Below are 144,179 nucleotides of genomic sequence, written 5' to 3' on the forward strand. Positions count from 1 at the left end.
TGCTACTTAGCAGATTTCCCTCACCTCACCTGCTAAGAGGTTTCCTGTTTTGGTGTTAAGTTCGTCACTGATTCATTTCTGTTACTCCTCAACACTTGTTTGTCCTCCTTTGGTTTATACTTAATCCATATTCTGTATTCACTATATTGTTCATTTTTTACATAAGAGTATGCCCTGTAATTCTTTTACAAGTAGTTTAGCAATGGCATAAGCTAATCTAATTATTTGTACAATTTCACTGTAACCTTAATCACTGTTCAGAATTTTGCTTAGAGTCGTTCGTTGATAAATTCAACCATAAAGCGCTGGAAAGAATTCTTAGAGTATCTGTCACAGATGTACGAAGAAAATATAGCTTTTATTGTTGCTGTACTGTGAAGACACTACACAGGAAGAATTAGTTCATTTCGATAACGACAGGAAAAATACGTTGATAGTTTTCCTAAATGATGTACAGCCCCATTCCTCTAACTTAACGTGCGGAGACACAAAATAAACCTAAAACTAACCTGCCGAGTGCTTTCATAGCGCTTCTTCCCAATAAGCCATGCCGTTCCGTAAAATATTCACAACTCTCTAGGTGATTAATTAATTCAAAATGTTCCTCAGCGATATCACTCGGCTGCCTTCTTGAATATCGGTCGACCGAAGACGAGGGCAGCACCATAGTCCAAGAAGTTTGTGGTTTCCAGACGTAATTCCTCTTTGGTTTCTTTGTGGTTTGATAGCCATCCTACCCAAATTTTGTCGAGTGCGTGCATGATCGTTAAACAAGGCTGAAAATCGTCTGTTTATGTAATACATATTGTTTATTTTCCTTTAAGCGAAGATTTGCAGATTTCCAATTGCCTATTACGGTACATCCTTACCTCATGTAATCAAGACTGCATCGGTAGGCATTTTGTTCAGTCTGCATTAATTATGAATAAGGTAAAAGGCTACAGCTGATCTCTCATCAGCAAACCAAGAAAGATACTTTCGCGTGAGACACATTAGATACCAGTCAGTCTTTAAGGGAATTTTAACTTCCTTCCCACATATCGAAATTTCTCGTGAAGATAGAAATACAAAATGAGCAGTATAAGGAAACCAACGTGAATCCAAGTGAAGCTACGTCAACTTGTTGGAAATGGTGCAAACGTTTCAGGGGAGAGTTTGCTTGTGAAATGGAGGCAGTAATCCTGCACGATGTCCGTAGCAGCTGTACTGTTTACACACGAGCAGTTTAAATTAATCTCGAAATGACAGCAGAAAATAATGTTTGTGAGAATAAACCAGAGTAATCCGATGTTTACCCGGAGCTGCTACTAAAAACATTGTTATTTCAATGTTCAGTGTGTATTGCTTGATTTTTACCACAAAACACATCTCCGTAAGGTGGAAAATGATTTATATCAACAACGGGTTAACAATTCAGTGTTTTCAGAGCGTGATGGGCAATATTAAAAGAAAATGCCGCTTCCAAATATTTTATTTTAATATCACAGTTACGAGCAAGTTTACACACGTTCGTACCCATGTTGCGTCCAGAATTTCATTAGTAGATTGTTAAGTGCAGTCATCGTCATAAAATCGTTACTTCTTTTCTGTTTCTTTTTTACGTTAAAAATACATATCTGTCACACGTCTCCGTAACTACAACTGCAGTGTTGCTTCGCTATATCTCGTTCGAATTCCGATGGCGGAAACATATTTTCACCCTCACTATCGTCAGCGAATTTTCATCGCCAGCAATTAAGAACTAAGGAGTTTCTGTGGTTGTTTAATAAATCAGATGCGTTGAAACTGTAATTGTTTGAACGTATACTGATGAATTTGTACTGAAAAAAGTAGATTCAGGTGCGATCACAACAGGGATCAATTTCACTATGCAGTAAAGCGAACAGTCGCTTAAAGTGTTGCCTCGGTGTTAACATTTAGGCTACTAGTACTTGCTTCTACAGCGACACAGCGCAAGTACTGTATGTTCCGGCACCATTAACACAACAAACATGACACTACTTTTCACATTCACTTGTTACAGTCATCCACATTAAAAAGTCATATTTGAAACACAACATACATGCCTCTCAAAGCCAAGATGATCAACAGATACGAAAACGAAAGCGTTTTCGACACAACTGGCTAAATGCATGGGGGATGCATCAATCGAGTTTTTCCAAGATTTCAGAGAAGATATTGTAACTCTATGAAATCTGGATTGCCAAAAATTGCCAAAAAATTGTTTGGTGTCTGACGTAAAGATGTTAACATCCATACATGATAGCATTCAACAGTATCAAACAGACACTTTCACATCAGTAAGGTCCAATGACATCTTACAGGCCGAGAGGACCATGCATTTTGACTAACAACAAGTACTTTTTTCTGAATGTATGGTGAGCACAGCCTGCACTAGTTCCTTTTCAGTTAAGAATAAAGTGAAAACATTTGTAGTTCTGTCTGTAAATACATTCTGCAAAGAATTGCGAAGTGCATGGCAGAGGGCACATCCTATTGTACAAGTGTTAGGGTTGCTTCCCGTTACATTCACGTATGGAGTGTGGGAAGAATGGTTGTTTAAATGTCTCTGTGTGTGCTTAAATAATTCAGTTTTCTCCTCACGATCCTTATGTGAGTGGTAAGTGTATTCCTAGATTCATCATTTAAAGCCTGTTCTTGAAACACTGTAAATATGCTTTTCAGGATGGTATATTCAAGAGTCTCGCAGTTCAGTTACTTCAATATCTTTGTGACATACTGCCATAGGTCAAACAAACCTGTGCCTGTGCCCATTCGTGCTGACCACTATATACGTTCAATATCCCCCGAAAGTCCTGTTTGGTACGGGTCCCACACACTCGAGTAATATTCTATAATGGGTCACGTAAGTGATTTGTAAGCAATCTCCTTTGAAGATTAATTGTATTTCCCCAACATTCGCTTATAAACTGAAGTCCAGCACCATCTTTACTTACGAGCCGGCCGATGAGGCCGAGTGGTTCTAGGCGCTACAGTCTAGAACCACGCAACCGCTACGGTCACAGGTTCGAATCCTGCCTCGGGCATGGATGTGTATGATGTCCTTAGGTTAGTTAGGTTAAAGTAGTTCTAAGTTATAGGGGACTGATGACCTCAGATGTTAAGTCCCATAGTGCTCAGAGCCATTTGAACCATTTTTTTTACTTACGACTGAGCCTATGTGATCATTCCATTTCACATCCCTACCTAGTGTTCCACACAGGTATTTGTACGAGTTGGCCATTTCTAAGTTTCATAGTCATAGAAAGTCTTGTGAAGTTCCAAATGTTACATTTCTGATCATGCAAAGGAAATTATCCATCTCTTCACACATTGAAATCTTATCAAGATCTAACTGAACATTTATGCCGCTTATTTTAGACAGTACTTTGTTACAGATAACTGCGCTATCTGCAATAGACTAAGATTATTATTAATATTGTCTGCAAAGTCATTAATATACAAAAGAAGAGCATGACTACATTGTTTCCCTTGCCGTTTGAGCAGCACTATTCCGATTTTATCTTGTATCAGACATACTCCTTAAGCAGGTATCAAAGCATTCCTTCGAGGAATCTCCTTTTAGAGACTGATTTACTAAGCTTTAGAGGAGAAATCTAGAAAAGAATTTTATCACCTTGTTTGTGCCACACAGCTCTCACACACTAGATACATAGATGTTCCACTCCATGAACTCACATAGGGTATTTGACACCAGATTTATCGAGACATTAGCCGAATTTCTCTTCAGTCCAACATTTACGTTCCTGAGGACGTGTTATATCCTCAACAGTATTAGTGACCCCCATTTATCGTTTTCACAAATGAGAAACACATGGCCGCCGCGCGGGATTAGCCGAGCGGTCTCAGGCGCTGTACTCATGGACTGTGCGGCTGGTCACGGTGGAGGCTCGAGTCCTCCCTCAGGCATGGGTGTGTGTGTTCGTCCTTAGGATAATTTAGGTTACGTAGTGTGTAAGCTTAGGGACTGATGACCTTAGCATTTAAGTCCCATAAGATTTTTAAATTAGAAAAAAAAGCACATGGCTCCTGTAATAGATAGCAAATGCTAAGTGCACAAACAGAGTCACACCCAGGAAACAAAATTTAAGATATGAAGTATGGTTTCAAGTTTTAAAAATGCATAAGAAAGCAAAAGGAACCATTGCAGCAGTTCTGACATTGCGGAAGTATTATGCGACCTTCCTTCCCAAATCTGTCCGATAACTAATGCAAACTAGAGTTAAATACACCAGTCGAACCTGGATAATTAATCCCTACGAATAAATGGCGTCTGTATCAGTACCAGTCACTGCCAGTACTCAATTAACATAGACTACATTTTCATACTGAATTGCATGATTCATCTAAAACAGAGGCAACTGTGAGGACACACTGAGCTGAGCTGCAAGCACGCAGGTGCACAGTTGGTCGTATGGGGTAACAGGGGAAAATCCGCAGGAAGACTCGCTGGCAGTGGTGAAGGTCAGTGCCACTTGGTCAGACCAGCTTTTGCTTCGAATCACCGCTCCTGGTCGGTGAAAGTCAGAAGTGATAATGCATATACCACCTCCCGTACTGTAGGGCCACTAACAGAGATTGTTTTTAACAATCTGAATCTGGCAGGAGATGTGCTGGTTTTGGCGAAGCTCGAAAGAATGTTACTGTGAACAGAAATAGAAAGCTACGTTCCTTCGAAATACACCACCCCCCAACAGACAACATCAAAAAGTGGAAGGGAAACACAGGAGTTAACGCACCTTTATAATTTAGAAGTTAGAAAGAGAAACTCAACTGTGCTGCTAATATCTCATCTCATTGCAATAGACACGGACGGAAAGACAGCAGGACACAGCTCTTCAGTACGAAGTATCAGGGAGTATACTACTATTTAACCACCTGAAATAGAAGCTGAGGAAAGGGACCAGTTGCTTTCAAGGAATATTTTTTTTCTTTTTCAATGCTCTGAATATCCGCCGTTCAGCCATTTGAAGCGACATGACGAACGAAAACGAGAGAAATACGAGTCTTCATTTTAGGAAGCATTCAGTACAAATTCCTTTCTACGCCAGGGCTCTTCTCGGCCAGACACTAATCCATCAGGGTCTTTCTTCGCCTGACTTCTTCTCTGCATCTCATCAGCCGAGCATCCAGTTGCCTTTTCGAGCAGAAGAACTGGGGACGTAGAAAATTTTATGTATGAGTTGAACTTAGTCGCAGACTTAACCAACGACTGATTCTGTGGTCACTTCACTGTCCATATTGAGTTAAGACGTAAGGACAGTCAAATAATTTTTACTGAGTTTCGATAATTTCAAGCTTCATTCTGAAGACTTGCTTGTAGAGTTTAAGATCAACATGCTTTCATCTCTGACCACCGATGCAGACGCATGCTCTTCTATAGCGCTATTGTCTTTTAATAATAATATTTCGGCAATCACGATACGACTTCGCAATTATAATTATTTTCTACCGATATGCGATTATTAGAATCAGTCCCAAATCCTTTGACTACCCTTGCTACGGTGTTAGTCTAGATTTCATGTTTGTCGGATACTTTAACATACATTTTGATGTAATAAACTGAATCAATCGAGATTATTGTTTAATATCGTAGATAATGAATAATAACAGTCCAGCAGAGATAACACGGGAGGGACTGTATAGATAACTGCTGCTGTTGCCGCTCACGGGCAGGCAAGGCAGCAACTCAGTTGCACCAGTAATTAAAAATTAACATAACGAGGTGGCAATACGGTAAAAAAAAAGATGTTAAATAAGAGATAGCACGAACACGATCCACGCACGGCTCACATTGTAAACAAACCATTAAACTTTTGGAAAAATTTCATCTATACAGTCATACAGGGAAGATAAGTTCGAGAAGTATCGCAGAATTACCTTGTTACATGCATCCATGTCGGTGACAGGAGTAATTTACAGTAGAATGGAAAATATAGCAGCCGTTATATGAAGATTATATCTGCTTTCGGTAAAGTGAGGAGCTCAGACAAGCAGTTCTTAAGTTGCGACTGATAATGGAAGCAAGACTGAAGAAATATCAAGACAGGTTCACAAGATTTGACATCTTGTTAAAATAGTTCAACATTTTAAAATTGTGCAAATTATTCGAAATTCTGCGAAAAACAGGAAAAGGGAAAGACGGGTAATACACATTACATACAAGAAACTAGAGAGAAGAATACGAATAGAAGACAAATAACGAACTGCTCCGATTAAAAAAAGTGTGAAAGACAGCGATATAGTCCTATGCCACTATTGTTAAATCTGTACACCAAAGAAGCAATCACGCAAATAACATTGAGTTCTAGGAGTAGGATTGAATTTCTGTGTGAAAAGATATGAATGATGAGATTCAGTGTTGTCATTGCTATACTCACTGCAAATGAAGAAGTATTACAGGAAGTATTGAAAGGAATGAACAGTCTAATGAGGACAGGATGTGGATGGAGAGTAAACCAAAGACAGCCGAAAACAGTGATAAATGGCAGAAAGGATGACATAATAAGCAGACAAGCATAGGGCACTCCTATTCAGAAGTAATATCCTAGTGACAACACCAGCCTTAACCTCAGTAACAAATTTTTAAGAATACACGTTTGGAGCACATCATTGGTTCGTAGTGAACGACTGAGTGTGGGAAACGTTTGAGATGTGATGCTATAGAAGGACGCTGAAAACTATGCCGACTGTTAAGAAAGGAGTTACTCCGCAAAATCGGCGAAGAAAGGAAAATATGGATAACAGTGGCAAATAGAAGGGACAAGATGGTACGGCTTGTGTTAGGAGCTCAAGAATAAGATCGATGCTACTACAGGGAGCCGTAGAAGGTTAAAAAGTCTAGAGGAAGACAGATACTGGGATACATCCAACAAATAATTGAGGACGGAGGGTGAAAATGCTACTCTGAGAGGAAGAGGCTGGCACAATAGGGAAATTCGTGTTGGGCCAGTCAGAAGACTCATGACTGAAAAAGAAAATTCACCAAGGCCTTCAGTAGCGCGGGGGTGTGACGAGGTGCAATCCATTACTGTATCTGATAGTGGAAGTGAAATCCATTCACACGATACTAATATCGATAGATAATTTACTCCTTGCTATACGAATGCGGAATTGTTATTCTACGTGCAGGAGAGGTTCGCGTCCTCTGATTATTTTACTAACAGTTACTTAGCTTGTAAAGAAAGAGGTAACTCATCCCTGTCACCGTTACTGAACGCAATTTGTCATTGAAAACGAAGTACCAGCAGCTAATTACGGAGTGTAGCAAAGAGTATAACATTTGACTATCAGAATCATGTTCAAGAATTTTTACAATACAACCTACTTGTGGGTAAAGAGTGACCTGGAACTGAGAGATGCAACACAAAAGGAGTACACACACACACACACACACACACACACACACACACACACACACACACACACTTAGTAGAGAAAAGGTAGTTACCGCGCAATACAATTTAAACAACAGAAAGGGCCCAACGAGAGAAGAAACGTGGTATGCCAGAAGGGAGAGTAATGATTGGTCAGCTCACTTCACGAAAGCACCTTGCACGACAGCGCGCCGACGGCTGGAGAGACGGACCCTGGAAGGCCACTTAAATCGACTAAGAACTGCGATTAACTGAGCAAAATTAGAGAGAACTGCATGACGTGGGGGATTTACAGGCTCACGGTTCGAATTTTTTCGTTGAGACAGGCCTACACTTGGTTCTAGAGTGAATACAAGCGGGGGGAAAAACTAAAAAATCCACCCCCAACTCGTCTATGGGCTAGGCCAAAGGGACGATCCCCTGAAGTTGTGAAATTGTGCCAAAGACAGCGGATGGCAGGTTACCGGGACTGTAGTTTTTTTTTTTTTTTTCGCCCGCCTCGAATTGCTCTCCTATGCCTACCTCTTCATCTCAACCCACATCCTCAATTATTTGCTGGATGTATTCCAACCTCTGTCTTCCTCCGTAGTGTTTGCCCTCTACAGCTTCCTCTAGTACCTTAGAAGTCATCCCCTGATGTCTTAACAGATGCCCTATCATTCTCCAGAACGAAATTTTCACGCTGTAGCGGAGTGTGTGATGATGTGAAACTTCCTGGCAGATTAAAACTGTGAGCTGGACCGAGACGAGAACTCGGGACCATTGCGTTTCGTTGGCAAATCATGTGTGCACAATATGAGGACGTTTCGCGAGTAGTGCTTGGATAAATCAGTTGGTAGAGCACTTGCCTGCCAAATCCAAAGTCCCGAGTCTCTGTCCGGCACACACTTTTAAGCTGTCAGGAAGTTTCATATCAGCGCACACCGCACTGCAGAGTGAAAATTTCACTCTGGGAATATCCCACAGCCTGTGGCTAATCCATGCCTCCATATTCTTTTCACCAGGAGTGCTAGGTCTGTTAGGTTCTCAGGAGAGCTTCTGTGAATTTCGATGGTAGGAGACGAGGTACTGTGGATGTAAAGCTGTGTGGATTCTTGCTTGGGTAGCTCAGTTGGGTAGAGCACTTGCACGCGAAACACAAAGGTCCCGAGTTCGAGACTCAGTCCGGCACACTGTTTTAATGTGCCAGGTGGTGTCCTATCATCCTCTCCCTTCTTCTTGTCAGGGCTTTCCAAACATTCCTTTCTTCTCCAATTCTGCCCAGAACCTCATCATTTCTTACGTTGTCAGTCCACCTAATTTTCAACATACGTCTTTAGCACCACATATCAAATGCTTCGATTCCATTCTCTTCCGGTTTTCCCACAGTCCATGTTTCACTGCCATATTATGTTCTGCTCTAAACGTACATTCCCAGAAACTTCTTCCTCAGATTAATGCCTATATTTGACACCAGTAGACTTCTCTTGACCAAGAATGCCTTTTCTGCCAGCGCTAGTCAGCTTTTGATGTTCTCCTTGGTCCGTCCGTCGTTCGTTATTTTGCTGCCTAGGTAGAAGAATTCCTTAACTTTATTTACTTCGCGACAATAAATTCTGATGCTAAGTTTCTCGCTGTTCTCATTTCTACTACTTCTCATCACTTTCCTCTTTCTCCGATTTACTCTCAGTCCATATTCTGTACTCGTTACAGTGTTCATTCCATTCAGCAGCTCATGTAATTCTTCTTCACTTTCACTCAGGATAGCAATGTCATCAGCGAATCGTACCATTGATATACTTTCACCTTGAATTTTAATTCCACTCGGGAACCTTTCTGTTATTTCCATCATTGCTTCTCCGATGTACAGATTGAACAGTAGGCGGGAAAGACTACATCCCCGTCTTACACTATTTTTAATTCGAGCAATTGGTTCTTGGTCGTCCACACTTATTACTCCCTCTTTGTTTTTGTACATATTTTTGCACTTTATCCATCTTTCCTTATAGTTTATCCCTATTTTTCGCAGAATTTCGAACATTTTGCACCATTTTACATTGTCGAACGCCTTTTCCAGGTCGACAAATCCTATGAAGGTGTGTCGATTTTACTTCACTCACTGAACAGAGTATTCGCTATTATTAGCTGAAATTTATTACAGAAGTCAATTAGTCTTTCTCCTCTCTCAGTCCTTTTCCCAAGCCCATATTCTCCTCTAACATTCTTCTTCTACTCCTTCCCGTACAACTGCATTCCAGTCCCCCATGACTATTGGATTTTCATATTCCTTTATACACTGTATTACCCTTTCACTATCCTCATATATTGTCTCTGTCTCCTCATCTTCAGCTTGCGACGCCGGCGTGTAAACCTGATCTATCGTTGTCGGTGTTGGTTTGCTGTCGCCTCTGATAATAACAACCCTCTCACTGAACTGTTCACAGTAACGCACTCTCTGCCCTACCTTCCTATTCATAAAGAATCCTACTCCCGTTATAACATTTTCTACTGCTGTTGATATTACCCTATATTAATCTGATTAGATATCCTTCTTTCCATTCACTTCACTGACCCCTACCATATATAGCTTGAGCCTTTACAATTCCTTATTCAGCTTTTCTAGCTTCCCTGCCTCGTTCAAGCTAATGACATTTCACGCCGCGTCTCGTAGAACTTTAACCTTTCGTTGGTTATTGAATTGTTTTTCTCATAGTCACCTCCGCCTTGGCAGCCCCCTCACTGAGATCGGAATGGTGGACTATTCCGGAGTCTTCAGTTACAGGCCCATATGTCCTTTGGATACATTTTGCCAACGGCCTCGTCAAAGAGAGCGGAGGAGCGGCCAGATATTCAGGGCACTATCTTGTCCTTCTGGTGTGAAACTGCCCCTAAAGGCGAAACAATCAGCAATGATCAACGGCACGAGGATGCAGAAGGCAACGGAAACCACTGCATTTAAGACCCTCCGTCAAGCGGCCGAAATTGGCACCAGTTTTTACTGGCTTAGGCTTCCGAGGCAGCTTCCCCGACCATATCTGTAACGTTCCCGTTTATTCCAATAAATGCGCTATCAGTGTCGCCCTTCACGCTACAATAGAAGTGGGAGAGAGTATAATGGGCCATTAGCTGCAATGGCGATTTCCAATTAATGTATTCAATTTGCTAATTAATTTCGATAGACACTGGTCAGATATAGTGTGATAAGTCTGTACGGATGTTGCAGGGTTGGCTGTGAACAGAAATAATTGCTAAGAAATAATCGTTTTGAAGTGGAAGCTCTTCTGTCGGTATTTGCTTGGAAACAGACTTGGTTTTTGCAAAGCGTCTGTCTTGATCAAACACAGTTTTTGTCTTTCATTTTATTAACCAGCGATTTTTCGCCGAAGTTTCAGCATCATCAGTTGGCTTTTATTAGATTTATTAAGAAATTTAATCAGTATTGAAGCTAGCCAATCAGGCTGCTGGGCATGGAAATTCAAGTGACCCATCAGCTACAATTAACGTGATTTGATCTCATAACGTAGATGACAGCGCACAAGACAGATAAGTCTTCACCTTAGGCTCGAACCTCATTACTGTCCCATGTTAAAGCTTTGTATCTCTCTCTTGTTCGTTTTTAGAAAACCAATCGAAGAATTCGATTGGTAACACTGTCTCTGGCAGGCCACTTCAATTTCGGAACGGATGACTGTCTAAATTCAGTGCTAATTAACTCGGAAACTGCGCATCTTATCAAATTATTTTCTTAACAGTTATTTCTCAAGCACAATTTACCATACAACGTTCTTTCAAGCTTCTCAGACCGTTTGTGACCACCGTGTACATTCTCTTCAGTTCCCGTGTTAAAATAACTGAAGAAAAATGTTTTCGTTATTTGTCTAATTGCTATTACGCATAGTTACATTCTAAATTAATGTTTTACTTCTTCTATTTCAACTAAAAAATTTAAGGTACACATGCGTGTACTTCGAGTATTAATCGGTTAAAGAGCAAATATTTTATAACACATATTAAGATTTTTGTTTGTAAAATTTTAAAATGCAGTTGCTTTTAAGTATTCACGTATATATACTTCACTTCATGTATTCTGTCCTTGCGCATGAAGTGTACCCTTCATAGGCGCATTTAGAGCATTCTTCGCCATACTGCTGAGTCATATCTTCAAAACAACCTACGTGGCACTGAAAGCGGAGTTTGGTACGACCTAATAGCAAAAACTAAAACCAAGCAACGAACATGAAGGTGTAAAAGCCGTTTATTAATTTTAAGACGTCCACGTATGCGTACCAAGGTTTGAAGAGGTTAAGCAATAACTCACTGAAGTGAGAGTGGCAGCTTTAAATGTGAAATGCTATAGTCCTTCCGTAAAACGTTTTACCCATTATCAGCCTTATTTTATGAATGAAGCTTGACATTGTCAGGGAGGAGACGGCGTTGTTAATGTAGTTCATTAAATAAAAAAAATTAAAGTAAAATACTGTTAATGTGTACACTGCAATTTTCCTATTACAATTCAAGTACGATACTAGTTTCGTTTCGATTGCTTTCTGTAACCACTGTAACCATCTCCAGATCCATCACAATGTAAAAAAAACCGTTAATCTACACAGAAAAACGTCATTAGATGTAGTCATGCAATCAATCCAATGACATGCATTCTTGAATACCAAGAAAATGACATTAAGTAGTTTAAAAACATCTCCGTGATCAAAGCAGACTGCAGACTAATCTCGCAGGACGACTGTAATATTGAAAGAAAATGGCCAGCTGCATGAGTAAAAGTTACATGAAGAGCTCATTATTTGTAATTGTGTAGCAGGTATTATAGTGGGAACAGTATGTGCAAAGGGTGCAAAAATTGTCGGCTTTTCCATAGTCTGGCTTGCAAAAGAATGATCAAGAAAGGTTCAAATGGCTCTGAGCACTATACGACTTAACTTCTGAGGTCATCAGTCGCCTAGAACTTAGAGCTAATTGTGGTGTCACCGCCAGACACCACACTTGCTAGGTGGTAGTTTAAATCGGCCGCGGTCCATTTAGTACATGTCGGACCCGCGTGTCGCCACTGTGTGATCGCAGACCTAGCGCCACCACAAGGCAGGTCTCGTGATACCAACAAGCACTCGCCCCAGTTGTACAGACGACCTAGCTAGCGACTAGATGTACGAAGCCTTTCTCTCTCATTAGCCGAGAGACAGAATAGCCTTCAGCTAAGTTAATGGCTACGAACTAGCAAGGCGCCATTAGCCTTACAGTGATTGTCATTAAAGTCTCCTGTGTATAGTCAAGAGAGATGTACCACAATGATTGATTAAAGATAAGTATTAATCCAGCTACGTACTTTTCTTCATAGCATTAATTACGTAGCCTGTTCCAGTACTTCACGCCCGTCTGCGTTAGTCTAGCGTGCATTTTCAGCCATCTCGATCTACAAGGTGTTGGCCCAGCTGCCGACACATCACTAATTAAACCTAACTAACCTAAGGACATCACACACATCCATGCCCCAGGCAGGATTCGAACCTGCGACCGTAGTGGTCGCTAGGTTCCAGACTGTAGCGCCTAGAACCCCACAGCCACTCCGGCCGGCAAAGAATGATCCTGCGTGGTGATAGCCACTCTACGGAAAAGCTGAAAATTTTTGGAAGCGTTGCATTAATTATTCCCACTGTAATAGCTAGTATAGAATCGCAAATAATGAGATCTTGACGCAACTTTCAGTCATGCAACTGGCTGTTTTCCTCCACTGTTATTGTCATCCTGCGAGATTGCCGTCCTCAACCTGGCTTGCTCACAGTGATGTTTTTAAACTACTTATTCTCATTGTCTTGGTATTAGGAATGTATGTCGTTGCGTGACTACAGGTGATGAGCGTTTCAACGCATATTCACCCATTTTTTTACACATTGAACGCTCTGAAAATGGTTTTAGATTTTCTGTTTATCGCAAGCGGTCGCCTTACCATTAGGCTGTCCCAGCTTGCCTCACGCCCAGACCCAGACATCCATAAATTGTCAACCATGTGTCTACAGCGTTTACAATTATTTGTAGTCCCGTAAGGGAACCACATTTTAAGTAAAAATCACTCGCTCACCTTTGGCGGATAAATACGACATGCATCGTACTTACGAATAACGCAGGCGCTACAGTATCGTATTTATCCATCGACGCCGGGCAAGCGACTTTCAATTAATATGTCTCCCCTGTACGGGAATATACGAGGGCTCGAGCTTTAATCGTGGCAACTATTTATTTACAGCTCGTACAAAATAGATACGTGTTTCAAAGTTTTACGGACCTTCAAAGTAGTCAGCAGCATTGTGTATAGCCCGTTGCCAGCGATGTGGAAGTCGTAGGATACTCTTAGCAGTGCCAGTTGTGTTGACAGTTCGAGCGACGCGGTCTATTGCCTGACGAATTTGTAGCAGTTCTGAAGCGAATGCCGTGAAGTGTTTCCTTCAGTTTAGAAATCTAGTTGAACTCACGAGGGCTTAAGTCAGGGGAGTGCAGTAGGTGGTATAGCACTTAGCAGCCCCATCAGTCAAACAAATGAGTAACAGCTCGCACTGTATGTGCTTGAGCTTTGTCCTGCAAAACGATGGTCAGGTCCTGCAGAAACTGTCATCACTTCTGTCTCTAAGCTGGTCGTAGGTTGTGTTCCAAAAATGAACAGCATAGAGACAGAAGTGATGACACTTTCTGAAGGACCTGACCATCATTTTACAGGACAATGCTCAAGCACGTACAGTGCAAGCTGTTACTGATTTGTTTAACTGATGGGGCTGCTAAGTGTCATACCACCTACTGTACTCCCCTGACTTAAGCCCTCGTGAATTCAGCTCTATTTCTGAACTGAAGGGAACACTTCACGGCATTCGCTTCAGAACTGCTACAGATTCGTCGGACAATAGACCGCGCCGCTCGAACTGTCAACACAACTGGCACTGCTAAGAGTATCCTACGACTTCCACATCGCTGGCAACGGGCTATACATAATGCTGGTGACTATTTTGAAAGTCAGTAAAACTTTGAAACACGTATCTATTTGGACGAGCTGTAGATCAATAGTTGCCACTATTAAAGTTCCAACCCTCGTACATAATGGATGTACGAGTATAGATTATAGATTGTAGACACAGGGTTGACGACGTATGGAAGTTTGTGTGTGGTTGTGAGTCGTGCTCAAACAGCCAGATGGTAAGGTGACCGCTCATGATAAGCAGGAAATCCGGGTTTGAGTCTCGGTTCGGCACAATGTTTTTTGTCGACACACCATTATGCAGATGATGGTTGTCCATATTCGCAACTTCGAATACATTTCATGTATGCTGAAGTTTATTTCAGGGCCGTGACGCGTGCTTGGATAGCGTAATTTTAACCGACCGCTATCGATAAGCGGAAAATTCAAGATCGAGTCCCATTATTATCCATATTCGCAACAGCAAATATTTGGTGAAACTAGTTATCGTACTTCAATTGTAGTAGCGAAATTTCAACCTATGTATTAATTTTTTTACTTTAAAAAATTCTTTATTTAACAAACCTTATTTTATAGTTATCGCCAACGAAACTTCAAATCACATTGCATCGTTTGCGTAACCTATCAATTTATACGGTACAGAAATTCGGCCAGCTGTAACAAACGAGTAAATTGCTGGCGGTAATATTTTTTTCCTTGACTGAAGTGGTGTCGCGTGGACTGCAATACCAGTGACCTCTGGTAGGAGGTGATTGAGACGGAAAGACGCGGCGTGCCGGCTGGAGGGAGACAGACGAACGCGGTCCAGAGATATTAGGGGGCAGCAGCCACCGCCAATGCCGCCGCACGACCTACTAATGTATACCGTGACCACTGCCGCAGGGGAAATAGCGGCAATATTACATCGCTGAATCAATACGACTTCCTTCATCCCATATTAGCTAGGTTCGCTTTCGGTTTCTAGAGGATCTGCAATATGAAATGCCCGAGCCGGATGATCCAGAGCTCTGGAATGAAGGATGCCAGAAGGAAAAAACTCATCCCGAGAAATAAAAAGACTTCAAGAATTTCCCCACCAGATGTGCTTCCTCCTGTGATATCCCTACAGACTTGTGTCCTCTGAGATGCATGCTGTGACAGAATCATGTGCTAAAATTACACCATTCGCATACTTATTTTAGAGGAATCAACTAATCTGTATCGCTATTAGATTAGGCTTTTACCTTCGAATCTTTCACTCCACAACTGAAGTAACTACCGACGCTCCTCGACGTGTAGTCATTGTGACACATCTTTGTTCTTGCCTTCAAGGTTAAAAAAGGCTGAAGAAACTCCTTCCATTAAAATTCCTTCCATTATAATTAACTTCTAAATCATCATCATGTCATCTCACAGTAATTAATTATCCAACAAATATTTTCGGGCAGAAGGGTACACTTTATGTGCCACATCTAGCAACAAGCTGCAAATGTACGGAATATCAGTGGAGTAGAAGCAATTAACAGTGGTTAATAATCTGAGTTTTGAAACTAAAAACCACAAAATTTGGCGCCCTGAAATCTCTAATCATCCTTATGTCACCACCTTCATCATAACCGTAGTCATATACACTCCTGGAAATGGAAAAAAGAACACATTGACACCGGTGTGTCAGACCCACCATACTTGCTCCGGACACAGCGAGAGGGCTGTACAAGCAATGATCACACGCACGGCACAGCGGACACACCAGGAACCGCGGTGTTGGCCGTCGAATGGCGCTAGCTGCGCAGCATTTGTGCACCGCCGCCGTCAGTGTCAGCCAGTTTGCCGTGGCATACGGAGCTCCATCGCAGTCTTTAACACAGGTAGCATGCCGCGACAGCGTGGACGTGAACCGTATGTGCAGTTGACGGACTTCGAGCGAGGGCGTATAGTGGGCATGCGGGAGGCCGGGTGGACGTACCGCCGAATTGCTCAACACGTGGGGCGTGAGGTCTCCACAGTACATCGATGTTGTCGCCAGTGGTCGGCGGAAGGTGCACGTGCCCGTCGACCGGGGACCGGACCGCAGCGACGCACGGATGCACGCCAAGACCGTAGGATCCTACGCAGTGCCGTAGGGGACCGCACCGCCACTTCCCAGCAAATTAGGGACACTGTTGCTCCTGGGGTATCGGCGAGGACCATTCGCAACCGTCTCCATGAAGCTGGGCTACGGTCCCGCACACCGTTAGGCCGTCTTCCGCTCACGCCCCAACATCGTGCAGCCCGCCTCCAGTGGTGTCGCGACAGGCGTGAATGGAGGGACGAATGGAGACGTGTCGTCTTCAGCGATGAGAGTCGCTTCTGCCTTGGTGCCAATGATGGTCGTATGCGTGTTTGGCGCCGTGCAGGTGAGTGCCACAATCAGGACTGCATACGACCGAGGCACACAGGGCCAACACCCGGCATCATGGTGTGGGGAGCGATCTCCTACACTGGCCGTACACCACTGGTGATCGTCGAGGGGACACTGAATAGTGCACGGTACATCCAAACCGTCATCGAACCCATCGTTCTACCATTCCTAGACCGGCAAGGGAATTTGCTGTTCCAACAGGACAATGCACGTCCGCATGTATCCCGTGCCACCCAACGTGCTCTAGAAGGTGTAAGTCAACTACCCTGGCCAGCAAGATCTCCGGATCTGTCCCCCATTGAGCATATTTGGGACTGGATGAAGCGTCGTCTCACGCGGTCTGCACGTCCAGCACGAACGCTGGTCCAACTGAGGCGCCAGGTGGAAATGGCATGGCAAGCCGTTCCACAGGACTACATCCAGCATCTCTACGATCGTCTCCATGTGAGAATAGCAGCCTGCATTGCTGCGAAAGGTGGATATACACTGTACTAATGCCGACATTGTGCATGCTCTGTTGCCTGTGTCTATGTGCCTGTGGTTCTGTCAGTGTGATCATGTGATGTATCTGACCCCAGGAATGTGTCAATAAAGTTTCCCCTTCCTGGGACAATGAATTCACGGTGTTCTTATTTCAATTTCCAGGAGTGTACTATGCCCTCATGTCTGTCTCAACTGAAGAGAATCTTTCTTAAATTATTATGATGTATTCAACAACTTGTTCACTACTTTCCTTATTTTTAATGGTGTACAGGGGAACAGAATTACCAGCGGCTGACTTTCGTAGCTGCGTGGGCACCGTTTCCAGCTTGTTTCTACAAGGAGGATACTGATAAGGACCTAATATCATTAGAAAGAGATGTACGTAGGCACATGAGGACTTATAAGGAGCTACTTCAACGAGAAGCAGCTCCTCCTGTTCGGGAAAGAACACTTTAATGATCATAGAAATGCATTTTTAATCATATGTTCCTCCATGATGCCCTGTATACAACGCCTTGGACAGGTAGATGACGCACCGGTCAGACAGCACCACTTGACTGCCAGGGTCTCTTATTGAGTTTACGTCTTAATCCTAGAAAATAGTGAGATCATTTGTGAATGAAACAGTTCAATAACGTCCTGGGACTGATCAAAATTAGTATCGTTAAGAATCTCCAATGCCTCAGAAATGTTTTTAAGCAGATCCGAAAAGTATTTCATACTGTTTTACATTGAGACGGAAAGCACGAAACGATGTTTCGTCACAGTCACTTTTCACGTCCTGTTAACAGCTGCTCCTCGTTCAGTTACACTCTAAAAGAATATCCGGCCATGAGGAGCACCGAGTAAATCTTACAAATTATTGTAAATTTACGTTCTTATCTTTGAATATGCCTCCTTAAAGTATAGTTGCTAAAATACAGGAAAAGGAAAAGTATTGAATGTATATGCCAGCCTTGTTCATGAATTCCAATTCAAAGTAACAGCAATATTGGTGCAAAAGAAAAATTGTTGTTTGATAGTAAAGTTCCATCGCGAAATTCTTGTTCCAGTCATTCGCTAGAGATATTGCAAGACAGGTTTAAGAATTCTTAAGAAATTTCGAAAACATCGAGTCCTCCTCCAGCTTCAGTAAATACAAACGATTCCTTACCAATACATTCTTAATAACGAAAAACATGAACTATTCTTTTCCATCACCTTCTCCTTTCGTCCTAAGTTATTACCCTTTACGTGTAGGACCAGGATTTAATTGCTTGTGGAATAAGTTTTAGAAACGAAATTGTTTCGAAATAATATGTAGAGATTTGTCGTAAAACACTACCTAGAAACATTACTTCGAATAAAAACTCATTAGGTAGCACTAAACATTAATGCATAGATATTTTCTGAATAAAAGTCTTTATATAACTCACCTGTATTTTTGTGTTTGGATTCTCATTAATCCTTTTCCGTTTTAAGAACCTCTTAACACATTCTCTGCCGTGGACATAATTCCACATTCAAGGAAATAAAATCAATAGTAAAGACTGAAAACGTTATACAGGTATAAGAATAAAATGGATTTAGAAAAGGGAAATCAGTAACAAGTATTGTATCTATTTTGCAGCAGATATTAAAGAAATGAAATACATTTACTTTAGGAAGACACAAGCGTTTTCAGATTTGATCAACATGTTCAGAAGTGCTAGTGGGAAGCAGCTGTTGTCGATAATGTGAAATAGTAGACACCTTGACACATTGATAAAAGTGTTTACTAAGACTCAAATTTATTATAAAAAAGCATGGGATGGACAAAGACAGAAGAGATTTTAATAAATGTGTTTTACATGGATGCTCGGTCTACTCAACATCTGTGTAAATGGCATCATTCAAAACTGAATACAGTTTAATCACAAGGACCTTGAAAACTCAAACGGAAAGTTTTCAATATCTTACTAAATACAAATTTTACCTTAATACAGCTAGAATCAAAAACCAGTTTACAGTGATCACTCTATGAATAACTTAAGATTTCGAAATTTCTGAAGCTAAAACGAAGGTAACGGTGTTTTCTGGCAAAGATTCTGTCGGATGTGAAATTACTGTAGATATCCTTGCCATGACAGCATCACTCAATGGTTGCATATGGTACAAAATAATATCTTGGTGGAAGTTGGCCAGATTCACTGATATATGTTGCCTAACATGTTCAAGAACAGAGCCCGCCAAGATACGGGAATGAAGTTCCATAAAATGTGGTCCTTTCCTTCCCCTTTGTAAGTAGGCTGTTTAGGTTTTTATATTGGTAACGCCACGTGGCGCTCGGTATGAAAATCACTGGCTGTGCTGTGTGCAGTCTGTGGCTGGTTGGCATTTTTGTAATACTTGCCATTGTAACGTTGGGCAGTTGGCTGTTAACAGTGGGTAGCGTTGCGCAGATGGAGGTGAGCCGCCAGCAGTAGTGGATGTCGGGAGAGAGATGGCGGAGTTTTGAGAGCGGATGATCTGGACGTGTGTCCATCAGAGACAGTAAATTTGTAAGACTGGATGTCATGAACTGATATATATATATATATATATATATATATATATATATATATATATATATATATATATATAATGACTTTTGATCACTATTAAGGTAAATACATTGTGTGTTCTCTATCAAAATCTTTCATTTGCAAACTATGCCTATCAGTAGTTAGTCACTTCAGTAGTTACACTCTTTTCTTTAGCTGGCAGTATTGGCGCTCGCTGTATTGCAGTAGTCTGAGTAACGAAGATTTTTGTGAGGTAAGTCATTCATGAAAGGTACAGGTTATTGTTAGTCAGGGCCATTCTTTTGTAGGGATTATTAAAATTCAGATTGCGTTGCGCTAAAAATATTGTGAGTAAGTTTAGTGTTGATCAGAATAAGTAAGGAGAGTAATGTCTGAGTACGTTCAGTTTTGCTCAGCTGTTTGAAAAGCAAATAATGTAAGGGGTTTATCAGCACAATTATTCATTAATTTTTCTAAGGGGATGTTACACCTTGTATGGATACGAAAGCTGAATGCAGAAAATAAGAACATTAATTCTAAAGCAGACCGCTGAAATTAAATTTCTGAGGCGAACGTAACATTACTTTAAAACGGACTACATAAGAAAAAAAACAGTATGGCAAGATAAAATAACCAAATACTGGAGCAATTGCTACAAACGAATACAGAAGACTGACAGAAATAAACTTCTCAGGGTAGCATTAATCAGTAAAACATGAGGGAGGAGTTATATAGTATGTCCTAATAAGAGATAAGAATTCGTGAACATACAAGAGGCTTAAAAGCCTAATCCATGAAGTAAACAAGATATGAGATGCTTTAAGTGAATTTTACACCAAAAACATGTGATAATATTCGTTGATTGCCCACTAGTATGGTGGGTACATGCTGCCTACAGGTCTTCTACAGCCTCTCTCAACACGATGTGAGTAAAGTCGCAGGCCTCGTGTCATAAAACTACAACATTAATTTTCGTTTTAAAATTACAAATGTGTCATTTTTTATAAGCATCGTGTAAATATATTCTTCAATACTAAACAGCGGTGATCAGTTTGTGACCATTTCTTGCTGCAAGCTGCCGTAGGCTTTTTCAGTGCACTTGTATGCGAGTACAGGGGGACTTCCGCTCTCGCACTTTCCCACCATGAATTACCGTCTACATTACATCAAATTACAGCGGCAAGAATCTAATCAGAACTTTTGCTCTTGAGATTGTTTCTGGAACTGCGGAAGACTCGTTGCAGGCTGTTAGCGGCGCACCGCGGGAAAGCCTAGCCACCAGGGGCCGCCGAGGTCGCATTGACCCATCCCACGCCGGCGCTGCTCTCCGCTGTTCATCATGATGCTTGCGCCTACGCTCCGTATTATTAATATTCCCAAACTTTAAGCAGCCGCACCCCGCAATTTACTACAAGTTTAATTAAAAACATCTATCACAGTAAACATTTCGCCATGCAGCAGGCGTCCAGTGGTGCCAGCAAAATTAGACAAGCAACTCGTCCATCATCATTGGAAGCTCTGGTAATTGTAGTAGCCCCAAATTTTCTGATGGTGGTAATGGCACACTAAGTGGATATGGAACGTGGAAAATGAGCATAAGATATTTTCCAATGTTAACGATGACACGCATCATGTGCAATATTAACATGACAGAACATGTAAACCTTCTAAGGAAAAATTTTCATATTAGTCATTTTTCCACAATTTCTAATAATCCCTAATTTCATCAGACTGTTTGAGTCATTTCAGATATATCAATCCCGACATTTTGCTGTAGCTATGACGACGATATATTATTTGAAGTTGATAAGTGGCTTTCTGGAGACAACTTAAATAAGATAAATAAATATACTTTCATAAAATTTGTCGACTTACACGTAGATAAAATGTTCCAATATGTCTGAAAACACCACAAAAATACTTATACACTATAGAGTATGGGTTTTTTGTATACTCGGTTCTCTGTAGCTATAAGGCAACTCAGGAACTTCGTTCCTGGTGACTACAATGTCAACCTCAGCTGCATAGGAATGTTTTAAATTTAATTATGCGAAACCAATATTGGGCCATACTCCCATTTTCACTGCCAGGCTGTAATTACCCTTACATCATCCTGTTTGTCTTTAAAATATGAACTGCAAACAGCTGTGTGTATATGAGTGACAGTGTGTGGTTCATGTTGTCAAAAAGATTAGAAGACTTAAAACGATCCTAACGGTGAGACGCTTAAGATGTGCATGTTTCCTCATACCAGCCATTCATAAATTGAACATAAATTCTGTGCAGGCGACGTCGAAATGTTCGCTACCAAAAGCTAAATTTTTGAGAAATACGGGTTTCTACAATATAGTATGTAGAAGAATAAAGAGCGAAAAATAGTAAAGGAAGTCAGCAGAGAAGTACTCAGATAAAAAGGGGTAATTCAAGGATGCAGCCAGCAAGGGTAAAACCTTCCTTCTTTACCATTCAGGCTAACCGAAGAAACGATATAACTGGTTTAAAATTCATTGAAATGATGCCTACGGCAAGATTTGCTAATGATGGTGCTGTCCTCTCCTAAATGTGTAATTACAGGACTTGTTGAAGGGAAATGTCTACTGCACATATAATATCAATTGAGGATAAACCAGCCGAAGTGTGATTAGCGTCCAACAAGTAATTGGCGACCATGCAGTAAGCAATGTGAAGGAATTCAATTACCCTGGAAGTGATCCACGCATGAAGAAAGAAGCAAGAAGGACATAAGCAGTAGACAGAGTACGCAACGACTTAAAAGACGTCTATAAGATAATAAGTTATGTCTTAACGTGGAAAAGAAATTTTTACGGATGTACAAGAGGAACATAACTTTATGTGTTTGTGTTTCCTGGATCGCGGGAAAGAGGAAGAAATTGTAGCAGTTCAAACGTGTTATCCCTGAAGGAAGTTGAATGTTAAGTGGATTGATCGGATACAAAACGAGGAAGCTCTCCACACAATCGGCGAGGAAAGCAGTATGTGGAAAACACTAATTAGAAGAAAAGATAATAAGATATATGCTAGTCAACGAACACCTTACATAGTACTAGAGGAAGATGTAGAGGACAAAAACTTCAGTGGGAAAAAGTAATTTGAATATATATTACAAATAACTGAGGGCGTTGCTGTTGGCGTTGTTATAAAAAGACATTAGCGGAGAGCGGGAATCGTGGTGCACTGCGTCAACCAAGCCGAAAAACTGACGGTCCCACAAAAATACACCATGTGGTCATAAGGCGTGCATTAAAACAACGAAAGATAACCTACCACCATGTACGTTGCACAGCCCATCAACGAAAGTAGAAAAACGACAAAAATTATCAGAAGTATTTTGTACACCTGTGGAAAATAATTTCTCAGGATGTGATATACTTGCACCAACCATTAATAAAAGCAATACTCAATCCGCTATTTTGATTCATAGCTTGTCAAATATCTCCGTCATAAATGTATTTAACTTTGAGAGAGTAGTCTGTCTCAGTAGCCTTTGTTATGCATAAGTGCATTATCATTTTTCTGCGTAGATTGATTTCTTAAATTTGACACTTTCTTTCATTGTTAGAGATAAGCTAATTTTGTCCCCTTGCTATTTTCAAGTTAATAAAGATCAAAAATTATGTTCTGATTATAGGTCTCTATTAACCACCCGGAAATGCGGAAAACCAATAAGTGGTATTGTCGCTAATTAGAGTTCAGTACGATCATTCTGGATTTAGGCACAGTTATGAGGGTTAATTTTTTAGACTCTGATCGATCGTGAAATCAAAACTACAGTGAAAATCCGACAAACATTCCCATCCATCTCGTATTGTCGTACTTTCCAGTTCTGTGCGCACAATGAGCACATAAAAATACCTAGAAAACAATGTCTCACGCTAATGTGGAATCCTCCTGGGAAGTTAAGCCTGGTTTCTTATAGCCCAGTTAACTTGTCATGCTTTGCTTTCTTCAAGACAATTCTCGCCCGACGCTGCACGAAATCCTGCAACGTTTTCGGTTGGAAGCGTTTGATCACCCACCATACAACTTACACTTGGCTGAGTTTCATCTTTTCGCTTCCATGAACCACTGGCTATGAGGACAGCATTATGTCGCCTGCAACGAGCTGCAGATCAGCGTACTGAAGTGGCGGAAATCACAGGCGGGTGCCTTCGATGACGTGGATGTTATTACAACAAAGGTGTAAGTCGCAGCGACTGCTATGTAGAAAAGCAACTGGATGGTATAGCTAAATAATGCAAATAAAATTTCGTGACCAATCGGAGGCCGAAAAAACATAGCATTCGTGTCATATATGAAAATGGAAAAAGTGCAACCTATATCCGGGTTTTGTCACTGTACGAGCATACATAACACAGTAAAATAGGTCAGCTTAAGTCTTGAATTGAAAACACAAATCGGAGTAGTCAACATCATAATATAATTATACGTATGATGTACTACGCAAATGTCAAAGGGGACACGATTAATTAATCACTGACCATGAAATAAAGTGTAATTTAACTTATAAAGTAGAAATATGATCTTTTGGGGAATCAAGTCTCTATGGTCCACAGCTGAATTGAATGTACAGAACAGGGTTGCGGTTGCATTGTAATAGGACATCCAGCACTAAAAATTCCCTTAGCATAACTGAGTCAACACCGTGTGGATGACTTGTTTACACACATGCGAGGTAAATGCGTTAAACCAACCCCATTTTTCAGGGTACTGAATAAGTACGGAAAAAATATTGTAAAATTCTTTATTTTTGTAACCACGGACACGGTAGTTACTTAATAAATAGCTTATTAATTCGATAGTGTGAATGTAACTGCTGAAATGCCTTTTTCGTCACGACGTACCATTTGTCATATTTAGTTAAGACGTCGAGTACTGTGAAGATGTCTCTAATGGTTCTAACTCAGAATGAAATATGTATACCCTCGTTTCATAATATTCTTTTTTCTTTTGCGCAAATGCAGCAAATAAAAAATGAGCGAGGAAGGGAAAGTCGTATGATATGCGCTCCATTGATAATTCCACTCCTGGGGCAATGTAAGCAGATAAGTACTCGTATAAGTCGTTTCATGAGCTGGTACTCTTAGTGACACCTTGCCATTTTCGCTCTGTCAGCGTTTATTAACTGATTAGATTAGATTAGATTAGATTAATACTAGTTCCATGGATCATGAATACGATATTTCGTAATGATGTGGAACGAGTCGAATTTTCTAATACATGACATAATTAGGTTAATTTAACAATATTCTTAAGTTAATATAACAACTTTATTTTTTGTGTTTTTTGTTCTTCTTTATTTTTTATTTTTATTTTTTTTAAATATTTTTTTTTCTTTTTTTTCTTAATTTATATCTAAAAATTCCTCTATGGAGTAGAAGGACTTGTCATTCAGAAATTCTTTTAATTTCTTCTTAAATACTTGTTGGTTATCTGTCAGACTTTTGATACTATTTGGTAAGTGACCAAAGACTTTAGTGCCAGTATAATTCACCCCTTTCTGTGCCAAAGTTAGATTTAATCTTGAATAGTGAAGATCATCCTTTCTCCTAGTATTGTAGTTATGCACACTGCTATTACTTTTGAATTGGGTTTGGTTGTTAATAACAAATTTCATAAGAGAGTATATATACTGAGAAGCTACTGTGAATATCCCTAGATCCTTAAATAAATGTCTGCAGGATGATCTTGGGTGGACTCCAGCTATTATTCTGATTACACGCTTTTGTGCAATAAATACTTTATTCCTCAGTGATGAATTCCCCCAAAATATGATGCCATATGAAAGCAATGAGTGAAAATAGGCGTAGTAAGCTAATTTACTAAGATGTTTATCACCAAAATTTGCAATGACCCTTATTGCATAAGTAGCTGAACTCAAACGTTTCAGCAGATCATCAATGTGTTTCTTCCAATTTAATCTCTCATCAATGGACACACCTAAAAATTTGGAATATTCTACCTTAGCTATATGCTTCTGATTAAGGTCTACATTTATTAATGGCGTCATACCATTCCCTGTACGGAACTGTATGTACTGTGTCTTATCAAAATTCAGTGAGAGTCCGTTTACAAGGAACCACTTAGTAATTTTCTGACAGACAGTATTGACAATTTCATCAGTTAATTCTTGTTTGTCAGGTGTGATTACTATACTTGTGTCATCAGCAAAGAGAACTAACTTTGCCTCTTCATGAATATAGAATGGCAAGTCATTAATATATAATAAGAACAACAAAGGACCCAAGACTGACCCTTGTGGAACCCCATTCTTGATAGTTCCCCAGTTTGAGGAATGTGCTGATCTTTGCATGTTACGAGAACTACTTATTTCAACTTTCTGCACTCTTCCGGTTAGGTACGAATTAAACCATTTGTGCACTGTCCCACTCATGCCACAATACTTGAGCTTGTCTAGCAGAATTTCATGATTTACAAAATCAAAAGCCTTTGAGAGATCACAAAAAATCCCAATGGGTGGTGATCGGTTATTCAGATCATTCAAAATTTGACTGGTGAAAGCATATATGGCATTTTCTGTTGAAAAACCTTTCTGGAAATCAAACTGACATTTTGTTAGTACTTCATTTTTGCAGATATGTGAAGCTACTCTTGAATACATTACTTTCTCAAAAATTTTGGATAAAGCTGTTAGCAGGGAGATTGGACGGTAATTGTTGACATCAGATCTAGCCCACTTTTTATGCAAAGGTATAACAAAGCATATTTCAGTCTATCAGGGAAAATGCCCTGTTCCAGAGAGCTATTACACAGGTGGCTGAGAATCTTACTTACCTGTTGAGAACAAGCTTTTAGTATTTTGCTGGAAATGCCATTAATTCCATGTGAGTTTTTGCTTTTAAGCAAGTTTATTATTTTCCTAATTTCAGAGGGAGAAGTGGGTGAGATTTCAATTGTATCAAATTGCGTAGGTATGGCCTTTTCCATTAACAGCCTAGCATCTTCTAATGAACACCTGGATCCTACTATATCCACAACATTTAGAAAATGATTATTAAAAATATTTTCAACTTCTGACTTTTTGTTCGTAAAGTTTTCATTCAGTTTGATGGTAATACTGTCTTCCTCTGCTCTTGGTTGACCTGTTTCTCTTTTAATAATATTCCAAATTGTTTTAATTTTATTATCAGAGTTGCTGATTTCAGACATGATACACATACTCCTGGATTTTTTAATAACTTTTCTTAATATAACACAGTAGTTTTTATAATTTTTGATAGTTTCTGGGTCACTACTCTTTCTTGCTGTCAGATACATTTCCCTTTTCCGGTTACAAAATATTTTTATACCCTTAGTAAGCCATGGTTTGTTACAAGGTTTCTTATGAGTATATTTAACTATTTTCTTGGGGAAGCAGTTTTCAAATGCATTTACAAAAATGTCATGAAATAAATTATATTTTAAATTGGCATCAGGTTCACGGTACACCTCATCCCAGTCTAATTGCTGTAGGCTTTCCCTGAAATTTGCAATTGTTAAATCGTTGACTGAACGTACTTTGGAGGACTGTTGCTGAATGGAGCTATGTCATATATTGTAACTAGCTGTGCACCATGATCAGAAAGACCATTCTCAACAGGCTGAGCATTTATCTGGTTAAACTTATCTTGGTCTATAAAGAAGTTATCTATCAGTGAGCTGCTATCCTTTACCACCTGAGTAGGAAAATCAATAACGGGTGTCAAATTGAAAGAACCGAGTAATACTTCAAGGTCATTTTTCCTATTACCCTCTTTCAGAGAATCTACATTGAAGTCCCCACAAATAATAATTTGCTTCCCCCTGTCTGACAGATAGCACAACAAGGAGTCCAAATTTTTCAGAAATAGATGAAAATTTCCTGATGGGGACCTACATACAGTTACAATTATAAATGTGCCTTTATTTAATTTAAGCTCACAGGCACATGCTTCTATATGTTTCTCTACACAAAACTTTTTTGTTTCTATACTTTTTGCACAATGATAACTTTTGACATATATGGCAACTCCTCCTTTCTCCATATTTTCTCTCATTGCATGTGCAGAGAGCTCATATCCACTTACATTTACCTTATCCATATCAGTAACAATGTGATGCTCAGACAGGCATAGTATATCTATTTCATTCTCAGCTTCTAAATCTTCTAAAAGAACCAGAAGCTCATCTACTTTATTCTTTAAACTCCCAATATTTTGATGAAATATACTTACATTATTTTTAATTATACTTTTATGAGAACCTTTCCTTATTCTAACATTTGCAGTACTCTCCTGTCTGAGTTTCTCATTGTGCTTAGGCCTAGTTCCTATACCAGTGGTCACATGGTGTTCAGAGAGGCAGATTATGTCAACTGGGTTGGGTGACTTTAATTCATCAATGGAATTACCTAGGACTGAGATACAACTTGGTGGAGATAAAATTTCTGGTGACTGGTGAAAATTTATAACTGGTAGCTGTGATTGGTGATCAAATGTGCTAGAATTGTGCTGTTTAATTTCTTTCCTAAACTGAAGATTTGTTTCAATCCTGACCTCTCGTAGAACTTGACATCTTTCTATCTTACCTATCCTAAAAATCCTGAACGATTATTATTCATCAAAGGTTTACCTAAACGAACAGTCCTCCTGCTCTGGTAGAGGAAAGTTCTGGCGTTTCTCAAGTGTATGGCTCCCAAGCTACAATATTCTGCAACAACCTGACACTGTCAGGAGCAGAGCGATCTCTATCACTGACAAAAAAGATTCCAGAATAAAATTCTTACTGTACAGATTTGATATATATCGTGGTTACTAGTTTCTGTACTGCCAGAGAGTTGTTAGAACTACGTAATAGCTCTTTAGACAATTTTCCAGATGTACGGAGCCCGTTATCAACATACACACATCTGGCAACGGTCGATGTCCTCTGTATGATGGATTTGACATCACCATATCTTGCTAATACAGTTATATCTTTCACTTTAGTGTACTTAGTGATGCATAGGAGTGTCTTTCCTAAGAGTTTACCTCTGTGTTTTAAATAGCCAGAAAGCAATATGCCACGCCACGAGTAGAGGTGTTGAAGCTACGTATCCGATCAATCTGAATATGGCGACATAACTTTGCTAAACGTAGTAATCAGGTTATGTATCAACTGCAATCCAGGCAATAACACTTCTGTTTTGGAAGCTTTTTAACTGCAGTGTTCTGGCGCTCAATAGAAATTTTCCTGCAGACAGCTCATGTTTTCCATTTTAACTCCATCAGACGTAAGAGTCTCCTTAATGTGCAGTAGACCATGAAAATCTCATAATTTTTCTGGTTGCTGTGAGATTTTCAGTGTAGTAGGCAGTAGTCTTGGGGAACTGGAATGCAGTTGTATGGGAATGAGTAGCAGAAAATACTAGAGGAGAATATGGGCTTGGGACAAGGATTGAGAGAGGAGAAAGACTACTTGCGTTCTGTAATAAATTTCAGCTAGTGGTAGTGAATACTCAATTCAACAATAACAAGAGAACGAGCTATGCTTGGAAAAGGCCGTGTGATACGGGAAGATTTCAATTACATTACATCATAGTCAGACAGAAATTTCGAAATCGGATCCTGGATTGTAAGGCGTACCCAGGAGCAGATATAGACTCAGATCACAGTATAGTAGTGATGAAGAGTTGTTGTTGTTGTTGGGGTCTTCAGTTCTGAGACTGGTTTGATGCAGCTGTCCATGCTACTCTATCCCGTGCAAGCTTCTTCATCTCCCAGTACTTACTGCAACCTACATCCTTCTGAATCTGCTTAGTGTATTCATCTCTTGGTCTCCCTCTACGATTTTTACCCTCCGCACTGCCCTCCAATGCTAAATTTGTGATTCCTTGATACCTCAAAACATGTCCTACCAACCGATCCCTTCTTCTAGACAAGTTGTGCCACAAACTTCTCCCCAGTCCTATTCAATACCTCCTCATTAGTTACATGATCTACTCATCTTATCTTATCCATTTCCCTTTTTAAATTTTCTAACCTACCTGCCTTATTAAGGGATCTGACATTCCACGCTCCGATCCGTAGAACGCCAGTTTTCTTTCTCCTGATAACGACGTCCTCTTGAGTAGTCCCCGCCCGGAGATCCGAATGGGGGGCTATTTTACCTCCGGAATATTTTACCCAAGAGAACGCCATCATCATTTAATCATACAGTAAAGCTGCATGTCCTCGGGAAAAAATACGGCTGTAGTTTCCCCTTGCTTTCAGCCGTTTGCAGTACCAGCACAGCAAGGCCGTTTTGGTTAATGTTACAAGGCCAGATCATTCAATCATCCAGACTAGGTTGAAGTTTAAGACGCAAAGAAGTGGGATACAGAAGTACTAAGGAATGACGAGTACGGGTGAAGTTCTCTGAGGCTATAGACAAAGCAATGAGGAATAGCGTAGTAGGCAGTACAGGTGAAGAAGAATGGACATCGCTAAAAAGGGCCATCACAGAAGTTGGGAAGGAAAAATAGGTAAAAAGAAGGTAACTGCGAAGAAACCAAGGGTAACAGAAGAAATACTTCAATTGATCGATGAAAGGAGGAAGTACAAAAATGTCCGGGAAACTCATGAATACAGAAACGCAAGTCGCTGAGGAATGAAATCAATAGAAAGTGCATGGAAGCTAAGACGAATGTCTGCAGGAAAAATGTGAAGGCAACGAAAAGGATATGATTGTCGAAAGGACACACTCAGCACACAGGAAAGTCAAATCAATCTTCAGTGACATTAAAAGCAAGGGTGATAATATTAACAGTGTGTAAGTAGGCTGTTTAGTTTTTTATGTTGGTAACGCCATGTAGCGCTCTACATGAAAACCGCTGACTATGCTGTGTGCAATCTGTGGCTGGTTTGCATTTTTGGAATTTGCTATTGTAGTGTTGGGCAGATGGCTGTTAACAGCCCGTAGCGTTGCACAGTTGGAGGTGAGCCGCCAGCAGTGGTGGATGTGGGGAGAGATGGCGGAGCTTTGAGAGCAGATGATCTGGATGGGCAGAATTTTAAGAGCGGAGGATCAGGACGTGTGTTCGCCAGAAAGGGTAAATTTGTAAGACTGGATGTCATGAACTGATATATATATATATATATATATATATATATATATATATATATATATATATATATATATTACGCCTTTTGAACATTATTAAGGTAAATACATTGTTTGTTCTCTATCAAAATCTTTCATTTGCTAACTATGCCTATCAGTAGTTAGTGCCTTCAGTAGTTAGAATATTTTATTTAGCTGGCAGTATTGGCGCTCGCTGTATTGCAGTAGTTCGAGTAACGAAGATTTTTGTTAGGTAAGTGATTCATGAAAAGTATAGGTTATTGTTAGCCAGGGCCATTCTTTAGTACGGATTATTGAAAGTCAGATTGCATTGTGTGTCAGTTTAGTGTTGATCAGAATAAGTAAAGAGAGTAATGTCTGGGTACGTTCAGTTTTGCTCAGCTGTTTGAAAATAAAATAACATAAGTAGTTTATCAGCACAGTTATTCATTAATTTTTCTAAGGGGACGTTGCATATGGGCAAGGTACACCGAATTTTGAGATGGAACAGCCGAAAAGGACAACGACCGATATGCGACTCACGGACATGATGATTTTGATTATAAGCTGTTCATTACTACACGTAAATTCAAAACATTTAAGAATTCTGCCAATGACATTCATCCACAAGCATGGCTCCATCAATGCTCTCATTGTTTTCCTCCCAACTGGTCACTGGAGCACAGGTTAGAATTTATGTGTGGCTACTTACAGAATGAACCAGCTGTAAGAATGTGATCGGTCATTCACGATTGTCACAGTGAAGGAGAATTTTATCATGCCTTCCTCTCAGCATATTGGTCTCAAGCTACTCAAGACCGAGTGAAACATAGCATCATAATGATGGAACATTTCGAACAATCTGAATTTTCCAGTGTTGTCAAATATTTCGAAGACATGTTACATAAGAATCAGTATCTTTCAAACCCATACAGCCCCTCAGAACTCATCCGTATTTGCTTAATCAAATTGCCTGAATATTTACGACATATTATTTTGGCAGGACGTTGCAAAGACGACATTGAAGCTTTTCAGGGACTGTTACAAGAATTGGAAATTGACACTGATAATCGCGGAACGCGAAAACAGGAGCACAACAATTGCAGGTCGCTTCCGTCACAATTCCGCGGTGACAGAAATAATAACTGGACCCAACAAGGCTATTCTTACAACGTAAATCATGACCAAAACAGACACTTCCCGTATGACAACCGTTGGCAGAAAAGTAATAATTACAGGGAAAGATCACCTCTCTGTGGAAATGACTATCACAGAGACAATCAGAGAAACAGACAATATGGGAACCAAAATAATTATTATCAAGAGAGACAGAATAACTTCAGACACAACGGTCCACCGCGCAATTACGATTCTGGGAGAAATTCTCCTCCACATGACCGACAAAAAAGAAACTATGTAAACTACCGACAAAACGACAGACCTGAATTTCATCGGAACTGGCGAGATTCAAACAGGGCAGGACCCTCTCGACAAGGTGAATTTGTAGAAGTTAGATCTCCAAATCCCAATAACGACGCACGCCAACAAAGAGACAATAAGCGATGACTCACACCGTTGGCAGCCACAAAACGTACTTATGAAGCTGATGACGTAGATGCCGTGGCTAGTAATTACGTAAAAATGGAAGACATTAGGGACATCTTACTCCAGGAACACGGCGTAAAACATAACAACATTGCATATCCTCTAATTCACATTACAATATAGCACTTTCTTGATCACGGTACTGTACGTCTTACCTACGATATCTATACACATAGCATTTCACTTTTGTTTTTTATGAGGTAAGTACATTGACTTCTACAGAATTTTACTTACGGACGACGATAATTACGACGCTTGCCAAATTTTTTTACCCTTAAGTAATGACAGAGATTATCTTACAACAAGACGCACAGTTTAGCGCTACAGTACACGTATTTGAGTGATTAATTTTGTACTTAAAACATTTATTTTTAAAGATTTTTGAATTACAAAGATACAAAGGTATTCCGTGATACATTTCATTTCATTGCTGTAATCTGTAACACCTGAGGGTAAAATTACTTTAATCCTCAGAGAGTACACGCCTACTTTGTGTACTAAGCGTGTAGCGAGCGCTATGAGCTGTAGCTAATATGGTATTTGCTTCTACAACTTTACGGATCGGTACCATATTTCTGTAACACAGAATCACACAGCTATCTGATCATTTAACTGAGAGAGACAAACATGTTTTTTACTACGTCAGTGACACATGTTTACGCAATTACACAGTTGGATAACTTCACACTTATGAAATTGTATTTTGTCTGTACTTTGTGAACTGTTCATATTTTTTTTTTTTTTTAACCATTGTGATACTGTGAGAGCTTTGAATGACGTATTTGGTAAGGGATCCTGATTTCTGAAGTACGTTTGAGGTAGATGATTTTATTGAAGGTTTTGAAATTATTGCAGAAAACTACGACGTTTTTGAGATTTGAATGAAGTTTTATGATGTTATTATTACAGTGACGATGTGTATTATGCTGTATAGGTATGTTTATGATCAATAAGATGATGTTACCATATATGAGGAATTTGATTATGCTCTGTAAATATGATGATGAAATATTTAAGAAGTATTGACGATTATGTATATATGTAATAAGGTAAGGAGTAATGAATAGTGGTTAAGGACTCTGATTTGTGAAAAGGATGTTGGAAACCAAGAATCGTACTTTAAGAATTATGAAATGTACATACGTGAATGTATCACAATGCCGGCGAAAATTTTGGACACTGTTATATTTATAGGATTTTTTTCTACACATTTGTAACGCAAATTCTCGACCTGTGAAATATTTTATGAGACTGTCACTGTAGTGCAAACTGCTGTCGTAAATATTTCGGTAAGAAAGCTAAATGACCTTGACGTAATGCATTGTGGACGCCCAGCTGTGGCAGTCGCCTGGAGAAAAAGCCATTAGGTGGAGAAAAAAGAGGCCATTAACCTCGATATTGACATTCTTTCGTAGAAAGCATCGCAAATCCGACACCATCTGATGTTTACTGAAATTACTAATGAAACAATGAGAAACATTTCACAGCTATTGTCTTGCTAGTTGAGAGATTTTTTACTACTAATATAAAATTTAATAGATGTACTAATGTAAATATTTTCTGTCTACAGATCCATTAAACAATCATTTTATGATCTACTTTCCTAAAAAAAAAAAAAAGGAACACAAATAGACATTTCCCTTCACAGGAACTGCATAAATAATTTTTTAACGATTTGGTAACTTGTCTGCTAGAGTAAGTTATCGTGATGCATCACTGTAGTGTTAAGATGTGATATAGGTATTAGGCCTGGCCATCTTTACTGTAATATTTTTTCTGCTTGAGCATTGTCATGTTTTGGTATAAGTTACTGCATTTGCTGCTGCTGTTTGCCAGACATAGTGCTACTGAATTTCACTTTGTATTACTCTGTTAAGCCAGTTTTACTACGGATTTTTGCTGCACATTGCCTTATATTAGTTGCAATATTGCATTTGCTTTGCTAATTTAGATATACTGCTGCTTGCTTTGCAAATTCCATTTTTTTGTCATTGCTGTTTGTGTTAATTTGTTATGTGCTGCTGCATTGTCTCGTCCCTTAGTATATATATCTGAGCTCAATAGATTTAAGTTAGCTTAAGAGGGGGTAGACTATATAAGAAACTAACTATGAAGAATAGGGAAAGAGTACACTGAGAAGTTATATGAAAAAGATTTCGGCAAAAATGAGTATTGTACAATAAGAAATATTTATTTTGAAACAGGATATGAACAAAACAGTAAGGTTTAAGGACAACAGGCTTAGATAGGATTTTTTTTTTTAGCAGGTCAAATGTTGAAATAAGAGTGAAGATCTGTGGAATGAAGTTTTGGGTTGGGGTGCAGTACCAGACGTCTCACTGGAAACAAACGCTGTCCTTTCCTTTTGTGTTATTCCGCTATGTGTTTGTGTACTCTTGTGTATTTGTGTTTTTCCTGTCTTTATGTGTTTAGCTGATACGAGTTATGTTGTAGAATTTTTCTAATAATATGTTATTTTCTTTGTAAAGATGTTTAGACATTATTTATTCTGTGCTGTTTTAATGCTCACGTGTGAAATTAATGTTTCGAAAACTATTCTCATTATTTTACATATTTACTTATGGCATAATTCCTGTAACACTGATGTATATGTCTATTTCTATTCTTTTGTAAAGCCTGTATTACTACAAATGTTATCTGTATTATCATGTTTTAATGATGTTTTCTCTATCTTTGTAATTGTATTCTCATGTTATAAAATTGTAATGGACACCAGTTCATCAAACTTGTAAGCATACACCCCACTGCACACGTTTCTGTTGGTCATAGTATATGCACAATATGTGAGAAGTTGGGACTGTTAGTGTTTATACATGTGTTAATAATTCAGCAAGGGACTGGTTAACAGCATTGCTGGTTCTAAGGACATATCAAAAAAAAATTTTTGTGAGGGCACAAGTGGTGGTGCATGGACTTGCTATATTGTCTGCACGATTCGTTGATGGTGATCATGCACCTGCATAGTAGCCACAGATGGCTGCTGGTCGTCTCTACAAGGACTGCATTGGGTCTGCACTTCTGGTGGCCCACCAATACCGTAACCTCTGTCAGGACTACACTGGGTCTGCTCTGTGATGACCTACCTACCAATATTCTTCAAAACTTCGACTGACTCTGTGGTGAGTCTGTCTGCATGTCAAGAGTCATCACTGTCTTTCCGTTGGACGGACAACACTACTTCTTCAAGACTGCATGGAAATCCACAACTTCTGCGTGCATTTTCTTTTACTGCTCAGACTTCGAGAAAAAAAAACACAGCAATTTTACTGTGATGAATGATCAGGACGGTCTTTATGGACTGTGAGAAAATTTTAGCTTTTGATCAACAATGTATCAATAAGTGTGTGCATTTAATTTCTTTGTTATTGTAATAATGAAATTTTTTTTCAAATCTGTATTGGCCACTGCCCAAAAAAATTGGTAAAATTTTTTTGTGGGCAGCATGGGGGCTATGTAAGTAGGCTGTTTAAGTTTTTATGTTGGTAACGCCATGTAGCGCTCTATATGAAAGTCACTGACTGTGCTGTGTGCTGCCTGTGGCTGGTTTGCATTGTTGGAATTTGCTATTGTAGTGTTGGGCAGTTGGCTGTTAACAGCGCGTAGTGTTGCGCAGTTGGAGGTGAGCCGCCAGCAGTGGTGGATGTGGGGAGAGAGATGGCGGAGTTTTGAGAGCGGATGATCTGGACGGTTGTCCATCGCAGACAGTAAATTTGTAAGACTGGATGTCATGAACTGATATACAGGGTGAGTCACCTAACATTACCACTGGATATATTTCGTAAACCACATCAAATACTGACGAATCGATACCACAGACCCAACGTGAGGAGAGGGGCTAGTGTAATTGGTTAATACAAACCATAAAAAAAATGCTCGGAAGTATGTTTTTTAACACAAACCTACGTTTTTTAAATGGAACCCCGTTAGTTTTGTTAGCACATCTGAACATAGAAACAAATACGTAATCAATGCCGTTTGTTGCATTGTAAAATGTTAATTACATCCGGAGACATTGTTACCTACAGTTGACGCTTGAGTACCACTCCTCCTCTGTTCGATCGTTTGTATCTGAGGGCACCGAATTACGAAGGGATCCAAAGGGAACGGTGATGGACCTTAGGTACAGAAGAGACTGGAACAGCACATTACGTCCACATGCTAACACCTTTTTATTGGTCTTTTTCACTGACGCACATGTACATTACCGTGAGGGGTGAGGCACACGTACACACGTGGTTTCCGTTTTCAATTACGGAGTGGAATAGAGTGTGTCCCGACATGTCAGGCCAATAGATGTTCAATGTGGTGGCCATCATTTGCTGCACACAATTGCAATCTCTGGCGTAATGAACGTCGTACACGCCGCAGTACATCTGGTGCAATGTCGCCGCAGGCTGCCACAATACGTTGTTTCATATCCTCTGGGGTTGTAGGCACATCACGGTACACATTCTCCTTTAACGTAGCCCAGAGAAAGAAGTCCAGAGGTGTAAGATCAGGAGAACGGGCTGGCCAATTTATGCGTCCTCCACGTCCTATGAAACGCCTGTCGAACATCCTGTCAAGGGTCAGCCTAATGTTAATTGCGGAATGTGCAGGTGCACCATCATGCTGATACCAGATACGTCGACGGGTTTCCAGTGGGACATTTTCGAGCAACGTTGGCAGATCATTCTGTAGAAACGCGATGTATGTTGCAGCTGTTTGGGCCCCTGCAATGAAGTGAGGACCAATGAGGTGGTCGCCAATGGTTCCGCACCATACATTTACAGTCCACGGTCGCTGTCGCTCTACCTGTCTGAGCCAGCGAGGATTGTCCACGGACCAGTAATGCATGTTCCGTAGATTCACTGCCCCGTGGTTTGTGAAACCCGCTTCATCGGTAAACAGGTAGAACTGCAACGCATTCTCTGTTAATGCCCATTGACAGAATTGCACTCGATGATTAAAGTCATCACCATGTAATTGCTGATGTAGCGACACATGAAACGGGTGAAAGCGGTGACGATGCAGTATGCGCATGACACTACTTTGACTTGGTCTACCGGCTCTCGCAATGTCCCGTGTACTCAAAAATGGTTCAAATGGCTCTGAGCACTATGGGACTCAACTTCTGAGGTCATCAGTCACCTAGAACTTAGAACTACTTAAACCTAACTAACCTAAGGACATCACACACATCCATGCCCAAGGCAGGATTCGAGCCTGCGATCGTAGCGGTCACGCGGTTCCAGACTGAAGCGCCTTTAACCGCACGGCCACACCGGCCGGCCCGTGTACTCATGTGTGGATTCAGGGCAACGGCAGCTAACACACCAACTGCGCCCGCTTCTCCTGTGACGGGCCTGTTACGGACCCGTTTGTGTGCTACGACCATACCTGTTGCATACAGTTGGCGGTAGATGTTTTGAAATATGCTGCACGTTGGATGCTCTCTGTCCGGGTACCGTTCTGCATACACCCTGCAGGCTTCAGCTCGCCGTTGATGAGTATCATCTCCACCTTTTCAGAGTTCGAGTACACCATGATCACAGTTCCTACAACACTACACTATCACGGACGTCTGGTAACACGGTTTACTGCAGTTGGTCTGCGTGCGGAGACGAATGCAGAATAACAATAGCAGCAAGCGCTACATGCGGACACTGCGACAGCTAGACCAAACCACAACAGTGCACTACAGCCACACTCGTAAACACGGTCGTCATCATAAACATGTCCCTGCAGATGCTGCTCGCCGACCGTGGCCCGTGTTTGTTACAACACGCAACTGAACGTCGGAGGTTTCAAGCGTCAACTGTAGGTAACAATGTCTCCGGATGTAATTAACATTTTACAATGCAACAAACGGAATTGATTACGTATTTGTTTATATGTTCAGATGTGCTAACAAAACTAACGTGGTTCCATTTAAAAAAACGTAGGTTTGTGTTAAAAAACATACTTCCGTGCATTTTTGTATGGTTTGTATTAAACAATTACACTGGCCCCTCTCCTCACGTTCGGTCTGTGGAATCGGTTCGTCAGTATTTGATGTGGTTTACGAAATATATCCAGCGGTAACGTTAGGTGACTCACCCTGTATATATTATAACTTTTGAACACTATTAAGGACCGAGCGAGGTGGCGCAGTGGATAGCACACTGGACTCGCATACGGGAGGACGACGGTTCAATCCCGTCTCCAGCCATCCAGATTTAGGTTTTCCGTGATTTCCCTAAATCGTTTCAGGCAAATGCCGGGATGGTTCCTTTGAAAGGGCACGGCCGATTTCCTTCCCCGTCCTTCCCTAACCCGAGCTTGCGCTCCGTCTCTAATGACCTCGTTGTCGACGGGACGTTAAACAACACTAACCTAACCTAACCACTATTAAGGTAAATACATTGTTTGTTCTTTATCAAGATCTTTTATTTGCTAACTATACCTATCAGTAGTTAGTGACTTCACTAGTTAGAATCTTTTATTTAGCTGGCAGTATTGGCGCTCACTGTATTGCAGTAGTTCGAGTAATGAAGATTTTTGTGAGGTAAGTCATTCATGAAAGGTATAGGTTATTGTTAGTCGCCGGCCGAAGTGGCCGTGCGGTTTAAGGTGCTGCAGTCTGGAACCGCAAGACCGCTACGGCCGCAGGTTCGAATCCTGCCTCGGGCATGGATGTTTGTGATGTCCTTAGGTTAGTTAGGTTTAACTAGTTCTAAGTTCTAGGGGACTAATGACCTCAGCAGTTGAGTCCCATAGTGCTCAGAGCCATTTTATTGTTAGTCAGGGTCATTCTATTGTATGGATTTTTGAAAGTCAGATTGCGTTGCGCTAAGAATATTGTGTGTCAGTTTAAGCACAGTCATTTATAATTTTTCTAAGGGAACGTTTCAAGTGCAATGGGAGTTCCACTGTTAAATACGGAGGAGAGAGCGGATAGATGGAAAGAATACACTGAAACCCACTAGGAGGAGGAAGATTTGTCTGTTGTGACAGAAGAAAAAACAGGATTCGATTTAGAAGAGGTAGCCGATCCAATGTTAGAATCAGAATTTGAAAGAGCTTTGGAGGACTTACGGTCAAATAAGGCAGAAGGGATAGATAACATTCCATCTGAATTTTTATAATCGTTGGGGGAAGTGATACAAAACGACTGTTCACGTCGTTGTATAGAATATATGAGTCTGGCGACATTCCACCTGACTTTCGAAAAAGCACCATCCATGCACTTCTAAGGCGGCAAGAGCTGCCAAGTGCGAGAATTATCGCACAATCAGCTTAACAGCTCATGCTTCCAAATTGATTACAAGAGTAATATACAGAAGAACGGAAAAGAAAATTGAAGATGTGCTAGATGCCGATCAGTTTGGCTTTAGGAAAGGTAAAGGCATGACAGAGGCAATTCTGACGTTGAGGTTAATAATGGAAGCAAGACTAAAGGCAAATCAAGACACGTTCATAGGATTTGTCGAGCTGGTAAAAGCGTTCGACGGTATAAAATGGTGAAAGATGTTCGAAATTCTGAAAAAGTGGAGTAAGCTATACGTAGAGACGGATCATCTACAATATGTACAACAGGCAAGAGGGAATAATTAGAGTTGACAACCAAGAACAAAGTGCTCGTATTAAAAAGGGTGTAAGACAATGATGCAGCCTTTCGTCCCTATTGTTCAATCCGTACATCGAGGAAGTAATGACGGAAATAAAAGAAAGGTTCACGAGTGGAATTAAAATGCAAGGTGAAAGGATATCAATGACACGATTCGCTCTTGACATTGCTATCCTGAGGGAAAGTGAAGAAGAATTACGTGATCTGCTGAATGAAATGAACAGTCTAATGAGCACAGAGTATGGATTGGGAGTAAATCGAAGAAGGACGAAGGTAATGAGTAGTAGAAATTAGAACAGCGGGAAGCTTAACATCAGTATTGATAATCACGAAGTAGATGAAGTTAATGAATTCTGCTACGTAGACAGTAAGACGTGACCCATGGTCTAGGGGTAGCGTCTCTGATTCATAATCAAAAAGTCTTCGGTACCGGGTTCGATCCCCGCCACTGCCTAAAGTTTGATAAATAATCAGCATTGGCGGTCGAAGACTTCCGGCATAAGAAGTCAGCCTCATTCTGCCAACGGCCTTGTCAAAGAGAGCGGAGGAGCAGATAGAGTTTCAGGGCACTCTCTTGTCCTAGGGGTGGGAAATTGCCCGTAAAGGCGGAAGAATCAGCAATGATCAACGACATGAGGATGCAGAAGGCAATGGAAACCACTGTATTAAAGACACGTAACGTGTATCCACAGGACATGTGGCCTGTAATTGAAGAAGTGTCATGATGATCTCTCCATTGGCAAAAGATTCCGGAATAGTCCCCCATTCGGATCTCCGGGAGGGGACTGCCAAGGGGGAGGTTACCATGAGAAAAAGATTGAATAATCAACGAAAGGATAACGTTCTACGAGTCGGGGCGTGGAATGTCAGAAGCTTGAACGTGGTAGGGAAACTAGAAAATCTGAAAAGGGAAATGCAAAGGCTCAATCTAGATATAGTAGGGGTCAGTGAAGTGAAGTGGAAGGAAGACAAGGATTTCTGGTCAGATGAGTATCGGGTAATATCAACAGCAGCAGAAAAGGGTATAACAGGTGTAGGATTCTTTATGAATAGGAAGGTAGGTCAGAGGGTGTGTTACTGTGAACAGTTCAGTGACTGGGTTGTTCTAATCAGAATCGACAGCAGACCAACACCGACAACGATAGTTCAGGTATACATGCCGACGTCGCAAGCTGAAGATGAACAGATAGAAAAAGTGTATGAGGATATTGAAAGGGTAATGCAGTATGTAAAGGGGGACGAAAATCTAATAGTCATGGGCGACTGGAATGCAGTTGTAGGGGAAGGAGTAGAATAAAAGGTTACAGGAGAATATGGGCTTGGGACGAGGAATGAAAGAGGAGAAAGACTAATTGAGTTCTGTAACAAGTTTCAGCTAGTAATAGCGAATATCCTGTTCAAGAATCACAAGAGGAGGAGGTATACTTGGAAAAGGCCGGGAGATACGGGAAGATTTCAATTAGATTACATCATGGTCAGGCAGAGATTCCGAAATCAGATACTGGATTGAAAGGCGTACCCAGAAGCAGATATAGACTCAGATCACAATATAGTAGTGATGAAGAATAGGCTGAAGTTCAAGACATTAGTCAGGAAAAATCAATACACAAAGAAGTGGGATACGGAAGTACTAAGGAATGACGAGATACGTTTGAAGTTCTCTAACGCTATAGATACAGCAATAAGGAATAGCAAAGTAGGCAGTACTGTTGAAGAGGAATAGACATCTCTAAAAAGGGCCATCACAGAAGTTGGGAAGGAAAACATAGGTACAAAGAAGGTAGCTGCGAAGAAACCATGGGTAACAGAAGAAATACTTCAGTTGATTGATGAAAGGAGGAAGTACAAACATGTTCCGGGAAAATCAGGAATACAGAAATGCAAGTCGCTGAGGAATGAAATAAATAGGAAGTGCAGGGAAGCTAAGACGAAATGGCTGCAGGAAAAATGTGAAGACATCGAAAAAGATATGATTGTCGGAAGGACAGACTCAGCATACAGGAAAGTCAAAACAACCTTTGGTGACATTAAAAAAAGCAACGGTGGTAACATTAAGAGTGCAACGGGAATTTCACTGTTAAATGCAGAGGAGAGAGCAGATAGGTGGAAAGAATACTTTGAAAGCCTCTATGAGGGTGAAGATTTGTCTGATGTGATAGAAGAAGAAACAGGAGTCGATTTAGAAGAGATAGGGGATCCAGCATTAGAATCGGAATTTAAAAGAGCTTTGGAGGACTTACGGTCAAACAAGGCAGAAGGGATAGATAACATTCCATCAGAATTTCTAAAATCATTGGGGGAAGTGGCAACAAAACGTCTATTCACGTTGGTGTGTAGAATATATGAGTCTGGCAACATTCCATCTGAATTTCGGAAAAGCATCAACCACACAATTCCGAAGACGGCAAGAGCTGACAAGTGCGAGAATTATCGCACAATCAGCTTAACAGCTCATGCATCGAAGCTGCTTACAAGAATAATATACAGAAGAATGAAAAAGAAAATTGAGAATGCGCTAGGTGACGATCAGTTTGACTTTAGGAAAAGTAAAGGGGCGAGAGAGGCAATTCTGACGTTACGGCTAATAATGGAAGCAAGGCTAAAGAAAAATCAAGACACTTTCATAATTTTTTGTCGACCTGGAAAAAGCGTTCGACAATATAAAATGGTGCAAGCTGTTCGAGATTCTGAAAAAAGTTGGGGTAAGCTATATAGGGAGAGACGGGTCATATACAATATGTACAACAACCAAGAGGGAATAATAAGAGTGGACGATCAAGAACGAAGTGCTCGTATTAAGAAGGGTGTAAGACAAATCTGTAGCCTTTCGCCCCTACTCTTCAATCTGTACATCGAGGAAGCAATGATGGAAATAAAAGAAAGGTTCAGGAGTGGAATTAAAATACAAGGTGAAAGGATATCAATGATACGATTCGCTGATGACATTGCTATCCTGAGTGAAAGTGAAGAAGAATTAAATGATCTGCTGAACGGAATGAACAGTCTAATGAGTACACAGTATGGTTTGAGAGTAAATCGGAGAAAGACGAAGGTAATGAGAAGTAGTAGAAATGAGAACAGCGAGAAACTTAACATCAGGATTGATGGTCACGAAGTCAATGAAGTTAAGGAATTCTGCTACCTGGGTAGTAAAATAACAAATGACGGACGGAGCAAGGAGGACATCAAAAGCAAACTCGCTATGGCAAAAAAGGCTTTTGTGGCCAAGAGAAGTCTATTAATATCAAATACCGGCCTTAATGTGAGGAAGAAATTTCTGAGGATGTACGTCTGGAGTACAGCATTGTATGGTAGTGAAACATGGACTGTGAGAAAATCGGAACAGAAGAGAATCGAAGCATTTGAGATGTGGTGCTATAGACGAATGTTGAAAATGAGGTGGACTGATAAGGTAAGGAATGAGGAGGTTCTACGCAGAATCTGAGAGGAAAGGAATATGTGGAAAACACTGATAAGGAGAAGGGACAGGATGATAGGTCATCTGCTAAGACATGAGGGAATGACTTCCATGGTACTAGAGGGAGCTGTAGAGGGCAAAAACTGTAGGGGAAGACAGAAATTGGAATACGTCAAGCAAATAATTGAGGACGTAGGTTGAAAGTGCTACTCTGAGATGAAGAGGTTAGCCCAGGAAAGGAATTCATGGCGGGCCGCATCAAACCAGTCAGTAGACTGATGACCAAAAAGAAAAAAAAGGCAGTAAGATAACCAATGAATGACGGAGCAAGGAGGACATCAAAAGCAGACTAGTAATGGCGAAAAGGGCATTCCTGGCCAAGAGAAATCTACTAATATGAAATATAGGCCTTAATTTGAGGAAGAAATATCTGAAAATGTACGTTTGGAGCACACCATTGTATGCAGTGTGGGAAAGCCAGAAGAGAATGGAATCGAAGCATATGAGAAGTGGTGCTACAGACGAATGTTGAACATTAGGTGGACTGATAAGGTAGGGAATGAAGAGGTTCTGCACAGAATGGTAGAGGAAAGAAACACATGAGGGAATTACTTCCACGGTACTACAGGGAGCTGTAGAGTACAAAAACTGTAGAGGGAGACGGAGACTGCAATCCAGCTAATAATTCAGGACGTGGGTTGGAAGTGCTACTCTGAGATGAAGAGGTTAGTACACGAGAGGAATTCGTGGCGGGCCGCATCAAACAAGTCAGAAGACTGATGACCAAAAAAGGGGGCTTCCTTCTCAGTTAAGTAGAAATATGGTGTCTCACATCACTCCCATGCCAAAATTATTAGAGTAGAACTAATCTGCCGCGGATTTTAGAAGCTTTCTACCAGGGGTAAAAAGAGATGGGTTCACCAACTGTCTAGTCTCGAATTTTTTCTGATAGTTCCTAAACGTACGTTGGCATAGTTGACATCTTGCAATTTACTTTCTTGTTCCATACATTTAAAGTTGCCTGCACTAGCTTCCATATTACATGATTTTATAACAATTCTAGTTGTTTCACGAACCCCGCTACGAATAGTATGTCCCTTCTTGTGCTCTGAAGACATCGTAAAGGTAGATTACCAACACACCAATTAAGCACTTCCCTTCGCGAATGAGAGACAACTACAAAACAAAGGAGCAAAACAACACGGATATAAATCACTGTAAAATAGAAATGAACAGACTTAGAGAGCTTCCACGTCGTACAATGAAACACGCCACGCCAAAGCAACATTTCTGCACTGAACACTGACAATCGCAGGGTGAAAGCGAGCGTCGAGAAGAACTGCTACCCCAAACTCCGCCTCACCTCTCGCAGGCATTTTCTAAGCTAATACTGCTTGTTGTTGTTGTGGTCTTCAGTCCTGAGACTGGTTTGATGCACCTCTCCATGCTACTCTACCCTGTGCAAGCTTTTTCATCTCCCAGTACCTACTGCAACCGACATCCTTCTGAATCTGCTTAGTATATTCATCTCTTGGTCTCCCTCTACGATTTTTACCATCCACGCTGCCCTCCAATACTAAATTGGTGATCCCTTGATGCCTCAGAACATGTCCTACCAACCGATCCCTTCTTCTGGTCAAGTTGTGCCACAAACTTCTCTTCTCCCCAATCCTATTCAATACTTCCTCATTAGTTATGTGATCTACCCATCTAATCTTCAGCATTCTTCTGTAGCACCACATTTCGAAAGCTTCTATTCTCTTCTTGTCCAAACTATTTATCGTCCATGTTTCACTTCCATACATGGCTACACTCCTACAAATACTTTCAGAAATGACTTCCTGACACTTAAATCTATACTCGATGTTAACAAATTTCTCTTCTTCAGAAATGCTTTCCTTGCGATTGCCAGTCTACATTTTATATCCTCTCTACTTCGACCATCATCAGTTATTTTGCTCCCCAAATAGCAAAACTCCTTTACTACTTTAAGTGTCTCATTTCCTAATCTAATTCCCTCAGCATCACCCGACTTAATTAGACTACATTCCATTATCCTTGTTTTGCTTTTGTTGATGTTCATCTCATATCCTCCTTTCAAGACACTGTCCATTCCATTCAACTGCTCTTCTAAGTCCTTTGCTGTCTCGGACAGAATTACAATGTCATCGGCGAACCTCAAAGTTTTTATTTCTTCTCCATGAATTTTAATACCTACTCCGAATTTTTCTTTTGTTTCCTTTACTGCTTGCTCAATATACAGATTGAACAACATCGGGGAGAGGCTACAACCCTGTCTTACTCCCTTCACAACCACTGCTTCCCTTTCATGTCCCTCGACTCTCATAACTGCCATCTGGTTTCTGTGCAAATTGTAAATAGCCTTTCGCTCCCTGTATTTTACCCCTGCAACCTTTAGAATTTGAAAGAGATTATTCCAGTCAACATTGTCAAAAGCTTTCTCTAAGTCTACAAATGCTAGAAACGTAGGTTTGCCTTTCCTTAATCTTTCTTCTAAGATAAGTCGTAAGGTCAGTATTGCCTCACGTGTTCCAGTGTTTCTACGGAATCCAAACTGATCTTCCCCGAGGTTGGCTTCTACTAGTTTTTCCATTCGTCTGTAAAGAATTCGTGTTAGTATTTTGCAGCTGTGACTTATTAAACTGATAGTTCGGTAATTTTCACATCTGTCAACACCTGCTTTCTTTGGGATTGGAATTATTATATTCTTCTTGCTGCTTAGGGGCTGTGTATTCGGCCCCTGCAACCAAACGGTTTTGACTGCGTGAAAAGTGTTCCCTATGTGGTCAGTGCAGCCACTTGACCTCACGTGGATTGCACTACCATTCGACAGAAATAATACTGTAATAACAATTACTTTACTTTTATATACTATATATAGAAATAAATAACATTTGGAAAAACTGGAAGAAGGTAATAAAACTGGGTCTTTTGCTGTTTTAATGTTTCTGTGTGCGATAGTGTAAGAAGCTAGAAACTTCAGTGTTGGTAATAATCCGACTTAAAAAATGTAGTCATTATTTGAAACTACTTCATTCTCAATAGTTATGAATAAGTTTTCTTTGAATGTCATAGGTGTGTACTATTAAGTTGGCTTTATCCAGGTATATTTTGGACTGTGCAGCTGTTTGTATAAATATTCTGTAATACCCTATACGTTACATAATGGTAATTCTGTACAGCATAATATATGGCTGTGTTACATTTTATTTGCTTGACTTTTTTGTATTTTCAAAAATACGTTAAGCTCTCTTCCTTTGCATTTTGTTTTTATAATTAACTGTTGTTTAATTCAACTCTTTCTGTTATAATGTGTCAAATGGGCACATGTGACTGCCCGCTCCCTATAGGCGGCGTAAATTGCAGTGTTTTTTTGGCAGTAATGTAAGCCGCTAGGCCGATCAGTCCGATGTTCCTAGCAAGGCATACGTGCCAAAGGTTGGAAAGTGTTTAATTTTAATTTTTGGCTCTAGTATATCTGCTCGACACTTCGACCACTGTTTACTCGCAATGTAGTTTTGTAATCTTTGTATGCCATGACAGTTGTCATCTTCTTAAATATTTTTGTCAAACTTAATTTTTTATGTATTATTTTACAGAGCTTCTTAAAATTACATTCTGATTAAGACATCCTTAGAAGTTTCGAAACCTAGGTCAATGTACCAAACACTTATTTGCAACCAGCTGGCTGTGTGATTCCTGCGTCGACAATTATGTGGGGTTGAGAGACAGCAATGTTAAAAACTGTATAATTTCAGTAAAGGCCAAAGCGCAGTCTCCATATCTCTCCGCAATGTGTTTCATATCTATCAGACTACAGCTGCACCTACATCTACTCACATACCCTGTAAGTCACCGTATGGTACATGGCGGAGGGTACCTTGTGTCACTACTAGTTGAGATGTGTCGCCCTTCGTAAGCTCCCACTGCGGTGGGGGTACTGGCGAGGTACAATACATGCGTTGTTCCTATAGACTAAAGACGGCTGAAACTATTTCCCTTCTCGTGCCATTCGCAAATGGAGCTAGAAGAAATGCCTGCACATAAACCTCCGTAGGAACCCTAGTTTATCTTCGTGGTTATTAGGTGAAATGTACGTCGGTGGAAGTAGAGTTTTTTAGCAGTCAGCTTCCAAATGACAATTCTCTAAATTTTCTCAATGATGTTTCATGAGAAGAACGTCTTCTCTCCAGGGATTCCATTTGAGTTCACGAACCATCTCCCTAATATTCGCCCGTTAATTGAAGCTGTCAGTAACAAATTTAGCAGCCCGCCTCCGGATCCCAAGCGCTCGAGACATCCTCGAGATTGGACAGCACTATAATTCTATAAGCCGTCTCCTTTACAGATGAATCAAATTTTCTTAAAATTCTCTTTCCCTACCATCGTCCTTACCTTCTCGTTCCATTTCACATCGCTTTGCAACGTTCCGCCTAAATATTTAGTCGACTTGACTGTGTCACGCAGGACACTACTAATGCTGTATTCGAACATTACACCATTGCTTTTCAAATAGCTCTGAGCACTATGAGACTCAACGTCTGAGGTCATTAGTCCGCTAGAACATAAAACTACTTAAACCTAACTAACCTAAGGACATCACACATATCCATGCCCGAGACAGGATTCGAACCTGCGACCGTAGCACTCCCGCAGTTCCGGACTGAAGCGCCAAGAAGCGCTCGGCCACCGTGGCCGGCCATTGCTTTTCCACTCATATGTATTTACATTTTTCAACGTGTAGACCAAACAGCCATTCACCACACTAACTATTTTGTTTTTGAAATATCATACTTCTGAGATCAGATTTTCAACTGTTCAAATGGCTCTAAGCACTATGTGACTTAACATCTAGGATCATCAGTCCCCTCGACTTAGAACTACGTAAACCTAACTAACCTAAGAACATCACACATCCATGCCCGAGGCAGGATTCGAACCTGAAAACCGTAGCAGCAGCGCAGTTCCGGACTAAAGTGCCTAGAACCGCTAGGCCACAGCGGCCAGCTGTTCAACTGCATGAGTATGTTTATTCTCTACCGGTTTCGGTTACTACAACCGCCTTAATAGGAGGGAAACAATGTACATCAATGGATCAAATATAGATTTTCCTCAGGTGATGCATCAACTGATATATACTGTTCTTCTGCTTTGTAGATGGTTGTGATAACTCAAGCCAGTAGAGAAAAAACATAAGCAGTATAGCTGATGGCACAAATATGCTTTTCTCAAAATATTTATCACTAGAAGGACCGGGGATTTCGATCTAACTAGAAGGACCAACCCATCATTTTGACGGGTGAAGTTTCGTTTGCTGTTTTTAAAAAAGTAACACATTTTAACATACATCAATTCATTTCAGACATCAATTTATTTCAGACAAGTTACACAGTTTACCTGGATACAGTTTAACTTTATTCTATAGAATTACATGGTACAATGAACATTTTATACCTAAAAATTAATCAAAATGTTATGTAACAAAATATAGAATGGATAACTTTCCGTAGAAAAGAAAGCCATGTGTTGTAACACAAACGTCTGGAAAGCGTAATATATTCTAGTGAAAACAAAAACATTTATAATTCTGCTTTTACTCATTCAAAAGCAACTGCTCCGTTGTGGCACCTCACACAGGCGTATTCAGCATTGCCCAAACATACTTGCCACACTTCATACATAATTGCTTGCTTCTATTCTTGCCTGTACAACCTCCAATATGACAAGTCTTCCGAATGCTGCAATGTTGTGATACTGTATTGGGAAGAGTATTTTGTACCCTTGTGGCGTTATATGCTGAAGCCAATTCATCTGCCAATTTGTATATAAACTGACTTCTGCTTAATTTTTCTCCTGTTACATCCTTATCGAGTACCCAAGAATTTCTAGCTGCTGAGCCCAAGACATTGAGAAAAACGTGGATGGGCCGTCTGCAGTATCCATACTTCACAGTGTAAAGCCGAGCCATTTGAGCGATTAGGTCAACGCTATACTTAGTGTTATTGTAGTAGGCCACTGACGACTCTCATAGATTTTTAGGATGTCGTTCATCGATAGTTACTGTGTCATGCATTGAACTCAAAATAAGCACATTTTTGTTCCTCTTCCCCTGATAGCATGTTAGAGTCACGTCACCTGACTTATAAAGAATAGTTGTGTACAAAGGTGCTACAGCAACTTTCCCTCATCGAGGTTTCTCCCTTCTAGATTCCTTCCCTGTGCCTACAATACGTCTACTCATAGGTTTGAAATTTTCTCCAAGGAATTTAGTTGTGAAAAGTTGTCACAGGCTATGTTTCTTCCTGCGGAAACAAAGGGCTGCATAAGACACGTTATAACATGCTCTGCAAGGGGGAACACCTGTGGGACGCTGCTCATCTTTGCCTAGGTAAGGAAACCCATTCAACAGATACTTAGAATTCATATCAACTGCAAGCCAAACCTTTATTCCAAATTTGTCTGGTTTATCGCTCATGTATTGCATGGAAACATCCACAGTGTTATTTTCACCTGGAATATAACACTGCAAGGAATTGGCAATGAAAGGATTCCACACAGGGGCAGCAGGTGGAAAACGATCTGTCTTTAGTCTATGTGAACTTGTGCCCTTTTCGTCAAATCGTATAAGCCGCAAAATTTCGGTGAACTTATTTCTGTTCATTGTATTCCGAAAAAATGCTGGTACCCATGTATTCGACCATAACAGCTTCAACGGAAAGTTTTTTGGTCCATATACGCCTGGTAAATACATGAGTGATTTGTAACTCCTGGCGTGCTCTATTTTCTGTACACTTATTTATATTTTGAAGCATGCTGTCATCAATTAGCAGTCTCCATGCACTAGAATATACCTTTCCTGACAAATTTCTTCGCATAGCCTGTAGGTCCCGATGCTACCTGCTGTGGACGTCTTCCAGGAACAGCTTTCGTAGGTGTAACAGTCCATGTTGTTTCGGCATTAGCTGTCTCACTACTCCCAATCGAATGATTTCCTTCCATTTCAATTTTTTATTTCACTCTGCCACGAATGCCTCTAGTGCTGTTAGCTGGAGGAAAGCGCACACTGTTGTTTCACGTACCTGAATGTACGGTATACGATTGAATAATTGAGTTACAACTAAAACAATGAATTTAAAATCGTAATACAGCAAAATAGATAACATTTATAATGTTTGCTGGAATATCAGTTGGGATAAAATATAAAATAATGTACAATGGCTATAGAAACGTACCTGTTATAGGTAAAGTAACATTGGTTTGCAACTTCTCTGCTTGCTCTTGTCCAGTAGTTGCAACATCGCTGTCTGAAGAGTCGCTGATTTCATTGATGGAGGGTTATTTTCCTCATCATCAATAGTGCTTGCAGCGTCATCTCCTCGTAATTCATCAGCTTCACAAACATTACGAGGAACCCCTCTTCGGATTCACCATCTGACACTGACATTAAATACTTTAAAATTTCTTCATCAGACAAACCGCGTCTTTGAAACGCGATTATGAAACAACTGAAATGTGGACAACACAAACTGCGCCATTTGAGCAACAAAGCTTCGTTGTTCATCGACTGTGGGTCTGCAGAAGCCAATAATCAAATTATGGTGGTAAATAACAATAGCTTTGGCCATGTCCGAAAGCTATTGTTCACATTTCGGTACCTGTCAAAAAGACTGATTTCGATCCCTGTAGTAGGAGTTGTTTGGGACACTTTTCAGAATGGTCCTACATGGTAAATTCGTTGCAGACGTCTACCTAACAAATATTTATGAAAAGTCATAGAAAAGGGGACCAATAGAAGAATCAATTTAGGAGAAGTAAGTCTACAGAATACCAACTAAAAATTTTATATATATATTTGCGTAACTCATCTTGCGTCCTCCCACAGTCACTAAACGACGACATCTTCAAGTACAGCACAGTATCATCAGGAAACTGCCACAGATTGGTGTTGACCCTGTCCGCCATTTCATTCATATGCAAAAAGAGTAAGAGCTGTCCTATTACCCTACCCTGGAGCGCTCCTGACGATAGCCTTATCTTTGATGAACACATGCCGATGGTGATGACGTACTCTATTACTTCACAGGTCTTGGAATCGCTCACATATCCGGGAACTCACATGTCTGGGAACCTGTTCTGTATGATCGGACCTTCGTTAGGAGTCTGCCGTAAGGCATCGTATCAAACGCTTTCCGGATATCTGGCAATATAGAATCCACCTGTTGCCCTTTATCCATTGTTCGCTGGATATCGAACGAGAAAAGGACACTGCGTTTCGCACGAGCAATACTTCCTGAATCCGTGCTGATTTTTTCACAGAAGCTTTTCCATCTCAACGAAATTTGTTAAATACGTATGTTCGGTAACGGGTGTTAAAGTAATTAGTCTGAAAATTTGCGGATCCATTCCTGGTAAAAATTTGTGGTAAGGTTCTATAGGACCAAACTGCTGAGGTGAGTGTCGTAGAGTACCCTCTGTAAAACCAAACTGGGATCCCCACCAGGACCGGCGACTTATTTGTTTACAATATTTTCAGTTGCTTTTCTGCGCTTTTCTATGACCTCTACACGGATGTCGGCGCGACGGTCAAACGACGGTTTGTTTATACGAACCTCCTGCGTGAATGATTTCTTCAACGCGAAATCTGAAACTTTCCTTTTTCTGTCTTCTATTGGCAGAACCTACTAGTCAACTAAAGACTGGATAGAAGCCTGCGGTCCGCTTATTATTTATACGCAGAATCAGAATTTTCTTGAGTTCTCTGCAAGATCTTTTGCTATGGTCGGTATTGCACTATCAAATTTCTTTCAAAAAATGGTTCAAATGGCTCTGAGCACTATGGGACTTAACATCTAAGGTCATCAGTCCCCTAGAACTTAGAACTACTGAAACCTAACTAACCTAAGGACATCATACACATCCATACACAAGGCAGGATTGGAACCTGCGACCGCAGCGGTCACGCGGTTCCAGACTGAAGCGCCTAGAGCCGCTCGGTCACGGCGGCCAAATTTCTTTGATAAAGTCGGTTTGTGCAATATATTTGACGTAGCATAATAGGGATATAAAATGTAGACTGGCAATGGGAAGGAAAGCGTTTCTGAAGAAGAGAAATTTGTCAACATCGAGTATAGATTTAAGTGTCAGGGAGTCGTTTCTGAAAGTATTTGTATGGAGTGTAGCCATGTATGGAAGTGAAACATGAACGATAAATAGTTTAAATAAGAAGAGAATAGAAGCTTTCGAAATGTGGTGGTACAGAAGAATGCTGAAGATTAAATGGGTAGATCACATAACTAATGAGGAGGTGTTGAATAGGATCGGGGAGAAGAGGAGTTTGTGGCACAACTTGACTAGAAGAAGGGATCGGTTGGTAGGACATGTTCTGAAGCATCAAGGGATCATCAATTTAGTATTGGAGGACAGCGTGGAGGGTAAAAATCGTAGAGGGAGACCAAGAGATGAATACACCAAGCAGATTCAGAAGGATATAGGTTGCAGTAGGTACTGGGAGATGAAGAAGCTAGCACAGGATAGAGTAGAATGGAGATCTGCATCAAACCAGTCTTAGGAGTGAAGACCACAACAACAACAATAGGGATCTCCTACCAAATGTTGCCTTTCGTCAAATTTAGTTGATCAAATAGAGCACCTCGCCTTAAATGTGACCAAAGAAAGCGATTGTCCTCTGTTTACTGCAAACGGAGTTTCGATGATAGGATAACGACTCGAGTACTGTGAACAGTGTACATTACATAGCACTCAGGTTTTATTATATGTTCACATTAGTGGGAGGTGTGACACGAGTTTAACATCACTTCGTATTCGTATTGGCAAAAACACTGCCCTGTTTAGTGTCTGGGAACTATGAAACTAACAACGTTAAAAACAGCAACTTCGCAGTTGATATTATGCTGTTCATCTGTTATTATAAGACAGATGTAAAAGGAGCTATGACGAAACTTTTGATGACTGTGTAATACTTCTTTTGGGCCGCGTCGAAGATATTTGTCAAGGATGTATAAACATTTCATCAAAATTATTTGTCGAAGAAGTTTGATAACGTAATACCGGTCTATGGTATGATTGTGGTAGTTGTTGTATGCTTCGCGCATCTATACTTATACTGACACAAGAATTCGTACTGACTTTTGCCTGTCATCATTAGTGCTTTCTCTTTTTAACCGAAGGTGCAACAGTCTTTGGCTACTCAGTATATTCCAAATTTCCTTATTAAACCACTGTGGGTCTTTCCCGTCCTTAATCCACCCACTCGGTACATACTTCTCCAGAGCGCAGTTTAAACGTTTCCAGAATGAGTGGACGCTGATAGGAAACTTCCTGACAGATTAAAACTGTGCCAGACCGAGACTCGAACTCGGGACCTTAAGCGTTGCCCATAATTGCTCTACGTTCGTCACATTGGAACTAAATGGTCTCCATTAATTTTCTAAATTCTCGTAGTGAATAGTACGGACTTTGATTTCTGAACGATGTTGTAGCAGATAAGAGTAGTCATCTGAATATCCTACTGACGGTTTTTCGTAATGCCGGCGTTTTAAATGGCGCAAGTAATTTTTCGTACGTTGAACTGACTTATGTTATTATATCAGTTTGCTGAACCACACTATTAGGTGAGCTCCACTAATGACCGAACTTTGCCGAATACGATTTTCAATGCAGCCTTCCACGTTACTTGAACTGTGAGATTATCGATCTGTAAAAGACCATCAGTAAAGAACTTTATCGCCACGAACGTGACTACATCGTTAACAGGTTTTTTTCTAATAGTTTAGTAGACAATACATTCTCTTTCCTCGTTTTTTTTTTCAACAATCTTTTGATTAGTACGAAACTTCTCGCCACAAATGTCTCTCCTGTGCCAATCTCTTCATCTCAGAACAGCAATTGCTACCAATGTTTTCAATTATTTGTTGTTTACATTCGTTTCTTTCCTCCCACAGTTCTTACCCTCCACTATTCCGTCTAGGAAGTTTCTAGCTGATGTTTTAAAGCATCTCCTACCGTCCTGTCCCTTCTTCTTGTCACTGTCTTCCACATGTTCCTTTCTTCGCTGTTTGTATACAAAGCCTCGTGTGTGCGAAATATTGAATAGCAGAGTCAGGCAGGCTCTACAATCGCACCTGAGGGCGCTGGTACCAGCGAGCTGGCCGGCGCAGCCCCAGGCCGAAGTTTACAGTGGCGGTGCGGAATAACAAAATACTTGGAAAAGCAGAATGGAATGGGCAGTGTCTTGAAAAGAAGATATATGATAAACATAAACTAAAGTAAAGCATGCGTAATGTAATGTACCGGAATTAAATCAGGTGATGTTGAGGGAATCAGATTAGGAAACGAGTGACAAAAGTATAGATGATTTTGCTATCCCGGCAGTGAAGGAACTGATGATGGCAAGGCGGAGAGGATATAAAACGTAGACTGGCAAAGCCAAAAAAAAGCGTTTCTGAAGAATAGATATTTGTCAGCATAGAATATAAAGTTGAGTGTTAGGAAGTCTTTTCTTCAGTGTAGTCTTGTATGGAAGTGAAACGTGGGAGGTAAACAGTTCAGACAAGAGGGGAATAGAAGCTTTCGGAACATTAAGTTACAGGCGCACACTGCACATTAGATGGGTAGATCATGCAATTAATGACGAGGTACTGAACAGGATTGGGGGGAAATGAAATTTGTGACACTACAGGCCTAAAGAAAAGGTTCGATTGATTCTACAAGTTCTAAGGCATCAAGGGACCACTAGTTTAATGTTGGGAGGATGTGTGTGGGTAAAAATTGTAGAGGGAGGCTAAAAGATGAATACATTAAGCAGATTCAAAAGAATGTACCTTGCAGTAGTTATTCGGAGATGAAGTGTGTTGCACAGGATACAGAAGTATGGAGAGCTGCATCAAACCAGTCTTCGGAGTAAAGATCACAACAACAACAACAACAACAACAACACTGCCTTGGGGTACACCTCAAGTTATTTCTGCGTTTGTAGATTTCTCTCCGTTTAGAATGACATGCTGTGTTCTGTTTGATAGGATATCATAAACCTTGTCACAAAATTGATGACATTACAAACGTTCATATTTTATTCATAAGGTGACAGTGCGAAAATGTATCAAACGCCGTTCGAAAATCAAGGGACACGGTATTAACCTGAGCGCTGGTATCGACTGCTTTGTAAGTCTCGTGGAGATTTCTGAAAAGGAGACTTTCGTTCACTAGAAATGTTATACTTTTTTTCAGTCATCAGTCTTCTGACTGGTTTCATGCAGCCTGCTACAGCTGCCAACCTTTTCATCTTAGAGTACCACTTGCCACTTGTGTCTTCAATTATTTGCAAGATATATTCCAAATTCTGTCTTCCTCTACAGTTTTTACCCTCTATAGCTCCCTCTAGTACCATAAAAATTATTCCATTATATCATAATGTCCTATCATCTAGTCTCACTCAGCGAGTCTACACTGAATCTCCTCAATTCTTACCTTATGAGTCCACCTAATTTTTAAAATTCTTCTGTAGCACCACATCTCAAATGCTTCGATTCTCTTCTGTTCTGGTTTTCTCATAGCCCATGTTTCACTTCCATACAATGCTGTGCTTCACACACACATTCTCAAATATTTCTTCCTCAAATTACGGCCTATATTTGATAAAATTCTTTTAACCAGGGATTACCTCTTTGCCTATCCATTTTGTGTACTCTTTGATTCATCTGTTTTTATTTTTTTTTTATTTTTTTGCTTCCAAGGTAGCACAATTCCTTTCCTTAAAATCGTCTACTTCGTAATCACCATTGTTTTCTCATTTCTGCTACTTCTCATCACCTTTGTGTTTCTACACTTTATTCTCGACCCATATTTTGCCTTCATTAGACTGTTCATTCAATTAAACAGATCCTGTAATTCTTCTTCACATACCCTGTGGATAGCATTGTCATAAGCGAATCTTATCATTGATATCACTTCACCATGAATTTTAATCCCACTCTTAGACTTCCTCGTATGTCCGACATTGCTTCTTCGATGTATAGATTGAACAGTAGGTGCGAGAGACTGCACCCCTGTCTTACGCCCTTTTTAACCCGTGCACTTCGTTCTTGGTCTTTCAGTCTTTTTGCCACCCCTTGTTTTTTGTACGTATCGTACATCATCAGTCTTAGCCATAGCTTACTTCTATTTTTTTCAAAATTTCGAACATTCTGCACCATGGTACACCGTCAACCGCTTTTTCTAGATTGACATGGCCAATGCACATTCCTTGATTTATCTTCAGTCTTGCTCCCATCATCAAACGCAGTGTCAGAACCGCCTCTCTGGTATCTTCACCTTTTCTAAAGCCAAACTGATCTTTACCTAACAGATTGTCAATTTTCTCTTCTGTGTAATACCCCATTCAGCAGCTTGGATGTATGAGCTCTTAACCTGACAGTGCAGTAGTTCTCACATTTATCTGCCCTTGGTGTCTTCAGAACTGTGTGGGTGGTATTTTTCCGAACGTCTGAAGATACGTCACCAGTCTCATAGATTCTACAAGGGTATAGTATTAGTGTATACTTCCATCCATTACCATGACCGCATTTAGTAGTGCATAAAGGCGTTAAGGGGGCAGATCAGAGTGACGGTCAATTTTGGAATCGATAGTCATGATTCTTTTTTCAATGAAAAGATAAATTAGAAAACTGACTTTAGATCTTTATTGTACACCCATAAGATTGTATTACGTATTTTGCATAATTAAAAAGCTTGTACCAAGAGCACACAACACGATATCGAAGAAAGCCCTCCAGGGAGCGCGAGGACATTTGGTGGGAGCTCTGGACGCCACAATTTTCAGCTTAGAATGAAAGTTAAAAAATGCTTTTAACAAATGGTTGCACTCCGAAATAAAAGTCAGTGTTTTCGACAAATCTGTCATTATAAGAATCTGCACCAAAATTGAAAATATATCCCAAAACTCCTACGTACTACAGTACAGATAACGTCGACTCCAAGCTACAGATGGTATAATGTTACTGCATGTATATTTCATGTGTTACATCGTCCGTCAACTTAAGAAATATTGTTTTGAAAAAAAAAACGTGCCATTAAATTTTAAGCTCGTGTTTTTAATTTTGAAAGTGAATAGTCCATTAATCGCCATACGAGCACAGTGAAGTTGGCCTTTTTTTGTCCATGTCCAAACTCTTGTCATTTTGTCGAAATTGTGTAGATTAAATGGCTTCTGATTACGACAGGAACCCGTTCCTGCACGATTTGGATTACTTTTCGATCCTTTTCTATGCTTATAAATAAATTTGTTTGTCATTTTCAAACACTAACCTTTTACTTCGTACAAAAAACAAGCGAAATGACAAGCGAGGCAAGTACGTGCTTCCAGATTGTTTACTATAAGCAGATCATGTTACGAAGAGACATCTTGTTGATATTAGTATGTTAGTTGACTCTGATGCCATCTGTGATACTATTCACAATAACTGGACCGCTGCTCCTCCTGTAAGTACTATACTATTATATCAATTGCATTCGCGGATGCGCCAGACCCCCATACCGTAAATCGCGGTTTTAACGTATTTTAACATTTGTGGCACAACTTTATATGAACGAATCTTAAAATCAGTCTCTCTAAGGAACATTTAGAGCTAATTAAAAAAAAGGTTCAAAACAAATTCTACCCTGTTCTACTGCTTACCGGGGAATACCACTGTAACGGCCTAAAAAGCGCTTTCTTAACGATTCATTGGCCGGAAGGAAAAGTGATAGAGAAATAATACTTCCGATATATATGCATACAACCAAAAATTTTCATCGTGAAATATTACAAAATGGCGACACTGCAGAAATTGTCCAGAGGTATGTTGAGTTTGAGGCGATATGTGTCAATTTGAACCTGGAAAAAAGAAAAAAAAATACGTCACCTTCATGAGTGAAGCTGGTGAACCACGTAGGAGATTTAGAAATATTTATTTTTGTACAATTGGCGAGTGTTTCAATAAAGTCGTTCAATTTTCATGATAAAAGCACAGTCTTCTGTTAGTAAATATTGTTTAAATTAGCAATTCAATGAACGCACAAAAATTTACAGTTCCGTTTCGCCCTACTCCAAGCAGACGCATTGCTAGGACGATTCGATGGTTGATTTCATATGCGTTCCGTATAAATTTACTACTTAATGTAACAACTTCTGGGCAGTCTGGACAAGCAGTTATTATTGTGAAACCTAAGCCTCGAGGACATTGTTCTTGCAACGTGATGTCTGCATTGTATTACACATTTTACACTTCACGTGTTGCGAAATAACAGAGAAATCAGCAAGAAAATTTCTAATTCAGTAGCTCAGTCCATAATTCGCATATAAAGCCTGGTCAAGGTCAGTTTCTTAGCAGATGCGCTGACTCCTTTTGGACTGCTCTCAATCTAATGTATATTCTTTTGGACGCTTTGATCACATGCTAATACGACGGCGCGCTGGATATGTTGTTTTCGTATCTTTTACTTCCTACCACACATTCCTACTTGAAAGATAAAACTTTATACTATGAGATGACAAACTATCAAAAGTCATATATATATATGCGTGTTTGGCGGCCATTATGAATTAACACACAAACAAATTACAGACAGTGTCTGTGAATGGGGATCAGTCGAACTCAATGGCGAAAATTGAGAATTTGTATCTGGTTGGGATTCGAAACCGGGTCTCCTGCTTACTAGGCGGAATCTCTGACCACTTTCTTTTGTGTCAAATTTCAGGAACGAATATTTTGACATGATGATCTTCTTCTCAAAACCAAATAAAGAACGATGGACAAAACCACAATGAGCTGCAGATGGACGAATTGACAGTCCGGCACTAGAGTTTAAAGCCTGCAACCTTACTTGGTGGCAGACAGAAAAATAAAACATTCAGTGAATGCTGGAGAGAAATAATAATCGTTCTCGAAGAACTCCGTCACTAACAAAATAATCGTCTTCTAAATCAAAAACAGCCGACGTAAATATTAAAAACAAATTAGCATAACTTGGCATCATACATCCTCGCTCACACTCAAAGTAAACGTTCAGGGCCAGAGGCTACCTCCTGTTGTAAAATAAAATAAAATAAAATGAAATGTACTTTAAAATACAGAAAATAAAACTTTTTTCCAGCTATTCTACAGGTCCGCCTTAGGCAGTGTCATTCAATACACATTGCAAGGAGACATATATTGGAATGTACACCACACTAAGCGAGTCCAGACCATTCTTGAGACAAGGTTGCGAAAGTTTATTTTCAGCTACTGGTCTCCTAACAAATCTTACATAACGAAAATTTTCAGCACATGGAGCATAAAAAAGTAAATAAGGACTTCAGGCAGCACAGTAAATCACGAAATCAGGTTAAATGAAAAGAAAGGATAACACAAAAGAAAAGATAGAAGAAACAAATTTATAGTCCCACAGGCCGCAATATGCTTTTTGCAATGTTATCTTGAGGAAATGTGTAAAGGTGTCGCTATATTTCTGTCGTGATTCCAGTAAAACCAATTTATCTGACAGTTTTAAGGAAAATACTGCTTAAATTATGTGTACTATAATTTAGATCGTAGCATTTTTCTTTGTTTGGGAATAGGGGTTGCATTGTGGTATGATGGCGTCTGACACCGTAGGATGATTCATACGGACTCTGTTTATCAATCGCAGCATGTCCATTGCAGTGTCCGTGATGTTACGAAGTTGGCGCCACGCAAAGCGATGTTGGATTGTGTCCTCTTCCGCACACATCACACAGTCACTGGATTGGAGTACGTGAGTCGAATAAAGTTGGAAGTTTGTTGGAATAGTGCGAATGACAACCTTGTACCGCGTTGTGCGCACGCTGCCAGAGAGAACACCGGAGGCTATGTTTTGCCACACAGTGTTCCACTTGTGTTGTGGCAGTCGCAACTCCCATTTATTCCGTATTGGAGACACAAGAAGTGCGGCAGCGATGTCGCTGACTCTGTTGCCTCTCAGATCACTACTTAGAAGGCAGTCGGCGTCGAGGTAAAACCGACGCACGAAGTTTAGCGCCGAGGGAATACTGCTTATTTGGACGGGGGCATCCAGTGATTGTGGCCGTAATTTAAGAAATAATGTTGCTGTTTGACTGAAAGAACCTTTTTCAATCACTGCTTTGTGCGTTTGATGAAAAGCGCGGAGCATTTGGCTTGGAAATCTATTAAACCCAGTCCGCCATCTTCAAGACCCAGTGTGCAAGTTTGCAAAGAAACACTGAAAATGTGTCCCCTCCACAACATCCAATATATTGCCTGTTTAATGACGCTGTGGCCGAGCGGTTCCAGGCGCTTCAGTCTGGAACCGCGCTGCTGATACGATCGCAGGTTCGAATCCTGCCTTGGGCTTGGATGTATGTGATGCCCTTAGTTAGGTTTAAGTAGTTCTAAGTTCTAGAGGACTGATGACCTCAGAAGTTAAGTCCCATAGTGTTCAGAGCCATTTGAGCCATTTGTTTAGTGACACATGCTGTTTGTTTGGGCACTGGCAGAACTAGAGCCAGATACCAGGCCTTCGGTACGATGTAAGTATTAGTGATCTCCAACCTTTTCTGAACGTCCAAGGCCCTGAACGAGAGTACTGTGGCTACACATCTGATTTTATGCAGAGTGGTACGCCAGTTGAGGGTCTCCATTCTCTGCAGCTTGTCTGCCATGACAACTCCGAAGGCTTTGTGCTGTGTCCGGACACAGAACCAGTTCCGCTGAATATTCCACCCAGGACGTGTGAGGACGAGTAACACTGTCCTCGTAGGACTTACAATAGCCCCTGTTGCCTTCTCATACTGGCAGAGTACAGGCTGTCCACGTCTTCTGGCTGATCCATGAAAACTCCGACGTCATCGGGATAAGACCTGCAATTCAGCTTGTCGTTGTCGCTCGTGAACCCGTGTCATTCGCTGGATATACCGGGTGATCAAAAAGTTAGTACAAATTTGAAAACTGAATAAATCACGGAATAATGTAGATAGAGAGGTACAAATTGACACACATGCTTGGAATGACATGGGGCTTTATTAGAACCGAAAAAGAAATTCAAAAAATGACCGACAGATGGCACTTCATCTGATAAGAATAGCAATAATTAGCATAACAAAGTAAGACAAAACAAAGATGATGTTCTTTAAAGGAAACGCTCAGTATGTCCACCATCATTCCTCAACAATAGCTGTAGTCGAGGAATAATGTTGTGAACATCACTGCAAAGCATGTCCCGACTTATGGTGGGTCATTGACGTCGGATGTTGTGTTTCAGCATCCCTAGAGATGTCGGTTGATCACGATACACTTGCGTCTTCAGGTAACCCCAAAGCCAATAATCGCACGGACTGAGGTCTGGGGACCTGGGAGGCCAAGTATGACGAAAGTGGCGGCTGAGCACGCGATCATCACCAAACGACACATGCAAGAGATCTTTAACGCGTCTAGTAATATGGGGTGTTTTTTTGGCTCTAATAAAACCTCATATCATTCCAAGCATGTGTGTCAATTTTTACCTCTCTGTCTACGTTATTCCGTGGTTTATTAAGTTTTCAACTTTATACTGACTCTTTGATCACTCGGTATTCGGAGAAGCGGGTCTGATGCTGTAGCGCACAGGGCCATCGCCAGTGGACATCCTTGCCGTACTGGCCCCATGATCGGCATGTTATCACTCAGCCGACCATTGATGATGACTCTCGTAGTAGCGTTCCCAAGCATATTCTGTACGACTGTCATGAACTCGGTCCCAAATCCCATTCTGATTATTACCTTCTTCAGATGAGCGTGACTGATTCTGTCAAACGCGGTTTGGAAGCCGATAAGTTAAATCACTGCGTTTCATGTCCTTTGACTTTTAATCACTAAACCTCCCCGATACAATGGTCATTGCAACTGCACGTAAAAATCTACCACAACTCCTGTCACATCGAAATTCTCAACATACGCACACACTACCAATGTAGTGGCCCATACCCATTATCAGCTGACGTGATCACAGTCCAGTTTCAGCCACTCCTTAATTGTACATGTTGTGTCTGTTCTTTCGGACATGTCCAAAAGAACAGACACAATTACGTTAAGAAATTTGGTGTCACTGGAGGCTTGCTAAGACAGTCCATGCAGTTGCAGTGACCGTTGTGTCCGGGCGGATTAGTGGTCTGAACATCTGCCCAGTAAGCAGGAGATCCGGGTTCGAATCCCAGTCCCCCACAAATTTTCTACTTTCCCCGCTGACTTCAGTCGATGGCCCCTCGCGACCATTGTCTGTAATTCCGTTGTGTCTTAATGTATTACTGTTTTGAAATGCTTCTACCAATACCCAGGCACTATACACAACATCGAGTTGGCGCAGATAGGCCGTTTCGGGTGTATCTCAAGTGTTATACTTCTTCTCTTATATTTTAGGAGGATGAAAGCATCTTTTAAGTCAATTTTTTAAAAAACAAATTATTTTTTGTTTCCCTTAAGTCCGACAGTCACTAGCGTTGTGCAATTCTCGACCGCCGAGGTGTGCGTGCAGGCAGCCGGTCCGCAGCCGAGATGTCACCTGGCGGACTGCGGCTTGGACGCAGTTGATGAAGGCTGGCGGGTCCGCAAGAGGCCAGCGGCCACTGGTCACTCTTTGAGCACTGCAGCCCGCGGCGCACGGGTGCCTCCGCTTCGAGCATTCCGCAGAGCCTGAAAGAAGCCGCGCGTCATTACGTGGTTCCCCGGTACGGTAATCCAGCGTAATTAAACACGCTGGCCGACCGGCCTGCAGACCCCGCTCTGATGAACGCAGCTGGTGCCCGGCCCAGATGAGCGCGGTATTAGCTACTTATTCTCTTTTCCATCAACACGATCCGCACCCTGATTACGCAAGGCGGACGAAATGAGTGGCCCGCTGAAAGGGAATGGAACGAATTTAATATAGCTGCAATTCGTACTTTCGCAATTACACCGACGAACATTCTCATTTGCCTTTACGTCTTTCCTAATGTTGTCAGTGCTCCGAGCAGAAACGGAGCCGTCGTTGCGCGGGAGTTTAATCTTACGCGAAGAAATGAATTTAATACAGCCCCCCCTCCCAAATTCATATTTTCATAATTACGCTGCGCACGTTGTATGGCTTCACGTCCCTTCGAATGTCGTCAGCGTTGAGAGCATGGTTCCTAAACCCCGGCAAATAAGTTCCGACACTTGGACAATGAAGCGGTCTCTCCACAGAATGAAGCAATCTTGCTGTTCCAAAGCTCACCGCGCCGTGGCACAAATTTCTGTGCGTGCCTTCTCTGTGCAGCGGCACAGTGGTTTCATATTCGCAACAGACAGACATATCTATTCTGTTAATATTATTATAGTACTAACTGACAAACCTCACATTGCCCAGGTCTTCATTATTAATCTTATATTAAAAACTAAACCGAAAAATGAATTGTGTTTGTAGTGTACCATCTCGGATAGGTTGTTTACGTTGGGCGCAGCTGCTTCGCGTGTCTGAAATGAGATTTTGTAAACGTCTCTACAGCAACATCTTTTCTTAGCTCTATGGCGAATGTTTTCGCCTATTCCCATTTGTACAGTTGAAAGCTTGCACGGGCTCTGCCAGGTGTCAGAGATCTCCTTGGCGCGAAGGCAGGAATGTCTTAGTAGTAAAGAATAAATGTATTTAAACTTCACGTATGATTGCGGCATTTTTTTCACTCATCTCATTGTCTGTACGTCATATCTTCTGAACCGTAATAGGTAGGTGGTTCTTACCCCGACAGTGATTGTTGCCAGATAGAAGGGATGGGTGTAGTATTTTTGTAACATGTATGGATTACGACTGACCATATCTAATGGACCTCTGCGATACAGACTTGAATAATTTTTCTTTTCCTTTAAGGAGAAAGGTTCTCTGTGGCTGCTATCGTGATCTTGATATTTCTTGAGTAGTTCTTAGTGGATGGTCGTCGTTAATGTTGTATTCTTTCTCATCTCAGGACGTGACAATAGTTAATTTTCTTTGCGAGAAGACGCCACAAAATACTATCATTAAAAAGCGTTCGTAGTAGAACTCGATATTTCGTAGTATCTTTCTATCTTTAACTTTGATGGTTTAATCAATGAATAAAAACGATAATCTATAAGCAAGTCCTGTCCAAACAAATTTTACACTCTCGCACTAAAGTGAAAAGTTATTTTTTTTATTTATTACGAATTCAGTGTTCATTAAAGGTGGAAGTCTAGGATCCTATTCTTACGTTAATTTTTCGTTCGAGTTTATTAAAAAATTAAATTTTATTGAGTTTCGCAGCGAAATGTAAATGTCGAAAGTAATTAAAATTCTCAAAATTTAAGCTTTGAACTGAAATTTGACGTAACTGTAACTTGTGACTCCTAGAAGTTCTTAGTACACCACTTACTCTTTTGAAATGGTTATTCTTAAATAATTCACAACTCTACGAAAAAATAATGACGAAATTATTTAATATCATGTTTTATGGCCGTATAAAAGTGGTTTAATGCGACCTTGTGACCGTTTTTCTTGAAAATTTCCGTTTTGGTGCCATGGAAGTTAAGGCCGTAATGCTAAAAACTGCTTTCGGAGACAAAGGTAATTGTTATTACTTGAACTGGAAAGATGGAAGGTAGAGAGGGTCAGTAGAGTCGATGCGCAAGCTCGGTTTGCGTTAAGTATGAGAAAGGAAATCGTCTGTGCTCTTTTCGTAGGACCATTCCGACATTTGCATGGAGCGATTCAAGGAAATCACGGAAAGGCTAAATCAAGAGGCTCGGGCGCGGATCTGAAATATCGCCTCCACGAGTGCGGGTCCATTATGCTAACCACTGCGCCACCTCTGTTGGTCTGAATTGGAATAAATATCTTACAGGAACACTTTAGCTCTTCGTATATCTGCTAGTCTCAGAGGTAATTAAGCAGCTTCTATATCCAACCTAAGATAATTTCTTCTCGAAAACTACTTTTCTATTGACGAATTTTTAATCAAAAAACTATTAACCTGGTAAAAATAATAGTGTGAATTGTAGTTTCATGAGTAGTTTAGGAACTTGTAAACGGTCAATATGTAATCATCCATTGAAACTAATCACGTGTATGTGTACTAAAACCGGACTCCTGCAAAATAAATTCGATAAAAATATTTCTCAAATGATCGGTATGACGTGTTACTACACAGTTTTTGTGACACGTGCACAACTGAAAAATTTTATGTAATGGTCGGAAGATGATCACTGTGTTCCTCAGATATCTTTATATTCAGTGCATAATAAATACAGGAAAAACGCGTTCAAAAGTATTGAAACATAGGTTTTAAAAATATAAGTTTGCATGTCAACAATGGAAGTTCGTTCCTTCCAATAACGTTTACATATTACACTCCTAGCTTGACCGTCATGGAGATCACTTCTCAGCTCATAATCAACAACATACTGCAACAGAAAAACCGTTGTACATGATGTGTCGGCAGCTGGGCCAACACCTTGTAGATCGAGATGGCTGAAAATGCACGCTAGACTAACGCAGACGGACGTGAAGTACTGGAACAGGCTACGTAATTAATGCTATGAAGAAAAGTACGTAGCTGGATTAATACTTATCTTTAATCAATCATTGTGGTACATCGCTCTTGACGATACACAGGAGACTTTAATTACAATCACTGTAAGGCTAATGGCGCCTTGCTAGTTGGTAGCCATTAACTCAGCTGAAGGCTATTCTGTCTCTCGGCTAATGAGAGAGAAAGGCTTCGTACATCTAGTCGCTAGCTAGGTCGTCCGTACAACTGGGGCGAGTGCAATATCGTATCACGAGACCTGCCTTGTGGTGGCGCTAGGTCTGCGATCACACAGTGGCGACACGCGGGTCCGACATGTACTAAATGGACCGCGGCCGATTTAATCTACCACCTAGGAAGTGTGGTGTCTGGCGCTGACACCACATTCCTCCCCCGCAAATCGGCGAACGGTCGTGAGATAAGGCTTCCGCCCGCCGTGGGGAGGACCCCTTGTTGACGTATGCGATGAGGTGGGGAGCCTAACAACAGGCGAGGCTGTGCCACCCGCACCCGGCCATTCGGTCCGAGGGGAGTTAGGAAACGCCTGAAAACCTAGTCCAGGGTGCACGTCAACATGCGGTGTATGCGCCCGTAAAGAAACAGGAGGGGCCGAAGGGTCGACCTCCATTGCGTCGGGGTAGCCGACGCGCGATGACGTCATGTGGTCCGGAGCGGGCGGGAGTTCCATGGCGGAGGACAGCTGGTCACGGGAAGCGATCGGCGGCACGTGACCCGGGGAGGCGCGTGGCGGCTGCAGCGAAGCGTCGAATGCGGGCGGCGCCGGCGGGAGTACCGGCGGCGGCGGCGGCGGCGGCGGCGGCGGCGGCGGCTGCTGCGGCGGCGCGTCACCATGGGGCAAAATGGAAGGCATCGTCGGTAACACCTGGGGATGAGGCGAGCCAGTAGATGGGTCCCCAGGGCGCTGACCGGACGGCACCGTCGCTGAAAGCAGACGGGCAGCGGCAGAACCCGTGCGACGACAGAGGCGCAGCTGATTGAGATGCCGACGCACCTCACCAGAGGCCCCCAAAACCAAATACATCGCGCGGCCGAGGCAGCGAAGAATGCGCCCTGCGAGCCAACGCCGTGAACCTCGATAGTTGCGATAAAATACAACGTCGCCTGGAGCAAAAGCAGGAGTCTGCCGCTGCACAGGAACCTGATGCGGCGGATGCGGCAAAGACATCAAGGTGCGATGAGGACGACCATGGAGCAACTCAGCTGGCGAGCGACCATCTCGGGGCTGAGAGCGACACGAAGACAAAAAGAGCAACAATGCGTCCTCCCGAGAATGCGACTCTTTCAATGTCAACATCTGTGACTTGAAAGTCCGGACCAATCGTTCAGCGGCACCGTTTGACTGAGGCGAAAACGGCGCGGACGTCAGATGTTGAATACCATTGGCCTGGCAGAATGACTGAAATTCTGCGGACATGAATTGTGGGCCATTGTCGGAAACAATAGTCTGCGGAAGACCTTCAATGCAAAAGATAGCAGACAACGCTTGGATGGTGGCGGAGGACGTCGTGGAAGACATCCGGACAACAAAAGGAAAATTACTGAAGGCGTCGACCAGAACCAACCAGCGAGCATTCCAGAATGGACCAGCAAAATCAATGTGCAAGCGTTGCCAAGGGGAAGTGGCTTTTGGCCATGCAAAGACTTTCCGCGGCGGTGCGGATTGTTGTTCGGCACACGCCATGCAAGAGGAACACATATTCGTAATCGCAGCATCGATTCCGAACCAAGTACAGTGCTGACGAGCAAGTTGTTTCGTTCGCACTATACCCCAATGTCCTTGGTGAAGAAGCCGTAAAACAGAGGACTGTAACGAACGTGGGACCACGACTCTGGACTGATCATTATCAGAACGCAACAACAAAACACCACGTCGAACAAAAAGTCTCTCCTTGTGAGCAAAAAATCGGCGAACCAACGGATCCTCGATCCGAGACTTTGACAAAGGCCATTGCGTAGCAACAAAACGTAAAACAGTAGCAAGGACAGGGTCAGCAGCTGTGGCTGTAGCTACACGACGAAAATCAATCGGAAACGATTCGACCACTTCATCCGTTTCCGAATCAATGAACATGCAAGCAAGGTCGGAAGAATCGAATGCTTTATCCTCAGCAACAGGAAACGGGACAACGCATCGGCGTTTCCGTGCTTAGCAGTGGACCGATACAAGATATCGTAGCGGTACTGCGAGAGGAAAATAGACCAGCGAATGAATTTCTGCGCTGTACGTGGAGGTACAGGCTTGTTCGGATGAAAAAGCGATGTCAAAGGTTTGTGGTCTGTGATGATGGTAAAATGACGACCATACAAGAAATCATGGAACTTAGTAACACCAAACACGAGAGCCAAAGCTTCTTTCTCTATCTGCGAGTAATTTCTTTGCGCAGACGAGAGCAATTTGGACGCAAAGGCAATAGGGCGATCATGGGAGCCAACTTTGTGCGCAAGCACAGCACCGATCCCGAAATCCGATGCATCTACCATCAACAAAAGGGGTTTCTGGGGATCGAAGGGCGTGAGGCAAGTATTAGAAAGCAACGCCGATTTCAACTGGCGAAAGGCGCGTTCGCATTCCGTCGTCCAGACGAACGCAACACCTTTACGGCGTAAGCGATGAAGCGGAGCGGAAATGGAAGAGGCATTGCGCATATATTTGTGATAATAGTTAAGTTTACCCAACACACTCTGTAGCTGTTTCACATTGCGAGGGGAAGGTAAATCTTGTATGGCACGGAGGTGCTCTGGACTCGGATGTATGCCTTGGGCATTGATGACATGGCCCAGGTATGGTAAGTCACGAGCAAAAAACACACATTTGTCCTTCCTCAAGCGAAGACCATTTTGTCGCAAGACCTGAAATAATGTTCGGAGGTTCGCAAGATGCTCGTCTTCTGTCTGTCCAGAGATCACTATATCGTCCAGATAATTTGCTGCAGTAGGGACCGACGCACAAATAGTTTGTAAATATTGCTGAAACAATGCAGGGGCGGATGCACACCCGAACGGCAGTCTTTTGAACCTGTACAATCCAAGATGCGTTTTAACCACCAACACGCGCTGGGATTCGTCGTCCACAGGCATTTGCAAGTACGCATCGGCTAGATACAACTTCGAAAAATATTTTCCCGGGCACAGTTTAGCAAAAAGATCTTCCGGGCGGGGCAAAGGAAAAGTAGCAGTCACTAGTTGTGGATTCACTGTGGCCTTGAAGTCCACGCAAAGTCTCAATTTTCCGGAAGGTTTTGGCAAAATTACTAAGGGTGAGGCCCAGAGAGAAGCTTGCACACGTTCAATTACACCCTGTGATTCTAGATCGTTTAATGTTCGTGCGACCCCATCACGCAATGCGTGGGGAACATTGCGCGCTCTGAAAAATTTCGGTTGCGCGTTTACTTTCAGTTCCAAATGTGCTTCATAGTTTTTAGCGCAACCTAAGCCTGGTGCAAAAATGTCTGCAAATTCGTCACATAAGCGAGAAACACTGTCTGAAGGCACAGTCTGATTCACTGATAGCACCTGATTTACAATAGACATGTTAAACAACTGAAATAAATCTAAACCAAACAAGTTCACTGCAGTAGAAGAACGAAGAACGTAAAACGACACAAGTTTTGTTTGTCCTTTAAATGTTGCAAAAAGAGTGCACTGTCCTAACACAGGAATTGTCTGTCCGGAATAACTTTTTAACTGAACATTTGCGACACGCAACGGAGGTGCGCCCAGTTGTTTGTACGTGTCGTGATTGAGCAATGAAACTGCAGCTCCAGTATCGAGCTGGAATGGTATCACTTTGCCTTCAAAGTCTAAGTCCACAAAAAGTTTATTGTTCTGCTGACGACAAGAGCGACTGTTTTGTGCAATTTGAACAGACACTGGTACAGAATCACTTGCTAATTGACATGATTTCCGGCGACGTCGACGCCCAGTATTTGTGGGACGAACACCGTCACTGTTAGAGAAAGTGGCACTGGACGAATCGGAATTAACTACATGAATGTCCATGGGCGAAGGTCCACGATCCTGAGTGTCCTTGGGTCTATTCCGGCGCGAAGCAAAGGGCCTGGAATGATTGTGATTGTCTGATCGGAGCTTTTTCTGGCAAACACTTTGAACATGTCCTTTCCTATTGCAGAAAAAGCAAATAGCTTGGCGTGATGGGCAATGTTCACGCGAATGTCTAGTAGCACACCACGGGCATGATTTCACTGCATTTGTGGGCTGGCGCGGCACACGTGGCTTAGAGCGCGGCGGCAGCTGCGTTTGTTTGCGCGAGGGCAGTTGACCGGGCCGCGCAGCTCGCCCGGCGGGCCGGTTAATGTTACACACTGCTGGCGAAGTTTCAAAAGATTCCTGAGCACAGTCAAGTGCGTCTTGTCTATCCAATATGTCTATCACTTGTTGAAGGGAGGGATTAACAAGTTTCAAAATTTGCTCCCGTATGCGAACATCAGAAACGTTCTGTGCAATTGCATCATGCACCATTGTATCTGAATAAGAAAGACCACAGTCACAGTCAAAGGCACAGTCCCTAGTAAGTCCTTGCAATGTTGCTACCCACTCCCTATTAGTTTGACCGGCTGTACGTTTTGTACGAAAAAACGTATACCATTTTGCAACCACATTAACTGTTTCTTTGAAATAGGCATCTAAAGCAGACAAAATTTCCTCGTAGGATAGAGTTGCTACGTCGCGTCGGGGAAACAATTTCACTATCACACGGTAGGTGGACACGCCGACACAAGAAAGCAAAAACGGCTGCCGCTCATTACCTTGAATTCTGTAGGCGGCGAGGTGGAAGGCAAACTGGCGGGACCATTCCCGCCAAGTCTCGTGGGTTTCATCAAAACTTCGAAATGGTGGTGCAACGGCAGGTTGTGGCTGCGGTACCGGTGAAGCGGCGGCGGCCGCATCGGTTTGACTGGCACGTTGACCCTGGACGAGCTGTCCAAGGGCATCCAATAACGCCTGCGTCTGCTGATTCTGCAAGCGATAAAATTCGGACAGTACATCTGGAGAATGTGGCGAAGCCATGACACAAATAAATTAGGGCAAAGTAAAACACAAGATCCTTTGTAGACTCGTCGCCATGTGATGTGTCGGCAGCTGGGCCAACACCTTGTAGATCGAGATGGCTGAAAATGCACGCTAGACTAACGCAGACGGGCGTGAAGTACTGGAACAGGCTACGTAATTAATGCTATGAAGAAAAGTACGTAGCTGGATTAATACTTATCTTTAATCAATCATTCTGGTACATCGCTCTTGACGATACACAGAAGACTTTAATTACAATCACTGTAAGGCTAATGGCGCCTTGCTAGTTGGTAGCCATTAACTCAGCTGAAGGCTATTCTGTCTCTCGGCTAATGAGAGAGAAAGGCTTCGTACATCTAGTCGCTAGTTAGGTCGTCTGTACAACTGGGGCGAGTGCAATATCGTATCACGAGACCTGCCTTGTGGTGGCGCTAGGTCTGCGATCACACAGTGGTGACACGCGGGTCCGACATGTACTAAATGGACCGCGGCCGATTTAATCTACCACCTAGCAAGTGTGGTGTCTGGCGGTGACACCACAGTACATCGCAGAAATACAACACTCCACGCAAACAAAAGAAAAATGATTTAAAGAGAGAACCATTCACTTAAATTCTGAACAAATTTGTAATAATTGTTTCCACAAACACAGTGATTAGCGGTAAGTACATTTGCATTGTTATTTTATGAACAGAAATATTCATTACAAGGCCAAAGATTGCAGCTGCTGTTCCACTTGATCATTAGCTGACAGACAAATCGAATCACTGCAATTATCATAAAAGGAAATCAGTAGAAAGTAGTTTAATAATTAAATGAGAATTATTAATTTTTCCTTGAACTGTCTCGCCATAATCTTGTTGCAAAAAACGATAATATAACGCCCTACAATCGTGCGCAAAATAGTTATATCTAAAGGCTGTGGAAAACCCATCAAAGAGTAATATTCCTAGTCTCAAGCATAGCTTGTAATCGAAACCGTAAATCTCCCTTTTTTTCTCAGATGTTGTGGAGCAGCTGAATGGAGCAGCGCAACAGATGAAAATTCGTGGAATGGGCTAGCAAAGTTCCTCGAGAATTGAACATACAAATCATTGTGCCTGTACTAAAATCCAGTAAGGATCCTTCATCAGCTTATTCAGATATTGTACTGTCATTGTGTTTAGTGAAGACTTTTGAACACCTGCTCTAATTACGTTTCGAGAGGTTTTTAGAACATAATAAAATTTTTCCAATGTCACATTACGGCTTTCAGAAAGGGAGAGCCCTTCTTGGCTATATATATATATATATCCTGACGATGGATACCGAAAAAGGTTTCGATGAGGTTTGTCTCTCAGTTTTATTTTTGGTTGTATAGTGAGCAAAAGATGCTGCTGTAGAGGGATGTTGGACGAGGATGGAAACTGTCAGGATGCGCCGTATTAAAATTCCTCCGAGTTTCCCAGGTGATTTATTATTTCCAGCTACAGTGCCCCAGTTCCTCTCGGTCTGCGTCAACGGGTCCTGCATTCTTGAGGACACTACTTCCCTGCCTGTGAAATGGCTTGACGTGGAATGGCTACCTCAGCGATCCGTGCAACGCCCTGCTGTGTATCGGCCTTGTATGGCCGAGGAGTTGTGACGATGTCAGGATACGCTGGCAGTCGATTCAGCGGTCTCCGTCGCTGCCGCCTCAGCGCCTTCTGCTATAGCTGCAAGGTGACCCGCTGCGTGTTTCCTGGCTGGTGTGGCTAAGAACGCGGCGACGACGAGCACCCGCAATCCGGCGTCCGAATCTGCCTCGCTTCCGTCGTGTTTTGGGAGCCGACAAGACTGCCCACAGTAGCGAGCCATGGCGTGGACCGCCACTGGCTAGCTGTTGACTCTGCGTTGGCCTCAGAGGGTCAAACCAGCGACCTGCCGTGGACTGGAACGCTGGCGCCCCATCTGCTGCTTGCATGTAGCCGGTGGTGTCACACACCCCGCCGTCCAAGAGAGCTGTCACACTTTAATGCCTTGTTAGTGAACCGGTGCCTATTTATAAGCGGCTGTACGTCTCTGTTTTGCTAACGCACCACTCCGAGTCATGTACTCATAAGACCTAGGTAGCCAGTGGGCCCCTTCTGACTGTAACTTGCGCCATACAAACCGCTGCATTTACCCTTTTCAACAGGTCTACGGCCCTGTGGCCTCCATTCTACTTCGCAACCGCTGGTAGCGTAACTTACTGTCAACAGGCCCGCACTTGGCTGTAACTTATGCACTCAGAAATACTGCACTCAAGCTGACGTTTTCCCATCTAAAACGGTGGTGCCGTTACTCTGCTGACTCTTTGTTACTTTTCCAGGTTACACTGCTTTCCCACACATTTGTCATCGAATTCTGTAAAATTATTTCCACTGCCTATATTAGGAAACAAGACAACAGTTTATATGGACTCTTCTCAGTATGTAAAGGAATACCTTAAGGCGCTGTTGTTAGTCCACCCCTCGTTGTTCACTGTATTTGTAGCAGATCTGTAAAACGAATTTGCTCATGTGCTAAAAACATGCAGATGACGTCTCGGTACAAACAGCTTCTATCAGCCTGGAACCTTATTACTCGTGAATGAATAATGCCGCCGATCTACTACCTGAATGGCCTTTGATGAACGATCCCTGTTTGTGATACTCAGAATCTTCTATAGTTTACTTTGCACGAAAACACCAAATGTACCCAATCAACATGATAAGCCTGGTTCCTTTCAGATGTTATATAAGAACATCAGCAAAGGTATTGGGGCTTTTGCTGAACAGCCGAGTATCCTGGATGGAGCACATTAATCGTATTGTTAAGAAAACAGAAAAAGCTCTGAATGTCTCACGGGCTGTAAATCGTATATGGTTGGGAATCAAACCAAACATCCTCGTCCTCTTCTACTGTGGACTAATATGCTTTGTAATGGACTATGGAAGTTTCATATTTGGAAATTCCCCAAACCATAGAGTACAAAAACTATATGTACTTGTAAGGTGTCAGTCAAATCCAACACCTTCCATGAAAACCCTGACATGATAAGCAAATCCGGTACTATGTCACATAGCTCCGAATAAATCCTGACATTAAATTAACCAAAGTAATACGATCAACGAGTGAGCAAATGGAATACCACAGACTAACACAAGAACGCCTAAATGCATGTCATACCTTCCCACCGTGAAACAGACGCAGTTCCGAGGGAAGAAACGAGAACAGAAGCCGAGAGCAGAACCGTGTTAAGATAGGAGGCCCTACAATAAGGGGCGGACACACACGTCGCCAGCCAACCACCAGGACCACCCCCCAGCCCATGTTAAAAGATAGAGCCCTCCAGAAGAACAGTAGAGATCTTACGATAACACTAAAATGGCCACACCTGCTGCAAGTTTTAGCGTGAGACTTTTTCGCGTCTCTGTTACGTTGCAAACGTTAAAACATTGCCCCACCACGAAAAGTATAACATTTCTCATTGTATAGACAGAATTTTTGTAGGCAGAGCTCAAGGTTAACATTGAGACACTGATTGGTCAGATGAAAACACAGCCAGATAGTTTTTTTTTTTTTTTAACCAACTTCGGTAAATTGTAGTAAGGAGAAGTTAGGAGAGAGTTGCTTACGAGACGGCGAGGTGCGTGGAGCTGTGCCGCCCGCCGCCCCTGACGAACACCGACAAGGTAATGAACGCACGCGATGCCGCAGTTTTGAGCACATAAGGCTTCACTCAGAACTGCAGAAGTCTCATCTCTTACATCCCCTTTTTACGCAATACTAGTGTCGATCGTCAATTGCAGCTCATGGTATTCACATTTGCTACGTAAGTTAAAATCTGAAACGCGATGATTTTTCTGTTATATAATTATTGAGAAGCTACATCAGCCACTGTAATTTACAACAAGTTAGATAAGTAATTAAAGATAATTGAGGGTCACTGTAGACCATCTTGATAGTTTTCTCTTTTGTGAAACTTAATTTAAACCTAGATTATAGATGTGATATGGCATAGGTCATCCTTCGATCCGTTGTAGAACTTGGAAACCCACTCAGGGAATATCCGTTCACATTTTTGTTGAACGCAGTTGGTTTTTATCATCCTGTATTAAAATATTTCCTTTTATCAATAGTGCAATTTATAAACAATGTTTTGTGAGTAGAATAAAATTTCCAATGGTAAACTGAACTGCTATTTCGACGTTATTTTACCAGCTAACTAACAACAGGAAAGCCTTGAACGCCTTCCCCTAATTTTAGTTAATATTAAGATTCTTTTACAGGGAGTGCAGTGGAGCGGACGCTGAAATCATTAAGTATTAGGTTATATCATCGCTAGTCTCACTGAACTCTTCTGAACTCTACATGTCATGTGTGGTCTGGCGTCTCCTTACCAGCAACAGGTCCCAGGTTCAAATTAGTCAATTCCCTACAAAACATGCTCAGAGCGTCGTGGCGCGAAAGTGGTAGGGAGACACGACTTAGAACAAACAGAGACCACGCAGAATGTTATATACTTCTATTTCGGGCTATTCGGCACTGCCTAATAGCAACGAAATCGTCACTAACTTACGCCCCTATACTAGAACCCTAATCGGAACTATTTGTTAAAAAGTAACTACTTCAAAAATCCTTAGTAATTAATTATCCCATCATACTTAAAACTAAACGTGTGGCAGAAATAAGGTAACCAGGAGAACACAAACGAACGCCACTGTTAATAGGAGGCTTCCGATGTCTCGGATTTACGTTCCCTTTGACACGGAAGAACCGAACATCACCAGCATTCAGTAAAAAATATGAAATAAGAGTCTCCAAACATGAAGTTTTTTATCCATCAGATTAAATGTTTAGAGCTAATAGGGAAGTAATAAATTACCTGGAAAACGAATGGCCAGATTTATTGCATTTACAGGGTGAATCACCTAAACTTGCCCAGAAAATATGGTGGAAACGGGAATTGCTACTAACATTGGGTTTTCACAAAACGGATTAGTATTGTTAGCCAATAAACAGGATGTACTAAATCTTATAAAGTGTATTTTTGTGCGGTTATACACTTTTTAACCCTCTTACTGCCATAGGGTCTGCAGTGACCACAGAGCGTAATTTAAAATAAACCTTGCTCCATATTGCTCAAAATCATGAAAAAAACGAACTTTTCTTGAAATATGTAATAGTTCATAACGCATTAATAAAACTTTTTGAAGGTATTTAGTTTTTCAGAACATCATGATAGAACAACTGAATACCTTTAGGGTCATATTACACCACAGTTTCCTTTTGGAGTTATATTAAAGATGTTTTACAATCTAAAATTGTTGCTGTATTTGCTTTGTTATAGTCTTGAAAATATTGTTGGAAAGCGTAATTGTCGACATTACTTCATGTGGCATCAGTTACGTGCTGCATGCTTGTGGAACTTGTATTGTGTCTGTTGCATTCAGTTGAAAATGGCTCCTTACCTGTCCCAAAACAAAGTACTCGAAATAATACTGATAGGTAATCCTCTCTCTGGAGAATCAAATAGTGATACGGTTTCTGATATCTCATGTAGTGATGGCGAAATAGACGTATTAGAAGAGAATATTCCTGAATCAAACGAAAGTTCGCAAGAAGATATGGGGACCGCAAATCTCTAGTCAGTAAAGCGACTAAAGCACGCTTCTGACCTTTATAAAACATGGTTCAAATGGCTTTGACCACTATGGGACTTAATTTCTGAGGTCATCAGTCCCCTAGAACTTAGAAATACTTAAACCTAACCAACCTAAGGATAGCACACACATCCATGCCCGAGGCAAGATTCGAAACTGCGACCGTAGCGGTAGCACGGTTCCAGACTGTAGCGCTTTGAACCGCTCGGCCACTCTGGCTGGATTGATTTTTATAGATAAGCACTTATTGTATTTTATGTTACTATATATGTGAGGTAGTGTCTAGTGGCAAGATATATAGATTTTATCTCGTTGGTTAGGTCATGAAACAAAGAAATAGGGTGACACAAACACGAGCTGAGAAGAACTTGTGGAAGAGGGGAAAGATACAAAATAATGCGAGTGCAGCCATGCTCAACAAAACTGGCAGTAAGAAATGTGGACGCCACAGGGTCAGCTTTTCAGTTGTTTCTTACAAAGTACAGTGCTGACGAAATACTAAAGCGGAGTAAGAGGGAAGTCTTGTTTGCGGTTGTAGATGAACACCAATAGATGTATCTAAATTGAAGCGCTTTGTCGGTGTCTTAATGCCGTTCCCATAGTGAAGTAATTACATATCTGTGGAATAAAGAGGATGGTAGACCCGTTTTTAGTGAAGCAATGGCCAGAAATCGTTTCACCCAAATTTTAAGATGCATCTGATATGACGCAGATGCGAAACGTCGCAGTCGTACACCTGACAACCTGGTTCGTATCAGAGAAATATTTGAAATGTGGGTAAAGACATTTCATGACGCATGTATTCCTCACTGCGACATAACAACTAACGAACAACTTTTAACGTTTCATAGCAGATGTCCTTTTCGCAAAATATTCCTTCAAAACCAGGAAAATATGGGATGAGGTTACGGTCTATATGTGATAGCAAAACATTTTACGTTTTCAGTCTGCAGGTTTACACTACTCGTCGAGAAAATGAATCACGTGAAGTTGGTCAAGGCAAGGGAGTTTCTTTAGATATGGTGATAAGGTTAGCAAACAGTGGCAGAAATGTAGCAGCTGAGTTTTTTCAAAAGCCTTAGTTTGATGAAAATCGATCTCATACTTTTAGGAAGAATTCGAAGAAATAAAGGAGAACTACCCGAAGCTTCCACTCAGACCAAAGGTCGAGTTAAATGTTCACCTGTTTCTGGGTTCCAGGAGGATGTAACAATTACTTCATATTGTCTAAAAATGGGCAAAATTGTAACTTCGCTCAGTTTAATGCGTTCAAAGAAAGAAGTGGAAAATCGTGAAGAATTCAAGCCAGTAATGACTGTATATTATATTAAAGCAAATTCAGTAGTAGACATAATGGACAGGCTGGTCAGAACGTAAGCTGCAAAGAGGATGAACAAAAGATGGCCAATGATATTATTTAATAACATTACTGACATTAGTGCAATGAATGCCTGCATTTTACACATGGCTAGACAGAAAGGAGTGGCATTCCTCATAGAACTGGGAAAGCATCTCATTAGTAGAAATTTAGGCAATATTAGATCACCAGTAGTTTCACCAACACCACAGATGAAAAAACGAGGACCGTATTCTTTTTGAGAAAGATCTATGTATACAAAATATACTGGTAACTGTTCAAAATGTGGATGTTCTGTGTGTAAAAGCCACTCGGGAATTTTTTGCGTTAAGTAAAATGCCTCTTAATTGTAACTTTGGAGTTCGATAAAAATATTTGCAGCTTCATCAGAAACGTTTGTACCTTTTATTAAAATAAAATGTTAATAACTTTGCATTTTCATTTATGTTTATTCCACTACCTTCAAGGTTTAGAACTTGAAAAGAATTTAAAGAATGTGATTATATTCAACACTTACTAAAATTACCATTAATAAAAAATATATTCTAGTGAGGTCACTAGAGACAAGTGGTACTCAGTGTAACAAAAAAATTCGGTCTTAGAGGGATTAAATCGAACAGTACCTACAGACATTAGCATACTAAACGCAGGATAAATTAGAATATCATTGGTGGTTGTGGCAGGATTCTGCTGCGACTCACGTACGGGATATCTTTTTTTGAAAAGTTTCCACACTGACACTTGTTTGCGCCATTCAACCCACGTAGTTACTAGATAGGGTCTTGTTATATTTGCTTACAGTGTGCTCGTGTGTTCCTTGAGTGCACTGCGACTTGATAGAAAGTTAGTGTGTGACAGTCCAGGCAGTAGGACGTGAGTGGTCGATGGGATTTACCAAAGCCGACATGGTTCAAAATGGTTCAAATGGCTCTCAGCACTATGGAATTGAACATCCGAGATCATCAGGCCCCTAGACTTAGAACTACTTAAACCTAACTAACCTAAGGACATCACCCACATTCATGCCCGATGTAGGATTCGAACCTACGACCGTAGCGGTCGCGGTTCCAGACTGAAGCGCCCAGAACCGCTCGGCCACACTGACATGCTCATGGTGTATTGAGAGTACAGGGAGAATGCAGTTCGTTCTTGTACAGTGTGCAGCAAGATATTCCAATGGACGTCAACGATTTAGGTAGTTATTTATTAATGTCTTCAACCAGTACTAGTTAACTTACGCTAGCCCCGCACAGTCGCACGAGGCACTGGCATGAGTCAAGAACATGTCCCACACAGTCTCCATCCACACAGGTTCCATCCCTGTCACATCTCCCTCCATCAAAAAGTTCGTGGAACAGTTAAGAGAATCGTGTTAATTTCTGTACATGGGCATTAAGACGAGATAATCCTTATTTATCGTGTATCTGGTTCAGTGATGAAACCACATTTACCAATAATGGGCATGTAAACTGCAAAAACATACACTCATGTACTGATAAAAAAGACCACCTTGAACTGCTAGAGATACGACGTTCATTCACAGGACTTGTACATTATTATGTTCCGCAGAAATGATTAGCGTTTAAGACACCTTGGTTCAGCATGTGTCTTATTGCCTAGCAGGTACAGGATCCGCCATGGACTCTAATAACTTGTTCCATGCGTAATAGCATCAACGTATCTAAAGCGCAAATGGCGTCCTATGGTACAGCCGTCCATTCTGCATTCACCTACTTCCAAAGTTCATCTGTGGTGGTTGGCATTGAGTCACAACATTGCACCTGTAGCTTTGCCACATCTCACGCATTTTCGATTGGTGACAAGTCTGAAGATCTGGCGGTCTAGGTCACAAGGCTGACATCCTGTGACACCAAGAAGGCACGTGGTCGTGCAACATGTGGTCGTGCATTGCCTTGCTGAAAAATGGCGACTTGGGTATTGTGTAGAAGGGTAAGGCTACTGTTTGCAGCATGTCATTCACGTAGGTCACACTGGCCACATTGCCTTTGACACAGACAAACTACCATTGTGAATTTACCCAGTTGCACCACACACCACAAAGCATTGAGTTGGCGCTGGTTTTCTTGTGCGAATGCAGTCACTGCTCCCCCTGTCTGCAGTGAGCTAAATTGCGTCCATCATTTTCAAACAAACAGAACCTGGATTCGTCCGAAAACATTCCTGACCCCAGTAATGACGCTCCATACACTATTTCCGTCCAGCATGTTTCTGCACATTCGTCAAAGGTAGGTGGAGAAGTGGACTTCGGGCACGTAAACCAAGCCGTAATAAACGTCGAAGGGCTATCACATCTGATAGCGTACAATGTGTTACACTATCCACTGTTACACCACAGCCGAGAAGGAAGCAGATTTATCCTGCAATGCCATTCGAATGAGATGTCAATCTTCTCGGTTGTGGTCAGGGTGGTGCGATCTTACCCAGATTTTCGCGTTCTACGGACTTCCATGAAGCATTTTCCAAACATCCGTTGTACTCGTAAAACACTTCGTCTCACACGAAAGTAGACAGAAAAGCCGGTTTCTAACTCACTAGCTCAGTTCTAGCTCAACACTCTGCATCATCAAAACATACATTTTTCATTCCACTACAAGCTGATTTTTCGTCTATTGCACAATGATTTTATATAAAAACAACTATTTTATTAAAAAATCCATATGAAGTTACGAGAATAAAAACATTTTATTTTCTTACGTTCACTTCTCAGAAAACTAAATTATTTGACTATATAAAAGGAGAATGTAAGTAAAAAATCGATTTGGGGAAACTGATATACAAATCTCATTTAACTGAGCAATTAGAATTAATTCAAAGAAAGTCACACAGTGAATTCTAGATCGTATTTCATATGAAATCCACAGAATGAATTGTAGATCATGAGACTCAGTGCTATTATTTATTTTTGCTTGATTCCTTTACACCTTAGTTCAACATTACACACAAAAAAAAAGTTCTGCATCACCTCGGTTTCGAGAGTTCTATAACCTGTACTGAAAACTGAAATAAAGATCAACATAAACGTCACTTCTGTCCTTTTTATTGCTCACGAAAACCACACATTGCATGTTGTACCACCCTAAAGCGAGACTTTCAGAGGTGGTGATCCAGATTGCTGTACACACTGGTACCTCTAACACCCAGTAGCACGTCCTCTTGCCTTGATGCATGCCTGTATTCGTCGTGGCATACTATCCACAAGTTCATCAGGGCACTGTTGTTCCAGATTGTCCCACTCCTCAACGACGATTCGGGGTAGATCCCTCAGAGTGGTTGGTGGGTCACGTCTATAAACAGTCCTTTTCAATTTATCCCAGGTATGTTCGACAGAATTCATGTCTGGAGAACGTGCTGGTCACTCAAGTCAAGCGATGTCGTTATCCTGAAGGAAGTCATTCACAAGATGTACACGATGGGGGCGCGAATTGTCGCCCTTGAAGACGAATGCCTCGCCAATATGCTGCCCATATGGTTCCATTATCAGTCGAAGGATGTAATTCACGTATCGTACAGCCGTTATGGCTCCTTTCATGAGCACCAGACGTGTACGACAGCCCCACATAATGCCACCCCAAAACTTGAGGTAATCCCTAACTTGCTGCACTCGTTGGACAGTGTGTCTAAGGCGTTCTGCCTGACCGGGTTGCCTCCGATCACATCTCCGATTATTGTCTGGTTGAAGGCATATGCGACACTCATCGGTGAAGAGAATGTTATGCCGAACTTGAGCGGTCCATTCGGCATGTTGTTGGGTTCATCCGCACTGCGCTGCATGGTGTTGTGTTTGCAAAGATGGACATCGCCATGGACAATGGCAATGAAGTTGCGCATCATGCAGCCTTTTCTGCACAGTTTGAGTCGTAATACGATGTCCTGTGGCTGCACAAAAAACATTATTCAACATCGTGGCGTTGCTGTCAGGTTTCCTCCGAACCATAATCCTTAGGTAGCGGTCATCCACTGCAGTAGTAGCCCTTGGGCGGCCTGAGCGAGTCATATCATCGACAGTTCCTGTCTCTCTGTATCTCCTCCATGTCCGAACAACATCGCTGTTTCTCACTTCAAGACACCTGGACACTTCCTTGTTGAGAACCCTTCCTGGCCCAAAGAAACAATGTGGACGCGATCGTACTGCGGTATGACCGTTTAGGCATGGTTGAACTGCAGACAATACGAGGCATGGTTGAACTGCAGACAATACGAGCCATGTATCTCCTGCCTGGTGGAATGACTAACTGATCGGCTGTAGACCCCCCCTCCATCTAATAGGCGTTGCTCATGCATGGTTGTTTACATCTTTCGGCGGGTTTAGTGACATCTCTGAACAGTCAAGGGACTGTGTCTGTGATACAATATACACAGTCCACGTCTTTCTTCAGGAGTTCTGGAAACTGGGAGGATGCAAAACTTTTTTGATGTGTTTATATTTATCAAAAAATTGAAAGTACGAATCAGTTATTATCTTATGATACTTCTTGGGAAAAATAATGTTAAATTTATTACAAAGCTTCATACATAATTGTTTTCCACAAATATTGTCATTTAAATATTCTCAACCTGTTATGTAGTATGATTCATTTACTTCTAGCTCATTAATCTTTTTAAAAGAATTAAAGCTTTTTTCATATTGAGATTTTCCAAAAAAATTTTTCCATTTATATAAAAAAATTTATCAAGGTTTTTGTTTTAATGAATATTGGCCATAAGGCTATGTATCTATTTTACTATTCAATATCAACCTTTTATCATCATGACGACTCAATGTGTGCTTGCTTACTTCGACTGCGTAAATATCATGTTCTTAACATAGAAATGTATTAATTTTTCTGTTCTGATCGCTATTGTTGAACAAACAGTCTTCATAATCTTCTAAACTTGTTCTGTTTTTAACAACACATATCTTAACTCCTTCATTTTTTTTCTCTATTTTATCACCAACTTCATAAGCACACTTTTTGCTCTTAAACCATAAATTTCTTTTATTATTTATCCATTCCATTCATGCTTCGTATTTCCTAAAATTTCTTGTTTACTTGTGGAACACCATAAGTATTATTTCCAGAATAATCACTAGTATCAATTTTACCTACCCTCGTTTTCATGTCTTCATAAAGAACTTCAGTTTGTGTATATTGAATATAACTGTCCATATCTTAAAAACACGATTCAACATTTTCTCTATGTTCTGGTTTCATTATTCTGCGGTGAAAATCATACATCAGTTCTTTAGATAAATTAAGTGTACTCATTCTAGCATAGATGGGTTTATCGAATGTTATTTCTGTTTTCTTCATATGAATGGGAACAAGATGTTCATTAAATATTTGTCCTTTAAAGTTTGGTTTTTACCCGTGGAGGGTAAAAATCGTAGAGGGACACCAAGAGATGAATACACTAAGCAGATTCAGAAGGATGTAGGTTGCAGTAGGTACTGGGAGATGAAGAAGCTTGCACAGGATAGAGAAGCACGGAGAGCTGCATCAAACCAGTCTCAGGACTGAAGACCATAAAAACAACATTCCATTATCCTCGTTTTGCTTTTGTTGATGTTCATCTTATACCCTCCTTTCAAGACACTGTCCATTCCATTCAACTGCTCTTCCAGGTCCTTTGTTGTCTCTGACACAATTACAACGTCGTCGGCGAACCTCAAAGTTTTTATTTCTTCTCCATGGGTTTCAATTCCTACTCTGAAATTTTCTTTTGTTTCCTTCACTGCTTGCTCAATATACAGACTGAGTAACATCTGGGATAGGCTACAACCCTGTCTCACTCCTTTCCCAACCACTGCTTCCCTTTCAAGTCTCCAGACTCTTATAACTGCCATCTGGTTTCTGTACAAATTGTAAATAGCCTTTCGCTATCTCTATTTTACCCCTGTCACCTTCAGGATTTGAAAGAGAGTATTCCAGTCAACATAGTTAAAACTTTCTCTTAGTCAACAAATGCTGTAAATATAGGTTTGCCTTTCCTTAATCTATTTTCTAAGATAAGTCATAGGGTAATTATTGCCTCACATGTTCCAATATTTCTACGGAATCCACACTGATCTTCCCCGAGGTCAGCTTCTACCAGTTTTTCCATTCGTCTGTAAAGAATTCGTATTAGTATTTTGCAGCTGTGGCTTATGAAACTGATATCTCGCTAATTTTCACATCTGTCAACATCTGATTTCTTTGCGATTGGAATTATTATATTCTTCTTGAAGTCTGAGGGTATTTCGCCTGTGTCATACATCTTGCCCACCAGATGGTAGAGTTTTGTCAGGACTGGCTCTCCCAAGGCTGTCAGTAGTTCTAATGGAATGTTGTCTACTCCCGGGGCCTTGTTTCGACTCAGGTCTTTCAGTGCTCTGTCAAACTCTTCACGTAGTATCATACCTCCTATTTCATCTTCATCTACATTTTCTCCCATTTCTATAATATTGTCCTCAAGAACATCGCCCTTGATTAGTCCCTGTATGTACTCCTTCCACCTTTATGCTTTCCCTTCTTTGCTTAGAATTGAGTTTCCATCTGAGCTCTTGATATTCATACAAGTGGTTCTCTTTTCTCCATGGGTCTCTTTCATTTTCCTGTAGGCAGTATCTATCTTACCCACTAGTGATATGTGCCTCTACATCCTTACGTTTGTCCTCTAGCCATCCCTGCTTAGCCATTTTGCACTTCCTGTCGATATCATTTTTGAGATGTTTATATTCCTTTTGTCTGCTTCATTTACTGCATTTTTATATTTTCTCCTTTCATCAATTAAATTCAATATTTCTTCTGTTACCCAAGTGTTTCTACTAGCCCTCGTCTTTTTACCTACTTGATCCTCTGCTGCCTTCACTATTTCATCCCTCAAAGCTACCCATTCTTCTTCTACTGTATTTCTTTCTCCCATTCCTCTCAATTGTTTCCTTATGCTCTCCCTGAAACTCTGTACAACTTCTGGTTCAGTCAGTTTATCCAGGTCCCATCTCCTTAAATTCCCACCTTTTTGCAGTTTCTTCAGTTTTAATCTACAGTTCATAACCAATAGATTGTGGTCAGAGACCACATCTGCCCCTGGAAATGTCTTACAATTTAAAACCTGGTTCCTAAATGTCTGTCTTATCATTATGTAATCTATCTGATACCTTTTACTATCTACAGGGTGCTTCCGTGTATACAACCTTCTTTCATGATTCTTGAACCAAGTGTTAGCTATAATTAAGTTATGCTCTGCACAAAATTGTACCAGGCGGCTTCCTCTTTCATTTATTAGCCCCAATCCATATTCACCTATGTTCCTTCTCTCCCTTTTCCTACTACCGAATTCCAGTCACCCATGACTATTAAATTTTCGTCTCCCTTCACTATCTGAATAATTTCTATTACCTCATCATACATTTCCTTAATTTCTTCGTCTTCTGCAATGCTAGTTGACATATAAACTTGTACTACTGTAGTAGGTGTGGGCTTTGTATCTATCTTGGCCACAATAATGCGTTCACTATGCTTTTTTGTAGTACCTTACCTGTACTCCTATTTTTTTATTCATTATCAAACCTACTCCTGCATTACCCCTATTGGATTTTGTATTTATAACCCTGTATTCACCGGACCAAACGTCTTGCTCCTCCTGCCACCGAACTTCATTAATTCCCACTATATCTAACTTTAGCCTAAGCATTTCCCTTTTTAAATTTTCTAACCTACCTGCCCAATTAAGCGATCTGACATTCCACACTCCAATCCGTAGAACGCCAGTTTTCCTTCTTGAGTAGTCCCCACCCGGAGATCCGAATGGGGGACTATTTAACTCCAGAATATTTCATCCAAGAGGACGCCATCATCATTTAATCATACAGTAAAGCTGCATGCCCTCGGAAAAAATTATGGCTGAAGTTTCCCCCTGCTTTCAGCCGTTCACAGCAAAAGAACAGCAAGGCCATTTTAGTTAGTGTTACAAGGCCAGATCAGTCAATCATCCAGACTGTTACCCCTGCAACTACTGAAAAGGCTGCTGCCCCTCTTCAGAATCCATACGTTCGTCTGGCCTCTCAACAGATACCCCTCCATTGTGGTTGCACCTACAGTACAGCTATGTGTATCATTGAGGCTCGCAAGCCTCCCCACCAATGGCAAGGTCATGGGGGGAGGAAAGGAATGTAGTCGAATTAAATCGAGTGATGCTGCCGGAATTAGATTACGAAATGAGACACTTAAAGTAGTAAACGGGTTTTGCTATTTGGGGAGCAAAATAACTGATGATGGTCGAAGTAGACAGGATATAAAATGTCGACCGGGAATGGCAAGGAAAGCATTTCTGAAGAAGAGAAATTTGTTAACATCGAGTATAGATTTAAGAGTCAGGAAGTCGTTTCTGAAAGTATTTATATGGAAGTTAAACGTGGCCAATAAATAGTTTAGACAAGAAGAGAATAGAAGCTTTCGATATGTGGTGCTACAGAAGAATGCTGCAGATTAGATGGGTAGATCACATAACTAATGAGTAGGTATTGAGTAGAATTGGAGAGAAGAGAAATTTGAGGCACAACTTGACTAGAAGAAGGGATTGGCTGGTAGGGTATATTCTGAGGCATCAAGGGATCACCAATTTAGTATTGGAGGGCAACACGGAGGGTAAAAATCGTAGAGGAAGACCAAGAGATGAATACACTAAACAGATTCAAAAGGATGTAGGTTGCGGTAGCTACTGGGAGATGAAGAAGCTTGCATAGGATAGAGTAGCATGGAGAGCTGCATCAAACCAGACTCTGGACTGAAGACTACAACAACAACATACTGGATCGATATATTTTCTGGTCACATGATCATGATTACGTACTTTTTTGTCAATTCTTGTTTAATGACATCTACACAATGTACAAGTTTTATATGTATTATGTCTTGAATGTTGTATGGCTCTTAATCGTCTCATTTCTTCAGTTTCAGAATAAATTTCCTAAAATTCCTTCAACCTCTTTTTTAATACATAAATCTTTTATGACATTTTGGTTCTCTATAAACAACAGGATGTTTATAATGTTTATTAATGTACTTAATATAACAATAGAAGTCACTCGGTTCACGTTTTTTCATGTTTCATTTTATATGAATTTTCTGTATTTCGCTGACAGTTGTCAGTTTTCAATAGTAACTTTCAAAATCAAAGTTAACAACAAATGGAACTTTTTGTGTATTTTGATAATATTTAAAACAAACTAATGAACCTTTCCCTGTTATTTCTACTTTAGTTAATTAAACAATTTGATATGTGATTATCTAATTTTTCTTTACTAGTGACATGAGATAAGCATAAATAGCAAATACATTTTCATCTCTATGTTTATTAATTTGACCTGAAATCATCTTAGACAAATCATTGTATAACAATAGTGCAAAATATTTTCTTTCTTGAAGTAAAGGAGGTTTACATGTTACTCTTTCTTACATTTTGTAATTTTTAATGGATATATTTGATATTATTCATCAAACCAATAAACATTAGTAGAAATATCAATTTTATCAGTTTCTTTAATATGATCAACTACTAAGGAGATTCATTTTTTAAGTTACTATTCTTTCTTATTTTTTATCTGCAACGTTTAATGGAGATTTTACATGTATCAGAAAATGTTTTTAATCTTTATTCTGTACATTAACAGATTTTTTTAGTTTTTATTTTATCTGATAATTCAATGTATGGGAGAAACTCTCAGTAGAACATACCCATTAATTCTTAGCTGCAAACCAATAATTCTATTTAATGTCCATCCTAATGCATGAATTTGCAAAATTGCACATTCTTCATAAAATATTTTGTTCACTATTGTTAAATCTTTTAATTAATTCTCTTCCATTTGTTATCCTATAGTTTCCAGTTTGGATATTAAACTCCATATTATTTCCATTTGTCTGCATTTGCTATTCACAAAAAATTTTACAAGCTATTTTCAATCCATGACCTATTTTTAGATCATCTTTTACAGTTTTCATAATTTTCACTTTTGCCACAGTTAAGAAATGATTTGGTTCTGTTGGGTTTATAGAATATTCCTTTTTAGTTTAGCTTTGCTACTTGGTAACTTTGTATAGTTAATATAAAAATTATTAATTTATATAGGTTAAAAATTAATAAAGAATTTTTTTGAAAATCCTAACAATTATCATCAATATTCAACCCTAGTCCTAATTTTCGTTTTCGTCTAACTGCTATTGCAATTAATTTTTTGACAACTGAATCATCAGAAGCATACATTCTTCCTTTTGCAGCTAACTGAGGTTCTCTGTGTGCTTTATGTCTAGACTAACTGTTTTTGATCTCTATGTAGAATATCGTGTATTTTAGCAGGCTCATCTAGAGGATTTATTCCTTGATCGTCTCTATCGACTCTTTTATCCTATTTGGTTCCTGGACCAATATAATCATAACAAGGAGTACATAATTCAAATGGTATTTCATTAATTATCGTATTAACTAATCATTTACAATATTTTTCTGATTCCCAAAATGTATACGGTGTATTATTTCCAATTCTAATCAAATAAGGTATACCTTTCTATTAATGATGAAGTCAGTAAATGTATGTTATTCCTACTTTTGGACTGAAGGAATTTTTCTGCCAGATAGTTCTGCTCCATGACTAACTGTTAATCTGTCAATTAAGTCACAAACTTGTATTACTGACTTCCAAACTATACATGGTAAAAATTCAAAATGGTTATTACATAAGTTATACCTTTTCGAGTGTTGATGAGGAAGTAACAGAATTTATCTCAGAACATTTTTGTAACTCCTGCTTTTTCATTATGGTAATACTTATTTCCAGCTATATCTTCACCATAGATAACTGTTAATCTATCCATTAATTGGCTAACATCATTCATCCAAATAATTTGACTGGTTTTTCTGTACATTTTTTAATTGAACCTTCATCAATTTCACGAATGAGTCATTAAGATTTCTTTCTGAAAAACTAGGAAAACAATTTTCAATAATCTATTTTATCAAATTATTCTGTTTTTTCCTTTACTTGATTTAATTTTATTTAGGTTATCTTCATTACATGCAACATTTAAGTCGAAAAAATTCTAGCATAATTATGTAAATCTACATTTTTAAATTCATCACCTAAATGCACCATAGTAATTTGCTTTTTAGTTAAAAGATCAACTGATCCCTCGGTACCTTCATATATGATTTTAAAAACATGTTAATAACTTGCCCTTAATAACTCATGAATAAAACTGAGAGTTGTGAATTGGCCTATCCTGTGAATGAGAAAACAATTAGCAATTTAAATACTCCAAACAAAGAAACAGAAATTAATATTAATATTGATGATACTGTGATTCATCCTAATTATTGGAAGCTTCATATGACATTTGATGTTATTATACAGATGGAAGAGACTTTTCAGAACATGATGGTAAATCAAATAATAACTAATTGATAATTATATGTTAAAGTTGGTCAGTGCTTTTTCAATTAAAAAGGAAAACAATATTTTATTTAGAATAGAGCACCCATTTGTTTCTTCAACAACTCTTATTTGATTAACTTCATCTCTATCAATTGAAGTAACCATGGAAGGACAATTCTTGACAGTGGTAAAATTGAAAACGAACACTTTGAAGTACTTTAACCACTAGAATTACATGGAGAATTCTTTAAGGATTTAAAAAAAATAGATTGGGAAAGATACTTATCAGTAATTTCCACTTTGAGTTTAAGAAAAGATCAAAAAGATCCTACTCTTAGGTGGACTAGTAATAATAATAAGAAATTTCCAAAAGAAAGTAAAATTGTTCTTCAAAGTATGGAATTTGGTATCCATATTGTTTTATACGAACCAGGATAATCACTTGAATTTAAAGAAGAAAAGGTGAAAAATCCAAAAATTCCAATTTTTTATCCAAAGACAAGAGAGATTGCTGGATTAAATGATAAAAGAAATTTGGGCTATATATTACTAATTATTACAGTTCTAGTTTTTTGACATGCCTTACTTTATTTTCTTTGTTGTCACGCAAACTAATCCAAAAAATAATCAGTTAAATGAACACATTAAATTACAGAATATCGATGTAAAAAAAAGCAAAAAATTAAATTTTTTGTCGAAAATTATGGAATCTTGACACACAAAATATTTTTTTTAAAGTTTACAATGCTTTTAGAAGTTTTAAAAGTATAACACAATTAAATAACAACGTAAATGTAAGTCTGTTCAGTATTATTCAAATTTATCCTATGTCATAAACATGACTAGAAGAAGGAATGTTTCAAGTAGACAGAAAAAACAATGATATTGTGTGCATTTTAATGAAAATATACCAAATCATTCACAACATCAAATAATTACTGAAAATTTTTATTACATAAACAAATAAACATTGGTAAGTTATAAAACTGTTAACTTCATTTTACATTTCCTTTCTAAACATTTTCTCTAAAGATGGAAAGGTAAAAGCTGAAAAATTTAGGATGTTAGTTAGAAGATATTATCAATATATATATATCCATTTGCCTAATTCGATCTGGGTCAGGGATTTTCTCTGCCTCGTGATGACTGGGTGTTGTGTGATGTCCTTAGGTTAGTTAGGTTTAAGTAGTTCTAAGTTCTAGGGGACTGACGACCATAGATGTTAAGCCCCATAGTGCTCAGAGCCATTTGAACCTAATTCGATCTTTATTTTTCTACATTCACTTTTTTAAAAAAAGAATAATTTTTTTTTTCGAGAAGTGCAGAGATGAAAATAAAATCTCTTTTTTCTCATAATTTTCTACAGACTTTACAATAAAATATGTGTTTTTGTATAAAAATAAGTGAGTTATACATGAAAATTAAGCTTATAACAGAATGAAAAAGTTATGTTTTGGCGATGCAGAAAGTTAAGCTAGAACAGAGCTAGTGTGTTAGAAACTGCCTTTGCTTTCTACTCACAAACAGCAGTTTCCCAGTTGGATGCATCACATGATCTCTTGCCAATAATGCACCCTCTAGCAAACTCATTGGTTTGAAGGTATGGTTAGTGCATATGCCTGTGAGGCATCTTGCGCTTCTGCTCAAGTCACACTGATCGATTATCTTCGGTTTACAGTGACAATGGGTGCCGCAGGCATCGTTTACCGGTAGGTGGTGTTGCGTCGCGATAACGATGTCGATGTGGTTTAAATACTGTGGGCCTACATGCTTTAAATACTAATCATTTCTTCAGAATATACCTATGTTCATAGCCTGTGAATATGAACGTCCTAGCTGTAGTCGTTCACGCTCATCTGTTTTCTTATGAACATTGATGTACATCCCCACTGGCTTTTTTTTGTGGTTTTAGGGCGCACAACTACAATGGTCATTAGCGCCCAGACTAAGTTAGGAATGCACCGCGAGGCACAAGGTTAAAACAGCAACTAAAAGGGACACTACTATAAAAGACATAGACAGGCAGAGCATTTAAAAAAATATATAAAAAAAACAGCTGCTGAAGAGAGTGTTGGATCCGGTGCACGAAAGGGTGAACCGGATACGGATCACTGAGGCTCTGGATGGCGGTCAGGGAATCGGAGAAGATGACATGAGCAGAACGTCGGTGGCGGCAGATGTAAAGAACAGCCTGGTATAGGGCAAAGAGCTCAACTGTGAAGACCGAACAATGGCCATGGAGCCGGTATTTGAAACTTTGTGCCCCGACAATAAAAGAACACCCGACACCGTCATTGGTCTTAGAGCCATCTGTGTAAATGAAGGTCATATTAATGAACTTCGAACGAAGTTCGACAAAACGGGGGTGGTATACCGAACCGGGGGTAACGTCCTTTGGGAGCGAGCTGATGTCAAGGTGAACGCGAACCTGAGCCTGGAGCCAAGGTGGCGTGTGGCTCTCGCCCACGCTAAAGGTTGCAGGGAGTGAAAAATCAAGGTGTTGAAGGAGGCGACGAAAGCGAACTCCAGGGGGTAACAGGGCAGAGACAAACAACCCGTATTGACGGTCGAAAGAGTCGTCAAAAAAGTAACGATAAGACGGGTGGTCGGGCATTGACAGTAGCCGACAGGCATACCGACAAAGCAGTATATCGCGCCGGTAGGTGAGTGGCAATTCACCGGCTTCAGCATGAACGGGACGGGACTAGTATAAAACGCTCCGATCGCAAGACGTAAACCCCGATGTAAGGAGTTGAGGCGGCGTAAGATGGACGGCCGTGCAGAGGAGTATACGAAGCTCCCATAATCCAGCTTGGAGCAGCCAAATATGACATATGTGGAGACCAGCTAAGTTTCCCGTCAAACGTAAGACCTAAAAATTTTGTTGTCTCCACGAATGGGAGAGCAACAGGACCGAGTCGTAAGGACGGTGGGAGAAACTCTTTGTAGCGCCAGAAGTTAATACAGACCGTCTTCTCGGCAGAAAAACGGAAGCCATTGGCGACACTCCAGGAGTAAAGACGGTCAAGAGAACGCTGAAGACAGCGCTCCAGGAAACATGTACGCTGCGCGCTGCAATAGATGGTAAAATCGTCCACGGAAAGGGAGCCTGATACATCAGCTGGGAGGCAATCCATTATTGGATTGATCGCTATGGCGAAGAGAGCGACGCTCAAAAGTGAGCCCTGTGGCACCCTATTCTCCTGGCGAAAGGCGTCGGACAGGACAGAACCCACACGTACCCTGAACTGTCGATCCATTAAAAAGGAACGAATAAAAAGAGGGAGGCGACCGCGAAGGCCCCATGTATGCATGGTGCGGAGAATGCCCGCCCTCCAACAGGTGTCGTAAGCCTTCTCCAAATCAAAGAACACAGCCGTGGTCGGGCGCTTCCGCAAGAAGTTATTCATAATGAAGGTCGGCAAGGTAACCAGATGGTCAACAGCAGAGCGGCGCCTACGAAATCCACATTGTACATTGGTAAGTAGGCGTCGAGATTCGAGCAGCCAAACCAAACGAGAGTTAAACATTCGCTCCATCACCTTACAGACACAGCTGGTAAGCGAGATGGGTCGATAACTGGAAGGCAAGTGCTTATCCTTCCCCGGCTTAGGAATCGGTACAACAATAGACTCGCGCCAGCATGCGGGAGCATGTCCCTCAATCCAGATGCGATTATAAGTACGAAGAAGGAAACCTATACCTGCAGGAGAAAGGTTCTTCAGCATCTGAATATGAATAGAATCAGGCCCTGGAGCGGAGGACCGTGACCGGGCAAGTGCATTTTCGAGTTCCCGCATGGTGAATGGGGCATTATAACTTTCACGATTCGAGGAGCGGAAGTTAGGTGGCCTAGCCTCCTCTGCTTCTTTTCGGGGAAGGAAGGCAGGGTGGTAATGAGCGGAGGTCGAAACCTCTGCGAAAAAGCGGCAGAAGGCATTGGAGACATCCTCAGGGGCCACAAGGACGTCATTCGCGACCGTCAAGCCAGAAACTGGTGAGTGGACCTTAGTGCCAGATAGCCGGCGCAGGCTACCCCAGACAACAGGAGGAGTGAAACTGTTGAAGGTGCTTGTGAAAGCAGCCCAGCTGGCTTTCTTGCTTTCTTTAATAATACGACGACACTGCGCACGTAATCGTTTATATCTGATATAATTCGCCACTGTAGGGTGGCGTTTAAAGGTGCGTAAAGCACGTCGACGAGCACGTAAAGCGTCTTTACATGCTGCGGTCCACCAGGGGACCGGTACGCGACGTGGAGAAGAAGTAGTGTGAGGGATGGAATATTCAGCAGCAGTGAGAATGACTTCCGTGAGGTGTGCGACCTGACTATCGCAGCTTGTGAAGGTTTGATCCTGAAAGGTCGCCCTGGAAGAGAAGAGCTCCCAGTCTGCTTTGAGATGTTTCAACTAGTTGAGCGCGGAGAGAGGTATGATGCAGGAGATGGATAACACACGGGAAGTGGTCGCTTGGATATGTATCAGAAAGTGCATACCACTCAAACCGGCGTGCAAGTTGGGTAGTACCTAGAGAGAGGTCTAAATGGGAATAGGTGTGAGATGTGTCCGAAAGAAAAGTAGGGGCGCCAGTATTGAGGCAGACAAGACTGAGCTGGTTGAAAAGGTCTGCTAACAGGGAGCCCCTCGGGCAGGATGCTGGAGAGCCCCAAAGGGGATGGTGGGCATTGAAGTCTCCAGTTAACAAAAATGGTGCAGGTAGATGAGCAATAATTTGCATCATGTCTGCCCTGGTAACGGCAGGCGACGATGGAGTGTAAACGGTACAAATGGAAAATGTAAAAGTTGGGAGAGTAATTCGGACGGCAACTACCTGCAGGCCGGTGTGCAATGTGATGGGATCGTAGTAAATATCATCCCGGACCAGCAACATAACCCCTCCATGAGCCGGAATACCTGCCACAGGGGGTAGGTCAAAACGCACAGAGGTGTAGTCTGCCAAGGCAATTTGATCGCATGGGCGTAGCTTCGTTTCCTGGAGGGCTACGACGAGCGGACGGTGCAAGCGGAGCAACAACTTCAAGTGCTCTCGGTTGGAGCTAATGCTGCGAATATTCCAGTGAAGAAGTGCCATCGTGAGAAGAAAAAGAAAAAGAAGATGCAAGAAGGGGTCACATCGAAGGCCGCTGAGGGCCTGGCTTCGAGCGAGCACTGCCGCCGCTATCAGTAGGCGGAGAGTCATCGTCCATTGGTTCAATAGGTTCATCGGCCATCTCGTTCAGATGGCCGGGAGGGGGAGCTTCCTCCGCCGGTGAACGGCCAGATGTTCGGCTACCAGCGGTGCGGCCAGGCGAAACGGATGACGGCCTGGGGCGGCAACCGCTGGGTGACGCAGGAGAAGAAATGCGCCGTAGCGGAGAAGGAGAACTGTGCTTCCTATGAGCCTTCTTGGAAGGTCGTTTAGTGGAAGTACTGGTCGAAGGCTGGGAGTTCGAGGTACGTAGGAAGTCTGCACGGGACGGTTCCTTCTTGAAGACCCGTGCATCTGACTTCTGGGTATTCGTCTTGGCAGAAGCTGATGAAGGTGCTTGTGTCTGAGGGGTGACGGGAGGAAGAGGAGACGTCGACCGGGCGATCTTAGCACTGGCCGAACGGACGACCGTAGTGCTGAAGGTCAGATCGCATGTCTGCGTCGCCACCTCCCTGGTAGACCGAGGAGAGGCGAGTACGGTACTGTATTTCCACGCTGGGAGCAGCGTGGGCTTCCTACTAGCAAATAGCTTGCGAGCAGCCGAGGTGGACACTTTCTCTTTGACCCGAATTTCCTGTACACAGCGTTCTTCCTTGTAGATGGGACAGTCGCGGGAGGACGCTGCATGGTCACCCTGACAGTTCACACAACGAGGAGACGGAGGTGGACACTCATGGGCATCCCTGCCACAAGTGACATTTTGCTGCATTAGAACAAGACTGGCGAGTGTGATTAAAACGCTGACGCTGGTAGCAGCGCGTAGGTGTCGGGACATAGGGGCGAACAGAAATAACCTCGTAGCCCGCTTTGATGCGCGACGGCAGCTGAACACTATCAAAGGTCAAGAAAAGTGTCCAGGTCGGTAGAAGGTCATTGTTGACCTTTTTCATGACCCTATGGACAGCCGTCACGCCCTGCTCAGCGAGGAAAGACTGAATCTCCTCGTCAGTCAATCCGTCGAGCGATCGAGTATATACCACACCACGAGACGAATTCAAAGTGCGGTGAGCCTCCACCCGGACAGGGAACGTGTACATGAGTGTGGCCCGAAGCAGTTTTTGTGCCTGAAAGGCGCTCTCAGTTTCTAGTAACAAGGTACCGTTATGCAACCGGGTACAAGACTTGACAGATCCGGCTATGGCATCTACGCCCTTCTGGATAACGAAAGGGTTGACAGAGGAAAAATCCTTTCCGTCCTCAGATCGAGGAACTGTGGGGCAGGCGGTAGTACTTTTGTCACTGGTGGCTGATCAAGTTTCCGTTTTTTGGCAGAAGTCGGGAGAGAAGAAGAAGAGAAATCCATTGTGGAGGAATCCCCCACGATTGCCAGCGTCTCCGATGGCGCGCTCCTTCCTTGTGGGGACCATCTCAGAGGGCACTCCCGCCTTAGGTGAATGTTTACACCTCAGGGCACACCTCCCGAGAAACGGACGGAGGGACCAATCGGCATGGTCGGAAGGTGTCAGCTCAGGCAATCACCCCTCCCTGGGCCTGGCCTTTACCAGGGGGTACGTGCGTGCCTTACTTGTCTACCCACGGCGGGGAATTACGCGTTAGCCCAACACCGGCTACGCGTGCGAACGCGTGGGTCGGCCTTCAGGCACGCACAGGGAGGAAGGAAGAAGAGGAAAAAGAAGGGAGAGAGGGAGAGAAATGACGACTGTCTCAAACGCCGAGGCGGAGACCAGAGAAGGCAAGGAGAAGAAGGCAAGGAGAAGAAGGCAAGGGAAAAAGTAAGTAAGATAGTGAGATGGAGAAGAACAAAGAAAGGAATCAACCAAAGGAAGGAAGAAACCAGAAGAAGTGAAAAACCAAAATGACCGCAATAATATAGGTCGTGGAACCGTCCGTCTCCGGAAGCAGGCGCTAACTACCCCCTTGAGGGGGAGGGACTCCTTTTAGTCGCCTCTTCCGACAGGCAGGAATACCTCGGGCCTATTCTAACCCCCGGACACGCAGGGGGGCCGCTGGCTTCGTCAGGTGGAATGTCAGCTTCCATGGAATGTAAAGGTGTGGTATGGGACAGTGAAGCAGCAGCTCATAGATACATGTTTCACAGATGGAACACTGAATGTGGTCAAGTATTGCAGCCTCCTAATAGACGCTAGAAGATGCTAGGTGGATGCTAGAAGTTCCCTACAGACTAGGAGAATCCTGTGATATCAACATGATGTCTGTCCAGCCCATAGTGCACTAAGTACCACAGCATGGATTTACGAAATGTTTCCAAATATTTGGATCAGATGCAGAGTACCTGTACCTTGTGCAGCCCGTTTCCCAGATTTCACACCTGTAGACATTTTCTGTGTGAACAGCTGAAACAGGCTGTCTACAAGGATATACCAGTTGCACCCAATGATTTGTCACAACGGCATACTGCAGCCTGCTCGGCCCTTCTCTCCTGAAATGCTATCATGTGTGCAGCAGTCGATCCATAGCACACTGGAACTATATATTACCGCTACCAGTGGTCATTTTGAATACTCGTGATGGTTTATTGTCTCGTTACTGGTCAGAATCCTCATAACAGGAGTACATACTCATGTCGTTCTTTAGTGCAAGTGTCACTCTCGTAACGACTCTCACTAGAATCCCGCAACAAACACCACTGACATTCTAATTTACCGTACTTTTAGTTTATTTTCGTCAATAGACATTGTTCCATTAAAAAATGTATATTTGCAAAAAAATACTCTTTCTATCTATTGTTACAATCGGTTTATTGGCTTCCAATATGAGCACCTGATTATAAATCTATTCTGTGGAAAACGCATATCAATAACACTTTCACTTCCGCAATATTTGTGGTGCAAGTTTTCAGTGATTCACTCTGTATATAGTGAAAAATCCAAGACACATGAGTGAGTTCGTTGCGCACATTATCAGCCTTGGTTCCACGTAGCTAAAAAATTTTTACCTCAGTTAAGTAATATTTACACTGCCGAGGTAGCAGCGATCAGACAAGTAATTAAATGTGAAGTCAATAATGGAAGAAAACATTAATTCTGTCTGACTCCAGAAGGGCCTTGAAGCAACTACAGCAATGAAAATTAAGAGCTCCTTCCTGGTGTATCTATGGTGTGGTGGAATTAATAATGAATCGGCAAGTCTCAGAGTCGCCAAGATCACCTGCGAAGATATCCAGAGCTGCTCTGGATTAAGTCAGGAGTCGAAAAGTTCCCTCGATGTCCACAGAGCCCAAAAGACTGATCAGCAACTATTGGTAATGTAAGCCAACAATTAAAACAAATCTATACCTCTAATGCAGGTAAAGTATCACTCAGGTACCCGATATTTACAGAGTTTCAAAAACACTGACTTTCTCAAAGTTCCAAAAAAAAAAAAAAAATAGGCATATGATCAATGGGAACAGCAGTGGCAAACATTGCAGCAGAAAAAATGGATTTTTGTTGGCTTCGGTCCAGCTTGATTACACCAACAAAACCGTAGTACAGTCAGAAACATATAAGGAGATACGTAAAATCCATTATTACAATATGGCTGGGAAACTACTTACCCTGCGCATCTCCAATGGCTTGGAGTGATATACTCTCCAATGTGCAGTATACAATGATTTTGAACATATCATCTTGGCTTGTTCGAAATATGCTGCACTTCAAAGTAAACTGCGAGGAAACCTCGCGAAATTGAAGATTTTTCTTGCCAAGAAATATTAAAACATTAATGAATGAGAACATCCTCAAAATAAATAGCTATATACTGCCTTACCTACGAGAAGCGGAGATAAAGCCGTAACACACAAAATATTTAATTTGTAATTCTGAGTATTTATGAAGCACTTAGAGCCTTAAGAGGCAAAAGCATGAAAAGGAAGTTTGGAGGTAAAATAGATGTTCATGAAAATCGAATTTATAAAGAAATCATCAGTCTTAAAGGCCTAAACCGTTTTTTAGCGAAGTATCAAAAGCCTTCACTTATTGTGAAAAAATAATGTAGCCACTCTGTTATGAAATTTTGTGAATTAATATTAATGATAAAAACAGTATTTAAAATTGTATTTATCATTAATATTAATTCACAAAATTTTCATATATAGGCTAGCAACAGTTGTGTCTTTTGACTGTTGTAACGTTTGTAATTAATGAGAAATTAGAATTAGAACATGCTCCACTAGTAAGGAACACATACTAAATGCACACAGTTATGACTTTGATATCATCATTTTCATTAAGAACATTCTGTGGTTGTAGGTTCAGGCAAAACTGTCGATACACCTTCAGCTATAAAGCATTACTTCTACTTACATGGCATAGGAACTAAATTATGCTGTCAACCTTACATAACAATTGAGCAGCACAGACCAATAAAATTATGCTTTTTGCTTTGGGATCTTATGGAAATGAACATCCAAGAAATCGGTGAGACAACTTTTTGTGAATGTTGAAACATACAGTGTGGGGCTACAGATGTAGATAAAGCTGATTCACCATAAGGTCAACGAAGTTCAGAAGAATGCTACAACCTCAATCAAACTCGATGACGGTGAGATTTAGGCCCTTATATTTCTCAGCACCTCGTATAAAGTATATGTGAAGCTGAAATTTAGTTTTAGCCACTAATCTAAGCGATTATAACGGGTCTATTGTTTGTTACAAAAGAGCAAAAAACAAAGAACGCAATAACACGTACATACTCTGCCCCACAGAAATCGTACAATTACAAAAAGAGACATTGCGTATCCTATATTGGGGGAAATTATCTTAAATATTAAATTGTACTGTTCATTTTCAATATCCACAAGTCTTGGGCTGAAGACACATGGCTTCTTTTTAATATTGAATTCGTTGTTCTTCCATAATCAAGTGACACACAAAAGAAGTTACATTTATAAATACATCCTCCCATGCTCGCGTTTTGGGTTCACCTGGTTGATATTGGTGTAGCAGGTTTCATGTTGTTAAATAATTGTATGTCAATAATACATCATGTGTGCAAAGTTCTCCTGCATTGAGAGTTACAAAATTTACAGCTAGCATGACACATGCACTGTTACATATTTTACATTATATCTCTACTACTATTATGCACTCAGGCGTGAACTTCTTTTGCACTAGAATTACATAATACTAGCAGCTAGTGCAAACTTGAAATGAAGTAACTTTTAGCTTTCCCATTCAGGTGAGTCTCAAGGAAAACCAAGGAGAAAGTCAAGAGAAGATGTCCATCCTTAATTTACTTACATAGAGTCAACTTCATGATCGAAATGCGTGTAATCAAAATGTCATCTCTAGTACATAATGTACGTTGGTTTGCTAATTTAGGTACACATTTATCAGTAATAGCTTGAATATTGTGAAGTTTTGTAGAGTAGAGGAAGCAGTATTAGGATATTTCACTAAAAATACATCTTAAAATTGGCGTTATAGACGTGAGCGCGACGTCTTCGTGACTGCAGAAAATACATCTGAAAATATGGCAGTGAATCCTTTCTTATATATGAGCCAGAGCGTGTAATTTTGAGTAATGGAAGAACGTAGGCAAGGACTCCTCAAGATCAGCAGCAAGTAATTGCAACTGACTATCCAACATTTGTATAACAAGCATGTATAATAAAAATCACGTACACTCCTCCTTGAATGGAGTGGGTTAAACACACCAAATCTATATGGTAGCAGAAGTACTACGCAGCTAAATTTGCTTCACTCTGCCATAAGTGATTCGGAATGATCAGTTTAATTACACACATCCTAAACCATACACGAAAATTCATTGAGAATGCACCACCTCCAGAAGAATCGAATTAAAGTTATATCTGGGGTTCTCAAATAAACTGCCACGCCCCCGCGTACACGGTCACAGGGCGTCTTACTAAGCGTTGCCTAGATTCGTTTGTACAGTGTTTACGAGTGACACAGTCACTCGGCCACTAGACCGTAACACTGTCCAGCATACAACATTTGTCGAGCGACAGTGACCGTCATCTGTGGTCAAATCGTTCTCGGTTTGTGCCATTTGAGTGTTTCCTTTCCTCATGACACTTATTTATGAGTGCTCATTAATTAAAGCCACGTTCCATATCCAAGAGCCACGTGTCCACATAAACATCAGTATCTCATGGATTGTACACTTTTATATTCGTAACTGAAGCAGAAAAATGTCTTCCACTGGAATTCACAGTGCTTCCAGAATCAGCATTAGCATCAGTACTACACTCTGAGATAAGGGAGGTGAATGCACGCACGGCCTAAACATACCTACAGTCCCAAATTACATAACTACTTTTAATACACATAATGATAGAGTCTATCCCAGAACCAGACACAATTTCAGCTTAACTTGTGTATAACTTTGATCCAAGGGATCTCAAATCAAAAAAACTATTTGTATAATCCTCACACAGTATCAGAACCCCTCTTCCTGGGTTCACTACATGCCCTTGACTGACAGTTTGTGAAGTGAAAATGTTGCTTTCGTAATCCAGTAGTTCCATTAATACGCAGCGACGAAACTAATGTTTGCCCTATGTTCTGTTCCCAAAAATTTTGAGAAATGTTTTGCTACGTTTGCTAGGTTTCCAGTCCTTTCTTCTCACAAGGTTCAGCCAGAGAGCTTTCGGAATGGGACTAACAGGAAATCTTAAGTCAAATGACAGAAATAAAATCACTACAGTAAAAGTAAACAGCACGACCAAACGTCATGTATATGACACAAAATATGGCTTAACGAGCCCCTTACGAATGTAATTTGATTCCTTTACACTATAATCAGATTGATTCATCCTAATATAACGCAAGTTGGCATTTTTTATCAAAACACTTCCACCAGAAGCTAATATGACGGACGTCTGCTTCACGTTTGTGGCATCACGGCAGCTCTCTTTATTATAGTTCCGGGTTCTACTAAAATTCAGAATGAATCGTTGGTTTTATATAAAGCAAGATCGGTGATGCTGCCAGTGTGTCAACTCACAGATTTTATAAAATTCGTTTTCAATATTTATATTAATCATACATAAAGAAGCAATCAAAATATTTACATGAATGATAAATGAACAAAATACAAAAGAATACTATGTTTTAGTATTACAACATGAATGGTTCAAGTGATTTAAAGGAGATTTTCAGCAAATGACAGTTAAAGGAGGGGGAATGTAATTTTATCACATAATTAATACTCGTGCCTCTGGAAAAAGGCTGTTTTTTAATGGATTGGTATACTTTTTTAACTGCAGTTGACATTCGTTAGAAGTTGATTACAGTGATATATCTCCTGTTACTGTTGCCTTTGAAATGCATTGCACAGGTATGTGATTAATGTGTTGGAATGGAGTGGCGAGTCGGTCTGATCCGCTATTCTGGTGCAAACTCCTTTAATCACGTGTGTGTGAAGTCTGAGTCTGACATGAGAAACCCGCTTGACGGTGCTTACACAGGAACAGCACAATCCGGTTGCCTTGCCGGTTAATTTCAGCACATTTCGCTGATTTTTTTGCGAAAAGTTCTTTCTGTATCACTTCATTGTCTACTTAAAAGCCTTGGAACACCGTTAAAATCCTGTACTATCTGATTTTAAAAACAAAATTTGCCTCAGTACCTCAGTCGAAACAAAAAGAGCAAATATAAGTGCCCCTTTGCTGATAACATCGTTTTCGTATCTTCTTCACGAAATAAATTAGGAAGTAATGTCTTACACGTAGACGATAACGTAGTTTCGGTCGGGATAGAATTCTTAATGAGGAAAAGTGTATTAAGTTCGTTTATTGCTGTTAGTTGTATTAATACTTAGCCATATATTCTGAAAATAATGCTCACCACTACTGTGCGAAGCTTTCATCGACCACTTTTGGTTTCGGGCGTCCATTTTTAGCTACCCCACTCTTAAAATACGAATAGAATGTCTTGCCAATGAAGGAAGTAATCGACGCAGCACGCTCCACGTAAAGGCAATTTTCGTGCATCTTGCACAAAAGCCAAATGGATGAATTTATTTATTTATGCTTCACATTTACCCTGTAACCTACGCTGTCTTTACCAGAGGAAAGGTGACCGATGTTATATTCGCGTAAATACAAATGCCATATGTGAACGGATGCTTAACTCAGCTACAGTGGTATTTTTACTATCTTCCATTTTAAAATTAACGGTGCTGGCATCAGAGACTGCCATTAATAACCGAAAGGTTAACAGTATATTTAGAACTTCGGTCATGAAAGGAGCAATGGAACAACGTGCGAACAGTAAGTTTTATTTTAAATAGGGTAAAAGTGCCGCACGCAATTTTGAAGAGTTACAAACTGTTTGTGGCAGTGAATCAAAGAGTTGTAAAAATGTTTTTTAGTTGAATCCAGAGTCTGTTGACGGTGCGGAGATCACTGAAGGTGATCCACGTCCTGGAATATCACTGACAGTTCGAGTCGGAGAAATTTTTCAAAGAGTGACTGAAATTCTTGAAATTATCTTTGTACTTTTACCAGGCTAACGGAAGAACTCACTGGAAATCCTAAACTAACTGTGCATCGCATTCTAGCTGAAAATTAAAGAAGATTTATTGTAGATTTGTGCACCGCTCACCCACCGACAATCGGAAAGATTCCAGAATGGAACTCTGCAGATACATGAAACGATCAGGCGCTAGGGATCCGGTCCTCATGTCTTGCAAATTAACGGGTGATAAAACATTGTGTTTCCAATATGAGGAACTTACAAAGTGCCAAAACTTGGAATACAAAAGTCCAGAATCTCCGAAACCGAAATAATTACGGTTGCAGAAAAGGCGTGTCAAGACAGTCCTCACTCTTTTCTTTGTGTCAAGTAGAATTATACGTCAATAATTCACTCCAGAAAGTCAAATGCCGAATGTAGATTACTACTTTGATGTTTTAAATTGTTTATGGGGGAGGACTGTTAGAGTCGATGTCAACACTGGAATGAAGGAACACGGTATTCTTAAGCGTCAATGCATCAGAGAACAGAAGCAAGATCTAACGTGATTTCCGGAGCCAAAAATGTATCTTTGTGCTTGGACACCTTCCTTATGTGACTAACTTGTCTTCGTGCGACTTCTGATTGTTTCCAAAGCTGAAAATGGCAATGAAAGAAGAGCGTTTTGACACGATTTCAGATACTCAGACGACTGCAGTCATGCCACTGCACGCAATTTCCGAGGTTGAGTATCAGAAATGCTTCGAACAATTTTTTCAGTGCTTCCAGTTTTGTGTTGGCTCACAATGAGTCTATTTTGAATAAATGTGATTTAAACGAAATATAAACATCTTCTGTTTTATTTCACATCAGTCACCTTAACCCTGATACACACTGTTTGGACATTAACACTGACTCTTTGCTGCGTTACCTTATGCGAAGAATACAACGTAATATTTGGTAAAGGATATCTTGATGTATACCATGAGCTGCACTTAACGTGTTTAGATGGAAGTTTAAGTGCATTGGTACATTTAAGCAAAAGATTATTTTACCAGTAACGAGAGGAAGATTATAATAATTAGTTTTATACTGCATCCATCGTTTCTACGATTAACCGTAATGTTGTGGAGCCAGTCACTTTACATTAGTATTAAATACTTGCATGTTAATGCGACTATAAGATGAACATTTACAAAATTTCTTTAAAATATGTAGTTGTGAATTAGCAATTCCTATCCATCACCTTTTTCCATATCACATAAATAGTAATTCTCCTACGGAATAGAAGAAGATATCAGGCAAGAATTGTTTTCAGTTTGTATTCAGATTTAAATTCACTGACTGTCAGACATTTTATATAGCTGGGCAAGTGAGTAAAACTTGTGGTGGCAGCGTCGTGCCCATGTTTTTGTGATAAATACAACGTTAATGTGGAATAATGACTGTCATTCCGTCTTCTGGTATTGTAACTATGTACATCGTTGTTCATCTGACCATTAGTGGATTATAAGTAGCAGACTTAATAAGGGAGCAAATATACCGTCAACCAGTAATCAAAACGCCTTACATACATGTCTTCAAGATGAAATCGGATGTACACCATTTACTACCCTCACAGTACGTTTTCCAGCAATTAAGAGTTGCTTTTTTAATGATTAGTTATCCCAGAGTATTATTTCATACCACATTTTTGAAAGAAACTACGCAAAATACGTGAAGTATCTGAGTTTTCTCTCCCCAACATTTGCAATGATTCGCAGTGACACTGTAGCTGCACTTAGTTGTTTTATTAGTTCAATAATGTGTGTCTTCCAGTTTAAGTGCTCCTTAATATGGTCAGCTAAAATATAGAACTATGCACTTTATCTATTAGTTCCTCATCGTGTGTTACATTTATCATTGATGTAGTATCTCTACATGTGTTGTTGTTTTTTTTTTTTTTTTTTTAATTGAGAGACACCATTTACAGAAAACCACTCTGTAATAGTTTTCAGTGTATTCCTACAAATGGTCTCACTCTCAACTTCAAGACGAATATCACACACCTAGAGGGAGAGAGAGAGATATATGGTCTAACTGACATTTGCTAGTATATGACTTGCATCTTCTGCAGAAACTCGATGATAAGTTTTCTTTTTACAGGTAACGTTACAATGTGAGAATTATTTCTTGCACTTTTCACCGCTGTTACTAAGGCATATTAATAATACCATACGCCTATGAAAGAAGTCATGACATTTTTTTAACGTAGCTTATCGATGCTGGTTCTAATTTGCATCGCGTCATTGTCACTCGAGCTAGTCTTCACTGTTAGCGCCTGTCAGGCAATTAAAATCTGCATAAGCAGCGAGACGCTTCCGGCTTATCGAGTGCGTTATGTGCAACAGAGCAACGCTTCTTCTGATATTAAATGCTTTGCTGCTGCGTGAATTGAATACTGCGAAATTATTTTTATATAATAGTGTTGAAAATGATAATAACTGAAAATACGTACCGCCTACACTGGTAACGAAACATACAAACGGTATTAATGAGATATATCGGTAACATTCACAGACTGAACAGAGCTTCTGAGAAAGGAACGTGTTAACTGGAAGCACGTGTCTAGTACTTACACTCATATAAACTATGTTTCTGTATTATATCGCAGACATATTCAACGTTTACTTGTTTAATATTGAATTAATTAATAATACGCCCTGTCGTCCTGTTCACACACATGTGATTAAACGCTTAACAGAACCATAATCATTTTTAAATGCACAGTGAAACCTGTTGAACCTTCTCGGAATATACTCTAGTGTATTTCTGAACGTGAATGCTAATCGGAAAATGGACCTTTGCATTTTTATTTTTTCACTTTCAGCTGAAATCTGTTGCAGTTTTTGTACCAAAGAAAGGTGAATGGGTGACATAACACAACATCTCATGCCCATAGACAAATCAGGTGAAATACCTGTGAATGACTTTGGACCGGAAACTGCTCGCCAAGGACTACATTCAGGAAAAAAGCAACAGCACCATGCACTCTTTCAGCAATTATACCAACTACTGTAGAGTCAACATATGAATGTGAGGACCAGATTACGCCTCTTACCGAACAACGATCCTACCGCCAGCCTTATATGGATGCTACTCGTGAAACACCACCCACAACAGCAATCTCAAACCGCTGCTAATCCTACGAAAAACCGAAGCCTATGGCTAATCACTGGAGCACCTAGATGTACGAGGATCAGGGATCCCCACTAGGAAATGCGTATGGAGACCATCAGGGAAGTAATTGAGGCCATCATAGAAGTAATTGTATCATCAACACAAAAACAGCTCGCTACCGTTGAAGCATCAAAACCCATTACGAGACATCTTGAATACGTGGGGTCTGTCGCCCCTGAGACGTGGCATCGCATAGAGTCTCCCGCAGCATCATCGAGGCACCCCAATGACCTAACGAAGTAACGTCTGCGTATAAAAAGGTATATAGAACAAGTAGCGTTGTGTGACAGAAATGTAAAGTTAACTGGAACAGTGTGTAACATTAAAAGAAATGCAATAAAGTAACCAACACCTTAGGAAGGTCAAATGGCCTACTACACTTCTCGCTAGGAAATAAGGAGAAAATTACCTGTTCTCCCTTTACACCTAGGAAGTCCAGCCAAGAGGTGGTAGTACTCCTGTGAAACCATACCAAAAACAAGTGACGTGAACTGTGGGTTGTGTTACATGTAAGTAGTCACTAACAAACGTGTAACCACCTAACGCCACTTTCATCTCGTAATATGCCAAACAATACGCTTGACTGTTCTAATAGGACTGCAGCCATACCACCAATCAGGAGCTTACAGACTGTAATATAAGATTTATAGAAAATTATTATTTAATAAACGTCAGTGTCAGCCGTTCGGTTCTCCACGCAACCACAAAGATAGACAGAGCAAATAATTGAGTTAACTATCGCACAATTACCTTAACAGTTTATGCATCCAAGCTGTTCACATGAATATACAGAATAAAATTCAGGCTTTGTTAGATGACGATATCTTTGTAAAGACGCCAGAGTGGCAGTTCAGATGTTAGACTCGATAATCGAGTCAAAACATAAGACAATTCAAGATGTTTTCAAAGGATTTGTCTCGGTGAAAAAGCGTTGGACAATGGATTGTGGTACAAGGTGTCTGAAAACCTCAGGAAAACATGTATGAGTTGTAGTGAAAGACAGGTAATATACAATACGTAAAAGAACCAAGAGGAAAGAATATCAGTGTATGCCAGAGACGTGCTAAGATCGAATGAAATGCAACCGCAACGATGCAGTCTTTCTGCTCCATATCGAAGAATCAATGAAGAAATAAAGACTCAAGAGTAGTATTAAAATGCACGGTGAAAGAATAAGAAAAGAAGATGCGTTCAAATATTGGTATCTCAATCAAATTTCATTAGTAATTACACGTATTATGTGGAACGAGTAGTTTAACGAGCACAGATTACACAGGTCTGAAAATAAAATTTTTTGGTCAGCTGCACGAGCTATTTTTATTGATTTATATGTTTTCGAATGCGGTGATTTCAGAAGTGATATCCATTTTTTCTATCACATAAGGTTTTTTTTTGCAAGTTCAGACACGAAAAATTGGTAAAAGCACTCGTTTATTCAAAAATTATCATACATAATATTTCTTTACAACCAATGACACATTATTTTGAGACGTATAGAAACAATGTTATACTTATTTTTTAAAAAACTTTTTCTTCTTTTCCTTGATACTTCGCCGAGTCCCTTTCCCATTTCCATCTTTAGTTTCCCGCTTAAGCATCCAACAACAGTAGTCAGCAAGAATAGTGACATCCCATCTTCATTGGTACCATATCTCGATATCACGGACGTGGTGAAACTGCTCCCCCTGTTCTTCACTCTAAGCTCCCAGGTTCTCAGGAAAACTGTATGTGGGAGTGTAAAAATGTACATTCAAGATCATCTTGCAGCCTTGAGCTTCGTATGCTGCTAGCATCCGTTGAACAATGGTTTTGTAGTCAGGATCCTTAGCATTTCCCAAAAACTTTCGTATTACATCCTTGAACGATACCCAAGCTTCTTTTACCTTCTCATTCATACTTTCCAAAAAGAGGGTGCCGGTTAAAAGTTTTCCTATGTCGGGGCCAGTGAAAACTCCCTCTTTCAAATTTGGTTCTGACTGCTTCGAGAAGTTTGTACATAGATATTTAAATCAGTCCCCATCCTTTTGCAGCGATTTTACAAATTGTTTCATCAACCACATTTTGATATGGAGAGGGGGCAACAAAACCTCTTCTGGTGGTACCAAATTAGTATTGATAACATTGTGGCCAAGATAGATACGAAGCCCACGCCTACCACAGTAGTACAAGTTTATATGCCGACTAGCTCTGCAGATGACGAAGAAATTGAAGAAATGTATAATGAAATAAAAGAAATTATTCAGATAGTGAAGGGAGACGAAAATTTAATAGTCATGGGTGACTGGAATTCGTCAGTAGGAAAAGGGAGAGAAGGAAACGTAGTAGGTGAATATGGATTGGGGATAAGAAATGAAAGAGGAAGCCGTCTGGTAGAAATTTGCACAAACTTAATCATAGCTAACACTCGGTTCAAGAATCATAAAAGAAGGTTGTATACCTGGAAGAATCCCGGAGATACTAGAAGGTATCAGATACATTATATAACGGTAAGACAGATTTAGGAACCAGGTTTTAAATTGTAAGACATTTCCAGGGGCAGATGTGGACTCTGGCCACAATCTATTGGTTATGAACTGTAGATTAAAACTGTAGAAACTGCAAAAAGGTGAGAATTTAAGGAGATGGGATCTAGATAAACTGACTAAACCAGAGGTTGTACAGAGTTTCAGGGAGAGCATAAGGGAATAATTGACAAGGATGGGGGAAAGAAATACAGTAAAAGAAGAACGGGTAGCTTTGAGGGATGAAGTAGTGAAGGCAACAGAGGATCAAGTAGGTAAAAAGACGAGGGCTAGTAGAAATCCTTGGGTAACAGAAGAAATATTGAATTTAATTGATGAAAAGAGAAAATATAAAAATACAGTAGATGAAGCAGGCAAAAACGAATACAAACGTCTCAAAAATGAGAACAACAGGAAGTGCAAAATGGCTAAGCAGGGATGGCTAGAGGGCAAATGTAAGGATGAAGAGGCTTATCTCACTAGGGGTAAGATAGATACTGCCTACAGGAAAATTAAAGAGACCCGTGGAGAAAAGAGAACCACTTGTATGAATATCAAGAACTCAGATGGAAACCCAATTCTAAGCAAAGAAGGGAAAGCAGAAAGGGCGATGTACTTGAGGACAATATTATGGAAATGGAAGAGGATTTAGATGAAGATGAATTAGGAGATATGATACTGCATAAAGAGTTTGACAGGGCACTGAAAGACCTGAGTCGAAGCAAGGCCCCGGGAGTAGACAACATTCCATTAGAACTACTGACAGCCTTGGGAGAGACAGTCCTGACAAAACTCTACCACCTGGTGAGCAAGATGTATGAGACAGGCAAAATACCCTCAGACTTCAAGAAGAATATAATAATTCCAATCCCAAAGAAAGCAGGTGTTGACAGATGTGAAAATTACCGAACTATCAGTTTAATAAGGCACGGCTGCAAAATACTAACGCGAATTCTTTACAGACGAATGGAAAAACTAATAGAAGCCGACCTCGGGGAAGATCAGTTTGGATTCCGTAGAAATGTTGGAACACGTGAGGCAATACTGACCCTACGACTTATCTTAGAAGCTAGATTAAGGAAAGGTAAACCTACGTTTATAGCATTTGTAGACTTAGAGAAATGCTTTTGAAATGTTGACTGGAATACTCTCTTTCAATTTCTAAAGGTGGCAGGGGTAAAATACAGGGAGCGAAAAGGTATTTACAATTTGTGCAGAAACCAGATAGCAGTTATAAGAGTCGAGGGGCATGAAAGGGAATCAGTGGTTGGGAAGGGAGTGAGACAGGGTTGTAGCCTCTCCCTGATGTTATTCAATCTCTATATTGAGCAAGCAGAGAAGGAAACAAAAGAAAAATTCGGAGTAGGTATTAAAATCCATGGAGAAGAAATAAAAACTTTGAGGTTCGCCGATGACATTGTAATTCAGTCAGAGACAGCAAAGGACTTGGAAGAGCAGTTGAACGGAATGGACAATGTCTTGAAAGGAGGGTATAAGATGAACATCAACAAAAGCAAAACAAGGATAATGGAATGTAGTCGAATTAAGTCAGGTGATGCTGAAGGAATTAGATTAGGAAATGAGACACTTAAAGCAGTAAAGGAGTTTTTCTATTTGGGAAGAAAAATAACTGATGATGGTCGAAGTAAAGAGGATATAAAATGTAGACTGGCAATGGCAAGGAAAGCATTTCTGAAGAAGAGAAATTTGTTAACATCGAGTATAGATTTAAGAGTCAGGAAGTCGTTTCTGAAAGTATTTGTATGGAGTGTAGCCATGTATGGAAGTGAAACATGGACGGTAAATAGTTTGGACAAGAAGAGAATAGAAGCTTTCGAAATGTGGTGCTACAGAAGAATGCTTAAGATTAGATGGGTAGATCACATAACTAATGAAGAAGTACTGAAAAGGATTGGGGAGAAGAGAAGTTTGTGGCACAACTTGAATAGAAGAAGGGAATGGTTGGTAGGACATGTTCTGAGGCATCAAGGGATCACCAATTTAGTATTGGATGGCAGCGTGGAGGGTAAAAATCATAGAGGGAGACCAAGACATGAATACATTAAACAGATTCAGAAGGATGTAGGCTGCAGTAGGCACTGGGAGATGAAGAAGCTTGCACAGGATAGAGTAGCACGCAAGGCTGCATCAAACCAGTCTCAGGACTGAAGACCACCACAACAACAACATTTTTCTCTCCAGGTTTTAAAGTTTCTCAGGGTGACCAATCACTTTTCATCGAGTGCTGTACTCTGGTGCTACTATCCCACAAGCATAAGAAGCATTGGTATTTAGTATTGCCTGCCAGCTGACCCAAAAGCGTCGTGAGCATTTTGAAGTCCCCACAAACCATCCTTTGATGGTCCTTATGTTTGATTTTTTCCAGGATAATGGCCAAATCGTTATAGTTTTCGTCCATATCCACAGAATGTCCCATCGGAAGCGATGAAAATTTATTTCCATTGTGCAATAATATTGCTCTAAGACTAGTTTTAGATGAATCAATGAATCGGCTCCATTCACGTGAGTCACACTGCATATCAGAGCAATGCACGAGTCCTTCCACATCACTGCAAAAATCTAAATATCCTTCTTTTGAGAAAAACTGAATAACTTCTTTTTCTCGGTGTCTGTACCACGAAAATGCGTTGGCAGATAAAAGGATTTTATTTTTTAATCTGGAACCTAACAGTTCGGCTGCATCTTTAGAAAGACCTAAATCTCTTATTAGATCATTGAGCTCACTTTGAGAAAATAGTTAAGGCTTTTAATCTTCGTCTGAAGAACAATCTGAGCTTGATTCAGTCTGACAAGGTAATGTAACTTCGTTCTCCAACTCACTATGGTATTCATCCAAACTGGAGGTGGCTGTGGGATGGGTATTTCAGAGGTATTGGCACTCGAAGTATAGCTGAGTCAAGGTTAGGACAACTTATGCTTCTTTTGTTTTTTGAATTAAATCCCCCTACGTCAACTGAACAGAAATCGCAATCAGTGGTATGGCTTCCCTGCTCACGCCATATCATAGGAATTCCAAATCGAAATGCAATTTTCTTAACCATAAACCACAAACGAAGATCTTCGTCACATCCTCTACACACCTTATGCGGGCCCCATGGTTTATCTTGATCACCAGGTTTTAATTTAAAGTAAGCAAAATATACTGTCCTCACAAAATCACTTATGTTTCTCTGTTGACTTTTGAAAGTGTATTCGCCACAGATATAACGAAAACTGCTTGAAGAAAGAACACTACCTCTTGTAGCCATGACTAGACAGAAACAACAGCACTGTTGACTTGAATAGCAATAAGTCTACTGAGAGTTTCACTTCATTTCATGAGAGATACAATAAGATCGTTTGCATTTGCTTCTGGCGCCCAGGAGTTCACGTTAAACCCGTAAGTGGTAACAAATGATAGTTGACATTGTAATTTTTTAAAATTTAAGTTATTTTATCAATTATATGTGATACAATTTTTAATAATTATTAAATTAAAAAACAGGTTTATTACCAATGAACATAAATACTGCAGTATACATAAATTTTTTTGAATATTTTTCCTGTTTTTGGGAGGTAAAAATCTATAAGAAAATATTAAAAAATGCTATGCAATTTCTTAGTCACCGACCTGCGATATGAACTGAGAATATACGAAAGAAAGACGAAAGTAAATATGTATTGCGGCAGCGACGTTAGAGATAAATTTAATATCTAAACTGGCGACCACGCAGCAGACAAAGTGAAGGATGTCTTCTACCTTGGAATCAAGTTACGCATGACAGACGATGCAGTAAAAATATGAGAAGTATACTGATTCACGCAAAATGGGCATTTTTAAGTACAAGATGATTACGACTAGGACGTGTTACAAAGTAACGCCTCAGATATTTTATGAGAACACTCTTAAAGGTTTTAAAGTGAAATTAAACTTATTAATACTCTCCATATTTGTACTTCATGTTTACATATTTATTTCTCATCATAGTCACTCTGACGAAGAATACATTTCTCCCGGCGAGTGACTGGTTTGAAATAAATGGTTGGACTTCCGTCGCATCTTGTATGAAGAAGTACCCTTTATTTGTTGATAGAGAACAGTACGAAGAGAAAATGATTTTCTCATCGTGCTGTTCACTGTAACTTGCCTATTGTATGTTAAACTACCTGCATTGACATTTGAAATTCCAACCAATTATTTCAATGAATAAAAAGTTGTGGTCCTATTTCACCTTGAGCATGCTAAAGGTCCCTAAAAAGAGGCCAGTTTGTTGGTACCGTCACTGTAGAATGTTTGACTTCGTTGACGGAGCCACGCCTCACCTCTGCTTGCACCGATTCATCAATATCAAAGTGAATTCGTCGAAGGTGTTCAAGTTTTGAAAATTGATGAAAATCGGTTAGGGGCAAATCGGGACTGTATAGGGGACGATCGACGACAGTGAAACTAAGGCGTCGGATTGTTGCAGATTTAGCATCGCTCGTGTGTGGTGTGGCATTGTCAAGCTGAAGCAGAGGGTGCTCCACCTGTGAACAAACTCTTCCAATTCGAAACTAGATTACAGCACACTGTTCCTCACGCACAGACATTGTTACGTTACCTACCGCCCTGTTATACGCTACAAATCGGTGCCCTCTGGCGTCAAAGGGCTGCAAATGTGCGGATACGAAGAATAAAGATGTAGAGTGTCAGTAAAGTTGGACTCATTTAAAAAACATTAAGAGAGTCCACATAAAATATTCGGAGGCATTGCTTTCCAGAACGCCCTCGTATTATCAAATATATGTCTTAATTTGAGGGGGGAAAAAGAAAAACATTCTGAGAATGTACGTTTGGAGCGTCATATAGAGGAAGAGAAAAACGGAAAGGAAAATAAAATTAGAGCGTCAGCGATTTGGTGTCATATAATGATGCTGAAAATTAAATAGACCAATAAACTGAGAGATTAGGCGGTTCTCCGCAGTGTCGAAGAAAATTTTGTGGAAAGGACTAGTACAAGGGACATAATGACAGAACATACGTTAAGTTATCAAGGAATAAGTTCAGTGGTAATAGAGGCAGCTGTTGAGATCGGAAACTACAGACAAAGACAGATATTCTAATGGATCCAAGAAATAATTCAGGACGCTGGATGAAAGTTCAAGATGAGGAGTTTGGCAGAGGAGAGGAAGTAACGGTGGGCCGCTTTAATCAAAAACAGAAAACGAGAAACGAAGTTGACTATTTCTTTTTGTCGTGTAACTTATCAGCTAGACTCGGGGAACGAGATTACGATAAAGGCATAGTAACCTAGACGTCATACGCACTACTATACCATACTGCAGAAATAATGAGCCATGGTGCCTCTATAGCAGTCTAAAAACGCAAAAGTGTTGCCGGTGTTGGATGTTGTGCACGAACTGATCTCTCGATTATATCCCATAAATGTTCGATGGGAATCGCGTAGGGCGATCTGAGCGGCCAAATCTTTCGCTCGAATTGTCCAGAATTTTCTTAAACCAGTCACAAACAATTGTGGCCGTGGATGGCGCATTGTCATCCATAACATGAAGTTTATGAACGGCTTTATATGTCTCCAAGTAGCCGAAAGTAATCATTTCCAGTCAATGACAGTTTCCGAAGGACCAGAGGACGCAGTCCATTCCACGTAAACACAGTCCACACCGTTATGGAGCCATCATCAGCCTTTTTAACAACTTTGTTTCATATGATCTGCACTACACTCGAACTCTTCCGTTAGCTCTTACCAACTGACTAACCAATCGTGATGCCACAGTGGTTAGCATATTGGAAGACGGTTCAAACCCGCTTTCGTTCGTCTTGTTTAGGTTTTCAGTGATTTCCCTAAATCGCTATCGCTTAAGGCAATTGCCGGGATGGTTCCTCTGAAAGGGCACGGCCGCTTTCCATGCTTCCCTATTCCAAGCTTGCGCTCCGTCTCTAATGACCTCGATGGTGCTGGGACGTTAAAAATACTATCCTGACCAACTGAAATCGGGACTGATCTGACGAGGCCACTTTTCCCCAGCCGTCCAAGCGAAATGCTCACGAGCCCAGGAGACCTGTTAGCAAAGGCACTCGCATCGGTCGTCTGCTGCCGCAGCCCATTAACGCCAAACGTTAGTAACTGATGTATTAGTCGTACGTCCCACATTGATTTCTAGCGTTACTTCATGCAGTGCTGCTTGTCTGTTAACACTGACAACGCCACTCAATCATCACTCCGTTGGTCGTGGTGAGAGGTAATGCCTGAAATCCCATGCTTCTTGCTATGTCTGCGTAAGCAGAAGAAACTAACGATCAAAGTCCGAAAACAATTTATTAGACTGTTCAATTAACCAAAACAAATTCTCCAAGTATAACACCTACACAAATCAGTGATCCGTCCTCGAATCACAACTACATACAAGAATAATACAGAAAACAACTGAAATAATTTCCTACTAGTCTCCGCCAGAGACTTCTCTGTATACCAAGCCTAATCCAGAGATCAGCGAGAAGATCCAAACCGGGCTGCCGGGGCGGCAGCTATCCATGTCTGCTGGCGGTCGATGAACTGCCGATGTGCGGTTTTTTTTTTCCTTTATTGTAATTTTAAACACCTATACAGGCGGGCTGTCAGCAGCATAGTACGCTGCTATTCAGCCTTAAGTGGAACAATAAACATGACAGAGAGGTGATATATACAATACAAAAAACGGCGGGCAAAAAATGGAGATACAAAAAAACAATAAACAAGAAGCCGTTCACGTGGGACGAAAAAAACACTAACACTTGGAGACACGGCGCACAAAACACGGAGAACGGCGACGGCACATGTGAACAGTTGAGTTGTAACTGCACGAAACACAAAACGATGCACACACACTAAACATTGATGGCGATGATCTCCGGCGCGCGAATGTTCACTGAGCATGTACGAGTCCGGGGACCTGCCAAGAGAGGAGGTGGAGGAGGAGGAAGGGGAAATGGGAGAGCAGAGATGCCATGAGCAAAGGAGAGAGGGGGAGGGAGAAAGGGGGAGGGGAAGCACGGGGGAGAGGGTAGGAGGGAGGGGGGAAAGGAAAGAGAAGGGTAGGGAAAGGGGGGAGGGAGGGTGCCTAAAGGAAAGGACACAGGAGGTGGGGGGGAGGATCAAAGTTGATAGGAGGGGTAGATGCAGGGGAGGAGGACATCATCAGGGAGGGGGAGCTGGCGGAAGCCACCTTGAGAGAGGCTAAGGAGGGCTGAGAGATGGAGACCGGGTGGGACATGGGAATACAGGCGCGGCAGCGGGCGGGGTTGGGTGAGGATCGGGGAGACGAGCGGGTGAGGAGGGTCGAGTTTACGGGAGGTGTACAGGATCCGTATCCTTTCAAGGAAAAGGAGGAGGTGGGGGAAGGGGATGAGATCATACAGGATCCACGTGGGGGAGGGGAGACGGATGCGATAGGCGAGGTGGAGAGCATGGCGTTCAAGGATTTGGAGGGATTTATAAAAGGGAGGGGGGGCGGAGATCCAAGCCGGATGGGCATAACAAAGGATAGGGCGGATGAGGGATTTATAGGTGTGGAGGATGGTGGAGGGGTCCAGACCCCATGTACGGCCGGAGAGGAGCTTGAGGAGACTGAGTCGGGAGTGTGCCTTGGCTTGGATTGTCCGGAGGTGGGGAGTCCAGGAGAGGCGACGGTCGAGGGTGATGCCAAGGTACTTAAGGGTGGGAGTGAGGGCGATAGGACGGCCATAGATGGTGATGTAGAAATCAAGGAGGCGGAAGGAAGGGGTGGTTTTGCCTACAACGATCGCCTGCCGATGTGCGGCCGAGCGCCGGCCTTTAAAGCGCTTCGGCGGGTGAATACCTCGGAACTACTCGTATTTTCCATCACGTGGTCTGACGTGTGAAAATAGTTCTGGGATCTGCAGCGACCTCTTCCCTATGTTTATGTGGGCTGGTAGTGGCCCCTGGTGGCCGCTGGTGTCTTTGCTGTGGTGTTGCTGTTGTGGTTGTTGTTGTGGCCGTTCATCAATATTGCATGTCGGTTGTGTAGTGCTTCGGTGTGCCTGCGAGGTGGGCAACCCGTGGCTGCAGGCTGTCAGTTTGGTTGCTTAAACTCTAGGCACCGTGATGTCTGGTGGAGAAGGCCACAGCACTTCTAGCTCCAACCACCATTCCGCGTTCAGGATCTGTTACTTCCTGTGATGCTGCCATAACCACGTCGGATACGTTTTCTGACGAATGACAGCTCCGCCAATGCAGCGCTCTTTTATATCTTGTGTACGCTATAGTACGGCCATCAATACATGTGCATATCTCTATCCCATGACTTTTATCATGTCAGTACATGTCTTACATTAATTTTTGCTGGTTATCCTCCACGGACATTTCTGTCAGTGTAGTGGTGCTTCTTTAGTTTCGTCCTATTCTGCTCCTCCTACCAGGTAATATTCTGCGTGTTTTATTTTACTGAACGAAACTTTTAATGAGGGTTTTTCACATTATCACTGGTGATGGGTACACAAACATCTGAGATGAATGTCATTCCCTATGTAGCAGACTGCACGCGCTCATTAGCGTTCATCATAATGGACATGTGAGAACGTGGCGTCTGTGATGTGCAGTATCGGACTGATTGTATTCCAACTGACAGTTCTCATCCACTGCGTGTTATACATCCGCGTCCTTCATTAACTTCGACAACGACAAATCATATTCGTGCAGTCAACACCACTAATTAGACTTTCCTTTCCTTAGTAATTTCTTTCAACAGATATTTGTTTGAAATAAACAGTTGTAGCTCCACCATAAGTTGCACTAAGAATTATCTTTTTTAGTTTCTTGATGGTGACTAGTTTCGGACACTTGTGTCCATTTTCAAATCATCCTACAAAGAAAATTACTGCTGATGTCACAATTTTATACAAAAGAGGAACATATTTGCGATACAGTTATAGTACATTAATATACACGTAAGGGGTGAAAAAAGGGTCGCTAGGGAGTGGAGTAGAACAGAGGAAGAGTATTTTGTAACAAGTGCCTCCCTCACTGTACACTCATGCTCTTAAATTAAGGCTAATGCTGATACATGGTGAAACAACGCTCTGGTGGGCGATTTGCAGGTTTAAATCACATCGGGGTATGACCATGCGGTGCATTTTGCCTGAGGTCGTTGCACCGTGGCACTGGCAGCAGTGTGTTGGTGCATGTCAGAGTACGATGCAGCGAGTAAGTGTGCAGACGTTTTCAGACGTGCTAATGGTGACTGTGTGTTGAAAATGGCTCAAAGAACACGTATTGATAACGTTATGAGGGGTAAAATACTAGAGTGACTGGAGGCTGGCCAAACACAGCAGGCCGTAGCATGGGCCCTCCGTATGCCACAAAGTGTGATCTCAAGATTATGGCAACGATTCCAGCAGAGAGGAAACGTGTCCATGTGCTACAGTACGGGACGTCCACAGTGTACAACACCACAAGAAGAGCGATACCTCACTATCAGTGCCCGCAGACGGCCACGGAGTACTGCAGGTAGCCTTGCTCGGGATCCTAACGCAGCCACTGGAACAGTGATCTACAGACGACTGAACAAACATGGCTTATTCGCCCGGAGACCTGCAAGGTGCTTTCCACTGACCCCTGATCACAGGAGAGCACATAAAGCCTGATGTCAAGAACACAATACATGGTCACTGGAACAGTGGTCCCAGGTTATGTTCACGGAGGAGTCCAGGTATAGTATGAACAGCGATTGTCGCCGGGTTTTCATCTGGCGTAAACCAGGAACCAGATAGCAACCCCTTAATGTCCTTGAAAGGGACCTGTATGGAGGTTGATTTGATGGTGTGTGGTGATATTATGGTTGGTGCACATACACCACTGCATGTCTTTGACAGAGGAACTGTAACAGGTCAGGTGTATCGGGACGTCATTTTGCACCAGTATGTCCGCCTTTTCAGGGGTGCAGTGGGTCCCACCTTACTCCTGATGACGCATGGCCCCACCGAGCTGCCATTGTGGAGGAGTACGTTGAAGCAGAAGATATCAGGCGAATGGAGTGTCTTGTCTGTTCTCCAGATATAAACCCCATCGAGAACATCCGGGATGCTCTAGGTGGACGTATCGCTGCACGTCTTCAAACCCCTACAACACTTCAGGATCTCCGACAAGCACTGGTGCAAGAATGGGAGTCTATGCCCCAGCAGCTGCTCGACCACCTGATCCACCGTATGCAAACCCGTTGTGCGGACTGTGTACGTATGCGTGGTGATCATATCTCATATTGATGTCGAGGTACATGCGCTGGAAACAGTAGCGTTTTGTATCACATGTGTTTCGGGACGGTTTTCTCAACTTATCACAAATACCATGGACTTACAGATCTGTGTCGTGTGTGTTCCCTATGTGCCTATGCTATTAGCGTGTGTAGTGCCACGTTGTGTGGCACCACATTCTGCTATTATCCTTAATTTATGAGCATGAGTGTAGATAGCTACCTTTTTCTTCTGAAGACTACTTGTATGTAGATGCCCCAATGCTCTCAGAATTTGATACTTTGCTCAGTATTGCTTCATCATTCTTAACTACTGTTTGAAAAATGAAGGAATGGTCTGCAACACGTCACCATAAGAGGACGTGTAGAACAGCGGGACGTTAATAAGTGATTTAAATGGCAGATAGGTGGTGTGCACGTAGGCCCAAAAGCGCCCTCTTTCGTTTGACGGGACGGGTCAGCGTTGTGCAATGCTCAGTCAGTACGGAGCCGTCGTACGAAGTGGAAACGTGTAACCAAGTGCCACTATGCCTCCCTCACATCACAGGGTGGCATGTCGGCATGTGAGTGCGTTGACTTGTCTCCAGGAGGTGAACCTGTCGTTCCGTGACACTGCGTCTCGTACGGTGCACGCTGCTTCAACAGTGAGGTGTATGTGGAACTAGTCGACAGAAGAGAGCCGTACATATGTCCGACAGGGTACTGGACGACACAAAGTGACCACAGTGCGTGATGACTACCATCTTATCCGCTTCGCCGTCGTCCACAGTGCTGCTGCACCCCCATTTAAAATCAAACAAGTTAAAATATTGTTTGTAAACCACTCGATTGCTGAACATTTTACTTCTGTACTGCCCTTAGTTGGGACTTCAGGGTGCCTATGCTTTGCGTCGGATCAATGACGTTAATAATAGTAACAACAACATTAACAATAATAATAATTCTAGCAATAATAATAATTACAATAAGAAGCACTGAGGTTGCCATTACACTGTCGTGTTAGGCTGTCAATTATTTGATTTATCACTATAAAGCGAAGTAATTTATGGTTATTGTGGGGGCTACTTACAGTTCGTTGTAGTGCAGGATTTGGAAGCAGTGCGATCTGGGCTCGGATTTGTACAGAGCACTCCGTCTGCAGGCCTCAAGTGGCCCATCGGGACTATCCGACAGCCGTGTCATCCTCATCTGAGGATGCGGATAGGAGGGGCGTGTGGTCAGCACACCGCTCTCCCACTCATTATGATGGTTTTCTTTGGCTGCAGCCGCTACTATTCGGTCGAGTAGCTCCTCAGTTGGCATCAGGAGGCTGAGTGCACCCCGGGATTTGTATAAGAGAGAACTTACTTTGCGTTAGTGTTTATTTAACAACATACAGAGGACGTATCATATATAATACCCTATACGCATACAGTCGAAAATACACTTATTAGAAGCAAAAAGACTCATTAAAAATAGATCTGCAAACGAATCGTTTGCGAGGTAATTGCGAATTTGTGGTTGACAGCCAGCGCGTACTTGATTCTCTACGTAAGCGAGCTTACCTGTTTCGTTCAGCGAGACGGCACGTTCAGCGACGCTTCAGTGTACAACACTCAACTGCCTTGTTTTCACTGTACAAGGTCTCATGTTGCGCTCCTGCTGGTGGCACATTCGTTCGTTTTGAACTAAATAATAGGCGAGGGAAAAGGTTCGTTGGCCATCAAATAAGTAACCCAGATAAACTACAAGTTCAGTTTATTGGGCCAGTGACGATAGATCGCCTCCAGTTGTATAATATGCTCTCAGCCAACCCCTGGCACGATCTGCGACAAATCACGGACCCACAATCCTATTTGTAAGTTCCCCGCCAGTGACTTCAGTTACGTCATTTTCCATAACACCCAAAATTAAAATACTGCGGTCAGTTCCAGTGGTGGCTTACGCATATACTCTTGTGCAGCCACTATCGCGTGAATTTTCGGAGTATTTTAACTGAAGGGCTAGTTAGTGTTGCCCTCACGGCAAGGACAGGGAAGAATCCATTCTGCATAGGCTAAAGGGCCTCTGCCCTTCTCAAACTACGTCTCACTTTCCCATCTCACTTTTACCGGATGTATCCTTACGCCGTTGAAGGTGCCACTTTGCCCTATCCGTGACACGGCTTCCCCCACTTCAGCTTCCTCACTTCTTCCTTGCCCGTTACTCTTGCCCTTGCATGTCAATAACTAACCATGGCTACCCTGCCCTCCATTAATTCTGCTGTTCAGTTTGATTAAAAATGCCATATCAGTACAACCAAACTCTAGATTGCAGACTCCATCTCAAATTGTTGATTTACTGTCACATACTTTACAGCTTATTATTCAATAGTGTGTGCTTTTCCCCGACATAAGGGACTAAATAATACTAAACTCACAAATAACCGTGGACGGGGACATAACACGGCGCTGCGAGTCTAAGGTTGCTGTTTAGTGAATTGGAACCAAGGATGCTGTTTCACAAATTATAGCCACGACACGAATGACAAAGTCCCTGTGTAACACATAAATCTCATTTTTGTCGCTAACTGTACGTGTGCGTGAATTTAGTGATCTCTGAAGCCTCAGTAGCTGCTAAAGCATACTATCGCATGACTGGATGCGACAGCGTTCGTCATTTATTAAATAAGAGAATGGGGACAGAGCCGCCTTGTTTGGTATCAGCATCAACAGTCAGGATGCAGCCGGGACTGCTCTTCAGATAATTCGCCTTATAGTGTTACGTATTTGTAACTAGTTTCTATTCGGGCTCTGTGGAGTTGTCGCTGATGCACTGAATTTTGATGTTATGAAGAAGCTGTCATTGAATACACACATTTAAGCTCAGTAAATTCCTACCGATCATTATTTGTAATATAGAATCACCAGACGGCATTATTTACTGCCGCGATGGAAACAGAAAATTTTGCTTTATTTGTTTCGGATCATATTTGTCCTCCTGAAGGACAAATGGACTGATTAATGAGCTGTTTAGTATCATTAAACCCAATCATCTAATAATGTACGGAGGGAAATACAGGATCTGCATTGCTTCCCGTCCAACTGATCTAAGTACGAGTAGAATGACACTAAACAAAACTTTGTGTCTCTCTAGTGGGTGGAATTAGTTACCTGCGTGTTCTATTCAGTTACACAAGAATCTCCCTACAAAATATATTTAGCACAGAATGTGTGCTATCTTAAAACAGTTATCCAATTATCACTAGTACATAAACAAGATGTGTTGTTCGAGAGACACTGAAGCTGAGTAATAGACAGGTTTCATATATGTAACGATAATGCTGAATAAGGAATGGGGGTAAGGAATGAAAGAGGAAGCCGCCTAGTAGAATTTTGCACATAGCATAACCTAATCATACCTAACACTTGGTTCAAGAGTCATGAAAGAAGGTTGTATACATGGAAAAAACCTAGAGATAATGGAAGGTTTCAGATAGATTATATAATGGTAAGACAGAGATTTAGGAAACAGGTTTTAAATTGTAAGACATTTCCAGGAGCAGATGTGGACTCTGGCCACAATCTATTGGTTATGAACCGTAGATTAAAACTGAAGACACTGCAAAAAGATGGGAATTTAAGGAGATAGGACCTGGAAAAACGACAGAACCAGAGGTGGTAGAGAGTTTCAGGGACAGTATTAGGGAACGACTGACAAGATTGGGGGGAAGAAATACGGTAGAAGAAGAATGGGTAGCTTTGAGAGGTGAAATAGTGAAGGCAGCAGAGGATCAAGCAGGTAAAAAGACGAGGGCTAATAGAAATCCTTAGGTAACAAAAGAGATATTGAATTTACTTGATAAAAGGAGAAAATATAAATGAAGCAGGCAAAAAGGAATACAAACGTCTCAAAAATGAGATCGACAGGAAGTGCAAAATGGCTAAGCAGGGATGGCTAGAGGACAAATCTAAGGATGCAGTTTGTTCTTGGTGTCCTCCTTTCTCTGCGCGTCATGGGTTATTTCGTTGCCTAGGTAATAGAATTCCTGAACATTAACTACTTTGTGATCCCCAATTCGGATGTTAAGTTTCTCGCTGGTCTCATTTCTGCTGCTTTCCTTTACTTTCGTCCTATTTCGATTTACTCTCAATACATATTCTGTACTGAGTACACTGTTCAGTTCACTTCACTCAAAAATGGTTCAAATGGCTCTGAGCACAATGAGACTTAACATCTATGGTCATCAGTCCCCTAAAACTTAGAACTACTTAAACCTAACTAACCTAAGGACATCACACAACAGCTAGTCATCACGAGGCAGATAAAATCCCTGACCCCGCCGGGAATCGAACCCGGGATCCCGTGCGCGGGAAGCGAGAACGCTACCGCACGACCACGAGCTGCTGACTCACTTCATTCACTGTAATTCATTTTCACAGAGGACGGCAATGTCATCAGCGAATATTATCACTAATGTCCTTTTGCCTTGAATTTTAAATCCAGTTTTCTTTTATTTCCCTCATCGCTTCGTCGATAAATAGATTGAACAATAAAGGCGAAGATTACGTCCCTGTCTTACACTCTTTTTAATAAGAGCACTTCGTTATTAGTTTTCTAGACTTCTTGTTCTCTCTTGATTCTTGTACATATTATATACTAAACGCATTTCCCTACAGTTTATCCCTATTTTTCTCAGAATTTCGAACATCTTACATTGTCGAACGCTTTTTCCAGGTCGACAAATCCTATAAGCCATTCTTGCTTCCATTATCAACTGCAACTACAGAACTGCCTCTCTACTGCTTTTACCTTTCCTAATGAAAATTTGACCGGCATCTAACCGATCCTCAGCTTTATATTCCATTGTTTTGTATATTTTTATCGTCAGCAACTTCGATTTAAGAGCTGTTAAGCTCATTGAGCGGTAATTCTCGCACTTGTTGCCTTTTGCAGTCGGAGTCGTGTGGAAGATATTTTTCCGAAAGTCAGATGGTATATTGCCAGACTCATACACACTACATACCAACGTGAATAACAGTTTTGTTGCCACTTCCTCCAATGATTTCAGAGTTTCTCACGGAATGTTATCAATTCCCACTCCCTAATTCGATCTTAAGTCTTCCAAAGATCCTTCATATTCGGATTCTAATACTGGATCCCCTATCTCTTCTACATCGACTCCTGCTTCTCCTTCCGTCACATCAGAGGAGTCATCCCTCTCATAGAGGCCTTCAGTGTACTCTTTCCACTATCCGCCCTCTCTATTGAACAGTGTCATTCCCATTGCTCACTTAATGTTACCATACTTGCTTTTAATTTAAGTGAAGGTCGCTTTGACTTATATATCCCGATCAGTCCTTCCGGCAATCATTTCTTTTTCGATCTCTTTACAGTTTTCATGGGGCCATTTCGCCTTAGCTTCCCTGTACTTTCTATTTATTTTATTACTAAGCGACTAGTATTTCGGAATTCCTGAATTTTCTTGACCATTTTTGTTCTTCCTTCTTTCATGGACCAGCTGAAGTATTTCTTCTTTTACCCATGATACCTTCTTTGTACCGACGATTTTGTATCCAGCTTCCATGACTGCCCTTTATAGAGATGTCCATTTCTCTTTAATTGATCTGTGCACTGAGCCATTCACTATCGCAGTATAGACAGCCTTAGAGACCTTCAAGCGTATCTCTTCATTCCTTAGTACTTCACTTCCTTGCGGACTGTTTCTTCCTGACTAGTCTCTTGAACTTCAGCCTACTCCTCATCACTACTAAACTGTGATCTGAGTCTATATCCGCTCCTGGGCATGCTTTACAATCTAGTAACTGATTTCGGAATCTTCGTCTGACCATGATGTAATCTGCAATCGATCCGTATCTCCGGTCTTTTCCAAGCATACCTCCTCCCCTCGTGATTCTTGAACAGAGCATTCGCTATTACTAACTTAAATTTGTTGCTGAATTCAATTAATCTTTCTCATTCCTAGTACCAAATCCATATTCTCCTCTAGCCCTTATTTCTACTCATTTCCCTACAACCGCCTTCCAATCCCCCATGAGAGCTAGATTCTCGTCTCCCTTTACGTACTGAAATACTTGTTCAGTATCCTCCTATAATTTCTCTATCTCTTCATTTTCAGCTTGCGACGTCAGCATGTACACCTGAACTATCGTTGTTGGATTTGGTTAGCTGTCGATTGTGATGACAACAACCCTATCTCTGGAGCGTTCACAGTAACACAGTCTCTGCGCTACGTGCCTGTTCATAACAAATCCAATATCGTTATTCCATTTTCTGCTGTTGTCGATATTACCTACGCTCATCTGACGAGAAATCCTTTCACTTTGAAACGGAACTTCTTAAATTTATAGCACGCAGAAATTATTAGCAAGAGTTTCTTCTCTTGCAGGTAATACCTCAGCTGGTGTCCAAAAGGACAGAATGGACTAAACAGTGTTACTTATTGATTTTTTTTCTGTTGTGTACCACGTTTCCCATTTTCCTTTCCTTTGTGCGGTCTGGACGGTATAAATGAGGGAGTGCGTGAACTAGCAGAAAGCTTTAGGCAGAGATTGTAACACTGCATGAATGGTCGTTCTGTGGTAGGGTAGTACCAACCCCCAAGCGTGAACAAGTTTAGCAGAGACCAAGTTTGCAGGTCAGGGTAAAAATGACACGTAGGCCCGCGGATTGGCTCCATCAGGTTTGCGCGCCACCCCCACTACGTTTGTAAGCTAGACGGTTAGGCAGCGGCGCGGTACAGAGGCAGAAGTTGGAGTTCTGCACTTTACGGTAGTATTATGTAAGGTATTGGAATGTTTCAAAACTGCTGCTGATTAAGGTCAGGATGGTGGAAGCTGGTGTAACATTACCGGCAAACCCCCATAAGGGAATTTATTTTCGCTATTTGCTTTAAATTTCCGTAAGAACTTGTGCCTTGCACAAGCATGGACCATGGTCCCTAACCTCACGGTCGTATTTTGGGTCTAAGTGTGAACATAGTTATTTCATTTCATCCCTTTTTGTGTGCTCTCTTCTGCATAGTAATGTTTTCGGGGATTTTTATGATTTTTCTGTGTTTTCTTTGTGTACACAGTTTCTCGCCATATACAGTCTAAGTTCATAATTTAAAAATGATGACTAGTAGACTGAAGTGTAAGGGAATCGTGTGGATGAATCAATGGAAGAAAGTGGGATACAGAAACACTGAATAATGATAAGACGGCGTTCGAAGTTCGCTAAAGATGTGTAAACTGCGATATGGAATATCACAGTAGGCAGTTCCGTTGAAGAAGAGTGGACATCTCTAAAGAGAACAATACAGGCGTTGGCAAGACACACATACGTACTAGGAATATAATTTCGACTAAAGCTTGGGTAACAGGTGAAACAGTTCAATTGGTCGACAAAAGAAGTCCAGAAATTTCAGCGAAAAACGAGAATACACCAATATAAATCACACAGAGAAACATAAATAGGATTTGAAGGGAAGCACAGGAGAAGCGGCTGCAGAAAAATGGGAAGAAATCGAAAAAGAAATGATCGTCGGAAGGACTGAAATCAAACAGAAAATTCAAAACAAACCTCGGTGAAATTAAGAGCAAGGGCGGTAACATTAACAGTGCAATGGGAGTTCCGCTGTCAAACGCGAAGGAGACAGCAGATAGCTGGAAGGACACTGAAGGCCTGTACGAGGAGAAGACCTGTATGATCACATGATCGAAGAAAGAACGAAGTAGACATGGAAGAGATTGGGGATTCAATATTAGAATTAGAATCCTGAGATCAAATAAGGCAGAAGGGATCGATAACATACCAGCGGAATTTCTAAAATCAATGGGGGAAGTGGCAACAAAACAGCTATTCACGTTGGTATGTAGAGTGTATGAGACTGGCGATATACAATCAGACTTTAGGAGAAACGTCATCCACACAGTTCGGAAGAAAGCAAGAGCCGTCAAGTAAGAGACTTATTTTACAATCAGCTTCACAGTTCATCCACCCAAGTTACTGACAAGAATAATATACAGAAGAATGGAAAAGAAAACTGAGGGTCTATTACATGACATCAGTTCGTCTTTAGAAAAGGAAAAGACACCAGAGAGAGTTCTGACGTTACGACGGATAATAGAAACAAGACTGAAGAAACCTCCAGACACGTTCACTGGTTTTGTAAACATAGAAAAGGCGTCGACAAGAATTGCTGGTGATATACGAACAATAACATTGGAAGCCCAAGATGGAAATGCTCAGATTAAAAACAGGGTAAGACAAGAATGCAATCTGACGCCCTTGGTGTTCAGCGTATACATCGAGGAAGAAATGAGGGAAATAATAGTTCGAGAGTGCAATTAAAGTTCACGGTGGATGGACGTCAATGATAAGATTCACTAAAGACATTGCTATCCCCTGTGAAGGATAAGACGATTTACAAGATCTTCTAAATGACCAGTGAAGTGTGTCCAGAATATGAACCGAGAGTAAACAGAAGACAGTAGAAGATAGGGCAAGTAGCAGAAAGGAGTTTAGAGAGGAACTTAACATGAAAATTGGTAACCACAAAGAAGATGAAAGAATTTTGCTACATTGAAAGTAAAATAACCGTTGGTGGACGAAGCAATGAGTATATAAGAAGCAGATCAGCACAGGCAAAGAGGACATTCCAGGCCAAGAGACGTCGTCGGTATTAAACATAAGCTTTACTTTAAGGAAGGAATTTCTGAGAAGCTATTTTTGGAGCATTATATGGTAATGAATCAAGAACTGTTGGAAAAGCGGAAAGGAAGAGAATCGTAGTGTTTGAGAAGTGGTGCTACGGAAGAATGTTCACAATTACGTGGACTGGTATGGTGAGGAATAAAGAGGTTATTCATTGTATCGGCTAAGAAAGGAACGCATGGGTAACACTGAGAAATAGAAAGGGGATAATTATATAATATGTGTTAAGACATCGGGGAATAACTTCCTTGGTACTGGAGAGTGTAGAAGACAGAGGTTGTGATCTGTCCAACAAATAATTGGGAACGTAGGGTGCAAGTGCCAAGTGCTTCTCTCACATGAAGAGGGAGGCGCACGAGAGGAATTCGTGCTGGGTTGCGTGAAACAAGTCAGAAGGTTCATGACCCAAAAAAAAATTAAATTCTTTCAGCCCATAACACGTAGAGCGTTGGACCCCCTTACTTGTGTCTACGATTTTCAGAACATGAGGCCACGTAAATAATATCTTCATTGCCCAACGGGGAGTGCAGCTCATTATCAGTATCCAGAGGATACGACATAAATAGGAGGGACAATTCCATTTGGACACAAAAGGGATGCTGCAGGGAATGTCGCAGTTTGATGTTCGTTAAATACGAAAGAAACGTCCGTAAGGTCAGCGACTGCGCGAAATGCAGCTACTTTCCTGCATGCTCGTAATGTAGCAACTTTCCCAGACACAGCCTGTGTAACAGCTGGTTTACTGTTGCGCAAAATTTGTCTAAATATACCTAACACTTTCCACTACTTCCATTGTCGGTGACCCTACATATCACCGCACTGTGTAAAGGCCACACAATGTCTGGCAGATGTGACTCCGTGCTCACGAACTGAGTAACAGTTGGGCTTTTTGTCCACATTCATCAACTGTGACGAGCAACTAATATGAAGCGCAGCATGTGAGGCCTTGGTTGAAAAGTACTTCAGATGAATTAACTGATATGAAGCTTTTCGTTCGCTGCATCAAAGGAGAAATCAGCAATGATACATTTCGATGAACATTAAAGCCTTTCATATGGCGACAAGAGCAGCTGGCCCAGTCTTGCGTGTCTGCATATGTTGTTTCAGAGAGAGAACCGTGGAAGAAATCTGCAGCCATCTAATATATTGAGTCCTATTACTACCCTAATGTGGCCCATAATGACACCTTCATAACAGACTGTGAAACAACTGACTTTATGTAAGAGCAGAGCTTTTTAGAATTTTTGGTCAGATTGGCTGGCAAAATTTTATTTCCGAATTAACTGAATGCTTCGCCGATTGCTTTTTCATTCGTTTTGATTTATTTTCAACCTCTGGCGTCCTATTAGCTTTCTTAGCAACTTTTTAACACGGATGTTGAACCACGCTGCGTCTTTCCCATTCCTTAAAACTTTGCTCGGCACATACTGGTCTAAGGCGCATTGAACAATGTTTGAGCTCCCATCTTCGTTCCCAGATGTAATATTTGACATTGACTACTCACGTACTCTGCAATTTTTTTCCTGTCAGTCTTAACATTCCTTGCAACACCTGTAGTTATTTAATCTATTACAGCCTTAAGATTACTGATGCCCTCCAATATGTACATTGATTCGAAAAATTCCTGTCCAGTTGTTGCTATGTTGTCCTCAACAGTCAGTTCTCTAAATATATACTCGAAGTAATTTACAGACAAAACAGTCAAAATCATCCCTCGTGAATACCTGTCTCTGCCACCAGTTTTGACATACTTCAAACGAATACGGAATAAACAGACTAACAAACTGCCAGAGTTGATTGCCATTCAGAAAAAGAGTGTAATATGGTTGGAACAAAGTATAGTAGCAAGATAGACACTAAGCCAATAGTCACCACAACAGCAGAAGTTTACATGCCAACTACCGGGCGATCAAAAAGTCAGTATAAATTGGAAAACTTAATAAACCACGGAATAATATAGATACAGAGGTAAAAATTGACACACATGCTTGCAGTGACATGAGGTTTTATTAGAACCAAAAAAAAACAATGTTCACAAAATTTCCGACAGATGGCACTGGACAGATAAACGTCAGTGACTGCGCATTACAATCGTGTATAAAAGGAGCTGCAATGAGAGAGAGAATAAGATGGGCCAGCAGTCGCAGTATGTTGACGTTACCTGAAAATGCGCTTTTAGTGAAGCTGTATTATCAGAATGGGGAATGTGCTAGTTCAGCGTTACGATCCTATCGCCATAGGAAGGGGATTCGAACGGGTAAAGGTCTGTTGACAAATGCAGCTGTGGCGAGAATGATTTCGAAGTTCGAAGCCATGGGTTGTTTAGACGATAGACCCCGTAGTGGCCGACCGAGCACAAGGCGTAATGCTGCTGAGACAGTTCAGGAAGAAATGGAGAATGTAGCGGGTTAGTCTATTCACAGAGAAGTCAGCGCTCGTGCAGTCGCACGTCGCAACGGCATTCCATATACTACTGTTTGGTTGGCACTTAGGCGTACCTCCGATGCTATCCGTACAAAATCCATCGGCATCATGAACTGTTACCTGGCGATTTAGTGAAGCGGAGGGCATTTGCGATGTGGGCGTTTCAAAAGATGGCGGAAGATGAAGATTGGTTGAGTAACGTGTTGTGGACCAATGAAGGTCATTTCACGCTGCGAGGGTCTGTCAACGCCCACAACTGCAGAATTTGGGCTAGCGAAAGTCACAGTATGGGTTGGATTTACCACATCTACCGTTATCGGGCCATTTTTCTTCGAGGAAATGTGTGATTCTGGTTTTGTAACTGCTACCGTGAAGGGTGAGAGGTACGCCGATATGTTACAGAATCGCATCATCCACAGCCTGGCTGATAAACACCTGCTGGAAAGTACGATGTTTATGCAGGATGGTGCTCCCCCCCATATTGCTAGACGCGTGAAAGATCTCTTGCGCGTCGTTTGGTGATGATGGTGTGCTCAGCCGCCACTTTCGTCATGCTTTGCCTCCCAGGTCCCCAGACCTCAGTCCGTGCGATTATTGGCTTTGGGGTTACCTGAAGTGGCAAGTGTATCGTGATCGACGACACCTCTAGAGATGCTGAAAGACAACATCCGACGCCAATGCTTCATCATAACTCCGGACATGCTTTATAGTGCTGTTGACAACATTATTCCTCGACTACAGCTATTGTTGAGGAATGATGGTGGACATATTGAGGATTTCCTGTAAAGAAAAACATCTTTGCTTTGTCTTAATTTGTTATGCTAATTATTGCTATTCTGATCAGATGAAGCACCATCTGTCGGACATTTTTTCAACTTTTGTATTTTTTTGGTTCTAATAAAACCCCATGTCATTCCAAGCATGTGTGTCAATTTGTACCTCTCTATCTACATTATTCCGTGATTTACACAGGTTTCAAATTTACACTGACTATTTGCTCACCTGGTACATCCCCAGATGATGAAGAGATTGAAGAAATATATTATGGGATAAAAGAAATTATTCAGATAGTTAAAGGAGATGAAATTTTAATTGTGATAAGGGACTAGAGTTCAGTAGTAGGAAAAGGAACAGAAAGAAGAGTACGAGATGAATATGGATTGTGGAAATGTAAAGAAAGAGGAAGCCGCCTGGTAGAATTTTGCTCAGAGCATAATTTAATCATCTTTAACACTTGGTTTAAAAATCATGAAAGAAGGTTGTCTAAGTGGAAGACACATAGAGACACCGTAAGTTTTCAGATTCATTATACTCGTATAATGGTAATACTGAATGTTCGGGACTTGAAGAAGATATGGACTTTGACCACTATTTGTTGACTATGAAATGTAGATTAAAACTGAAGAAATGGCAAAAAGGTACCTGGATAAGTTGAAAGAACGAGAGGTTGTCGAGAATTTCAGAGGGACAATTAGGAACTTTTTGGAAATTTGTGGTAAGTTCCTATGGGACCAAACTGCTAAGATCAAGGGTCCCTAGGCTTACACACTACTTAATCTAACTTAAACTAACTTACGCTAAGGACAACACACACACACACACACGCCCATGCCCGAGGTAGGACTAGAACCTCCGACGGGGGCAGCCGCGCAAACCGTGACAAGGTGCGGCTAGAGAATTTGGAAAAGGTTGATTACAACAGGGGAAAGGAATACAGCAGAAGACGAACGGGTAGCTTTGAGAGATGTAATAGTGAAGGCATCAGAGGTAAACAGAGAAACCCTAGTAGAAATCCCTGGATATTACACTTAACTGATGAGAACAGAAAATATAGAAAAGCGGTAAATAAAACAGGCAAAAGGGAACACAAGCATCTAAACCATGAGACTGGCGGTATCTGAAAACCGGCTAAGCAGCAATGGCTAGAGGTCAATTGTAATGACACAGAAGCATGTAACACTAGGGGAGAGACAGAGACTACCAGTAGGAGAATTAAAGAGACGTTTACAAAAGAGAAGTAGTTGTATGAATATTAAAAGCTATACCAAGCAAAGAGGAAAAGCTGAAAGATGGAGGTGATATAGAGAGGGGCTGTACAAGGGAAATTAACTTGAAAGCAATTTTATAGAAACGGGAGAGGACGTAGATCAAGATGAGGTGGGGATTTATAGAACTTGACAGATCACTGAAAGATCTAGGTCGAAACAAGGCAAGGCAGTACATGAGATTCCGTCAGAACTACTGGTAGCCTTTGGAGAGCCAGTCGTGACGAAACTCTTCCATCTGGTGGGCGAGATGTATGAAAGAGGCGAAATACCGTCAGACTTAACGAAGAATGAAATAATTCCAATTCCGAAGAAACCAGGTGCTGACAAGCGTGAATATTACCAAACTATCAGTTTAATAAGTCATGGTCGCAAAATACTAATACGGATTCTTCACGAAATATGGGAAAACTGGTAAAAGCCAACCTCGGGGAAGATCAGTTTCGATTCCGGAGAAATGTCGCAACACGCGAGGCAGTCCTGACCACACGACAAGATAGGTTCAGGTAATGAAACCTACGTATATAGCACTTGTAGACTTAGAAAAAGCTTTCAATAGTTTTGAATGAAATGGACTCTTTGAAATTCTGAAGGGAGCTGCGGTAAAAATACCGTGAGTGAAAGGCTATTTATATTATGTACAGAAACAAGACGACTGTTGAAGGAGTCGAGGGGCATGAAAGGGGAGTAGTGGTTGAGAAAGGAGTGAGGCAAGGTTGTAGGTTACCCCAACTTCATTCAATCTGTACACTGAGCAAGCTATGGAGGAAACCAACGAAAAATGTGGAAAATGATTAAAATACACGGAAAAGAAATAAAAACATAGAAATTTTCCGATAACACTGAAATTCTGTCACACAGCACAGGTTTTGGGAGAGCAGTTGAGTGGAATGGACGATGTCTGAAATCTGGACATATCATCAAAATCAAAACAAGGATAATGGAATTTAGTTGAATTAAATCAGGTGCTGATGAGGGAGTTTAATTAGGAAACCAGAGACTAAAAATAGTAGAGGAGTTTTACTATTTGGGCAGTAAAATAACTTATGATGGCCGAAGCAAAGAAGATACAGAATGTAGACTGGCAATGGCAAGAGAAATGTTTCTGAAAAGAGAAATTTGTTAACATCGAGTATAAAGTTGTTAGCAAGTCTTTTCTGAAGACATTTGGCTGGAGTGTAGATTTGTGTTAAACGTCGACGACAAACAGTTCGGACAATAAGAGAGTAGAATCTTTTGAAATGTGGTGCACCAAAAGAATGCTGAAGATTACGTGGGTAGATCACATAACTAATGGAGAGATACTCAATAGCATTGGGGAGAAAAGAAATTTGTGGCAAAATTTTTCTAAAATAAGGTATTGGTTGACAGGAGACTTTCTGAGACATCATGGGATCATGAATTCAATACTGAAAGGAGGTGTTGGGGTCAAAAATTGTAGAGAGAGAGAGAGGCAGAGATGAAGACAGTAAGCAGTTTCAAGTGGATGTAGGCTGCAGTATTCACTCAGAGATGAAGAGGCTTCCACAGGACAGAGCAGCATGGAGAACTGTATCAAACGTCTTCAGACTGAAGACTACGGCAACAACAATAGCAACTGATAAACTACGAAAAAATCACACCTCAAAGTAACTCAGAGAGTATCCACTAGATGGTATTAAAAGTGCTATATAATTGAAAGAGTCTAGCATCTACATCTAAATCTACATCTATACTCCGCAAGCCACCTGACGGTGTGTGGCGGAGGGTACCTTGAGTACCTCTATCGGTTCTCCCTTCTATTCCAGTTTCGTATTGTTCGTGGAAAGAAAGAATGTCGGTATGCCTCTGTGTGGGCTCTAATCTCTCTGATTTTATCCTCATGCTCTCTTCGCAAGATATACGTAGGAGCAATATACTGATTGACTCCTCGGTGAGGGTATGTTCTCTAAATTTCAACAAAATCCCTTACCGACCTACTGAGCGTCTCCCCTACATAGTCTTCCACTGGAGTCTATCTATCATCTCCGTAACGCTTTCGCGATCCTGTAACGAAGCGCGCTGCTCTCCGTTGGATCTTCTCTATCTCTTCTATCAACCCTATCTGGTACGGATCCCACACCGGTGAACAGTATTCAAACAGTGGGCGAACAAGTGTACTGTAACGTAATTACTGAAAACTGAATAACAGCTGCGTCCAGTGACTTTGACGTCATGGTATTTACACGAGACATGCTCCCGGAATTTCAACACCAACATTCTCCGTGACACATTATGTTTCACTTGTATCGACTACCACGGGAATTTGTTGATCATCTCCGTAACGCTTTCACGTGTAGTACACGATCTCATGACGAAAAATGTTGTTCGTCGTTGGATCTTCTCTTAATCCAAATTGGTAAGGGTTTCAGACTGATGAACCATACTCAACAATCGTTCGAACAAGTGTTTCGTAAGACATTCCTTTTCTGGATGAAGTAAATTTCAGTGAGTTTTTCCCTAAGTGGTATCTAAGTTTCCTACTGTTTTATTCCTCTCTGGTCAATTCGCACGGTTCTTCCATATATCTGTAGGACCTCAAAGGTTTCTTATCAGCGCCAAATACCTTTCGACTATGGAGAGATTTTTAAACCACTTAGGAATACTGAATTCAATATAATGGATCTCTCTCTGCCATCTTGTGTTTCGGGCCGATTATGGTCAGTAAGTGATCGAATAGTGATTTCGATCCGCTTAGTAATTTTACGTAAGACCAAAACTTGGCGATTTATCTGGCAATACTGCCAGATAAATCACCAATTTAAATCACAGTCGCAATTCATCCACAACGGATATACTGAAAAAAGTCCAAAACTTGTTCCGATTTTTAGTCAGACCGATTGGCAATACTTTACTTACGAACTCACTGAACGTCAACATAGCTGTCCTTAGACGCATTTCGGCTCGTTCAGTTTTTGTCAACCAGACTTTGACTTCGCTTTAATCTGTGGTGCTATCTTTACTTTCGTAGTAACTCTCCGAAGCGTGCGTGCTGTTGTACCACGGTGGTTCTTTACCATCTATCACAATGTTGCTTGACACAAGCTGATCTAAGCGTATGTGCTATGCTAGTACACCACACATGTTTACAAACATAGACGTTGGAGATCTTACCGCTGTTAGTGACATTAAACATTCTGCGGCCTACAGAAGTAGCTACTCATGAAATTACCATAGGAAGATACGTTGTGAGGTGTAAGTTAATAAAAAAGTTTCTATTATGCAGCCAGTACAGACTATTTATAAGAATCTAAAGAGTAGCATCATAACAGAAATCAGAAATCGCTTATTACCAATTGAAAATGTTGATATATTAACCATAATACACGCTCTTACAGGATGCTTTAGCGTGTTCGAAATTGCAGCTGCTGAAACGAATATAGGTGAGGATGTCCAACGCATGATACAACGCAGGAAAACACAGAAGCCAAATTCGATGTATGGAGTGGACATTATTAAAAACCGTGCAAAAAATGAATAACTTAAGAGACTGAATAGGGACCGATCAACTAACACAGTTCAGGTTGCCTTCTAGATCTTAAACAAGAGCCATCAGAAGTATGACGTCACATCATCAGTACTTCTGAATGACGATTCCCAAAAGCTTGATATGCCCGCTGCCCAAAGCGTGACAGACAGAAGGGGAAACTTCTTTCAGAAATATTGTTTTTATAATCTGTAGGCAAAAAGTTGTGGGATACATAATGTTAATTATTCTTGTATTTATTAATTAATAAATATGATATTAGAAGTATTTGTATGTTGCTTTCCACTCCATTCTATACATTCATCACTTAACTCGATGTTAAAAACATTGATGTTTTTGTCTCTATCATTACTGTCTAGCGATGTTTGGACGTCGAAGTTGAAATCGAAATTACCATCGATGATTTTCCAACTTGGTACATCCCTAATCTCAGCTACTTCAGCCGCGCGGGATTAGCCTAGCGGTCTCAGGCGATGCAGTCATGGATGTGCGGCTGGTCGCGGCGGTGGTTTGAGTCCTCCCTCGGGCATGGGTGTGTGTATTTGTCCGTAGAATAATTTAGGTTAAGTAGTGTGTAAGCGTAGGGACTGATGACCTCAGCAGTTAAGTCCCACAAGATTTCACACACATTTTTTTCAGCTACTTCGCTGCGGTTACGAATTGACCTGCTCAGAAACTGTGCCATCTATGTCGATAATAAATTTTTCTAAGAGTTAAGTGATTCGTTAAAAGTGACGACAGCGTTTTGTGTGACATGGAAAGTTTTAAGGTAATAACTAGCCCGTGTTGTAAAGGACTAACATCGTAAGTAAGGGAACCTTGTCTTGCTCCTACACATTTCCTTCATGAAATGTGAGCAATTTTTTAAGTGTGTCTGTATCGTGTGGATACTATTGACGAACGCCAATAGGATGTAGTGATCTGTTTAGGTTGTCGATGACGAAGTGACGGAAGATGGCGAGTGTGGGACTAACTTTCGCTATCGGCCAGAGTTCTGGGTCTGGTAGTAGCAAATCACTAGAAGTCAGCCTCAGCTTCTACTAAGCGAGGTCTCAGCAGTGGCCGCTCACAACCATCTATGACTTGAGCACTATCCTTTCTGCCTCTGTGCAATGGCATGTCTCAAGACTTTTTTCGACTGTCTTGATCATTCTTTCATTATAAGTATTGTGCGTGTCCTGTCATAAGACTCAGCGATTAGCCACACTGAATAAGGCGCTCATTAAACCGAGTAAGAGAATCAACTGTTACAAAATAACTCTGCTTTGTACTAGAAATTCACTGTTAATATACTTCACGGTAACCGGTGCCACGAAAGTTGTCAATAACATTGCTTCATTCAAAAATCTAGGGCTTCCTCATACGTAAGTAACTGTAGCTCTTCTACTACGCTTTGCGTAATATTTATATGCCTAGTAAACAATTGTCACAGGAATTTAACACCAATACCCGTAGATAATTACGCAGAACAGACAGCAAGTTCATTTCGTAACCACATCAACGCAGAGAGAGAGAGAGAGCAGAATATCCCAAAATACCCTTTTATGCATTGTCTCTCACTTAGTGAATCACAAATCCAAGGCGTCTACCAATATGTTGACCCGCCTTCGCCTAAAACAGCAATACGTTTCTTCAATCCTTTTCCAGCCTGGTTCAAGAGTCGTAATCCAATTTACAAATAAAAATCAATCTCTGTTGCAGGTATTTATTTTAAAATTGACGAATTACGCGCTATTGGTGCATTTTCAGAATTTCTATAAATAAACAGTAACGTATGTACTACGTAAGTTGTGACCACGATCCTACCCAACCATTCTAAGAAATTACTGATTAAAGTAGCATATAAAAAGAACCTCACTTTGACAGATGAAAATAATGTAATATCAGCAGCAGCAGAAAAAGGGTGTAATCGCACTAGGATTCTTTATGAAAAGGAAGATAGTGCGGTGTGTGTTACTATCAACAGATCAATGATAAGATTTTTGTCGTTGACAGAATCGACAGCAAACCAACACCGACAACGATAGTTCAGGTATACATGCCAACGTCGCAAGCTGAAGATGAAGAAACGAGGAAAGTTTATGAGGATATTTAAAGGGTAGTACAGTACATAAAGGGGTATGAAAACCTAATAGTCATGATGGATTGGAATGCAGTTGTAGGGGAAGGAGTAGAAGAAAAGATTACGGAAGAATATGGGCTTAAGACACGGAATGAGAGAGGTGAAAGATCAATTGAGTTCTGTAATAAATTTCAGCTAGTAGTAGCGAATACTCTGTTCAATACCCATAACAGGAGGAAGTATACATGGAGAGGGCCGGAGCTTACACCATTATGGATGTGTGGGGTGTAGTGCAGAGATTCTGAAATCAGATACTGGATCGTACGACGTATCCAGGATCAGATAGTCTCATATCAAAATGTAGTAGTGATGAAGAGTAGCCTGAAGTTTATAAGATTTAAGTCAGGAAGAATCAATACTCAAAAAATTGGGATATAAAAGTACTAAGGTATGACGGGATACCCTTGAAGTCCTCTAAAGCTATAGAGCAATAAGGAAGAGCCCAGTAGGCAGCACGAATGGGCATCTCTAAAAAAGGTCAATCACACAAGCTGGAAAGATAAACATAGGTACAAAGAAGGAAACTGCGAAAAAACTGTGTGTAACGAAAGAAATACTGCAGGTGATTGATGAAAGAAGGAAGCATAAAAGTGTTCAGGAAAATTCAGGTATACAAAAATACAAGTCGCTGAGGAGTGAAATAAATAAGAAGTGCAGGGAAGTTAAGAAGAAACGGCTGCTTGAAAAAATTGAAGAAATCGATAAATAAATGATTGTCGGAAGGGCAGACTCAGCATATAGGAAAGTCAAAACTACCTTCGATGAAATTCAAAGCAAGGGCAGTAACATTAAGAGTGCAAAGTAAATGTTACTGTTAAATACAGAGGAGAGAGCGAATAGGTATACAGAGTACATTTAAGGCCTCTATGAGGAGGAAGATTTTTTTGATGCTATAGAAGAAGAAACGGGAGTCGACTTAGAAGAGATAGGGGATCCAGTATTAGAAACAGAATATCAAAGAGTTTTGGAAGATTTACTATCGAATTAGCGAGTAGGGATTAAGAATATTTCATGTCTGAAATCACCGGGTGAAGTGGCAACTATACGATTTTCACGTTGGTGTGTAGAATGTATGAGTCTGGCCACATATCAACTGATTTTCGAAAAAAGTCATCCTCACAAGTCCGAAGACTGCAAGAGCTGCACCGCGCGACTGCTACGGTCGCAGGTTCGAATCCTGCCTCGGGCATGGATGTGTGTGATGTCCTTAGGTTATTTAGGTTTAAGTAGTTCTGAGTTCTAGGGGACTGATGACTTCAGCAGTTAAGTCCCATAGTGCTCAGTGCCATTTGAACCATTTTTTTTTTTTTTTTTTTTTTTTGCAAGAGCTGACAAGTGCGAAAATTATCGCGCCATCAGCTTAACAGCTAATGCATCCGTTGTTTACATGAATAGTATACAGAAGAATGGAAAAGAAAACTTAGGATGTATTAGATGACGATCAATTTGGCTTTAGGAAAGTTAAAGGCACCAGAGAGGTAATTCTGGCGTTGCGGTCGATAAGCGAACCAAGACTAAAGAAAAATCAAGACACGTTCATAGGATTTGTCAAATTGCAAAAAGCGTTCGACAACGTAGAACGGTGCAAAATGTTCGAAATTATGAGGAAAATAGGGGTAACCTATAAGAAGAGACGAGTAATATTTGAACAATATGTACAAGAACCAAGAGGGAATAGTAAGAGTGGAAACAAGTATGATGTACTCGGATTAACAAGGGTGCAAGGCCGAGACGTATTCTTCGCCCCCTCCCCTTCCCTATTGTTGAATGTGTACATCTAAGCAGCAATGATGGAAGTAAAAGAAAGGCTCAGGAGTGGAATTAAAATTCAAGGTGAAAGGATATCAATGATCCGATTCGCTGATGACATTGCTCTCCTGATTCGAAGTGAAGGAGAATCACACAGTCTGCTGAGTGGAATGAACAGTCTAATGTGTGTAGAATACGGATCGAGAGTAAATCGAAGAAAGACGAAAGTAATGGTGAGTAGCCGAAATGAGAACAGCGGGAAACTTAGGAGCAGAATTGATGGTACAAAGTAGATGAAGTTAAGGAATTCTGTTACCTAGACAACAAAACAATCAGTGATGGAGGACATCAAAAGCAGACTAGCACTGACAAAAAGGGCATTCTTGGCCAAGAGAAGTCTACTAGTACCCAACATGAAACATAGGCGTTCATTTGAGGAAGAAATTTCTGAGAATATACGTTCGGAGCACAGCATTATATGGTAGTGATTCATGGACTGTGTAAAAATTGGAACAGAAGAGACTCGGAGCATTGCGATGCGATGCCACAGTGGAATGTTGAAAATTAGGTGGACTGGAAAGGTAAGGAATGAGGAGTTTCTGTGCAGAATCGGAGAGGAAAGGAATGTGTGTAAAACACTGACAAGGAGACAAGACAGGATGATAGGACACCTGTTAAAACATCAGGGACGTCTATGGTACTAAAGGGAGCTGAGTGATAGAAGGGACAGACTGGTAGGACATCAGTTAAGACATCAGTAACTTCCATGGTATTAGAGGGAGCCATAGAGGATAAGAACTGTGGAGGAAAACAGAGATTTCAATACATCCAGCAAATAATTGAGGGCGTATGTTGCAAGTGCTAATCTGAGGTGAAGAGGTTGGCACAGGAGAGGAATTCGTAGCGGGCCGCATAAACTGTCTGTCGATAACACAGATTCGGGAGCGGTCGCTTGTACGTGTCTAAAATTATGCTCTTTTCGATGGACAACTCACAGTTGGCGAACCATGTTTTTCCCTATCGATGTCCGTTTCTGACACTGCGAACAATGCAACTGAAACTGGAAATCAGTATCCACGCCTTTCTTACTAAGTTTCACACAGCTGTCTCTCTGACACTTCATACAGTTCCCGAAATTGTCATTCGTCAGCAAGCCATACTCCCAAGAGAAATCCAAACAAGAATACATGCTACCCAATTAAAGAATTAAGTTTCGCCAGGTGAGGGCATCGGGTCTCGAGATTCCAATGGCTATTCACGACGCTAAACGTTACACACTGTTCCCCTGGCGACGAACTAAACACTTCCCATTCTCCTGCCACGACAGCCGTGGGCCGATGTATTTCATCGTTCGATACAGATTGTTCGGAGCTTACTTGTTCGACAGACAACACTTCCTGAAAATCGCTAGAATCAGTTAAGCAAGATGAGTCGAAGTGTAGAAGTGGCAGAATGGCAGGAAGGAAGATTCGTTGTTTTCACGTGTCCACGACCACACAGTGAACGAAATTACCTGATATATTCTTCAACGCGGACTCTCCAACGTGTCTGCGCCACTCGTACATGTGTAGCACGATGTTACAGTGGTAGCTTAATATTTAGTGCAGTAGAACACACGATAAAATAATCTACCTCTTAGAATTCTTTTCATCATACTAGAGAATATCACCCGAAAAAACCTTAGAAGCAGTGTCTTCGAGATGTAGTGCTCCCTACGTACTCATAAAGGTGGAATACACGACTTGCTGGAGCGCAATATTAGTAAAACTTGTATTTACTGCTCGAATTCGTACCCTGCACCTTAACGCTGATTCAGAAGAAATTGTACCTGTATAACTACTTCACGTCATAGGTAAGTAACTGAAAATGTTACGGATCTGGATTTGCCCACATTATAGCTGTCAGCCCTTAACTCAGGTACACCTCCGGGACTTTCGAAATTCAGTACTGTACCTTACAAGGTTCCTATCACGCAGCATGATAGACCTACCCATAACTGATTATGTCTCTTATCACCTAGTTTCATATTTCAGTCCACAGTGTGTCAAATAATGACTAACAACGTAAGTGGATAATGAAACCAGTGACGGTTGATACTTAGCGCTTCTTGTAAAGAGTCGTCAAAGCTCGTCTGTCGCGTCAGTTCCACTGGAATTAACCGTTTCAAGACTCTTGCCTCAGACCATGTTAAGCAACCTCCAGCACAGTCTTTTGTTGAGGACTTTGCTTGTCATCGTCGTCCAGTAGTGAGTAGTGTGCTTCTGCGTTGCCAGAACGATATCAGATTCTTAACTGAAATGTTGTAGGTCATTTACAAACGTCGCCGATAGACACAGTAACATAGATCACGACAAAAATGTAAAACGTAAAACCAAATTTCTTTGAATTTGATATTTTGCATTGCTTTGGCCCTCTTTTGGTAAATTATGCATGCTGGCATTCCGAAAGCTATATGTCTGGCACTGTCAGCAGCGACAGTGAATAAGGGTGTAGTAAGCTCCACCTGTGGCTCGGCATATACAGATACACACACACACACACACACACACACACACAAAGCGCGTGCTCGCGCGCGAGTTCACGCACGCACACACATGATGTACACTGAAGAGTCAAAGAAACTGGTACAGGGCCACCGCGAGAAGGCAGAAGTGCTGAACACCACGTGGCATGGACTTGACTAATGTCTGAAGTATGCTGGAGGGAACTGACACCATGAATCCTGCAGCGCTGTCCGTAAGTTCGTAAGAGTACAAGAAGGTGGAGACCTATTCACAGCCGGCCGGGATGGCCGAGCGGTTCTAGGAGCTACAATCTGGAACCGCGTGGCCCCTACGGTCGCAGGTTCGATTCCTGCTTCTAGCATGGATGTGTGTGGTGTTCTCAGGTTAGTTAGGTTTAAGTAATTCTAAGTTCTAGCTGACTGATGACCTCAGAAGTTAAGTCCCATAGTGTTCAGAGCCATTTGAGCCACTTTGAACCTATTCACAACCGCACGTTGCAAGGCATCCCAGATATACTCAACAATATTTATGTCTGCGGAGTCTGGTTGCAAGCGGAAGTGTTTAAACTCAGAAGAGTGTTCCTGGAACCACTCTGTAGCAATTCTGGACTTGTGGGGTGTCGCATTGTCCTGCTGGAACCGCCCAAGTCCGTAGGAATTTACAATGGACATGGCAGGTGAGCAGACAGAATGCTTAAGTACGTGTCACCAGTCAGAGTCGTATGCAGACGTATCAGGGGTCCCATATCAATCCAACTGCACACGCCCCACACCTTCACAGAGCCTGCACCAGCCTGAATAGCCCCTGCTTACAACATGCAGGATCCATGGATTCAAGAGGCTGTCTCCATACCCTTACACGTCCAACCACCCGATACAATTTGAAACGAGACTCGTCCGACCAGGCAACATTTTTCCAGTCATCAACAGTGCAATATCGGTGTTGACGGGCACAGGCGAGGCGTGAAGCTTTGTATCATGCTGTCATCAACTGTACACGAGTGGGCCTTCGGTTCCGAAAGCCCATATCGATGATGTTTCGTTGAATGACTCGCACGCTGACACTTGTTGATGGCCCATCATTGAAATCTGCAGCAATTTGAGAAAAGGTTGCACTTCTGTCACGTTGAACGGTTCTCTTTAGTCGTCGTTGGTCCCTATCTTGCAGGATTCTCTTCCGACCGCAGCGATGTCGGAGATTTGATGTTATACCGGATTCCTGGTATTCACGGTGCATTGGGGAAATAGTCGTACGGAAAAATCCCCAATTCTTCGCTGCCTCGGAGATGCTGTGTCCCATTGATCGTGCGCCAAGAATAGCATTACTTTCAGATTCACTTAAATCTTGATAACCTGCCTTTGCAGCAGCAGTAACCGATCTAACAACTGCGCCAGACACTTTTTGTCTTATACAGGCGTCGCCGACCGCAGTGCCGTATTCCGCATGTTTACGTATCTCTGTATTTGAATACGCATGTCAATACCAGTTTCTTTGGCGCTTCCGTATATGTATGTGTGGGTGTGTTGCAAGCGTAGCAGTTGTTGTAGAAACACGTTTTAAAGTTACTCACAAAGCCACAAAAAATTTAGATTCGCACTTGGTCGATGAATTTTATTGTGAAGTATGTAAAATGGTAGACAGCAAACGGCATTAAATATCAAGAAATATTCGAAAAGGAAAACCGATTTTACTAGAAAGATGTAAAAAATGAAAAGCCGGTTGTATGATAAAGTAGACAATGGTCATTGCATACTACTGGCATACAGTAGCTGCTTGTATAACGAAGATAATCCCTTCAGCATTCTGACAGCGTTAATTAACATTCTGAGATACAATTTCCAATCTTAAGTAAGAATTTATTCAAATATGTGCCACGCGTGATGCAGAGATGTCATCGAACAATGATCGTATTCGAAACGACGATCCTTTCCATTTAAAATATCCAAGTTTGTATCGCATTCAGCTTTGATATCCAGTTTTTTCATCACGCCCCTTTGTCTTGAGCAATGCACGTTAATCTATACACACTAAAAAAAGTTTTGCATCATCCCGGTTCCCAGAACTCCTGAAGATTGACGTTGACTGGGGATATTGTATCAAGGGGCA

This window comes from Schistocerca piceifrons, chromosome 7 (assembly GCF_021461385.2).
Source record: "Schistocerca piceifrons isolate TAMUIC-IGC-003096 chromosome 7, iqSchPice1.1, whole genome shotgun sequence".
NCBI lineage: Eukaryota > Metazoa > Arthropoda > Insecta > Orthoptera > Acrididae > Schistocerca > Schistocerca piceifrons.